We start from the raw sequence: 141,629 nt of genomic DNA, 5'->3' as shown, positions 1-141,629 counted from the left end.
TAAAAAATAAAAGGTGAACCAGACATTTGCAGTCATTTTCTCGTGCACTCTTTTGGGTTATTACGCCCTGCTTTATGGGTGTTGGTAATCGCGCCTTTTTTATTTCCCTTTCTGGCGGTGATACAAACAATTTAGAGGGCGTACTGCGCAGACATAACGCCCTAATTAAAAGGTGTACAGTGGAATCACACCCTAATTGAAAGGTGTTTGGAATAACGCAGTCCTTTAAGGGTGTTAGGGAAGAACACCCTATTTTAGGGGGCGTTAGGAATAACGCCCTTTCTTTGGGGCGTTTTTCTGCACCCAAATGGGTGTTAGTTATAGGACAAGCCATTTACACCCACAAGAGTGTTACGATGTTTAGTGTGTACATTGGACAAACTGGGAGATGCGTCAACCATCAACTCAGAGATACAACTTGGAAGCATCAAAGGATTCAAATGAGTCGTATCACCCCATTGTCGTTCACAGCCGCAAATTCGATTTCTGTACTCCTCATTTTTCTGATACTAAAATACCGGGCGAGCACAACAACAGGTTTGGGAAAGAAATCATAGAATCATTTGCCACGGGGACTGTAAACAACAACATTTCTGCACTTTCATTATCATTGACAAAGACAGAGGTCGAATTCTTAACACCAGAGATGGCTAGATTATTGACACCTCGTCGTGACGCTACAGCATTTTAAACTCTTATATTTATAGTGCATTTTCCTTTTGGACCGCGAATAAGAATAATTCTGCAGTATCACTGACAATGACAAAGGTCGAATTCTAAGTAATCAGATATAACTAGATTAGTGATGATATTTTAGAACTTTCATATTTAGTGTATTCCCCTTCCTTTATAACTAGTATCTCCTTTCCCTTTTTGAGAACGGTAGAACCTTGGGGGGCGGTTTTTTCGTTGTGCCATTCTATGTCGCTAAATGAAAGATGTCCTGTTCCCGTCCTCGTCCTTTCTGTTTTATTCTTTCACGTTTTGTACGGATTTCTTCGTCGGAGTTCCTTAGAATTCTCGTGCTGTGTTCCCTGACCGCGCATGGAGCAAGAAATTTATATCGGCGACAGCGAGACTTCCGTCAAATGAGGAGTTCTACCTCTACTTTGTGTTAACGTTGCTCTGTGCTTCCCCGTTCGGCTGGATTATGCATCTGTAAAGGATTACCAGATATTTATGTTTTATTCATAAGCACACTACTGTTACAAGCGGGGATAGACCGCACGGCCGGCAGGACGTGGCCGGCACAGCAGAAACATGACGCCGTCGTTCCTTTCGCTTCAGGAACTGAAGTGTTTTAATGTCTCGTGATGGCAATCGAGGTAACAGACAACTACCGCTATGAAATCTGGTAGCGCTAGCAGCCAGATAGAGATTGTAACAACTCTCCCCCCTTAGAACATTGCAACCGTAAAAAAGAACTAAGGAGAGTAGCGCTGCACGGGTCTTCTAGCCCTTGCGCTACGTCGCAGATGCGGTGCGCTGCTGGTTGTGGCGAGGACAGAGCTACTGTTGTCCATGGGTTTGTCAACATCGGCAGCTGTGCCAACTGGTACCATAGCAACGCAATCATGTAGAACCGTAACTGGATCAGCAGTTTGGACGGTGTCTTCTGTTTGTAGTTCTTGCTGATATGCGGCAGTCTCGGGCTGAAGTGGCTCGGTGACTGCTGCAGTTGTCTCCGGCTGTCTGGGCCGCACGTGGTCACCATGACGATGCCACACTGTACCGTCGTTGACGCGGACTTGTGCTGATGAGTTAGTGGTGGCGCCTATCACACGAGCAAGCAGCCATGTCGCACCTTGACGGAAATTCCTTCCGAAGACTTCCTCCTCAGTGCCACATGACGGACCTTGCCGGCACCCTTTATCCGTGTACAGCTTCTGCTTTAGCTATTTGAATAGTACTGACGACTGGAGGCTTGGCCGGAGGACATCTAACGGTATTTTAAAACGTCTCCCGGTCAGTAGCTCGCACGGCGCTCTGCCGGTGACCTCATGCGGAGTGGTCCTGTAGTGGAACAGAAGTCTAGATATCTGAGTCTGGAAACACCCAGATGCACTCTTCTTAAGCTTGTTCTTGACAGTTTGAACAACACGCTCCGCTGCACCATTTCAAGCTGGATGATAGGGTGGTACAAGCATGCGGCGTATACCGTTGCGTGTCAAGAATTCCAAGTATTGTTCACTTGCAAAGGCAGGACCATTATCTGATACCATCAGATCTGGCAGTCTATGCTGGGCAAATGCTACTCGCAAAGCTGTGATAGTAGCTTCTGCCGAGGTGGATGGCACGGGGAAACTTCTACCCACTTTGAGAATGCATCCACAATGACTAGGAAGGTTCGCCCCATGAATGGGCCTCCAAAGTCAATGTGAAGCCTTGACCAGGGCTTTTGTGGAAAAGGCCAGGGTGTCTGTTGAACCGGCTGTGGAGCCCGTTGATGAGCTTGGCAAACTGTGCAGCTCTTCACGTTTTTGGCAATATCATTGTCAATACCCGGCCACCAGACGTGGCTTCTGGCGACCATTTTGCTTTTCTCAATGCCGGGATGGCCTGCATGAAGAAGCTTCACGACTCGATCTTGCAACACTTGTGGGACTACCACTCGTGCTCCCCAGAGCAAACATCCGTCATGAAGGCTTAGCTTAGTACTCCTTGCGCTGAATGGGTTTCCTTCTGGCCCCAATGTGATGCCCTCTCCTCTCAGGACAGCAAGCATCATGTTACCCAGAAACAGGTCATGCTTCGTTGTTTGAGCCACTACAGCAGGTCACAGAAGACTGGGGTAAGCCTCTTCGAGCATAAAGATTACAGCCGGCACAGGTTCTGAAACACTGTTTTTCGGCACTGGCAGTCTACTGAGTGCGTCCGCGTGTCCCAAGTCTTTCCCCGGTTTGTAGAGAAGCTGGTACTTGTAAGCAGAAAGCTTGAGAGCCCACCTAATGAGTCGAGGCGAAGCGTGGACTGGAATCGGCTTGTCAGGACTCAGCAATCCAAGTAGAGGCTTGTGGTCTGTGAAGGCTTGGAACGGGTTTCCCCACAGGTACTGGTGGAACTGCTCAACACCGTACACCAAGGCTAATGCCTCTTTGTCGAGCTGGCTGTAGTTTTGTTCGGCTCTGGACAAGCTTCTGGATGCGAAGGCGATGGGTCGTTCTTGACCATCGGCTTCCCGGTGTGCCAAGACGGCGCCAATCCCGTACGGTGAGGCATCGGAACTGAGACACAAAGGCTTCTCTGGGTTGAAATGAGCGAGAACCGGAGCTGAGGTCAAGAGGTGCTTGCTTGACGTAAAAGCTTCCTCTTGGTTTTTTCCCCACTCCCACTTCTTCCCGTCAGTGAGAAGCAAGTGCAGTGGACAAAGACGCCCAGGAAGGTTAGGAAGGAATCGTCGGAAGAAGTTGATTAAACCTAAAAAACTTTGAAGTTCCTTGACATTTCGTTGTGCCGGGGCATGTAGGACAGCTGCCACCTTGCCGAGACCTGGTGACAGTCCTTCCTTGCTGATGATATGCCCAAGGTATTCTACCTGAGGCAAGAAGAAAAGGCACTTGTCGGATCTCAGCCTGAGTCCAACGTCCCGAAGGCGAACGAGAACAGAACGAAGATACTGAAGGTGATCTGAGTCGGACGTGCCAGTGACAAGAATGTCATCAAAGTACACAGAAACGTGTGGCAGTCCTCGGAACAAGTTCTCCATCTCCCGCTGGAAGATAGCTGGAGCAGACGAAACCCCGAAAGGAAGACGGGTGTACTGAAACAAACCCTTGTGTGTCGAAATGGTCACATACTTCCTGGAGTCTTGCTCGAGAACTACTTGCTGGTAGGCATCTCTCAAATCTAACTTTGTGAACTTCTCGCCCCCGGAAAGCGTGGCCCACAGGTCTTCGATCCTTGGAATGGGGTACTTCTCCAATGTTGCCACTGGATTTACGGTAACTTTGAAGTCACCGCAAATCCTCACACGGCCATCCTTCTTGGCCACAGGAACAATGGGCGCAGCTCAGGTTGAAGTCTTTACTGGTACAATGACGCCCTCTCTTTGTAGGCGCTGGAGCTCTTCTGTAACCCCATCCTTCAAGGCAAAAGGTAGCGGACGTGGCTTGAAGAACTTCGTAGGAGCACCTTGTGGAACATGAATAGTGGCTTCCCTGCCCTTGAAGGTACCAAGGCTTTCCTCGAAGACTTCCGAAAACTCGTGAACCAGAGTTTTCACATCAGAGAGAGAATGAACGGTTGCCTCCACCTCCGAGAAATCGATTCCCAGTTCTCAAATCCAATTGCGTCCAAGCAGTGTAGGGGAACCCTGTCCAGTAAGGAAGAGAGGTAAAACCGCCTCCTTGTCTTGGAACTTTACTCTTGCATGAATTTTTCCTTGGACCGGAGTCAGTTCCCCGGAATAACTTCGCAACAGCACCATAGATGGCTTGACAGGTACGGCTGGAAGTAACTCTTGAAACCGTTTTTTTGACATGACGGAGACAGTCGCTCCCGTATCCATCTCCATGCACAGTGGCTTGCCGCAGGCGTTGACAGTGACGGTGAAAGGCGGTGACGGCACAGAGCTGTCAACCTGCCACATGCCAAAAACCTCGGACAATGTCACTCCGCTATCTTCAGTGTTGTCATCCAGGACATTCATTGGAAGTGTATGAGGAAGACGGGACTTGCGTCAAAACAGAAGGACCACGGAGCGTCCTTCTGTATTGAATTACACACCTTCGAGAGGTGTCCCCGCTTCCGGCAGTAGTTGCACGTAGTATTCACATGCTTGCAGCTGGACGCAAGGTGTCCATCTCCGCAGCGGTAGCAGGTGACGTCTCCCGCCGGTGTCGTGACGCGGTGAGTCGTGAACGCATTGGTGCTCGACCTTGCCTGGCAAATCTCTCCGGCGCCCTTCTTCGCTGCTTCCATGGCCAAGGCGGTCTGCACGGCATCCTCGAACGTGAGGTCCGGCTGCTCCAGCAGTCTGGTCTGGATTGTAACGCTGTTTATTCCGCAGACTATGCGGTCTCTCAGCATGTTCCCTAGTTCTGTTCCAAAATTGCAGTGCTCCGACAGGCTCTTCAATGCTGCAACAAACTTGCTTACGGTCTCCGCTTCCGCGCGAACACGCGAATTGAAACGAAACCGTTGAACGACAGCAGAAGGCTTGGTGCAGTAGTGACTCCCGAGAACGTCAAAAACCTCGTCTAAAGACTTATCTTGTGGTTTGGCGGGCTTCACCAGGTCTCGCAGTAGGGAGTAGGTCTTCGCGCCGCAACAGCTGAAGAAAATGTCTTTCTTCTTGGTATCGTCAACGTCGTTCGCAGAAAAAAAAGCTTCAAGACGTTCGACGTATGACGGCCACTCCTCCCCTTCTCCCTCAAAAGGTTCAATTCTTCCGAACGTGGGCATGGCGAGCTGAGAAGCTTGAAGAATGCCTGGTGCTCACGTCGCGAACTTGCGCGTCGCGAACTTGCGACGTTCGAAGAACTTGAACGAAGTCTTTTTCTCTCGTCGCCAATTGTTACAAGCGGGGTAGACCGCACGGCCGGCAGGACGTGGCCGGCTAAGCAGAAACATGACGCCGTCCTCCCTTTCGCTTCAGGAAGTGAAGAAGAAGTGTTTTAATGGCTCGTGATGACAATCGAGGTAACCGACAACTACCGCTATGAAATCTGGTAGCGCTAGCAGCCAGATAGAGATTGTAACAACTACAAGCAGGATTCTGATGATAGTCCTGCTTCCGTCTCAATAGATAGTTTTAGTATATTGTTCTGATACCTCCTGTACGTCCGATAACGATACGATGTACGCGAAAACGCGCGGAGTATCGAGTATTGTTATTGGAATCATTGAAACGATCTACTAAAGCTATCAATTTGAACTGTCTTTCGTGTTTGATTTATCAGTTTTGCTTGGCAGTAAGCAGGAATTCTATTTAATATTTTGTTTTCGGCTCCACAATGAAGTGGAACTTTTGTATATGTGTCGAGAACAAACTGTGTATAACCATATTGGTTTAATAAACTTGAGGGAGCGATCTAAAACAATTTTGTTTCTATGAGAGCGAGGTGCGTCATTCATCGGCAATTAATGTGTGAGCTTATGCTGCTGATAATACGGATACAAAGATGGCGCATAAGCGACGTCCGGTGAATACAGAGCAGAAGCATATGCGACATCTGGCCGACACCTGGCTGACAGTCTAATCTGGTCTGGGCAGTGCTCGCACGATATCACGCCAAAAGTTGGCCGATAGCGAAACAGTACGCACGTACTACGTACCCGATATCGGGACGTGGTGCAAAACTGCACATTCGGCCGATATTGAGGTTGATTTTTGGCCGACATTGGCACGACACAGGCCAAATATCGCCGTACTCCTTCGGCTCACTTACGAATCCCGCAACGACACTACGTCTTGTGAACCAGAGTTTTGAGCCACTACCACTGTTAGAACACATAGGCCGAAGTACGGCAGCGAGATTATCGAATGCTCCCATGGCTGACATGGCTGCCATTGAAATAATGTATTCAGGTATCATAAGCTCTATAGCAGGGGTGGCCAAACCGCGGCTCGCGAGCCGGATGCGGCTCTTTGATGGTCCAAGTCCGGCTCGCAAATCCCTCGTAAAGGGACGCCCCCCCCACCACCACTTTCCGCCCCTTTCCGCGCTTCCCTATTGGAAAACCCCAATATAAACACCGTATTATGGATATTGGTAAACAATATCTTTTTATTGTATTGCAATACAATATAGACAGTGTATTGGAAAACATTACATTTATTGTATTGTATTACAATAAGGATTTGTTATGGGATTTCAATATCCATAATACGCTGAAAATATTGGAATCCAATACCGTATAAACCCTTATTGGATCCCCATGTGTCGTATGGGGATCCAATAAGGGTTTATGATTCCAATATACTCAGCGTATTATGGATATTGGAATCCAATATATTATATCAGCTACCAATAAAACTATAAACGAGTTGGAATATCACGTTCAGCGCAACATTTCTCTGCAACGCAGTCCCTTCTTGTGTGTATTTCTGAGTGATAAATTTAAAAAAAATGTTGCTGTTGTGAAATTGTGAATAAAGAAGCAAAACACTGGACTTATCCATACCAAATATATTTAACATATTCCTGAACTGGAGGATCTGGCATTTACTGCAAAAGAAAGTTAATTGTTTAGGACTCTCATTCAAAAACTTGATGTTTGAAAACACAATGTGAAATCCTCACCTTAATGAAAGCAGCGCCTGCTAGCTGTAGTTATGTAGAAACTGCAAAATAAAAATTTGTGATTAGTTCGCGACAAGTAGCAATCCTTCACCAAGCGGGTAGATTCAAAATTACGTCTCCGTTTGATTGTGGAAAAATAAGCTTCAATCCCACTGCCACAGGTCATTCTGAGCTCGGTCAATTAAATATACGTATCCGCTCGTCTGGCTTCACTATTCCTGCTTCGCACCTAACTAGAGTATCTGGAATGCTCACCTTTGAGGAAAAACGAACTGGTGCTTGCTTGCTTGTAGGCCGTGGAAACTGGAAGAGAGATTTGCGGTTAGTTGCGTCCAAGTAGCAGTTACTTTGAGTAGCCACGTAAAGTACACTAAGTCTGAAAGATTCAAAATTACATGCGCGGGACATAGATATCCTCTTGCGACGTAACTGGGCACGTGTCAATGTCGCCCGCTTGTATTACTGAAAACTAAGCTTCAATGCAGGAGCTCCCAGTCGTTCTGAGCTCCGTCAATTAAAAATGCTGTACCGGTCGTATGGCTTCAGTATTCCTGCTTCGGGAATCTGGAATTCTCACCTTTGAAGAAAAGCAAACTGGGACCTGCTGGCTCTTAGTCTGTGGAAACTGCCAGAAAGATTTGCGATTAGCTCCGTCCAAGTATCAATTTCTTTGACCAGCCACCTACAGCACACTAAGCCGGATAAATTCAAAATTACATGTGCGTGACATAATATGCCTCTTGTGACAAAACTGGGCACACGTTTTGTCGCCTACAGCAACACTGAAGCCAGACAGACAAGCGGTACGGCACCTTTAAATGACGGAGCTCAGAACGAGTAGGGACGCTTTCACTGAAGCTTGTTTTGCTGCAATACACACATGTATTGCAGCAAAACAAGCTTCAGTGAAAGCGTCCCCAGTCGTTCTGTCAATTAAATATGCCGTACCGCTTGTCTGGCTTCAGTATTGCTGCTTCAGAGCAATCTAGAAAATCTAGAATCCTCACCTTTGAACGAGAACGAACTGGCGCCGGCTGGCTTGTGGGCCGTGGAAACTGCAAGAGAGGTTTGCGATTAGTTACGTCCAAGTAACAATTTTTTGGGGTAGCCACCTACAGCACACTCAAAATTACATGCACGGGACACAGATGCCTCATGCGACGGACCTCCCTTCGTCCTTGTTTTCTGTTAACTCTGCTCACCTTCACCACTCGCGTCCAATTTCTGCGCTACATCTTTAATCTCGATTCCCTGGTTCCCAAAGGCCATGCCATGGCTTGCGCCAGTCACGGATCTGTCAGCTCGGCGACTGGCGCTATTGTGGCAAAGACGCCACAGCACCTGGCGCTTGATGTGCTCTTTCAATATTTTGAGCACGGCTCAAAACAGGTGGATGGGTGTCTGGTATGCCCTTTGCTTATTTGCGGATCGTTCCGAATCAGAGGGTACGCGCTTCTGCGACCTGGGCGCATGCTCGGTATTTTACAATAGTTGAAACCGAACTCTGCAGGAATCTTGAAACATAACAAACATAATGTGCACGCCAAAAGGCATAGCAAATGAAACACCCACCATCTATCTATTTTCGTTTCTTGTCCGCAAGAAGCTGTCGTATATGTAGCCTCCCTTGCTTAAGCCGTTCCTCCCTAGTGTCCCGGTTGGGTCTCGTCCTGATGAATCGTCGGTGGAGACCTGAGGAGTGGTCAACATCAGATTAGACCTTTTTGAGACAGAACCATATACTTGCTGAGAGGAAGTACACCCAAAAAAATCTCAGGCATGTCATTTATAGTGCGTTTTAAATTGAGACGAATGATGTAAAATGAGACGTCAATACTGACGCACCCCTTTTGCGAACCCAAAATTTTGAAGGCCTTGTCCCGCTCGCTAGGGGGACAAGGCACATGAATCCCGGCATGTGGATGAAATTTTTACCTTAACATCCCGACTCAATGCGCATCCCTGAATATTCGACCACCACACTTTTAGAAAAAAAAATATTTTTTTTAGAAAACACGGAGTCATCTACCAGCTTTACAAACGCCTGAACCAAGCATACTCGTACCGTGGCTTGTTTTGTTGTTTTGTTTTTTTTCAAATGGAACCCACATTCTTAGTTTTGGTTTGTCTTGTAGAAGCAGGTGGACACTTTTATAAAGCTTCCTCCCTATGCGCTTCCGAGTCAACATTTTTGCAATGGCCAACCCCCGGGCTTTGATTTTGTGCTCCTTGATGAATGTTGAAACTCATATAGGCGGGCAATAGCTCGCCTTGAAAATACTTGCTTTTGGTGGCCGAGAACAAACTCGTGTTCCTGATTGGCAGCCACTCGCTGCCAAGAATTGCTGCACATATCCTAAAGATTAGTCTAACACAGATGCTTTGGCCGGACAGAGACACAAAAGCCTGAAACAAGGCCACTATACAGACAGGTAGAGTGTCTGTGAGGAATGAAACAAACAAGTGAGATAGGCATCAATCACTCACCTTCAAAACACTTGCCATGCGCGGTTAAAAACAAACTTCTGGCCTTGATTGGGTGGTTCTTGCCACCACGACCTGCATGTGTAAGAAAGAACCCGGTCTTAATTAAACTTGGGTGCTTTTGCAGAAGAGAGACAACAAAATACTAGTGCAAGACCACTACACATAGGTTATGGCATTCAAGAGGAATGAAATACAAAACTCACATAGGCGGGCAATAGCTCACCTTGAAAATACTTGCTCTCCGTGGCCGAGAACAAACTCGTGTTCCTGATTGGAAGCCATTTGCTGCGAAGAATACCTGTAGATATCCTAAAGAACCCAGTCTTAGTGTAACACAGATGCTTTGGCCGGACAGAATACAAAACTCTGATACAAACCACAAAAAGCAGGAAATAGTGTCTGCGAGAGATGAAAAAAGACCCAAGTGGAGAGGCTCGTTCTGTTTCACGTTAGTCAAATAGTGTAGCTCATTTTGCTAAAACGATGCATATTTGCTAAAAAAAGTATCTATATTTTGCCCCATTTAGCAGAGTTTACTGCCAAGGGTACCTGCACACCGGAATAAGTCAGAATTAGTGAGTTTTTTTTTTCTTCTTTTGACGAGCGACAACAGAATCCTAAACAGGTGATGAAACAAAATATGAACCCAGCAAGACAGGCTAGTTTGCCTTGATGCAAGCACAGTGCCTCGGCCAACCAAATGAGGTTCTATTCTTTATCACTTGTCATATTGGTGGGAATAGTAAAGTAAATGAAAATAAGGCAACCTCTCTTCTAGCCGACAGCTGCAAACAAAATTCATATACCTCGATGAATGACCTGGAAATAAAATTGGGTGGTGACCAAGTGGTTTAAGGTGTCAAATTTCAATCTTACAGAATGTAGTTTTGGTTTAAGTCCTCCTGGTGTATATTTTTATCCTTATAACTATATTCACATTGTTTTTTTGTATTTTTGAGGCACAAGTACTTAATTTATACGCTAATTCACCTTTAGAAGCGTTTTAATTACACTCCATGCCTTTCTAGTGCTCGTAATTGATTCTTGGTGAAAGCGGTCTTAAATTTTTCTTTTCTTGCTGTCGCTGCTGCTTGCTTTCTCACCTTTAGAATGCTGACAACACGACACAAAAGTAATGAAAAATGTGTTTAAAATGTCATGAAGATCAGCATTTCCAAGCTGTACCCCTGCTTCATGCCCCGACCATGCCACCATACCATAGCTGAGTGCAGTGACAAATGGTCCCAGGTTTGTCACCCGACCGTTTTTTGGGCTTACGGTGTGGCGCGACTCATGAAGCACCTATGCTTCGCGATGAAGCCAGTGAGCGAGGTGTGACACACTAGAGCTGTGCAAGCCACAGCTTTACAGCCTGCAAAGCGTGGGAAGATCCCTCTCCCTTTGCAGAGCTGGCATTAACTCACCGAGAAGCTATTGCAAGCACTAGAAAGCCACAGAGTGTGAATAAAAGCGCTTCTGAAAATGAATTAGTGTGTAAATTATGCATCTATTTGTTAAAACTTAAAAAAAGTATATATGTATATTTATATATCTATTTAAATACTAAAAAAGGTAAAAAAGAAAAAAAAATGTTTCCAGGTGGGCTTGCACCCAGAGCTCCACGGCCCTTGAATTCAGTTCCCTAAAGCCCGCTTCAGACGGAACAATTTCGCCCAGCAACTTCATGTCGCAACACCAGCAACATGGGCCGCCCGCGTTCACATGCAGCAACTAAATTGCTACGACTTGCCATCATCATTGTGGTGATTGCAAAAGATCATCGGCTTCTTTGTCAGCAGAGCACGAGCTCGGACACGGGAGCTCGTGCATTCCGTTCTTCGGCGAGTTGGAATCTTGGCAGCTGGTCATGCCCCTCTGACCTGCTGTACTGGAATAAACCCTCAGTGCACCCCTTGACTCGGGTCTACTACACTGGCGACGAGGTGAAGACCACACCGGACTCAACGGGAGCACGGCAGAGCAGCAGCGAGCATGGTGGAGAACCAGACCCACCGCTTCCACGGTCCCGGGACATTCGACGCCGAAAAGGAGAACTGGAAGCTTTATCAGATAAGGTTTCAAGCTTGTCTCGACGTCGCTAAGATCACTGCCGAGGCGGACAAGAGAAACTTATTGATCGCTTCAATTGGTCCCGAGACATTCAAGCTGCTCTACTCCCTAATTCAGCCACAGAGCTTTCTAGAGACACCGTATCAAGAGTTGCTCAAAAAGCTCGAAGAACATTTCGCACCTAAGAAATTCAACGAATTCGAACGGGCGAAGTTGTTTTCGGCTCGCCAGGAAGAAAATGAGACAATCAAAGACTTCATAACGCGGCTTAGATCAATCCTCATTAACTGCGACTATGAATCTGAAGCCGACGCCAGAAGTTCGTCCCTTTTGACGGCATTCATCGTGGGTCTCCGTGACACGCGCGTCCGGGCACGTCTGGTGCTCGAGAAGGACCTCACTCTGGACGTCGCACTTCGCTTGGCCGAGTCAACCCTCACCGCCGAAGCAGAGTCCCGGCGCCTAGACCGGGGAGACCACGCTGCGCTGCTCGTTGAAAAAGTGAAGCCGTCCACTTCTGCGCCAGTCAAGTGTTTTCGATGCGGCAACACCAACCATTCGGAGAGTTCCTGCCGCTTCCGAACTGAGTCGTGCAATGCATGCGGCAAACGAGGCCACATTGCAAAAGTATGTCGATCAGCGGAGCGTCACAAGACAGCTGGCAAGAAAAAGGAAAAGGTGAAAACAATCACCAACGTATTCTTCACTCCAGAATCAGATGGCGAATTTGTCTCTTGCATTATTCAAGGAACACCCGTAAGGTTGCAGGTCGACACAGGATCTAAGCTGACACTCCTAGACACTGACACGTGACGGAAGATAGGGAAGCCCACCTTGTAAAAATGCGACTACAACCTCTTCTGCTTCAACCAGAAGAAAATCACGGTCCAGGGACGGTGCTTGCTTCAGGTCACGCTTGGAAAACGCTCCGCAGAGCGACACACCAACCTGCTAGGAAGAACGTGGATACACAGGCTGCAGATCGACCTCAACAAATTGTTTATTCGATCTGTGGAACTGGAAGTAGAAGCCTCACTTCAGACAATGTTGGCAACATTTCCGACCTTGTTCTCCGGCGACTTGGGCTGTTGCACTAAACTCAAGGTCCAACTTCAGTTCAAGCCTGACGCGAAACCAAAGTTCTTCAAGCCCCGCCCAATACCGTTTGCTACGCGAGAAGCAGTAGAGAAAGACTTGGCCAAGCAAGTCAAGAACAACGTTCTCACACCCGTGGACTTCTCGCAGTGGGCCACTCCAATTGTGGTCGTCCCAAAGTCGGATGGATCGGTTCGAGTCTGTGGTGACTTCAGTGTCACTGTAAATGCTCAGCTCGACATAACCCAGTACCCACTGCCACGTCCAGAAGAACTTTTCGCTAAACTAAATGGAGGCAACAAATTCACGAAGCTGGACTTGTCAGAAGCGTATCTCCAGCTGGAACTCGATGAAGAGGCAAGAACGGCTCTCGTGATCAACACGCACAAAGGTCTGTTCCGATTCAACCGGATGCCTTTTGGAGTCGCCTCCGCCCCAGCAGTGTTCCAGCGCACGATGGACCAGGTAACTGCAGGGCTCGAAGGCGTTGCCTGTTACCTCGATGATATCATTGTCACTGGGAGAGATACTCCTGAACACCTCAAAAATCTTCAACAAGTGCTCCAGCGGCTAGAGGAATACGGCTTCACGCTCAAGAGGGAAAAATGCGCTTTTCTTCAAGAAAAGGTCGAGTACCTCGGGCAAGTCGTTTCCGCCGATGGCTTCACGCCTTCCATGAAAGAGGTCTCGGCTATCCTGAATATGCCAGAGCCCAAGAACATCAGCCAGCTAAGATCTCTCCTCGGCATGGTGCAGCATTACGGCAAGTTCCTTCCGAACCTTGATGACAAATGTGCGCCACTTAACAAGCTACTGAGAAAAGACACCACCTGGCAATGGAGCTCCGAGTGCGTAGATGCGTTTGAAAACATAAAACAACAGCTGACGGCTACGGAGGCCCTAGTCCACTTCAACCCTGATCTGCCAATTTACCTCGCGGCGGATGCATCGTCAGAAGGTGTGGGCGCGGTGATATATCACAAGATCAATGGCAAGGAACGCCCCATAGCACATGCGTCTAAGACACTGAATTCGTCAGAGTGTGCTTATGCACAAATAGAGAAGGAAGCACTTGCCATCTTCTTTGGAGTCCGCAAATTTCACCAGTACCTTTGGGGACGCAAGTTTGTGCTCTATACTGACCACAAACCTCTGACAACCATATTTGGCCCCATGAAGGGAATCCCCGTGACATTGGCAAATAGACTCCAGCGTTGGGCCCTTATACTAATGAACTACAGCTACACAATTGAGTACGTGCCAACAGCAAACTTCGGAAACGCTGATGAACTTTCGCGTTTCGCACAAGGTCCCGACGAGGACTTCGACAAGAAAATGGCAAGCGGAGTTTTCACCATCTCCTGTGATACAGAACATGTCTTTGCGCTTCACACCCAGAGTTTGTCTAAGTTACCAGTGAAGGCAAAGGACATTGCCACGGAAACTGCGTCAGATTCTGTCCTCTCCCAAGTACAACGGTACATCAGTCAGGGCTGGCCAGAAAAGATGACGGACTCCGACCTCACGCCATTCCATAGACGGAGATCGGAATTAGCCATCCTCAACGGTTGCATCCTATGGAATTCGCGAACCGTAGTTCCACGCAAATTCCAGCACCAAGTAATGGAACTTCTTCATGAAGGACACGTGGGTCAAACAAAAATGAAGATGTTGGCGCGGTCGTACGTGTGGTGGCCACACATCGACAGAGACATTGAGCGCACGACGCAGCAATGTGAGGTCTGCAGCAGTGTTTGCGACAACAAACCACACGTTCCTCCTCACCGCTGGGAAGCTCCGGAACTGCCGTGGCAGAGACTTCATGCTGACTTTGCACAGCTAGATCAGCAAAGCTATCTCATCGTCATAGATGTGTTCAGCAAATGGCCTGAGGTTATGCCGGTGAAATCCATAACAGCGGCAGATACCATCGACGCTTTGCAGGAGATTTTCTCTCGTCAAGGCCTGCCACAACAACTTGTCACCGATAATGGGCGACAGTTCATCAGCTCGGAATTTAAAGAATTCATGGACAGCGGCGGAATTACTCATCTCTCTACCCCACCGTATCACCCCAAGTCCAACGGACAAGCAGAGAGTTTTGTAAAGACATGGAAGACTGCTCTTCGACGTTCCTCTGGAAAACAGATGAAAGCAGCCATCCGAGACGTCTTGCTCAAGTACCGGATCACCCCCATACCTCAACGGGAGAACCCCCGTGTCAACTGCTCACGAGCAGGCCCTACCGGACGGTTCTCGACTTACTGAAGCCTTCCAAGGTACGGACCCATGCCAAAACGGCAAAGAAAGACAAGGGAACCGCTACCTTCACAATCAAGCAGAAAGTGTGGGTAAAACATCCTCTCCACAAACAACACTGGATAAAGGGCGTTGTCACAAAAATAATTGGCAACGTCATCTACGAAGTTTCAGATGAAGATCACAAAACCCGTCGGGTCCATGCAGATCACCTGAAACCAAGGTTGACATATGACGATCCCGACACTTTAATATTCCCAATGGATCCCTTAGCAAAAAGAGGTCGTACTTCAAACGAAGTTGAAATATATTTAGTACGAATATTCATTTTGTATTTATTCTGTATTATTTTGGCCGCATTCGAAATACGCGCGTAATGTATTCATAATACATTATAAATATGAGTCAAAAAATATTTTAGGTATACCAAAAATTTTGTTCCTTCACACTCAAGATGCCATTTGTGGATAAAAACCGGTTACACAATTTTTTTTATTTTCGATCTTGTCAGCAGATGGTGTCCCTGTGGTATTTGAAGTCACTACTAAATAAATCTCACAAAGCCACATTAGAAACGAACACAAACACAAACACCATGACGCACTGAAGAGCTCATTCACAGTCCCGTTGACTGCTCTAGAGCCTTATATAGCCTACATATTGAAGGTAATAATCTTTTCGGTGACCACCTCTGCGCTTATTAAGGTTACAAGTATTCGATCTTCTCCTCGGGAGTCTGTCAAGGGGGAAACAGTGTTTTGAAGTTCGTGGACGATAGCTCTTACTAAAAGGCATTGGTACAACTAATAACAATTCGGCACAGTCCCTAAAACAATATCCACACAAACGGCTCATAAAATACATGTTATTGCTTCTCTGCGTAGCACCACTCAGGGCGAAGCGAATCAAGGCAGTTTCTTCACTTTAAAATACTGTAAACGACTTTATTTTCGTGAGAAGCTAATTCTCGCAAAGTTGGCGAATCGCATACAATTCCGAAAATAGGTCCCGTGAACAATTCCGGCAAAATGTAAAAACATTAAACTCTATATTGCGATCCCAGCGCGTCGCGAAAATTAGAATTTGCGAATTATTCCAAAACTCCAACTTTGACCTAAATCGCGAAATATTGAGCCCGCGAAAAATAAATATTTTACAGTAGTTGTTTTGCCTTTCCTTTTTAGTAGTTGACTATTTAATATGGTAGTTAATACATGTCACTGTATTAAAGTCACTATTCACATCACGTACAATGGTGAGTATACACGTTCAGTGAACTAACATTGTGCTAACAAAACCACGCCAAACGTCTCTGTTCACAGCACCTGCTGAAGCTTTCCAGCATCAGCAAATGTTGTGGTTGTAGTTCCCGAACCCCGTTTGTGATTGGTGTGCAAGGAACTGATCAGGTGTGTTCTTGATAAAAAAAAGGAAACAATAACATAAACTGGGCTGATTTATCAGTGCGATGCTGCGCAATTCAATTGCCAAACTAATCAAATGTATTTAGGCGCTTCAGTGTACTCCATATCTGCTTGAAGTGAACTTCAGAAGGGGAGCTTTTAAATATCTTGGTAGTTTAAGTCAAACTACCAAAGTATTGCAGTCAAAAGGTACTTAGAGTACAACACAACAGTATTTACGATTTTCAGGTATTTTAAGAGTATTCTGCACGTATTCTTGATTGCTTCATTTTTTTAGGGTTGGAGTATATTTTGCATGAATTAAATAAATATTTCAAGAAATATATGTGAAAGGTATTTTGTGCCTAATAATTTGGTATTTACATATTTCAAAACGCATGAAGGGAACTTCAAATGTAGTTTAAGTAAAGGTATTTTAAAATGATTTTTAGAAGTATATTTTAGTACTAAGTAACAAATAAAGAAGTTTATATTTTCGGTATATTTTTCGTGTACTCACAATTATGAATTGTATTTCAAATACACTCAAATTAGAATGTGGTATATTTCAAACGTATTAGTTTTCGCTAAGGGATGTGCCAGGGCCTTCTCAGGTTTACACCCAGCAGGAGGCCACCGACACACAAGTTACTTCGGGGTCTCCATTGCAGCCAGACTCCAGTAGGAGATACCCGACCCGCAGCCGCCTCAAGCCGGACCGTTACAAGCCTTCTTAAGAGGGAAGGAAATGTGGTGATTGCAAAAGATCATCGTCTTCTTTGTCAGCAGAGCACGAGCTCGGACACGGGAGCTCGTGCATTCCGTTCTTCGGCGAGTTGGAATCTTGGCAGCTGGTCATGTCCCTCTGACCTGCTGTATTGGAATAAACCCTCAGTGCACCCCTTGACTCGGGTCTACTACAATCATCATGAAATTTTATTTTTCTTACAGTATTTAGACGCACAGTTATATCCTAAAAACATGTTTTTATATCTTTAAATTGCGCTGAGAATACTAACTCATCTTTTTGAAACAGTTTATTTTCAAAAATGATCCATTTCAAACCTGAACTAAGTCCTCAGTTCTCATCATCACGACCACAGGGGTGTCACGTGAAAATATTGCATTCCTGATTGGCTGCTGCCGCTTCAAACATCTCCGAGTAGTCAAAGTTGCTCGTCCGCTTCGAGCCGGACCCAATCTCAGCAATTCGTGTCGATCTAGGGAAAACTAGGGAACAACCCGCCAGCAGCCCCAAAATTGCTGGAAAGGTTGCCCCGTCTGAAGCGATCCTATACTCTGTTTCATACATAGAGTGCAACGCAGTCAAAGATAGCGCACCGGTTTGCATTGCTGACCGTGCCTACGTTCGCCCCATAAAATAGTGCGTCCCCTGCAAAAAAATTTTTAAAAGTCGGAAAATGTGCCTCCTCGGGGCTAGTAACTGATAGTGGCGTTATGATTTCAACGGAGCACAAATGTTTTTCAAGAAAAAGGAAAAGATAATGTAAACCACCTTAAATTGTTTTCGTGTTCATCCGTGTGGCAGCCGCTGTGGGTTTTCGGGTTGTGTGGCACTGGCTGGTTTTGAGAAGATGGCGTCTTATGCAGCAAGCTCAAGTACCTCTCCTGCTCGGATGTTTTCGAAGATTCGTTGTGCGAAAATCTTGAAAGAGTGCAAGCAGATGATCGCCAATGTGTACGGGAGTATAAGAACACATTCCCCGGAGAATTCGGTCGTGAAGTCCTGGAGACGGCCAGTAACGACACTGGAGTGTGCCCTGTACTGTCGCGAATTGCAAGGCGCAGTGCCCATCTGGCAAGGTGGCGTCCCCGAAGCAAAGACCTCGCAACGTGAAAGTTTCGAGCACGGGGACCGTCAAGCATGACGAGTTCACACAGAACGCCATTCGCCTGAAGGTGCATCGCCAGTGCTCCGAGAGGGAGATTCCTACCCTTGACAGCTATTTCAAAATAAACTGTACAGGCCACAACTATTGTCGATTAACGTTTTATTATAAATTTTGGGACGAGGCCGCTATCAGGGCGATTCCTCATTCCACGCTGCACGAAAGAAAATATAACTCGGTGCTGGAGGCAAATAACACTTGCAAAGCGGCAGACCAGATGGTAGAAATCTGGCCTCTCGGCGACTTATAAATAAAAATCAAGAAAGAGGAACTGAAATATGCACTTCGTCAATACGCACAATCTTGCACAAAAAGTATGTCTAAAAAAGAAAAAAAAAAACCAAAAAACTTTGCGCGTAACATGGGTTCAAACCACGGCCACCAAGACGTTAATATCGCCAGAGCAGCGCCTTCTACCACTCGTCCACGAAACGCGCGGAGTAACACTTTTTCTATTTTTGCATGCGCACCACTTTAGTACCTTTCACAGCGTTGCACGCTAAGTATGAAACAGTATAAGACACCCTATTGTCTGGTACATAGACTATTTATGAACGCTTGGGTGTTTAAACGATGTACTACACATTTTACAAAAAGAAAAAAAAAACATTGGGTGTTTAAACGTTGTACTACCCCTTTTTCAATAGAAAAAAGCAACAATAAAAAAAAACACATTTCAGAAGAAAAGGTTAAGGAAACGGAATGTACCATTATGTTCAGTGAAGTTTGGTGAGAAGACTCGGGACTCGAGCAGGAATGCAGTTATCCTTGGTGTGACCCCATGAGACTGTCTTGCTGCCTTCGCTGGGGTTTATCTAACTGAAGTACCTGTGCGAAAAGTAGAACACATGTGCATAACACTCATTATTCACAAGAAAATTTGTCAATGTCCAAAATGACCCATGAAGAAAATTATGCGAGGAATTTTCAGGCTGCATTGGCCGAGTCACCTCTCGTGGCCAATGTTTCATAGCAACTTTAATTGTAGTGAACAGTTATGGGGTATATTACGAACAAAGTGCAATTTGGTTTTGTAGGAAACTATAACACACAAAACGACACTTGAATACAGTATGTTGAGGTACCTCTCAACAAACTCTAGGGTTTCATGGCGCCTCCTTCAGATACCTGATGTTGAACATGAAATATGTGCACCAAGGAGTGAACAAACAGCGACTTCAGATTTGTCTCTAACACCAGCGACATGTCGACAAGGAGTGCAACGTGTAGAAGGTCGCCTAGAAGTGTGCCAAGATGAAAAAGCAAGATGTAATGATATCAGAATAAGATCACACCAACGAGGCACCATTGTGGTGAGACAATCTACGATGTAGAGACAGTAATCGGGAGTCAACCGACGTACGGCCGCGATTTACTTTGCGGCGACTAAAATGAAACAGCAAAAAAAAAAAAAAAAAATTAAATTAAAAACCGCGGTTTTTTTCTTCTTTTTTTTTCTTTTTTTTTTTTACCTTATTTTTTGAGCGCAGCCGGTAGCAGAGCAGTTGGGCGGCGTCACGAAAATCTGACAGACTCGCTAGCTTTTCTCAACTTCGTACGGCGCCAGTCGGCACCACAGATGAATGGTCGGCACTCTTAGTCTACCAGGGAAGAAAAAAGTACGAGCTCAGAGCCCAGCGTCGATCGCGACTTTCGTAAAGAGAAGCTCCGGTAACACTTCAGCGACTCGTGAGCGTTAAACAACGCCTCTTCGAACGAGCCCACGAATCCAACACGTCGAACGGTTTGCGCCGGTAAGCACGCTGGGAGCCAGGGGGCTGGAGGTTGAATATCCGAAAGAGACGAGGCGCTGGTTTCTACGTCTATTTCGCACATGAGATAACAAGCCGAGTGATAGCTAGCCGAGTGTAAACAGTGACTGACGTTACGTTAGAGTACACGCAGTCGAAATGACGTCTGCAACGGAGCACAGCCAGACGCTTTCAGCAGGGGACGCATGCGTTCAAATAAGCTGCGATTTCAAAACATCATGTCTCCCTTCTGTCCTTCAGTGTTCACTTTGATCTGTGTATACCAAAGCACTCAGTGCTGCAAGTAATAAAGTCGTGTATACGTACCTTTCGAAGCGATTAAAAGTGCGTTGGTTTCGCTTGGAAACCGCAAGCAAAGTGCGCGACGAACTTGACGCGCTGTTATCCGTCGGTCCCGCCATCGCCGCCGTCTCGCCGGGTTGGCGCGGTCGCGGTCGCTGCGCAATGGCGCAATCGCGCAATCTCGGCGGCTCGGCTAGGCTTGGCCTGATCGGCGGATTCGGCCACTCGGCGGCTCGCTCAGCCGCTCGTCTGGCTCGATGGGCTACTCGCGGCTCGCTCGGCTCGCCTCCCTTCGGAGTTCGAACTGCCTCCGAAGCTCGAGCGCTCGAGCTTTCGCGCGCGCGGGTTGACGATGGAAACTTTTCTCATAAAACGAGTCTGTAACGTATCGTTTGATGGCGCAAATGCGCGTATTTTTTCCGTCGTTTTTTACAGTGTGTGAATCTTGCGAAACAGGCAACAGGCGACGAAGAGTGGTGGGTGAAATGTGCTCGTGTGTGGTTGTGGATTTTGTGTACGACGTAGGATTACCCCGAAAGGTGGGTCAATATCGATAAATCTGCGGGTAAGAAGCACGTGACCTGTCAAGCCCATTAATCCTCATTATTTTATCGTGCGAACTGACATTGTCACGTATCGCGTTCGATTTGGGTTCCAACATCGGTAACCTAACTTTTGTCGCATTAAAAGTGCAATAAACATTTCTTTGAAAACGATCACTCCAATGAGCACGTCGTTATTGGGCTTTCTCATTGAAAGGTAGGTCGCGGGTGTCCCGGCTAGTCATTCTGAATGGTTTGGTGGTTGTCTAGCATTTCAAGCGCTCGAGGCTGTGTGTACTGTGTGCCGTGCGTACACTGGCGCTTTCGATCAAAGTGAATGTGTTTGGAAAGCGAAACGTTTGTGTTCTGTGTGTATCCACCTCCAATATCGTTCTCTCTCGTATTGCCGTATGGTAACTCCTGCTGTTCTAAAATATCATTCACGCGATGTCGTATATGTGGGCGTACGATATCCACATGTTGCTTCACGGGCGATCAATACTGTGTTACGTATCCTCTTAGTGCGCGGTATATGCCGACGTAATTCATGTTGGTAACTTGGAATTCGTTCTGAGATTTGTCCACGCGATATTGTATTCTTCTTTGGGCCCGTGATCGACGACCGATATTTATATATCGTGCGGCCGCACAGTATGTCCATGTCGGTCACCAATATGCACGCGGTGTCGTATTCTATTCCAATAACCGTAAGTTCTGTCGGGATATTGTGCTTCCATATCGTGTTGTATACCAATAACCGCAAGTTATATCAGGATATTGTGCTCCAATATCCTGTTGTATACCAATAACCGCATACTATATCGGGATATTGTGCTCCGATATGAATTCCCATCGTGCGTATTGGGTTAATCGGATAACAATAAGTTTTTACTGGTTTCAATCAACTTCATTGGAATACAATATTTCTAATAAGCCGAGTTCATATTGGCCTTTTTCAATAGAGGAAGACAAAATCAACTCCAATTTAATGAAAAACATTAAATTACACTCAGCCCATTTTCTGTTAATTATCTTCCAACCATCTTTGTCTTCTGGCGAGCTTCCTACAGATTGGAAAATTGGCCAGAGTGGTTCCCATGAACAAATCGGGGGATCGAACTTTACCATCAAATTATCGTCTTATATCTCTAACCAGTGTTTCGTGCAAGCTACTTAAGCACATAATAGATACCAATGTCATGAACCATTTCGGAAATATTATCCTCCTTTTTTCAACCAAGCACGGGTTTAGACAATCATATTTTTGCGAAACACAACTAGTACAACTTATTCATGAAATACACAGTAACATCGATAATAACAAACAGACACACGCAATATACATTAATTTTTCTAAAGCATTCGATAAGGTATCCCATGTTTACTCATGCACAATCTTAATCAACTTTACAGTCATCCACTCATAACGTCATGGATAGAACTATTTTTAACCAGTCGTACTCAGCATACTGTAGTTAACAACCAGTCGTCACCTTGTTCTCATGTATCATCTGGAGTCCCCCAGGCAGCGTTCTCGGACCTCTGCTCTTTTAAACATTTCTAAATGACCTACCAGATCACATAAAATCTCGTATTCGTCTTTTTGCTGACGACTGCGTAATTTACCGATCTGTATCTAATCTGAACGATAACAAAGTCCTACAAGCTGACCTTAGCCTAAAAGCCGACTGGTGTGAACAGCGGAAACGGACAATTAACTTCTCTAAAACAAATCTCGTTTCCTTTACGCTTGCTCATAATCATCTCTCTTTTACTTACACCGCGTAAAGCCAGGTGATTACCAAGCGTCCATCTTACAAATATCTTGGCATTCACTTATCTGGCGATTTCTCAAAGAACACGCATAGAACACGCGTGCTGTCTAATGCTAACCGCTCTCTTGGCTATCTAAGACGGAATCAAAAACTTGCACCATCATTAGTTAAACAACTAGCCTACACTACACTCATAAGATCGTAACTTGAATACGCGTCATCCATCTGGTCCCCTTGGCAACATTCATTGATAAGGAACATAGAGCAACTTCGAAATCCCCCATTCAGATTATTCTTTTTTTTTTTTTATTACTCACGAGAAACCAGCATCACTTCTTTACGAATAAAAGCTAACCTTTATCTGCTCTCATCCAGAAGAAAATTATCACGCCTGCCTTTTTTCACAAGATTTGCTATCATAACCAAGAAATCAGAACTTCACTATTATTCCTAGCCAACCGCATATTTCCTCGCATTGGTAAAGTCTTCAAAGTTCGTACCATTTTCGCCTCGTCAGTTTTGTTTCTTAACACCACCTTGCCGTTAACAATAAGGACTTCAAAAGCCTGCCTAACAGTATCGTGACCCCTGACAGATCATAACACGTTCATATCCCAAGTGACCATCCATCCGCAGTTGCACTAATAGCAAAGCCATCTCGCGTTTATAGAAATATTTTATTTGTGTATTTTTCTGTATTATCAGCTGCTTTCCCTTAAAGATATTTTGAGTGTTTATATCTTTTTCCTGTTTTTGTTGCTTTCTATAACTCCAGCATGTAACCCATTTTTTGTTTGTTCCTTTATATAATGTTTTGTCAGAGAGTACCCTCCTCCTCTTGTGTAATGCCCCCAAGGGCCTTCAAGGTTTAATAAATGATGATGTTGATCAGATTATCAAACCGTTTAAAATCTGCCATTCGCCCCTACACATTGGGTCCCCATCGCTTTGTTTCTCCCACGCCGATGTGTCCTTTCTGCGCCCGGAAATGCGAGAAACGTAGGCGCCTTTGAAGTAAGGTCGCCCACCCTTTAATCCCTTCTCAAAGTCTCTTCCCTTACTATCCAACCCCCCCCCCCCCTCTTTGACTTCGGCGTGCGCCGCAGGCTCAAAAACCTGTTTGTCTTTCTCTCCACCCCCCATCCTCTCTCCACCCCCTCCCTTCCTTCCTTCCCTATCCTCCTCAACCCTTTCAACACTGCGCGGTGACTGTCACGTTTGGTGACGGATGTCAAAATGAATGTACGCTGCCAGTTGGAAAAATTTGTCGTCCAGGTTTCGGCTTTTATATTATTCTTCTTTAACACCGACACTACTGAATATTCTCCGCATTTTGAATTTCTCGGGAATGAACCTACCTTAAGGCTGGATTCCCAGTTTTTTTTGCTTTTTTTTTATCTCCATGATGCGACTTCGGGCACTGCGCACATATTGCAAGCGGCGAATCGCGCGTTTAACGCTAAACAACTGTAAAGTTTCCGCACTCTTCGATCTCAAGAACGTGAGCGTGCTCAATGCTAACTCTCACAGCTCCGTCGCCTACTCTTCTGTGGACCTAGTCTCTGCCTGGACGCCGAAGCGTCGAGTGGAGCTCACTTAAATGCAGTTGCCCCGCTATGCAGGCTTATACGAGTCCTCAGGAAATCCAGTGACGTGACATATATCATCGAGCAAATCTACCCACATCATGACGGGCGCAAAAAAAAAAAAAAAAGTCTACACTATACATGTAGTTTGGTTCAAGCTCTACGTGCCTCCTCCGGGTTTCCGCATTCGGTGAAAGACACAGCATTGTTCTTTTAAGAGAGGAGAAGTATTAGAGTAAAAAAGGAGAAAAAACAGCAAAGAGAGTGACTACAATCTTTTTTAGAAACTCTTGTAATGCATTTTTTATTCGTGTATTTATACAAAAGTATTTCAGCTAGTCATATGTTTTGCAAAATGAGACTAGAAATTGGCATCCATGTCCCACTTCATATTTATTTGCAGGGTGCTGGCCAAGTTTGATGTATATGATTTCGGCGAGTTACCGACGTAATATATGGTTTTCGAGTTCCGCGTGTACTAGGGCGCCGCGGCAGCGCTGGAAGATCACGAGGGTAAAGGGGTGTCCAAACAGGACACTACAAAACTCACGACTCCGCCAAATCGTGCCGCGCTCTGCCGCGATCAGCTTCCGGCTGTCGGAGGGAAGTTTCCCTCCTTCAATTCTTCCCGGGGGGAAACTCGCCTCCGTCAAATCTCCCCCTCGCTTCCTCCACGGCGGCCTTGCTCTGCTTATCACGTGGGTCCGGAGAGCCACTCACACGCTCTGTTGGCTGTCGGTCAATCGCTCAAGGCCTCCGCTCACAATACGGAACCGCATCGGACGCCATCACGACGAAAGTGAATCTTGACAAAGAAAGCAGATCCGAGGCGTGCGAAACGCACCCTTTGACGCAGGAATGTCCCAAATCCACCCAAAGCCGGACCTCCTTGGCCTTCGAGCCGAGGCGACGGCGGTACGCGAGGGCGTTGGCGAGGTGAGCCAGACGCAGGTGGCGTGTGACGTCAATCTGAAGACGAGAGCAGTCGTGATCGTAAAAATTTTCACGACTCCTGCAAACATTTTAACGACTCCGACAGACCGTAAAAATAGAAGCGTCCGCTTCAATTTTCACGATTTGCCGGAGTCGTGAGTTTTGTAGTGTCCTGTTTGGACACCCCTTAAGACGGGGGACTTGGCGGCGCTGGAGGATTATTAGGGTAAAAAGGAGGACTTGGCGGCGCGGGAGGATCCTGAGGATAAGAGGGGGGACTCTGCGGGCGCGAGTGCGGCCGCGCAGGTGGCATTGGAGTGGTTCCTTTGGTAAAGGACGCCCTGGAAGGCCTAGTGAGTTTCGTCTTTGTCTTCGGTTTCTCAGTAGTCTGTTGTTGGTGATGATTCCGATGACCATGATGTCCAGACTTGACCCTTAGACACGTCTGTAAAGAGAAATATCTTTCGCTACATCTCAATCGGGGAAAAGGTGCTAAAGAGTTTATTATGCGAAATCGCTGTTTGACTTCCGAAAAACAAATTATTTTGGGGCTGGCTTTTATACCTCGAGCGTCAAAAAATATTCTAACGGAAATTTCATCACACGGGCAGTAGTGTTCGAAAAAGACTGTGTCAGTCGGCGAGAATCTAAACACCTGAACTACTCAATATTCCAACGCCCCATCTCCTGCTCTAGCGGAGCGGCTTTAATTATCATGGTTACAGTTGATATCTAATTTTGTCTGTGCAAAAACGTAGTCGCATCAACGGCAGGAAGAGCGAAGTGATACCTTAAGCAGTCGAGGTTATGGAATCACGTAATAGATATAGGTTGCGTGAATTATAGGATCACAACAATTACATGATCACATAATACCTTTTGGCAACGCTATTCATAAGTTACGTAGTTACATATTCACAATATGTCGTGCGGTTATTTGCTCAATATAGGTTACGTGTTGATGTCATCATTATATGTTGCACGTTCACGTAAGCTATATTTATGTGATGATGGGATGTCACGTGATGTTAGGTGTAGGGGCTGAGAAAGTGGTGTCCCGTAGAGCGGAAGTACAAAGTACACCCAGTGCGGGTACTCGCATTCTATAATGCATTTGGAGAAGTATGAATAAGGGAATTCCGGCAGAGCTCACGTCACTTTGAAGTGAATTTACTCTACCCGCAACTCAAAAGGTGCACTAAATTGAGCTCAGCAGACTTGGTTATATTGCAGATAGTATCATTTTGAGTAAGGTGGCCATGGCCGAAATAGTTTCTCCCTAACCCCCCTATACTTCGTTTCGCCTTAAAGGGAAGCTGAAGAGGTTATTTGAGAAATCGAGTTAAAGTTTGATTCCAGCGCAGGATTTTCTTGTGAGTCTGAATATCACAAGCACTTGACCAGAAGGTATATGCGAGAAAAACTGAGAAAAAACAACCGCTGGGTTTGACGGCATACCTAGAGGTTTCAGCTGGCTTTCGTGTGTAGCTTATGAGGGAACGCGTGCAACGTTTTTGACTGGACGGCTTAAGACTGCGGAAAGCGCGTAAATGCTGAAATTTCTGCATAATACGTCACGATTCTCTCCTCGTCCAGAACGCGACCGGAAGGAGAGTGCTATTTTAAAAGCGGTGTTGCGGCGTGACTACTTGGGCCATCAGTCTAAATTATAATTTTGGCTTTCGTAATCTTTTAGGCCAAATAAAGACGATTTAAATGAGTGTTTTTCTTCTCAAATACGGAACCACTTCAGTTTCCATTTAAGTTGAAAGAAAATATAGTTTCTTGATTAATATCAAAGCAAAATTGTTCGTAGGCTACGCTCAGTTTTACATTGTGTCCGACAGAGCGAATAAATCAGCCCCAAAAGTACATCGTCATTACAATCGTAATGACGATTGTAATGACGCTTGTGTGTCCTGCATGTTCCTTTTCTCTGTCCTTGTCTTTGTGTGCGCTGTTCTGTTCATCATGTCATCATACCAACTCGCCCAACCTACTACACTTTTACAATCGTCGTCTTTCTGCTTATGCATTTTCTGGCTAATCCAATCACACACAAAAACGAAGGCAGAATCACGCCGCATTTACTGTGCCCGATTTGTGTTTCCGGGGATTGCAAACGCACAACGAAGACGAGCGCCTTTACTATGCACTTTTGCCGCTGCTTAATTAATTTTATTGGTTTGAAGTGTTCGCTAAACGAAGGACAGTTGAAATAATGAGCGAAGAAAAGTGACATGTGCGATGAAAACCACAGCAAGGAAAATGTAGGTGTTGGAAATATAACGCCCAGAAACAAATTAGGAGGTAGTGAAATACGAATAGCTCGAATTCAAACGTTCTAAGCCATGAGTGGCTATGGTTTTGTGACCACATCACAATCTTCGATTAATATCATTTGTGTAATATTGCAACTGAGTTTATCAATAGGCATTGTGCTGGAATATAGCCTGTTCAGCTTAAGGTACCACACCCCGTAGGCAAAATATTATTATGGTTAAAAGCAAAACGAGGGCGATTTAACAAAAAAAAAAAAAGTCCGAGTTGAATAACGCTACAGCGTAGCGTTTGTCAGAGCGACAGTATTCCGGTGATTGCGTATTTCGCTATCCTTCTGTGGAAGTTGGTAGTCCTGTGCCGCCTCCTGACCATAATTTTGAGCATCTTACATTATTTTCACTTCCGCTTTCGATTCCGATCCCGTACATCTTTTGTACTATGTGTACGACGACCCTCCTCAGCGAGCCGTTTCTGTAATTTTATTTATTTGCATAGGGACATCGTAGGAGAGAGGTACAAATACATATATATATATATATATATATATATATATATATATATATATATATATATATATATATATATATATATATGTTGTTTCAGAGAACGCAGGCCAAATCGCTCCTGCGAAAACTGCTCATCGCAACGAAAAAAGGCTTGTGGCGTTATGGTCCTGGGCCAGGGGCCAATTTAGAACAATTATTATAGTCCAGGTTAATGAAGTTGTTAATTATTTCTGCGTAATTAACTTTTCTAATATTATGTTTAAGGGCATGGTTTAAATTAGAAAATTGCTTAGCATCACCGAAAAGTATCAAATCAACAAACTGCAGAACGATGGAAAGCAGGCGAAGCATTTTACGGCTTTCTTAAAACCGCACAAAATCGACGGGTTTTTAAGTTTCGGTTTGTTATCAGAGCGCATCCCAGCCCCGGCGGCACCGCGCCCCGTGGAGAGATACTGCAACCAACCTCTGCTGCGCTGTCATCGCGCGACGCAGCAGAATCTGGTTGCTCTCTCTCGCCACGGGGCGCGGTGCCACCGGGGCCGAGGTGCGCTCCGATAGCAAACCGAAACTTAAAAACCCGTCGATTTTGTGCGGTTTTTCAGAAAGCCGTAAAATGCTTCGCGTGCCATCTATCGTCCTGCGATTTGTTGATTTAGTGTTTTAGGTGAGGCTGAGCAATTTTCTGATTTGAACTATGCCCTTCAGTAATTACTCAAAAATAAATAACAACTTTATTATCCCGGATTTTGAATAATTTTCCTAAATGGGCCTCTGGCCCAAGACACACACACACACACACACACACACACACACGCACACACACACACATATATATATATATATATATATATATGTATGTATATACGGGTTTTTTTTATTCTTAAACATTTGTTTCAAAAAACCGTAAAAGCTACACTAATGCGGTTTGTGCAGGTGATGGACACGGCCAGGTGGACATTATGTGGGTGGCTAATCTTTGCGATAAGCCGCCTAATTAATTAAAAATTAACTTTTAAGTAGTCAAAATAGACATATGGTTCCAATCAGACTTGTACACGTTACTGAAAAAAAGTAACCGATTACAATTACAATTACTACAGTCAAAAAAGTAACCGATTACCGTTACTGGTTACTGCCTCCCAGAAGTAATTGAACAATTACTGCAAAGTAATTGATTACTTTTCACGTTACTTTCACGTTACGTTTTATTGCGATGACAGAAATACACAAATACACAGTAAAATCTTGCGTACACAATTTTGTTTGTTTATTGTTCCCTTTTTTGGTTTCAGAACTTAAGTTTTAGCAGGAGCTGCCTCTCAAAGTTTTCGTCCGTCATCTTTCCGCGTTTTCTTGTGAAGACGTCCGCCGCGACGCTGAAAACCCTCTCGACGGGCGCATTTGACGGAAGCGCGGTGTTATAGCACACGAACACCTTGCGAACCAGTTCATGCTTATGCAGGGACTCGATGCCCGTCTCCGAGTCTGCCATAAAGCGGTCTGCTTCGATGCAATTTACGCTAGGAGAAGGAACAAAGCCTAAGGAACAAAGCCCACTAAAAATTCAATAGCGAGTTCCCGCTTCCCGTCGACTTTATCAGCAATCTGCAACGAGATCCGGAACTCCCCAGCCAAGGCTGGTGGCGCGCTTGTAGAAGAGCGTGGCGTAAAAAAAAAAGGAGTTCCCGACTAATCCTAGTTTTATTTTTTTTAATGTTAAAAAAAAATGTCAATCATTTTTGCTACATGGCTGAGTGACTATGCTGATTTTTGAGAGAAAAAAAATTGTGGGATGAAAAATGTAATTGGTAATTGTGTAATTGATTTTCTAATTGATTACAGAAAAAAGTAATTGAATTACTCCGAGCGTTACAGCTTGACAAATGTAATTGAAGCGTTACAAAATTACACTTAACTGTAATTGATTACAAGTAATCAATTACTTGTAACGCGTTGCGTACAAGTCTGGTTCCAATTAGGAACTTGCTGAGCATCATGGAAAACCACTAAATCAGCTATTTCTAGAAGGATATAACGCAGCGGCAGCATTTTACGGCGTTCTGTAAAAACACTTCATTTGGACGCGTTTCTAGATTTCGAATTCTTATCGTAGATCATCTTTGAGCCCGCGGTCCTGCTCCCCGGTGGTCGCGGCGCGAAGCCACCCCTCGCATCCCTCCTAGCATAGAGCGAAGTTGGGCACACATGTGTTGCGCGTCTCAGCCACTCGGGAGCAGAACCGCGGGCGCGGTGATGTGCTCCGATAAGAAACCGCACTCGGGAAACGCGTCCAAATGGAGAGTTTTTACAGAACGCCGTAAAATGCTGCTTCAGCGTTATATCCTTCCAAAAATTGCTGATTTAGTGGTTTTTGATGATGCTCTACAAGTTTCTTATCGAAACCACATGCCTATTATCAGTAATTAAAACGTTTATTAATAAATTTTAATTAGTTAGCCGACTTTCAACCAAGATTAGTCACCCACATTATGTCCGCCTGCCCGTATAACTCACCTGCGAAAACCGTATTAGCGTAGCTTTCACGGTTTATATATATATATATATATATATATATATATATATATATGGGTGGTTTCATCTCAAATCGTGCAGGCAAAAAGGGTCGAATTTTTAATTTCGATGAAAAAAATATATGTTATGGCGCCGTTTCTAAAACCGCAGTCGACACAAATCGCGAGTTCGTCGGATTTTTCTTCTCGACTTATGAATTTTTAAAGAGGCCGCGGCGAAAAGCAGTGTTTTTCACACCCGTCGTGGGTCGGATGTTTCGCTTGATCTACCGCCATGGATTTTCAGTCCACATTATATTATCTTTTTTGAAGCACTCTGTGGACATATTTAAAAGGCTCCAATACCATGAAATAATTTTAGGCCTTTTGCTTTTTTTCTGTAAAAATGTCAAAAACGCCTCCTCGGTCAATTGTTGACAAACTTTGACAATTAATTACTGGCGATCCACTTGGGTTACACCGATATTTTTATGTCCACGGAGAGCCCAGAACACGCTCTTTATATTTATTATAAAATGCCTTGGCTGTATAAAATATCCTTTGCGGTACGTTTACGTTAATATTATGCAAAAACCAAAAAGTACCATTTTTGAAATTGATTTTCTCAAAAAAACCATTTTTTATTTTTTTTATTTTTTGTTCAAATGTAGATATGATAGTTGTCTACACGAAAATCAAGCCTAGAAAGTGTATATTTTGATTGCATGTTTTATATTTAGGCCTCAATATCAGAAAAAGACGTCTTTGTTTGGCAAGACCTAAGTCAGACATAGCGACCCATGCGTCTCTATGAATTGTGAGAAAGTTTTCTTGAATTTTCTTCTGCATTTTGTAATCAATTATAAACGGATTTTGTGGTATTGAATATTTATATATGTTTGGATAAGAGCGGGAACCATGAGATACATATCTCACCAAATCAGCAGGCCTAGGAGACTTTCAACAACCAAAAGGCACAGACGTTGTATTGTTTCGATTTATAAATCTTTCAAAGTAAACTAGCACGACTAGCTATTAGCTGTCATATTACTAATAAAAAGAAAGTCACCACATCGTCGATATATTATATACAATTCTTTACGAAACCAAACACTGGGGCTTGTTCACCGCACATCGCAGAGGTCACCAGGGAATGTCCTTTCACTTCCGTAATACACAAAAGTGGTGACACAGAAACGGTCCGAAACACACAGAGAGTGTGTCATGGAGAGGGGTAGGAAATAAAAATAAATAAATAGGAATTACATTGCCCAACCCCTATCTTAACGAAAATTGCGTTAAAAAAAAAAAAAAAAGTATTTAGGTTCCAGCGGTGGCAAGGCGATAGGTCCACGCCTGGTGGAGAGTCAGACAAAGAAGTCGACGGCACGTAAGGGTAAAACAAAACAAAAAAAAATCAATAATTTAATAAACACGGGAAAACTCAGCCGCACATGGCAAGAACAAAAACCAACTCCCCCGGGCATTCCCTAAACGGGACGCAACCAAATGCGTCCGAACACGCTCTCTACATCACCGCCAGGCCGCTACGCCATGACGAAATAAACCCAACAACTGAACAGTGCTAACAAACAGTTAGTAAGAAATCATTGAAAAAAAAAAAAAAATACGTTCACAAAAAACCGCACCCGAGAAACAAAGTTCAGCGGGGCGAAGAAACACATACGAGTCGGTCCCACGACATTGAAGTCTGGCATGATGACGGCGTCCAGATGATGCTCGAATCTGTTCCTCCCTCTATTACGCACGTTTACGACGGCTGTGCGGAACAGTGGCTGTACGAAAGAAAGTGAAAAATAGATTCGAGCAGGCGATGCGCGAGAAGATAACCGAGACTATGCTTCAAGCTTCATATCGGGAGAGGAGCTTTCGAGGTAGTTTCTGCAGTTACTCAAACTTTCTCTTTCCCCCTCCCTTTTTCAAAAGAACATGTCAGCCGGCGCTAACGTTTCATCTCGGGAGAAGCCCACTCTTCACAAACGGTTATAGTTGACAAGGAGGCTGACTTCGACCCAACTAGTCTCCGGGCAGAATACAAACACAAGTATATTTACCAACACGCTCGTTTTAATGTCAGCCTCCGGGCTTTGCTCTTTCCAAAAGAGATAACCCTTTATAAGGACAGAACGAGCGGGTTGGTGGGGATAATTAAACTTAAACACTCCCTTCTCGTTTTCTTCCTCAAGTTTAATAGATAACCCTTCGGTGCTATCGGATCTCCCCGGAGAGAGAGAGAGAGCACGGCCGTTTCAAGGTAAGGATAGGGCGCTCGAAGCTAGGGCAAACATGCGGTATCGTTTCACGCTTGCACGGATGCCTGGTTTCAAATTTCCCCACATCCCTAACAAAACCGGCCCATCTTCGTGTGTGCGTCTGCGCGACTTCTGTCCCGTGCCGCCAGTTTTAGCGCGCACGCGGCGTTGTTTTGGCTGGCAGAACAGCTGTTGACCGTCGACATTGCAAGGCCGTGGTGTCCTCATTCTTTCAGGCAACGATTCCTCTGCTTTCCCTTGTGCAATACTCTGACAGACTCCTCCTGGGTGGCTGTCACTGTTCGCCGCGTCAACGACACAATCGTACCATTTCACTTTTGGTGACACAGGGTGCGCTGCTCGCTTTACTGTCACGGGCCGTCCCATCTAACACAACGAGCGCGAAAGGTCGTGGTCATCTGCTGGCTCCGAAAGGGCGGGACGTTCATGCAGGCCAATGAGGGCCCCGAATCAATAAGACGTCTGCCGACTCCTACACGTTAAACATTTACGACACCTGCTGGTGTGTTAAGAAGTGTTGCTTTATCTTTTTGGAACTCCTCCGATGTAGCTTGCCGCCTACAATAAAATTTAAATAATCAATAAATATATCAGGGTGGAAATACTGTATTTCATTTTTATGTGGGAACGTTGAAAAAAAGAAAAAAAACTATTTCCAAGCTTGTGAAGACGCGCAATTCGCAAGTCCACTTCGAGCCGTAAAAACGCGTTTTTTTACGATATTGATGTTTAAATGTAGAACATACAAACAAAATATACACTTTCTAGGCTTGATTTTCGTGTAGACAACTATCACATCTACATTTAAACAAAAAATAAAAAAAAATAAAAAATGGGTTTTTTGAGAAAATCAATTTCAAAAATGGTACTTTTTGGTTTTTGCATAATATTAACGTAAACGTACCGCAAAGGATATTTTATACAACCAAGGCATTTGATAATAAATATAAAGACCGTGTTTTGGGCTCTCCGTGGACATAAAAAATATCGGTGTAACCCAAGTGGATCGCCAGTAATTAATTGTCAAAGTTCGTCAACAATTGACCGAGGAGGCGTTTTTGACATTTTTACAGAAAAAAAGCAAAAGGCCTAAAATTATTTCATGGTATTGGAGCCTTTTAAATGTGTCCACAGAGTGCTTCAAAAAAGATAATATAATGTGGACTGAAAATGCATGGCGGTAGATCAAGCGAAACATCCGACCCACGACGGGTGTGAAAAACACTGCTTTTCGCCGCGGCCTCTTTAAAAATTCAAAAGTCGAGAACAAAAAATCCGACGAACTTGCGGTTTGTGTCGACTGCGGTTTTAGAAACGGCGCCATAACATATATTTTTTTCATCGAAATTAAAAATTCGACCCTTTTTGCCTGCACGATTTGAGATGAAACCACCCATATATATATATATATATATATATATATATATATATATATATATATATATATATATATATATATATACAACGGGCATGGTGGCGGAGGGGCCGAAGGCGTGGGTATAGAAGACGAAAAGAACCCTTGGTGAAAACAGCAACAACGGACGATTTAATCTTCGACATTTCGGCCGGAGTCCGGCCTTCGTCAGGAGACGGAGGCCGGACTCCGGCCGAAACGTGGAAGATTAAATCGTCCGTTGTTGCTGTTTTCACCAAGGGTTCTTTTCGTCTTATATATATATATATATATATATATATATATATATATATATATACAGGATGTCACAAAAGAAAATGTGCACGGTCGTTTTTACCGCAAAATTTAACTAGGCATCGCCGAACGCTCATTCTCCGCCCAAAGGTAGAGCTAGAGCCTGAGGCTCTATGGTACCAGAAACCGAAAAAAGGCAAAAATCGGCTCCATTTTTCCATTCATATTTTCAGAAAATCATTTATAACTTTTTATATGCGTTGCTGGTAATCTGGGCCGATCCAACTATGTGAACGTTGCTGCGCCCTCCGCACGTGACGTTCCTGGGATCACGAAATCTGACGTGGCCTTTGGTTGGCTCCGATGGCTGGCGGCGTCTGCTGCGGCCGTGCGTGGAGTAGGGGGGAGTACAGCAGCGTTTGTTTCACTTGCGCTCTTTTACTTGGGCATTTTACACGTGATCTGAAAGGTGACGTGGCCCGGGTGTGGCAAACAACTCTGTAACCGACTTTGGCAACCAGTCTTCAGGAAGGCCTGTCTCAGGCCGAAACGTCGACTCACTAAATGCTTAAAAATTCCAGCAACGTTTCGAAGTGCGACTTCATTACTTTATAATCTTCGGCATCCTACGCTATATTTTCTTTATCTACTTTTACGATGGACGCCGACCGCGCCACTTCGAAGTTGGTTGGTTGGAAGTTTCCAACTCATGCTCCAACAACCGCTATTATCGGGGACTCTCAAGTTAAATAATTACACCACCACTTCTACTCGTGCAACGATTACTCGCCCCGCCTTCAATTCCCAACGGGGAGCGTGCATCATGGACGCCAGGCATCTCTTTGACTTCGTGCCCCGCGGTGTCAACCGCCTCATCCTGCACCTGGGGACGAATGACCTCGCCACCGCCACCGTCTCTTTGGCACTAACCAGGTACCGTAACCTGTTGAGACTGGTTTAAGAGCAACGTCCAGACATCGCAAACGTGTAGGTAACCTTGGTTTTGCCTCGTGCTCCTAACCGGCGCCGAGGCTCTTCGAACTATAGTTTCGTAGCAAGATTCAATTCGAAGGCGCAGGGCTTCAACGGTGGCCTCCGCCACCTGTGTCACCAGAATTTTAACACGTTCTTCCTGGATCACTGCCTCGACCTACTTCCTGTGCGCCTCGTCATGGCGGCGGATGGCGCACACGCGAGTTTCGTCGGCGTGTCCTACCTGGCCTGAAACGTGCACCGACTAGTCCAGCGATGTCACCGCCGGGGAGCTCACATGTGGCGGGACCACGCCACCTCTCGAGAGACCACCAACGACCCCGACTTGAACGTGGCGGCGGGCCCCCTGCGGGATGCCGCTCCTTCGGACGACTGTGCCAATACAACGTTTCACCTTCGGTGTCCGGTCCCGGCGGACTTGCCGGACCCTAGATTCGGCGGCGGTCTCGCAGAGTTCCCGGCGCTCCCGTCCTCGGCGCTCGTCCCCGAGTGCTTCGCCCAGTCGGACCATGGACTCGCCTGCGGCTCTTCGCAAACGCCACCCCTCCGCCGTCGGAGGACAACCCCAAGCGTCCCGCCCTGGCGACCCGCCCTGTGGGACGCGTGAATCGCATCCCTAGGCCTACCCTTCGACCCAGATACAACCTGCGGAGGACGTTCGGCGACGTTGTCCGTCCCCAGCGGGATTGATGACCACCGCGAGACACATCACGAACTCCCCCTGTACTGAGTGAGACCCACGCCGACCGCGACAACTTGCCATCGCGGACTTTTTTACAACTTAGAAAATTAGCTGAAAAAAGAGTGCGCCACGATTTGCATGCCGCATACCTTAAATATTTCTTTGACGCGTCCATCGCCCCTCAGGGCTTACAAATTACTTTGAAGCCTAGCATGACAGCGCTGCCTCAGAGTGAACTGGAGAGATGGAATACGGTTCTCACTAACGCGTCTCTCAAGTTGGTAAGAATAGCTATTGAACAGTGCGAAACAGCTTCAACCGCGGTTAAACAAGTCGAACGTAATTTACTCCGCGATGGTGATTTAGCACAGCATGAAACCGTAGTTTTAAAAATGTTTGAAGAGAGAAAACGGGGGATGCTCAGTGAGGTAAAGGAAAACAAGTTGGCTAGGGACAATGTTGGACCTCTTCCGGCAGGTGTGTTTGAACGCAACGTGTGGAGCTGCAGGGCCGAATCCCCTAACGAAGTTAGCTCATCAGACGTAGAACTACCCACTCGGGATCAACCGAGGAGAGTGTGCGAACGAGAAACGCAGAATTGTATTCCTGAATCCACTAACATAGTTAACTTATCAAACAATGAACTGTCCACCCACGAGTCGTCGCTCCTCTCGTGGGGACTCAACTTCTGCCCCACAACAGGCCAATATGATGAATTTTCTTTGCTTCAAGACCCAGACAATTTTGCCCGCAACCTTCGACTTCAGGAGTTCTCTTTCGACAGGCCCCGCGAAGGCGCGTCTGCTCTTTCATCCACATCGATTGGTCGAACTCCCAAAACTGGCAGAGACAAGCATTTAGACATTTTTACTAATGCTGTGCAGAAAGACATCGTAGCGGCATTTAGAAAACAGCAGCCTAACCACTACAACCTCTCCGCTCCAGAGCGGAGGGCACTCAGGTCCCATATCGAGAGAGACAACATCGTGATAAAACCTGCCGACAAGGGGAGCGCGGTAGTCATTCTTAACACCAGCGATTACTTACAGGAAAGCAATAGACAACTTAACGATGCAAAATTCTATTGTCATCTCAAAAACGATATGACCAGGCAACATGCCGACACCATAAGGGGGCATCTTGGCCAGCTAGTAGAACAGGGTGAAATTACCGAAAATACGGCCAAGGCATTAACTGCTAAAAACGCCGTGCCAGGTAGATTTTACATGCTACCAAAAATTCATAAAGAAGAAAACCCAGGCCGTCCCATTATAGCTAGATCAGGAACCCTCACCGAACCAATATCTAGCTATATTGATAACTTGATTAGGAACATCCCACCCAGCTTCCCATCTTACATTCAGGACACGAACCAGTTCCTCAGAGAAATTTCTGAAATTAATATCCCTAGAGATGCTTCTCTTGTAACGATGGACGTGTCGTCTTTATATACAAACATCCCCCACAATGATGGCATAGAGGCCCTTGTGAATGCGTACGACACTCACGGGAGTGACGATTTACCAGATAAGCATGTCGTGGCTACTCTCTCGCGTCTGGTGCTTGAGTTAAATAGCTTTGAATTCAATGGAAGTTTCTTCCTTCAAACCAGCGGCACTGCAACGGGAACGAAGATGGCACCTAACTACGCTAATATATTTATGAAAAATTTAGAATCCAACTTTTTGGCATCACGTTCACTCAAACCACTTTTCCATAAAAGGTACATTGTCGATATATTTCTCATCTGGTCGCATTCGGAAGAAGAGCTTCTCGAGTTCATTAGAGCTTTTAATTTTGTGCACCCCTCGATTTCTTTTACACACATATATAGTTACTCAAAATATGAAATTACCTTTCTAGACACAAGAGTGCTAATTAATGACTCTAAATTGGCTACTCAACTGTACCAAAAACCTACGGATCGTCAGAAATACTTGCACTACGAGAGCTGCCACCCACGGCATCGCTAAAATAGCATACCTTATAGTCAGGCTCATAGGTTTAAACGTATATGTTCAAACAACGACGATTTTAAAACAAACACCGATCAATTGCGCCAAGCCCTGAAAGAACAGAAGTATCCGGAAAAGATCATAGACGATGCGATCAATAAGGTACAGGTCCTTGATCGTGGCCTCTTGTTGAGTGAGCGGAGCCCTCAGACAGAGGATCGTCGGGCGAACCTCGTACTAACTTTCAACAATAAGACTCCGAATGTCGCACCCATATTAAGAAAACATTTTAACATTTTACAACAAAGCGAACGCCTCGCAAGGATTATCCCCCCCGTTCCCAGAGTGGTTTACAGACGTTCACGCAATCTTAGGGACGCCATAGTTAGGTCTAAGACACCCTACACTGAAAGCACTGGCAGTCGCCCTTGTGGAAGAACAAATTGCGACGTCTGTCAACACGTGACACCTAAAACCACGGTAGAGAGTACGAATTCCAATTTCACCTACATAATTCACGGAAACGTAAACTGCAGCACAAGTAATGTGATATACCTCCTCACATGTGGCACCTGCGGTAAGCAGTACATGGGCCAAACCAGCACACCTTTCCGATTGAGGTTTAACAACCACAGGGCGCATGTAAATTCATTTCCCAAACTCCCCCTTTCAAAACATATGGCTTTACCCAAACACACGTTTGACAAACTGGACGTTACATTTTTACAATCCAATTTCAAAAGCAACCGTGATCGCGAGCAGAGGGAATTGTGTCTTATTCACAATTTTAATTCAATCCGGGCCGGTATTAATGAAGATCCAGGTATAATGTCATCTATGCATGCAATTTGCCTTGATCCCCCTGTAGCGGAGTGACTGTAGCTAATTCAATCCCATTCGTTCAACCCTTTAATTTTTTCGTGTACCTTTCTGTATAACCTGTCGATGAGTCAACTATTCATGACCTTCAACAGGCATCTTCCACCTGTTGCTCCTTGTTGAATGTTCTGGGACTGTGGTTAACACTGTTATATTTACGATTTTTTTTTTTTTGCATGAGATTTGTTTATGCTCTTCGGCCGAGCGTTTGCCTAATTTAATGCGTGCGCTTTTTTTTTTAATGCAGGGGATTTGTCTATGCGCGTTGGCATTGATTTACTCTGTGTGCTTATTTCACCTTTTCTTTCTCTATGTAGGGGTTTTTTCTATGCGTTTTGGCGTTATTTACTGTGTGCGCTTATTACATTCCTCCCCCTTTTTTCCTTTTTTTTTTTGCTTTGTTTGACTTTGCGTCCTTCCGCGGCGTGCGTTGCTGGCCATCTGGGCCGATCCAACTATGTGAACGTTACTGCGCCTTCCGCACGTGACGTTCCTGGGGTCACGAAATCTGACGTGGCCTTTGGTTGGCTCCGATGGCTGGCGGCGTCTGCTGCGGCCGTGCGTGTAGTGGGGGGGACTACAGCAGCGTTTTTTCACTTGGGCTCTTTTACTTGCGCATTTTTACACGTGATCTGACAGGTGACGTGGCCCGGGTGGGGAAACCGAAAACAACCCTGTAACCGACTCTGGCAACCAGTCTTGAAGAAGGCCTGTCTCAGGCCGAAACGTCGACTCACTAAATGCTTTAAACCTCCAAAAACGTTTCGAAGTGCGACTTTATTACTTTATATTCTTCGGCATCCTACGCTATATTTTCTTTGTCTATATATAAATATATATATATACATACATATATATATATATATATATATATATATATATATATATATATATATATATATATATATATATATATATAGGTGAAGTAAGGTAAATATAAAAACAATGGACCGAGAAAGGTTCATAAGTGAAAGATGCGTACTGTCGGAGCTACTAATTTGAAGTTAATTATGACGTTTCGAGCGGTCCCCGCTCGAAACGTCATAATATAATATTATATATATATATATATATATATATATATATATATATATATATATATAAATATATATATATATATATATAACGGGCATGGTGGTGGGAGGCCGAAGGCGTGGGTATAAAACTGAGAAGAAAAAAACCCTTAGTGAAAAACAGCAACAACGGACGATTTAATCTTCGACGTTTCGGCCGGAGTCCGGCCTTCGTCAGGAAGAACTTTTACAGATGAACGCGGGTGGTATTTATACAATGCTACGGTCGAGTCCAAATTTCGGAGGGGTGACGGTTGAAGCTTTCGAGAGAGGGAAGCGGAGGGCAGTTCTTATCCGGGTGAAGAAGCTTGACGGTCGGTGCCAAGTTTCAAGGACGGCGGGATGACGGTTGTAGCTTCTTGAGAGGGGGCGCAGGGTGACTTTGTGTGCGGGCCGGCAGCGGTGACCTATATAGACGATAGCGTACAATAGACGAAAGTTACACGCGCAAACTAAAGTGCTGTCTCAAAAAAAAAAAAAAAAAAAAAAAAAGGGCGGCACGGTCACTTGTGTGCATGCAGGCATGCATGAGTCAAACCTGGAAGGGAACAATGTTAAACCTAGAAGTAAAAAGAAATACAATGAATATCAAAACCTGGAAATAAAAGAAAAGTTGATGGTCCAGTTCCGGCCCCAAACGCAGTACCACTGTTAAAATCTAAAAAAAAAAATCTAAAAAAAAAAAAAAAAAAAGTTTTTGGATTGCTGTTGCTATTCGTCTGTTAGCATTTTAATCGATGCCAGAGTACCGGGGCTTTCATTTATTCCTTGTTTAATAGTGTTAAATCGGTAAATTAGGTAGGATTCACGCTGTTCACGTTCGCGATTTGATTTAAATCCAGATTCTAGGAGCGTCACTGACAGTTTATCAAAAGAATGTTTTGGGAGAGCGAGATGTTTGGATAAAGGCAATGCCGGAAGATTTATGGCGTGAGATTTGTGATTATTAAAGCGCAGTCTAAATGCCGTTCTAGTCTGCCCTATGTATTGCATTTTGCATACCGTACACTCGAATAAGTAAATGACATTCGACGAGGCACATGTTAAGTCCCCTTTAATTTTGATCGAGAACTGCGAGTGCGTGCTGCTGGCCGTGCTTGTGTGCTGGAATCCCGGAGAAAAGCTCACCGGAGAAAAGCTCACCGGAGAAAAGCTCACCGGAGATAAGCTCACCGGAGAAAAGCTCACCGCAAAACCGGCGGGTGCGGAGAAAAGCTCACCGATTTTTTTTTTCTTTTTTATGGAGGCTGTTGGATCATGCGTAACATATATCAATTTATTATCATTAAAGTTCGTCAGCTTTGTCAAAAAGAAAAGGTTCTTTTTTGTATTATTTGCCAAGCTTATTAAGTATATTGCTCCCAAATTAAAAATGGCGGGCCAGTGTTTTCTGCGGCTTACTCTCTAGGCAACTAAAACCTAACTGAAAATTTTATGAACTTGAATAACATGAAAGAGTTCGAAAACTTATGTCTCCCCAAAACCTAAAAATCAAAACTGTAAACACCGAAAATCCGAAAGCGCGTGTGCAACAACGCGGTGCCTGAAATTCTTTTTGAAGCTTTAATTAACCTTTGAAAACAGGATAAAACAGTCAGTAGGATATCGAGGCTGCTTTCTTCCACGAACATGCACGTTTTCTAGCTGCTCGTGCTGGTGTTTCCGCACGTTGCCTTTGTATGATAGTGCCCTTCTATGGTGAGCCACTCATGACTTTCAGAGCTGCACACTGGCACCGTTGTTACTCGTGACCTATATAAGAAATAGTCTTCTGTAAGGTAGTGAATAGAGCGAGATGGTAAACGTTATAAATGATGAAAACCGCTCAAACGACGACGACAAAATGAAGACAAGAAACACGACAGGACGAAGCTGTTCTCGCAACTAAAGTTTTCTTAGTGAAATTAACAGAGAGAAAACAGCGTAGCCGACACTAACTGCATCAACAAATACCTACTTAACTATTAGGTACTACAGAATATTTGGAGCTGAAACGGTTCACACACCGCTATTCATATTAGCTCACAAAGAACAAACCTCTTTATATGACAGAGCTGAGGGTGGCGCACCCTCAGTTGTCAATAAATTGTTGTCTTTTTTACCGGTGTACGATGTTCTGATATCATTTTCGCGGCTTCATTAATATACCGAATGGGTGATTACTAATTTCTGAGGAATTAGTAAATATGCCCAATGACTATCAAGAATATTACAAGGAAGAGGACATATATATATATATATATATATATATATATATATACATATATATTTTAATGAAGTGGCGAATGAGAATTGTGTGAAATTGCCACGTTTAACGCAGAATCCGCTAAGTTAAAAAAAAAAATCGGTGAGCTTTTCTCCGCATCTGCCGGTTTTGCGGTGAGCTTTTCTCCGGTGAGCTTATCTCCGGTGAGCTTTTCTCCGGTGAGCTTTTCTCCGGTGAGCTTTTCTCCGCCGCCCTGTGTGCTGCATCTGTTTACAGATTAGACATCCTGGGTGCCTGCAAGGCCTACATTCGTTAGGTGGTGGCGATGAATTTATCCGAGAGTTTACTAGCGCGTCTTTGAGGTTACGTGATCGTCTGTGGACTACCCCCGGGGCGGATGGAAACGCGCGTTTAAGGCGCTCGCTTTGTTCGAGAATGTTATAATGCCGTCTCAAGACATTATTTACATTAGGATGGTTTATGCTATATTCGTTAGGTGGTGCCTGCAAGGCCTACATTCGTTAGACTCGCAGACCCGATATCTCCACCAGCACTTCGACCCCTACGATAGAGCCGCACCCGCCTTCATCACCATCCGTGGCGCATCCACGTTCGACATCGAGAAGGAGCTCGCCAACCTCCCACGTTCTGTCACGACGCTCGTCTTTCACGTAGGGACGACCGAGCTGGAACGATACGGCACCGACGAGACGCTACGACGGTGCCGTCGCCTGGTCAACAACACGCTGCGAGCACGTCCGGAGCTCCACAGGCTTATTGTGTCCCTCGTGTTGCCTCGGCACACCAATCGACGCCTGGATCAGTCGAACCACCGCTTCGTCCACTGGTTCAACACCGAAGCCCGGAAGTTCAACAACACTGTCAAGGGCTACTGCAGGAAACCAGGCAAGGTGACCTTCCTGGACCACGACTTCACGTCGCTGCCGCCTCTTCGAGTCCTGGCGGCTGACGGGCTGCACCCGAGCTTCACGGGAGTCGCCCTCCTCGCGGCAAACCTGAAGTCTATCTTGCAACGTGGAGCAAGTACGACGTCGCCAGGGTGGTCATCGGAGATCCCCACCGCCGCCACCGCCAACTGCACCAGGAGAGCCGCATCAGAGGAACCCAGGCGCCCCGAGGGTCCCAGGTCCCACAACGCCAGTCCAGAGAGCCCAGCTGCCCCTGTGGGGATCGCGGGAGCACCGTACCCGGCAGCCAGCGAGAGCATCGAGAGCCCAGCTGCCCCTGTGGGGACCCCGCGAGCACCGTGCCCGGCAGCCAGCGAGAGCGTCAACTACGTCGATGAGTACCCGACACCTGCCGAGAGTTTGGCACCAATGCAACGCCCGCAGCAGCCGAGAAGTACCCCAAGACAGCGCTACAACCTGCGAAAGCCCGCCGTGGAGAGCTCCCCGCACCCGAAGAAAGACGAATGACGACAGTTCGGTGAGTCCAGTTCCTCCACTCCAAACTACAGTACCACTTTTCTTAAAGTCCGAAAGCTCTCAGATAAACGCATTAGGCACGAACTCCATAAATCAACCTTGCTAGTGTACCTTAACGCAGGCATTACCCCGAAGGGCATGTCGCTTTCCCTTCCTCCCGCCTGCACAAACCTCGACCAACATGACCGATCGGAATGGCAACAAGTTCTCCTTGAAGGTTCCCTTAAACTGGTCCAAATAGCGATTCAGCATAGTGACAAACAAGTGAAACAGTTAACGACCGCGACCGCTACACTTCTCCGTTCAAATGGCCCCTTATCGACATCCGAAATTAGCGCCCTATCTGAATTTGATAAAAAGAAACACCATGACCTCGCAACAATCAAGCTACGTAAGCTACAGCGCGATAAGGTTCCTAACACTGTTTTACCTCAGCTCACGACGTCATTTAACTATAACGAACATACTCAACCGGCCATTAGCATAACAGACGATAGGTCAAGCACTAGTGCCCCTTGTGGCACTACAATTGTTAATCTATCTGGCGTGACTATATCAACAGAAGAGGAAAGACTCCTTTCGAGGGGATTAAATTTCTGTCCCGCCACAGGTTTTGTTGACGAATTTCAATTACTACGCGACCTCGACAACTTTGCTCGAAATTTAAGGTTGCGGGAATACTTCTTGGACAAAACTTCTAGCTCCAACACCTCTCTGCAGCGTGCAACGAGCGACTGGACGCCAAAAGCTAACCGTGATGATTGTCTTGACTTATACATAGCCGCTGTGCAAAAAGACGTAATGCGGGAATATCGCAGGCAGGCGGGAAGACGGGATAACCTCACTAAATCCGAACGGGCTAGCTTAAAAACTTTGAGCAATAGGGCAGACATAACAATAAAACCAGCCGATAAAGGAGGAGCAATTGTGATTCTTAGCACTTCTGAATACATCCGAGAAGGAAACCGCCAACTAAATGACTCAAAGTTTTATGAACCTCTCGCGGATGACCCTACGGTGCACCACACTCAGATTGTGACCTCGGTTCTTAAGGATCTCCTAGACGAGGGCAGAATAACTGCTAACGAACATAAATTAATGAAACCGGTACAGCCGTCTCCGGGCCGCTTCTACATGCTCCCTAAGATTCACAAACCTGGTAACCCAGGGCGTCCAATCATATCCGGAATAGGCACAGTAACCGAACCCATATCAGGATATGTAGACAGTTTAATTAAACATATACCTACAATTCTTGATTCGTACATTAAAGACACAACTCACTTCTTAAGAGAAATATCAAATTTATGCATACCAAAAGAATCATATCTCGTTACACTCGATGTGTCATCGCTGTATACGAATATTCCACATGATGATGGAATACTCTCTTTAATTGACATGTACGAACTCCTCAAACAACCGGATACCCCAGATGGACACGTCGTCGCTACTCTAGCGAGGCTTGTCTTAGAACTAAACGCGTTCGAATTTAACAATAAATGCTTTAGGCAGGTTAGCGGAACCGCGCTGGGCACCAAAATGGCCCCGAACTATGCCAACATATTCATGGGAAAATTAGAATCTCAGTTCCTTTCTGAATGTCCCGTAAAGCCGCTAATATACAAAAGGTTTATAGATGATATATTTATTGTATGGTCGCACACTGAGGAGGAGCTGGTGGACTTCATAGGTCGATACAATGCTGCTCATCCGAGCATCCGCTTTACACATTCGTACTCTCAAACCGAAATAAACTTCCTAGACGTCAACGTTAAGATAGACGAAAGTAAACTCGCCACGAGCCTGTACCGTAAGCCAACAGATCGGCAGCAATACCTTCATTATCAAAGCGACCACCCACACCATTGCAAGAACAGCATTCCCTATAGCCAAGCTCATCGTTTCAAACGAATTTGTTCAAAAGAGACAGATTCTGATGCGAGCAGTCAAAATTTAAAGTCAGTGCTAGAGAAACAAAAGTATCCACCCCGTATAATCGACGATGCAATCAGAAAAGCCAAACAACTGAACCGCGCAGACCTCATCAGCCCGCGCCCCACGCAAAGCGCCACACAACGCACAAATCTATGTCTAACTTATAGCATAAACCATCCTAATGTAAATAATGTCTTGAGACGGCATTATAACATTCTCGAACAAAGCGAGCGCCTTAAACGCGCGTTTCCATCCGCCCCGGGGGTAGTCCACAGACGATCACGTAACCTCAAAGACGCGCTAGTAAACTCTCGGATAAATTCATCGCCACCACCTAACGAATGTAGGCCTTGCAGGCACCCAGGATGTCTAATCTGTAAACAGATGCAGCACACAAGCACGGCCAGCAGCACGCACTCGCAGTTCTCGATCAAAATTAAAGGGGACTTAACATGTGCCTCGTCGAATGTCATTTACTTATTCGAGTGTACGGTATGCAAAATGCAATACATAGGGCAGACTAGAACGGCATTTAGACTGCGCTTTAATAATCACAAATCTCACGCCATAAATCTTCCGGCATTGCCTTTATCCAAACATCTCGCTCTCCCAAAACATTCTTTTGATAAACTGTCAGTGAGGCTCCTAGAATCTGGATTTAAATCAAATCGCGAACGTGAACAGCGTGAATCCTACCTAATTTACCGATTTAACACTATTAAACAAGGAATAAATGAAAGCCCCGGTACTCTGGCATCGATTAAAATGCTAACAGACGAATAGCAACAGCAATCCAAAAACTTTTTTTTTTTTTTTTTTTTTTTTTAGATTTTAACAGTGGTACTGTGTTTGGGGCCGGAACTGGACCATCAACTTTTCTTTTATTTCCAGGTTTTGATATTCATTGTATTTCTTTTTACTTCTAGGTTTAACATTGTTCCCTTCCAGGTTTGACTCATGCATGCCTGCATGCACACAAGTGACCGTGCCGCCCTTTTTTTTTTTTTTTTTTTTTGAGACAGCACTTTAGTTTGCGCGTGTAACTTTCGTCTATTGTACGCTATCGTCTATATAGGTCACCGCTGCCGGCCCGCACACAAAGTCACCCTGCGCCCCCTCTCAAGAAGCTACAACCGTCATCCCGCCGTCCTTGAAACTTGGCACCGACCGTCAAGCTTCTTCACCCGGATAAGAACTGCCCTCCGCTTCCCTCTCTCGAAAGCTTCAACCGTCACCCCTCCGAAATTTGGACTCGACCGTAGCATTGTATAAATACCACCCGCGTTCATCTGTAAAAGTTCTTCCTGACGAAGGCCGGACTCCGGCCGAAACGTCGAAGATTAAATCGTCCGTTGTTGCTGTTTTTCACTAAGGGTTTTTTTCTTCTCAGTTTTATATATATATATATATATATATATATATATATATGGGCGGTTTCATTTGGATTCAGGCAACGAGGTGCCGTCGTATTTTTATTTTGCTTCAAATTGTTATGTTTTGTGACGCATGTTCCAAGGAGAACAATCCTTTTTTGTTTTAATGTCCTGACATGTTTAGTCTTTGAGAAACAAAACATCTCAAAGAAGCGGAAAAGAAGGACGAGGTTTTGACGATTGTCCGTGTATGCCGTTTTTGAATCACCTGAATCTCAATGTATTTAAAAGAGAGCGTCCACATTTTTAGTGTGATACATATGCAAGTAGGTAAAACGACATTATAACTACAATTTATTACTCGTCGCTCCAATCTTTGTAAAAATCCCCGAACGTGTCTCCGCGAACAACTGGGACTTAAATTACGGATTTGTATTTGTTTTAGTCGACTATGTTTATTATTGCTTTTAAAACAATACCACCTGTAGAAGCTTTTACTGCCTTCCACATTGTGCAAAGTGTGTGCTTTTATTATGTACGATTACCGAGAAATAAATTATGAAACAGAGAATGTTTTCACTTTTCCTTCAATTTAAGCAAGCTGTATAATTTTTTTTTCTCGCGTCGCGTTCTCTTCACAGCCTTTTACCCAGAATACATTCCGTTAGACGTATTTGGACTGGTTTTGAGTTTTAAGCCTCTAATTATGCTAAAAAAGAGCGAATGCCTATGGTAGGTTTTGTCGTGTTTAGCGTTTTTAAACCACTCTGAATTTCAAAGTATTGAAAAGAGAGCTTCTATATTTTTTTTATTGTGATATATATTGAAGTCGGTAAAACGACATTTCAAGTACTATTTTTAATTCGTTGATCCAATCCTTGTGAAAATCCCCAAACATGCCTCCGCGAACAACCGTGACCTAATCTACATTTTTTTAAAGTCAACTAGGTTTAGTTTTGTTTTTAAAATAATAGCACGTCTAGAGCCTTTCATTTCCTTCCACACTGTGCAAAAATTGTGTCTATCACATAAGAGTACTGAGAAATATATTATGAAACAGAGAAGGTTTTCACTTTTTGTTAAATTTTAGCATGGTGCATAAAAAATAATTTTTTATTTATTTTTTCAATTTTATCTCGCGTCACGTTTTTTGCACTTTTATAAGCCAGCATACACTCCGTTAGCGGTATGTGCACTGGTTTTGAGCTTTAAGTCTCTGCATATGCTAAAAAAGAGCAACTGCTGATGGTCGGTTTATGAATTATAGCTGTATATTTTATTCTTTATTATAATAATCTGAGGGACGTTTAATAAATAATCATATAAAAAGAATTCATGTCGTTAGGTGTATAATAACAAGTTTGCTATTCCAAACGTCTAAACACTCTAATATCACAACTGCCGAAAGCGGGTATTCAGATAATTTCCGCCGGTCCCATGATCGGAGAGGCCTCAAGCCTAAACTCTATGCGCTACAAAATATATACTAGGTTAGAAATATCAAAGTATAATATTGTAATACACTAGAGTAAAATACACGTCCTATTCGAAACTTAGATTTTGAAATGCAAAATTTTATATTTTTAATGCGAAATTCATGTTGATAACAGAACAAAATCATTTTTAGCATATTTAGAGGCTTAAAACTCAAAGCCAGTGCATATGCCTCTAATGGATTGTATTCTGGGTAAAAGAAAAGGGTAAAGAAAATAAAACGCAAAAAAAAAATCACAATTGTTTTTATATAGCCTGCTGAATTGAATGAAAAGTGAAAACCTTCTATTTTTCATAATTTATTTCTCAGCACTTTTACATGATAAAGGCACAGAATTTGATTAATTTGGAAGGCAATAAAAGGTTCTACACGTTGTATTATGTTAAAAGCGATACTAAACATAGTCTACTCAAACAAAAATTCTCAGTTTAGGTCACAGTTGTTCGCGGAGGATTGTTTGGAGATTTTTACAAAAATTGGATCGACAAATAATAAATAGTAGTTGGAATGTCGTTTTACCGACTTGCATATATAACAATAAAAACATACAGTCTCTTTTTTGAACACTTTGAGATTGAGAGTAGTTCAAAAACGCTACACACGACAATTGTCAAAAACCACCGTCGACATCTGCTCGTTTTTAGCATATTTAGAGGCTTACAACTCAAAACCAATGCAAATATTTCTAGCAGAATGTATTCTGGTTAAAATAACGGTGTGAAGAGAACGCTACGCAAAAAACAAAGTACTTATTTTTTTTTTTATACAGCGTGCCGAAATTGAACGAAAAATGAACACCTTCTCTGTTTAATAATTTATTTCTCAGTAGTTGTACCTGATAAAGGCACAGACTTTTCATCATTTGGAAGGCAATGAAAGGTTCTAGAGGTGGTATTCTTTTAAAAGCGATACTAAACATAATCAACTCAGGAATAAACCTGCAATTCAGGTCACAGTTGTTCGCGGAGGGATGTTTGGGGACTTTTGCAAAGATTGGAGCGACGAATAATGAACAGCAGTTATAACGACCTTTTACCTACTTCCATATATATCACACTAAAAAATGTAGACGCTCTTTTTTCAATACTTTGAGATTTAGAGTGATTCAAAAACGCCACGCAGGACAATCGTCAAAACTTCGTCGTTCTTTTCCGCTTCTTTGAGATTTTTTCCTCAAGAACTAAACATGTCAGGACATTAAAATAAAAAGAATTGTTCTTCTTGGAGCATGCGCCACAAAATATAAAATCTTGAGGCAAAATGAAAAATACGGCTGCACGTCGTTGCCTGAATTGAAATGAAAACACCCATATATACTTTGAAAATTTAGTTTGTATAGCTATGATGCATAAACAACCGGTGCTCCACGATGACAACACATGATGGTGTTGTGGACTTGGAGAAGTTTGAACCACTTCAATATCTCACGATAAAAAAGAAAAGTCAGCTACAGCGCTTAAAGACTTCTGAAATTCTTAAAATAGTGAGGAAATAAGACGTCCCTGAGGTTGCGCACACATCACAAGTAATAAATTATATATTTATATCGGGTGCTAAAAAGTGTTTTTCATGTATACTTCCTGGTTCCCGAAGCTGGCGTAGACGAACATTACGCCACTGCTTACGCCTCTGTCAAGGTGAGTACTACTCTTCTCAGGTTGTCACGACGCTCTATCGCGCTATAGACTCGTCCATTTCACCCGCATGAAGTCACAAGAGAGCTCTCTTGAATATATGTGCCAATTTCATCAGTGTAGAAAGATCAATGACGTAGCAATCGCGCCGCGAACGCCGAATGCTTGGGATCCGAAACTCTTTTGCATGCATTTATTTCATATGAAAAAAAAAGCGTATATTCAACGTATCTTATATATAGTGAAGTGCTATTTAGGCATCTCAACGTACTTAAGCTTATTTTAATTGTATTTAGGCTCGCTTATTTTAATGACGTCGGTAGCTATTCTTGAGTGTGCTTAATTAATATTTGTTCGAAAACGCACTACAGGCATTTCTGATATTCAAAAAAATAATTGTATAATGCTCCAAAATGCTTGAAATGTACTTGGAGCATATATCTTGCTAGCTTATTTCTAATATGTTTAGAGAAATGTATTTCTATTGCAAACCAAATATTTAGTCAAATATCATTTGCATATTATTAAAATATCTGAAAATACTAGGTAAACTTGAAATACATTCTGAATGCACTTGGACATCTCTTAAGCGTAGTAATCTTTGCTAAGGGTCGGCGCTGTGTTGGTTCATCTTCAGGACGACACTGAATGAGTAATTGTCTAGGACAGTCGGCCGCTCTCCAAGGTAGAAAGCAATTACTCAACAATCAAGAAGGAATGCCTTGCCGTCATCGGGATGATAACCAAGTTCCGCCTGTATCTGTAGTGGAATTTTTTCCGGGAGGTTAGAGACCACCAGCCGCCCTGCTGGCGCGCAAACCTCAAAGATCCATCGGGAGGTCTTGCGCTGTGGAGTCTACGACCTCAAGAATTCGACATGACTGTGGTCTACAAGTCTGGGCGCAAGCGCAGTGACACCGATTGCATTTTGAGTGTTACACCCGGACACTATCTACACCTTTCGCTGCACCCGGACACTTGTCACGATCTGAGAGGTCCCTTCGCAAAAAATATGGTGTATATTAAACAAATGTATACAGTATAATAAAATTAATATGCATTTTAAGCACGTCAGAAATGAATATTCATATATATTGCGAATACGTCACAAACGAGCAATAAAGAATAATGAAGTGCATTGAAAGTGTATTACAAATGCATTGGATATTATACTTTTTCTACGATACGATACGCGATGCAGTGATGCGTATGTCATCCTTCCAACCCTTTTGTGATGAGCCGTCGCAGACTCTTGCCGCGACGTGGCGTAAACAGGTGGACCGGGTCGTGTCGATGACATGTTAGTGTCGACGAAACATGTCCATCAAACCGGTGCCCACGAAACGTTCTCTATAAAACGTGTTTCTACAAATTGCCGGGAGAATAAGGAAGTCAGTATTCTACCGGCAGTCGTCATTTGATCTCAAAGAGCCAATGAAAGGCGACTGCCTGTAGAATTTTAAGGAGGTTTCTCCCCTGGCTGCCGTGAGGATAGACACTGCGTATTGCCATAGATATTCTGGAAGAGTGCTTAGCAGACGTGGTGAAATTGTAGATAATATAGTGTCGCGGAAATCGGCCATATTCCGAATTGTTTCTTCCAGACCGCCCTATGCTTCGTTTCACCTTAAAGGGAACTAGGAGAGTGTTAAAAAAAAAAGTTAGTGGTGGATGTTTGTGCATTTTTGTCGCGTCAATTTGAATATCAAGACTATTCAACCAAAACTTATACTAAACGAGAAAAAAAAAAGAACAGAACACTGAGCGTGACGCCATACAAAGAGGTTTTTATATTGCATTGCACATGCCGCTTGCGAAGGAACGCTTTCGACTGCCTGGGTAAGGCTTGCAAACGGCACTGAAATACTGCGACGTCTGCAGAAGACGTCACGATGCCCTCCTCCTATGAACTCACGGTAAAGAAGGGGCTTCAGCGTTATTTTAAAAGCGCTGTTGTGGCTAGTTGGCGCATGATCATCAAATATGATTTTGAGATTCGTAATTCTGGAGCCGAAGTGGACAAGGTTTATTGTTTTCTCGAAGTACGATTCAGCTTGCTTGCCTTTAAGTACAGACGCTGCCGACGCTATACGGTCTGGTGGGGCCAATCACACAGCGTCAAAAAGCGCACCATCATGGTGGTGTTGATGCTTTTTTTATTTTCTACAATTGCTAAGTCCAGCGATTTGCTGCAAGCCGCTTGGAGAGAGGGAGTCAGCTGTAAAATCTACACACTCTTCAATCTCAAGAACGTAAGTGTACTCAAAACGCGTAATGTCACAGCTCCGTTTCCTACCTCAAGGAGACCTCGTTGCGTTTGGACGAGGTAGCGTCGAGTCAACTTTCTCAAACGTTATTGCCCCGTTATTGTGGCCCATACCGAATCCTCAGACATTCCAGTGACGTGACATATCTCATCAAGTAAATCAAGTCATATTATGACGAATGGAACAAACGATGTCGACAGCGTACCAATCGTTCGGTTTAAGCCTACTTGCCTCCTTCGTCTTTTCGCATTCGGTGAACGACTGGCCGTAGTCGTTCTTTTCAGACGGGACAAATCCTAGGGCAAAGAATAAGAAAACCAGAAGAATGAGGCACAACGATCTTTGTCAGACACAATTTCATTAGTTACTGGTGCAATACATTTTTTATTCATGTATTATTATTAAAGCTTTGAGCCAGCCGCACATTTCCTAAAATGTAACTTGAAATGGACATACATGTACGCCTTCATATTTCATAGCGGGCTGCGGGCCACTCTTCATGTACATGTTTCCGCCGAGTTACCGGTGGAATACGCGTATATGGTCTTTGAGATCCGCCGGTTTTCTGGCGACGTGGTGGCGCTGGAGGAAGATGAGGGTTAAACGAGGGACTGGGTGGCGCTGGAGGATCACGAGGGTAAAAGGGGGGACTCGGTGGTGCTGGGGGACCATGAGGGTAAGGGGGTCGCGGCTTTGGCGGCGCAGGCGGCATTGGAGTTGTTATTTTGGTGATGGGCGGCGTGGAAGGCCTAGTGAGTTCCGTTGTTGTGTTCGGTGTCCCAGTAGCCTTCTGTTGGGGAGGGCTCTGACGACCGTGGTATCCGCACCTGTGTCTCAGACATGTCTGTAAAGAAAAATATCCTTCGCTAGGTCTCAATCGGGGAAACGCATTAGTGCAGTTTATCATGCGAAATCGTTTTCTAACTTCTGGAAAAAAACAATTTTTGGGGGGATGGTTTTTCTGCCTAAGACGTCACAAAATGTTGTAACGCAACCATCATCACACGGGCAGTAGTCTTTAAAAAAGACTGTGTCACTTTGCGAAAATCAAACCACTGAACCACTCAATAATCCGACGTCCCATCGGAGCCGCTTTGATTATCACCATTGGAGCCGCCTTGATTATCATAGCTATAGTTTTTGTGCACCCGTGATGCCGCAAAAGCATGGTGTCTACGCGGAAGAGACACGTGATTGCGCAAGCACTTTAGGTTATGTGATCACGTAATAAATATAGGTAGCGTGATTAATATGATCACCACATTTACCTGTTCAATAGGGAGCATTATTACGCAATTACTATAGGCTACGTTGCTGCTAAGTTACGTGATCACATATTTGCATCCCGTTATGTGGTTATTTGCTCAATATAGTTTGCGCGTTTACATGATCAATATATGTTTCGTGATCACGTAAGCTATATTTATGTGATGGAGTGTTATCACGTGACGTTCCGTGTGACGGGCTGACCTAGTGGTGTCCCGTAGAACGTAAGTACAAAGTAGACGCTGCTCAGGCACTCCAAAGCCTATCTGGCATTCGGAGAATAATGAATTAATAATATATCCTGGCAGTGCAGGCGCAATTTTGAATTTATTTTCCCCGCTCGCAACTCAAAGGGCGCAATCATTTGTACTCAGCAGATGTGGGTAAATTGTATATAAAAGGTGTCTGAAAAAACAGGCTCGATTTGAAATGAGCCGTAAAATTCTGCGGCTACACGTAGCAATCAAAACGTTTCGTCAAAGGTGCATTTCTCAGCTCTCTTTTATCTTATAAAAGAACAAAGCGTAGTTCACTTTGTGGAAAAAATTGGGCCAAAACACTTGTCAGGGTCAATGGCGGACTGTGACGCAGACGACCGCGTAAGGTTGAGGGGCGCGTTTGGCGCACGTATTGATAGATGGCGTCTGGAGCAGCGTAGGAAAGTACAGCGACCAGCGAAAGAAAGCAGATGACACACATGCAAATACGTTGGCAGCAAAATTGCCGTCGTTTTGTTACCGCTTTTTTTTCAATTTTAGTTTTTGTTTTTATTGTCCGCATTCATTTTTAAACCAAAGTTACTTTACACGATATTATGTTCATGTTAGTAGATCACGGAAGTCGCGAGCAGTCTTAATAGTAGGTAGCGTGATATATAATTACGTGAGCCAGACGCGCCCCGCCACTCGACTCGGTCGTCTGCTTCGCAATCCGCCGTTGACCATCGCAAGTTTTCGGCCCCTAATGTTTACAGAAAAAGAGCCACCTTTTTTTGTTTGTAATTTTACAAGAGAGAAACCGACCTGCAAAAGAGATCTTCTTACGAAAACTTTAGATTTCTACGTGCAGGCGCCAGTTTTAACGACCTATTTTACGTCACGCGTGGTTATTTCAGACACCCTATAGGTCAATTTCGAGCCAGGCGGCCATGACTCAAACTGTTTCTTTCAAACGTCACTGTGCTTTGTTTTCCCTTAAAGGAAAGCCGAACAGGTTCGTGAAAAAATTGATTTGGAAAAATATTTTAGCGTATTTGCACCGTGACTTTGAATATCAAGAGTATTCCACCCGAACGAATAATAAACGCGATAAAATCAGTAACACAAACCACTGGTGAGACCTCATGCCCATCGGTGTCGATTGCATTGCGCATGCGGCTTGTGAGGGAACAAGTGTAGCATTTTAATGCGAAAGCATTAACTCTTTCATGGAGCTAGCCGACGTGATCAGCTTTGAAACCATGCAAAACGGCACCTTAATGAAACCGCGCGCAAAGCTGGCCAACGGCACCCTTTACACATCAGTCCCATTGGCTGGCGCGCGTCAACGAAGCTCGCATTGGCAGCTGCGCGTCAGTTTGTGTAGTGTCATCCTGATTGTGTTATCACACTGTTGTGTTATCACTGATCACCGCATTCGCTCGCCTCTGATCGGTTGTATACGGCGCGTGGCAGTATATACGGCGCACGGAGAAAACCAAGGGGTTCGTTCTGCTGGGAACTACGTTGTTGTCTGTTCCTTCCTCACGCCGCAAGGCACACGGCAGTTTGCACGATCGCTCACCCGATGGCGCTGCGTGTCCGGGAGGAAGCGGCTCCACTGTTCTACGTCCAATGTCAACGCGTTGCACGCCGCAGATTAAAGAAGGGAGCGAGGAGCGGCGTACGTGCTTTCGCATTCACAACTCATAAGAAGGGCTTAGGTGTACCTCGAGCTTCTTTGACTGATCGGGTCAGGCTCGCAAAACTTGCGGAAATTTTCATATCTCTTTATTTACGCCACGGTTCTCTCCTCCCACCGAAATTATTGGAGAAAAAGGGGTTCACTGGTATTTTAAAATCGCCGTTGTGGCTACTTGGCGCTTGAATCTGTACTCTAATTTTGCCATAATTTACGTGGAGGCCAAATGAAGGCGATTTTTTTTCCTTCAAATGCAGAACCGCTTTAGTTACCCTTTAGCTGCAGACGCAGCCGACGTTACGAACTGATGGGTCCAATCAGAGAGCGTCAAAAGCGCACCAACATTGTTGTGGTCATGTTTCTGTACGTGGTCATTGGCGAACTAATCATAGACAAAAATAAGGTTCAGTGGCTTGCACTTTTGAGGCTACTTGACTGGTCTGCGTCTAGGCTGAACCCAAAACGAAATATAGTTTCTTGCTTTATATCAAGCAAAATATCTGGTAGGCCACGGTCCGTTTCACATTTTGGCCGACCGCCATCAACAGTACGGTACGATGGAACGAATCAATAAGCGCCAAAAATGTGTCCTCATGACGATCATCGTCTTTGTGCGTTAGCTTTTGCTGGCTAATCCAATCACACACAAAAATTAAAGGCACAATCACGCACCATTTGCAGTGCGTGATTCGTGTAAATGGAGATTGCAAGCGAACAATGAAGACAAGCGCTTTTGCTATATACTTTTTCCGCTGGTTAATTGATTTTATTTGGTTTTAGTGTTGGCTACGGTCGAATGTTATGTTAAACGGAGTACAGCTTAGATGAAGAGAGAATGAAAGAGACATATGAAGATGAAAACCAAAGCGAGAAAGGTTAAGGTGGTAGAAATATAACGACCAGAAACAAATTAGGAGGCAGTGATATACGAATGTCTAGAAAGCAAACGGTCTAAGCCATGAGAGGCTGAGGATATATAACCACTTCAGAATCTCAAATTATTATCGATTGTTAAATATGGCGACTGATTTCATCATTCGACATTGTGCTGAATTACGGCCTGCTGGGCTCAAGGCGTTTGACGCCTTAAGAAAAATAAAACTCTGGTTATTTGTTTTTCCAATCCCCATGGTGATTAAAACAAACCCGAGTTTGTTTACTTTACAGCGTAGCGTTTGTCAGAGCGAACGCATCTCCACGCTCGCGTAATTCGATATTGTTGTGTAGAAGTTGTTATTCCTTCGCTGCTTCCTGAGCATGATTTTCAGGATGTTCACACCATTTTATTTTGTGTTCTCGATCACCTTCCCTTACATCACTCGTTCTATGTCTAGGGCAAGCCTCCTCAACGAGCCCTTTAATCAATTCCCGTTCGTCCTGCCTGCTACGGACTTTCCGAGGTCAGCAATACGGCGTGAAAGATCGTCTGCTCTGATGGTCGCGAGCGCCGGCACAACGGGGAGGCGAGTACAGCGTGTTATTTAACCACCGACCTCCAGCACGAGCATGTCGCCCTTAGTAGTGCTCTGGCGTAACGTGCACGTTCGAGGTTCACGATATGCTGAAGTGTTATCGAATGTTGAAAGAAATGGAATGTATACCACCTTCGACATACCGATTAGACTGAGCGTCGAGTGGATGCACGACAACGCCATAGCTACAGTTCAAAAAAGTATGGAAAAAGCTCGCGCCGTCTCGTACTCTTTCTCTCGCAGACCCCCAGCTTGGTTGACGCGCTTGCAGAAGAACGACAGCTCCCACGATGCATGGCGACATCAGTGGCGTAGACGAACTATAGCTGATGAGATCGGTCTACCGACCGATGTCTGCAGTCTCGCCTCTTCGCCCTTATTTGCTTGGCGACAAATGCACTGGCCCTATCTCTCTGGTTTACCTGATACACTCCCGGTCCGCGCATATTTTCAACTTGTTTACGCACCAATTAACTGAAGCGTATCGGACTATATTATAACGCATAATTTCCCCAAAATAGCGAAGATATTTGATCTCACATTCACTGGATAACCTTCAGAACAGGAAGTATTGAATGACTGTTTTCAAGCCAGCGGCACCACGTTTCAAGCAGCGAGAAAAAGGGGAATTACTCGGTAGCTGAGGCAAGAATAATGATTTATGATGAAGCCATCGCTGCTTTTTCAGCGACAAAAGAAGTGTCATTGAGTCAGTAACGTCGGTCAAACGATTTTGAAATGCGATTGGGGCAGCTATGAAGTGGAGAAAATCGCCAGGGTATTGGCAGGGGGATAGTCCGCAACACCTAAAAAATTTGAGTGTTTTTGCTGGGTTACAGTGCCACGCAAATTGCCTCCGGGTGCCGTTATAAAGTTTTTGCAATACTGAAAATGATTGGACAGCGTGTTAACACAGCAGCATGGGCTAGTTGGTTTTCTATCTTACGACTTCAGAGATAATAAACGCCTCACAAAACAGGCACTTCATCGATTACATGCCGCCCCAAAAAAACATACAGTGAGCGCTGAACTCATCTCTTTCTATTTTGTCTTTATTTTCTTCTACATATCGTTAAAAAAACTGTAAATCGTTTTGTCCTTGTGTGTATGTGTGTACATTTCGTGTGTATGTATGTATGTTTTTGTGTTTGTAATCGAGTGAGTGCCTGTTTTTTAATACATTTATGCGCAGTGAAGTCATAAGTTTCTTGGACAGGTGTCGCCACAGACCAGTTCACGCATGTTTTTCGCTGGAGGCAACGTGAGCTGTCCATTTCTGCCAAAGCGACAGGTCGTATCATTATTATTTTAGTTGCGAAGCTCTGGCAGTTCCTCCAGGTTAATAAGTGTCCTCAAAAAAGCGTGCACAAGTTTAATTATTCGTCACATTTATTTGGAACTCAAAATGGGAACCCGAAATGCGGGACACCTTCTTTAACCGCGTTTGACATGTAGGTGTGGGGTTTCGCACCTGCTTGTCAAAAAACTTTTCCCATGTTTATTTTTTGTGCAAAACCAACAGCACCCTTTTGACTGCACTTTGATTCAATCAAAGGTCTCACCAAACTTGCCATCTTCTTTACAGTGTGTCTCAAATGGTGGCTAGGATTTTTAAATCAACCGCAACAACCGGTTTCTTAACCTATCGCGCTGCGATCTTGTACAGCTTTGCCCACAGGGGGTCCAATGCTTCTAAAATATTTGCACAGATCAAACTTACCTGGGAAAAAGGTAAAAAATAAAAAAGTCCTAACTACTATGTAAACGCAGCGAAGCCACCAGTCTGCAAGCAAGGGGTCGCCCTATTGTTTGAAATACGGTGGCTTCGCTGCTTTCTCATGGAATTGAAGACTTTCTTTTCGTATCATTTCCTCTGGTAAGCTCGCTCTTTGAAATTTTTTTAGAAAAAATGAACCATCTTTGGGCACCGCTTCAGAAACTCGTGGAAGGAGAGGTTAAGAAACCGATTTTCGCGTTTGATTAAAAAAACCTGGCCTCTATTTCAAACATCCGTGAGTTTCATCTCGCGGCGGCGGGCCAACCAGACTTCTCGATTTTTTGAAAGGTTATTTATATACTGCTTTTTTACTCTGCGTTCTATTGTGGATTTCCTTTTTAACGTAAAAAAAAAACACTGTATTGCAATTTAATAAATAACATTGTTCACTGCTATTGTTCAGAGCCGTTGTCACCCAAGTGGGCCAAGGTGTTCTTGGACGAGTGAAAAAGATGTCTCCCTGCATCTGTTAAAACCTTAGATTTGTTAAGTTACCCGCAATTACGCTGCCAATGGCGGTCTTACTAGAGAAAAAAAGTATTTGCTATGAACGGTACGTTGTATGTTCTGTTAAAAACCTGAAAAATATTCAACATGTATCTTTATTTTTTTGGGGGGACCCTCTATTTTTGAGGGACGTGCTCCAGCGTACGTAGAATAAATAACTGGCTATAACTCATCAGGAATACGTTTTCTCCGTGTTTATAATTACTATAAATTGCATTACGGTATGATCAGGTTGTTTGGATTGTGCAGTAGTTGGAGAATATGCACGCAGATTGAACATGCGGATCTTAATTCAACATAAGCTCGGCACAACATGTTCTTTCTTTTAACAAAAGGTCGGGGTGTATGTGTGAATAACGAACCTGAACCGGAGTGGACTTGTGTGTTAAAGAACCGTGTTGAGATGCGAAAGTTTTAGTATGCTGATCAGAGAGTCGTTCAGCGTGTTTTAAACCAACTTCAATGTTCTTTTTCATGCAATAAAAAAATAACGAAAAGCTCTATCTGTAGAATGTGTGACAATTGAAAAAATGCCTCCTATCATTCATAGTTCGCATGCAGAATCCGGATCTACGGACAGACATTTTTGAGGTCTCATAAACGTAATGGCGGCGGAGAGAGCAGCAGATATTTCCGAGTGCGGTGAGGGGAAAAAATTATGAAGTTGATGAAGTACTAGGAGTTTTCGCGAGGGACGACTGTGCTTTTTCCAGGGGAAGTTCCCACTAACACCTGTCGCTGTAAAACTTGTCATCGCTTCACCTCTATTACAACGTCTGTTGGTCGCACTGTCTTCTTGACGTTTTCGAAACAAAGTCCTAGTTCTTTAGTCGTTGCAGGTTTGAACCTGCAACGTCAGTTAGGTTGTGATCGTGGTGCGAGAAACAATGACTACATCACTTGTGTTTTCCACGAAAGTAGAGGAGCGTGCAGGCAGTTTTTCTTTCTTTTGTGTTTTGAGGGCGTGTCTGGTGACGATATTTATCTGAGATTTTGTTCATAGTATAAAAAAAGTGTATGGTTGCAAAAAACTTATGTCTCAATGAATCTATTCTTTGAGGAAACATGAAGAAACGTCAGCCATGCAGAGGGATACGGTCGTCCGCCGATGTCTACAACTGATGAAACATTGAGCGAGCGTGTCACCGAGTTCTGTAGGATACAAGAGTGACCGTGGGTGCTATTGCAAATCAGTTGCTATTCAGTCAGAACCTGTTTTCTAGAACGTTGTTTAAAAGGCAGCTGTTTGATGTTCACAATATTAATGGCGCGTTTGCACTGCAGATTGTTGTTTCACGCGTCTTTTGTGGAGTGAGCTCTAAACACGTTTTAAAAAGGACACTAAAAAGCACTGGATATTTGCTTTAAAATACGTTAGTAAATATGCTTAGTGCTATTGAATCACTAAATAACTAAATCATTATTATGTTAGCGAACACGTGGAATTGAGAGGTTTGTAAAAAATTATTCGTTTACCCAAAGGGCTAACCCAGAATATATTGTATATCTTAAAAAAAAGAAAAGGTAGAGAGCAGTGAAGCTGCAATTAGCATAAAAGACATGTAACCGACCTTTGAATATCCGCAGGTCATTCCATCGATCATATTTTTTGTATAGCAGTATCCAAGATCTAGAATACAGCATTGAAGCTTGCATTGATGGTTCAACACTGGGGTCTGTTAAAAAAAAAGGCAGAAATTTTAAGGCCGGGCATATTTATTTTTATTTTTTCTTACGCAATATCCCTTATAGGCCTAAGGATATTACGAAGGAGAGTGGGTTTATTGCAGGAAAAAATTAATAATGCAAAGACAAAAATTTATAAATACACAATATTCAAATGCTATGAAATATCTGTTTAGTGATATTGTAATTGGTGTCTTGAGATCGGCAGTGCAGGCTATAGCAACTGTAGGTGGGGAAAGGCGAATCCATTCGATAGATGTCTGAGGAATGAAAGAGGCATTAAAGGAAGAGTAGTAGCAAGGGGATAATTGAACTATTAAGTGATGATTTATGCTCAATGCTCTAGAAGATGGTTCTAAAAAAAACGCTAGACCAAGTGTATAATTATATTGATAAATCTTACTAGAATGGACAGTTGGGCTAGTTGGTATGCGCGAAGACACTATTGCACAGAGGAGCGAATAACACACAGGACAAGGAGCTGCTTATAAACTTCCTTATTTTAAATAAAGTACAGAAGTTTTTTTTTCTTTTTTTTTCTCAAAATAAGGAAGCTGATAGTCAGCGCCTTCTCCTCTCTGTTATTCCCTCCTCTGTGTCCTTGTGTTTTCGCGCTGTTTCTCTTCATGATAAATTTTGTGAAAGAAATACAGACGAATTATTGTAAAGTAAAAAGGATGAATAAAAATTTGTCCATGATTTAATAATGACTCTCGTTTTACTCCGCCGAATGTTGAATACAGGTGGCTACTTAGAAGAAATATTAACCTGCATTTTATATACATCGTGACTCCGAAAGCAATATTAAACTAAATATGTATACTTAAATTTTCTAGAAGTTTGTTTCGAAATAAAATAGAGCTTATCTGTCACGACAGACTAATATATTCAAGAAATGTAAAAAGAAATCTCAATTTTCGCTGTAATATTTACTGCCCTGAACCTGTACTAGACCTTATGCGAAAGGCACAACGCCACGATGTGGGGCGCCGAAGAACATGCTCTGTCGCACCAGTTGGCTTGGGCGCCGGCAAAGGTCAGGGTGCGAAAGCGTGGTTCTGAAGAAGCGCACAAGCCCTCAGACCAAAAACGCCCTATCTAAAGCCAGGTGCCCGCGCCCGTGCCCTTCCGGGCACTCAAATTTAAATTTCGAGCTGAAGTGTACGTGCGGCATGTTGGTTGTGGCGAGAAACCTGCGACCGGTAAGGCGACGAGGACGTACACGTGCAAGAAGAGCGTAAAACCATACTAACCCTTACCTCGACTGCGTGACAAACGATATATGACTTTTGCAGTAGGGCTCGATTGTTATGGACGACGCCACGAAATTGTCAAAAAGCAGAGGAATCTCAACGGAAGAAAGACGGCAGCAGAAAGACTGTTGCCAGTAGTTCAAACAATGGCGTGTATGATCTATCGAAATTTGCATTGGCTGGTATATATATATATATATATATATATATAACTGTAACTTTCACGTTTTTTTTAAACAAATCTGTTAAGCTGAAACAAAACACCCTATATATATATATATATATATATATATATATATATATATATATATATATATATATATAGGGTGTTTTGAGTGGGCATGTGGAACAGCCAGTCATGCAGTCAGCTAACGCTTTCTGCTTTTTCTTCGTACAGTTCACGGCGATGTTTCGCGGCTGTCCGGCCCTATCAAGCCCGTGGTATGCCTTGGAGGGAGCGCGCTTGCCGCAAGTTTCCGTGCTGCCACAACCAGACATCTACTCCTCCCGGCAACCTTGGGTTTCTGCTGCACTCCCAATCGTCGCGTCGCCTCAGCACAGCAATCCAACGGCATCGACATTGACATCGTCACTGGATTTAAACTGCCGGCACGCCCCTCGGCCCTTCAGTGGGCATGTGGAACAGCCAGTCATGCAGTCAGCTAACGCTTTCTGCTTTTTCTTCGTACAGTTCACGGCGATGTTTCGCGGCTGTCCGGCCCTATCAAGCCCGTGGTATGCCTTGGAGGGAGCGCGCTTGCCGCAAGTTTCCGTGCTGCCACAACCAGACATCTACTCCTCCCGGCAACCTTGGGTTTCTGCTGCACTCCCAATCGTCGCGTCGCCTCAGCACAGCAGTCCAACGGCATCGACATTGACATCGTCACTGGATTTAAACTGCCGGCACGCCCCTCGGCCCTTCAGTGGGCATGTGGAACAGCCAGTCATGCAGTCAGCTAACGCTTTCTGCTTTTTCTTCGTACAGGTTGGTCCGTTTCCCTCTTTGCATTGTAAAAAGTCCAACAACCTCTGTCTGCTGGTGTTCCCATGCCCACAAGTGCTCTTTTTATGTTCTTGCAAATGTATTTCGGGTCTGAAGCTTCTCCTGTCTGGTGATATTGAACTTAATCCTGGCCCAGATAAGAAAGTTCAGACAAAAGAGATGAGTGAGATGCTTGTTTTACTGAGAGGCTTAAACGCTCGTCAGGCAAATTTTGAAGCTGGACAGAACCGAATCATGGGGGATATTCAAGCTATCAAGACTGGGCAAGAGTCAATTGAATTAATGGTAACCGATATTCAAGGGAGGCTTAGTACTGTGGAAGCAAAGATAGCCAGTTTAGACATTTTGGAGCGCGAGTTGACAGATGTAAAAGAAACTGTAACCTTCCTGTCACGCGAGAACGCCAGTCTGCGAACACGTCTTGATGAATTTGAGGACAGGTCTCGAAGAGATAATCTAATATTTTACAGTGTTCCCGACTCAAACTCTGAGACCTGGGCTGTATCTGAAAGCAAAGTGCGTGACATCATTGCAAACGAAATGAAGATCATCGTTCCCCCTGAGGGTATCATCCGTGCACATAGGCTCGGTCGTGATTTTTAACCCCAGTAAATGTCGGCCAGTTTTAGTGAAATTCTCATTATTCAAAACGAAAGACCATGTTTTTTCCTCCAGAGGCAAACTGCGCGGTAGTGCCACTTCCGTCGCAGAGGATTTTTCCCCTGCCACTCGTCTTGCTAGAAGAAAGCTGCTCGAATTTGCTAAGGCTCATACACAGTCTTTTAGTCTACGCTATAACAAAGTGTTTTTTGATGACAAATGTTTTTCTTACTGCGCGGCCAGCGATGCCGTTTGTGAGGTCCGCGATTTTATCACGCCGAGCATGATTTCCATTCGTGTTAATGCTGACCCTGTGGTTGATTTGTCAACGTCATCACAATAACATAACCTGATACGGAACAATCCTAGTCCTTATCTTTCAGTGCTTTTCACCAACATTCGAAGTGTTCTTCGCAATCGTGATGACTTGTCTTCAGCCATCGATTCTTCACTCGCCGACATTGTTGTACTCACTGAAACTTGGCTATCTAGTGTTGTACGCGACAGCGAAATGTTTTGTTGCGAGAAGCGTTTCTCTTTTTATCGATGCGATAGGCTATCTAGGCGTGGTGGTGGTGTCATAATCGCGGTAAATGATAGCATTGAGTCTTGTCTTATCAACATTGTTACATCTCTTGAGTTTATTGGCGTGCGCTTGCGTTTTAGCCATAAACAGGTTATTTTGTGCGCGTGCTACCGTCCTCCCAATGCCACAGCAAACTTTTTTTATAGATTTACACGATGCTCTGAATACAATTCGTACAAGGTTTCCTGCCTTGCCTTTGTTTCTTTTGGGCGATTTTAATCTCCCCGGCATTGACTGGTCTGGTCTATATCCTACCATATCTTCAAATTCTGCTGCGTGTTCCGAGTTTTTAAGTCTCTGCTCCGATTTTTCGTTAACGCAGATAGTTACTAGGCCGACTCGTGTTACGGCAACTTCTGAGAACGTGCTGGACCTCATTCTTTCTACCGCGCCTGATCTTGCATCCTCTCTTACGTATCTACCTGCCATCAGCGATCACTGTTTACTTCACTTTCACCTAAGCGCTCCTGTATCTGCCTTTGCAAAAGCGAAGAATAGCTCTTTTCTTGATTATGGCAAAGCTGATTTTGAGGGTATAAACCGCGAGTTAGCGCAATTTCTTGACTTCTTCCTATCCAATTTTTCCGAACGCTCTGTCGAGGTTAATTGGACAATGTTCAAAAATAAAGTCAATTCCCTTATCAATTCTTTCGTCCCACGTCGCTTTCTTACTAATAGCTCCACGTCCCCATGGTTTAATAATGGCTTGAAAAGACTTTCAAATAAAAAGAAACGCCTGTTCCGCACTGCTATGCGTGCAGACACTGTTGAGAGCTGGACGGTTTACCACAACGCAGAACATTTATACAAAAATGCAATTAAGGACGCCAAACAAACTTTCTTCAGCCAAACCTTGCCCCGTCTGTTATCAACTAGTGTCAAAATGTTTTGGAGTGTTATTAATGGCAAGAAAGACAAGGCTATTTTGCTTTATGACTCTGATGGCATTGTTATGTCTGACGATGACTCTGCGAAAATCCTTAATGAGGTGTTTGTTCAATCGTTTTCTAGAGATGTAAACTGTTCTATTGTTACTTACCCTAATCATGATTTCTTTCCAATGGACCCGCTTGTGTTTGATTTTGATGGCATTGTTAAGCTGATTGACAACCTCACTGTGTCTTCATCATGTGGTATTGATAATATTAACACTAACTTTCTAAAGCATACTAAAATTTACAGTGCAATTTTTCTTACTAAGATTTTTGAGCAATCTATTCTTACCGGTGTCCTTCCTGAAGATTGGAAAACTGGCAAGGTGGTTCCACTTCATAAATCTGGCGACAAACACTGCCCCGACAATTATAGACCCATTTCCATAACCAGTACTCCTTGTAAAATGTTAGAGCATATTATTTATTCACATCTTGTTAAATATCTCGAATCCAACTCTTTTTTCTCGTCCTCACAGCATGGCTTTCGTAAATTTCTTTCTTGCGAAACACAACTTCTCGTCTTTACTAACGATTTATTTTCATTACTTGATCATGGATCCCAGGTTGACTGTATATTTCTTGATTTCAGCAAAGCATTTGATAAAGTTTCTCACCAACTACTACTCTTCAAGCTTAGCAAACTCAACATCGACCCTCAGATACTAACTTGGATTGAGTGTTTTCTTACAAATCGTTCGCAGTTTGTTCATGTAAATAACTCTAATTCTTCAGTGTCTTCTGTTACTTCTGGCGTCCCTCAAGGCTCCGTTCTCGTCCTTTGTTATTCCTCATATACATCAATGACTTGCCGTTGTGTGTCTCATCATCGCTTAGTTTATTCGCGGATGACTGCGTTATTTATCGTAAGATTACTAATGATTCTGACTCTCTCCTTCTTCAAAACGACTTAAATGCTGTTCTTGATTGGTGCAAGCTGTGGTCCATGACACTTAATACTAAAAAATGTAAAACAATGAAAGTGTCTCGCCGTAACACTACGCCTTTTATCTATCATCTTGATAACGTTTCTTTAGAATGTGTGACTTCATATAAATACCTCGGTGTGCATATTACTTCTAACCTCTCCTGGAATATTAATATTAACCACATCATTGCTAATGCCAATTCTATGTTAGGCTACCTAAAACGTAACTTTTCTCTAGCACCAGTTTCTCTCAAACTAATAATATTCAAATCTTTGGTTCGCTCAAAATTAGAGTATGCAGCTTCAATCTGGGATCCTGGTCAGACGACGCTCACTTCTCATCTCGAGTCAGTTCAGAACCGCGGCGCTCGTTTCATACTTAACAATTATCACCGTACAGCTAGTGTATCATCCATGAAATCTCTTCTCTCCTTGCGACTGCTTTCTTTGCGCCGTAAGTGTTCTCGTCTATGTCTTTTCTATAAAATATATAATTCTAACCCCATTCTTAAAGAAAAGCTCTTCCTCGTCCCACCTTACGTTTCTCCACGCATTGATCATCAGTAGAAAGTCGGCATTCCTCATTCTCGAACCTCAGCCTATCACGAATCTTTCATTCCTAGGACATCACCAGAGTGGAACCACCTTCCGGCGTCATTAATATTATTACCCTCGTTAGATCTTGTTAGACTTTGAGCGCGTGAGAAGCGTAGTAGTGCACTAAAGTCACCGCTCTTTGAGCAGGTACAAAGCTAGCGGTTGCATTAAGGCGCCCGCGCGATTTTTCCGTCTCTTATCTAGCCCCAGCCTTGCACCTGCTCCACGAGTGGTACCTTTAGTACAATACTACGCTTCTCACGCGTCGAAAGTCTTTCTGAAAATAACTGATTTAGTGTTCTTCGATGACGCTGAGCAAGTTTCTAATTGGAACCATATGTACATTCTTATTAATTAAAAAGTTAATTATCAAATTTTAATTAATTAGTCTACTGATCGTTACGATTATTCCCCTATAATATGTCCTCCTGGCCGTATAACTCACCTCCACAAGTGGCATAAGTGTAGCTTTTACGGCTTTTTTTAAACAAATCTGCGAAACTTAAAACAAAAACACCCTGTATATATCTCTATATACAGTGTGTTTTTTTATACTTACACATTTGTTTAAAAAAAACCGTGAAAGCTACACTACTGCGGTTATCGCAGGTGGGTTATACGGTCAGGCGGGCATAATGTGGGTAGCTATCTTTGCGATAAGTCGGCTAATTCATTAAAATTCGTCAGTTAACTTTTAAATACTGATAATAGACATATGATTTTAATTAGAAACTTGTAGAGCATCATCGAAAACCATTAATCAACTATTTTTGTAAGGAGATAACGCCGGAGCAGCATTTTACGGCGTTCTGTAAAAATGCTTCATAGGCACGGGCTTCTAGATTTCGGTTTCTTATCCGAGCGCATCACCGCGCCCGCGGTCCTGCTACCCAGTGGCCGAGACGCGCAACACACGTGCGCCCTACTTCCCTCCGTTCTACGAGGGAGGCGAGGGGGTGACTTCGCGCCGCGACCACCGGGGAGCAGGACCGCGGGTGCAAAGATACGCTCCGATAAAAAACCGAAATCTAGAAACACGTCCAAAGGAAGTGTTTTTAAAGAACAGCGTAAAATGCTGCACCTCCGTTATATCCTTCTAAATATAGTTGATTAAGTTGTTTTCGATGATGCTCACCAAGTTTCTAATTGGAACGATATGTCTATTTTCAGTAATTAAAAGTTAATTAACGAATTTTAATTATTTTCCGACTTATCGCAAAAATTAGCCACCCACATAATGTTCGCCTGGCCGTGTAACCCTCCTGCACAAACCGCATTAGTGCAGCTTTCACGTTTTTTTTGACAAGTGTGTAAGAATAAAAAAAAGGTATATATATATATATATATATATATATATATATATATATATATATATATATATATATATATATATATCATTTTGGCCACATGCAGTGCTGTGTGCACACACGTAGTGTAATTGCATTGCATCACTGATTTAGTACTCACAAGCTGCGATCTGACATCCTTAAAAGTAGAATATATTCTCCGACACAGTGTTGTCGCATCCATACCGGTTCCGGGGAGATTTTGAGGAATTTGTGAGTGTTGGTGTGTGGATTTGACCAAAAAGCAATCCGCCTTTAATGTTCTGGAAGCAAGAAAAATCATGGGTTGGTTTCAGAAATACGACCACCAGTTATCGTGGTCACTAAAATGGCAAGATAATGCGAGTTGTATTTATCTCAAATAAAAACAAAATAATTATTTTGGGTCTCCTGTGAGTCCTCCCGGAGCGACCCTCGCCAATTAAAGACCCACGTGTGGAGGACGGCCGATCGACGCCCGTTGTGCTACCACTGACGGGAAGTAGACCATATCTACTGCCGTGGCCCCTACGTGCAAAAAGGGCTGCTCGGCTTTGACGCGAACGACCCACGTTCACGCTAAGATAAGCGACCGCAGGAGATTGAAGAGTACCTCCAACGACCTTAGTCTTTCCCGCGTGCACCTCGCCGCGGGTCCCGGTAGCCGTAACCACGACGTCCAGCTCCGCCGATGTACCGACCCCGTTGTGAGAGCTTGTCGCCCTTGACGCGCCGGGAAAGGTAAGCGCGGCAACCCATGGAGGTGGAGTTGCCGTAGACCGACGACATAAACAAACTCCTAAGACGCCGGAGGTCTCCCCATTGACCGACGACGCTGCTTCAATGATGCCCACCAGCCTAAACGTGACTCACGCGCCTACTCGCGTCTGTAGAAAGCACTCTGTACTCTAGCCGCCCTTGAAGGACTCACTGTCGCCGTTAATTCGCATACTAATTTCAGTGACCAAATTAGCGTCGCCATCTTTCGATATTTTTCGTACTTTGCTTTTCTGAAACGTGATCTAGACGTACTGCTCTATTATGCCTAGGTATTTTTTTTCTTTTTCTGTATATGTGCCACCACATCAAAACCTTACGGTTGTTATGGGGCACTAAAGAAATAAAGGAGTAAGGATCAACGACCGCTACGCGCCGGCACTGTGGACACCGGAGCAGACCATTCCGTTTTGAGTGGAAGGCATTCAAGCCGTCTTTGATAAGTAACAACGCAGTGGGAGGGCAGTCAAATACGAACCGCCGTTGGGAACTACATCACTCCAGTCAAGTGATGTACCGCTCGCGTCAAAATCTATGTTGAGACGTGCCCTTTGAAGTTCGTCGTTCTGCAAGACTGTGCGAGAGACATCATCCACGGATTGTGCTGTCTCTGCGAGTAAGGCGTTGTAATCGACTTAGGAGCAAACCGGCTGATGCTACAAAAACCTGTTCCACCACCGGAGGAACACAAAGCGACGTCGACCGCCGTCCGAGTCCTCGCAAACCACTTGAACTAACCGCCGCGGTCGAGGGTTTTCGTACCCATCAGGATTAATGAAGCTTCCTGCGGCGAAGTTCTGCTCGAGGGAAGCCTCCTGTTGCTTCTAGAAAGAGGAATCGGTGTCGTACGAGGAGTAACAGTACATCAAGACGGGCGCGCCATGGTCCTGGTTACGAATTTGCGAGAAGAGCCGCTGGACTTTACGAAAGGTATCGCCGTGGGCCAAATCGACGAACTCCAGAACTCAGCCGCAATCGCTGCACTTTCGGAAGAGCCGAATTCATCACAGCACTACAGAACGGCGCCCTCGGAACTTGGCATTGACTCGAAGCTTCCAGCTACTGAACGACGACGGCTGCATGACCTTCTGAGCGAATTTCGCGAGTGTTTCGCCACAACATCAAGGTTGCGACAAACGACTATAGCGAAGCACCGCATCATACTGACGACGACGCTCTCTTTGTCCACAAGTCGCCGTACCAAGTCTCCTTAAAGGAAAGAAAGGTCCTTCAAGATCAAGTGCAGAAAATGCTTGATGACGACATCATTCAACCCTCAAGAAGTCCATGGGCGTCCTCAGTCGTCCTTTTAACGAAAAAAAGAACAGAATCCCGAGGTTCCATGTGGACTGTCGTCGACTTAACGCTGTGACTAAGAAATACGTCTATCCGCTTCCCCGCATCGACGATACGTTAGACCGACTGCGCAACTCCCAATATGTTTCGTCGATAAACGATGAACTTGAAGAGTTGCTACTGGCAGATTGAAGTCAACAAACACGACCGCCAGAAAACTGCCTTTGTCACTCCCGACGGACTGTACAAGCTCAAAGTAATGCCGCCCGGAGTTCGTACAGCACCAGAAACCTTCAAGCCTGTAATGAACACCGTGCTGGCAGGTCTGAAATGCAGAACTGCTTCGTCTACTTGTACAATGTCGTGGTATTTTCATGGAATTTTGACGAACACATGACCGCATCATACAGTGAGGTCATGATGGCTTGAATCACTTCCAGCGTGATTCAAGCCATCATGACCGCAGGCCTGTCGCTCAAGCCACGAAAGTATCACCGCCTAATGTGGACTAAAATTCCTTGGCCACGTTGTGAAAAAAAGGTCTTCTCTCTGACTCTGATAAGACCCGCAGTGTACATGCATTTATTTCGCCGTGTGACAAGGAGGCCATGAGATGATATCTCGAACCCTGTGCCTATTACAGACGCTTTATTCGGGACTTCGCCATCTCTTCGCACTGCTGACGCATTTTAGAAAGGACGCCATAAAGTTCGAGGGGATAGAAGAACACCAGCGGTCATTCGATGAACTCAAATGAGACTCCGGACGCTCCCGATTCTTGGCCATTTTGAGCAGTTCGCTGAAACAAAGATCCACACGAATGCCAGTAACACAGGACTTTACGCGGAACTAATCCAAAGGCAGAACGGGGCAGAGGGAGTTATCGCATATGACATTCGGACGCTGTCTAAAGCTGAGAATAACTCCTCAGCAACTGAAGAGGTGTGCCTTGCTGTCGTCTGGGCAATACCAAAGTTCCGCCCATATTTCTGTATGAGTCCTTTTCGCGTGGTCACAGACCACAACTCGCTCTGCCGGCTCGAGTATCTGAAAGACCCCTCCAGACGCCTTGCCCAGTGGAGCCTACAACTGCAGGACTTCGACATGACCGTGGTGTACGAATCCGGCCTGAAGCACAATGACGCCGACTGCCTGTCAAGGGCCACCGTCAAGGCCAGTCCTGTCTGCTCCAAAGAGGATAACGATGAGAGTTTTCTCAGCGCTCTGGATGTCAGCGACATGGCTGCACTCGAACGAGACGACCCTGAGCTGCGAGCACTTATCAAGCACCTAGAGGGACAAGCGAGTACGGTTCCCCGTGCTTTCTTACGAATCCTGCCTACCTTCTCCATACGGAAAGGTGTGCTGTACAAAAAGAACTTCGTCAACAACAATACAGCGTGGCTATTGGTTATTCCTTCCAGCCTTCGAGGAGAAATCTTCGAAGCCTGCAATGACGACCCTACAGCTGGACAACTTGGCTACCCCAGGGCGCTCGCCAAGATTCTGTAAAAGTACTACTGGCCTAGGCTACCGAAGACCATTCACCTCACACTCGATCATGTTATGAGTGTCATCGACTGAAGAAACCTCCGACGAAGCCGTCAGCACTTCTGCATCCGACTGCTCCCCCACCTACGCAATTCCAGCAGGTTGAAATAAATTTACTTGGCCACTTCCGCCGTTAATGTCAGGAAACCGCTGGATAATTGTCGCCACAGATTATCTCGCACGGTACGCGGAAACAAACACCCTTCATTGAGGGACTGCTGTGGAAGTCGCCCAGTTTTTCAACGAGTCCATCGTCCTCCGGCATGGCGCTTTCAAAGTTATGATTTCACATCGCAGATCATCGTTCAATGCACAGCTGATGCAAGTGATCCTCCGTCTCAGCCACAGCAACCACCGACGAACCACAGCGTGGCGTTCTCAGAATAATGGGCTGGCGGAACGCCTAAACAAGACCATCGCCGACATGGTTTTGACGTGCATCGACGTTGAATACATTACGTTGGACGAGGTCCTGCCGTATGTCACTTCGCCTTCAACATACCGTTTCAAGAGACCACTGGTGTTACACCTTTCCAGCTGGTGCATGATCGCAAGGTGACCATGATGCGTGACACCATGCTACCTCATGAGCCAGCTGGCGACGGGAAGGAAAACGCGGAGGTGGTTACGCAACGAGCAGAAGTCCGACAGCTCGCCCCAGCCCGGATCCAAGTGCAGCAACCTGTAGGCGCTGATCGCTACAAACTTCGTCGTTTCGACGTTCACTTCCAGTCCGCAGACAGGGTGTGGGTGTGGACACCGCTACGACTAGTGACCTCAGCGAGAAGCTCTTAAAGCGCTATTTTGGATTATATAAGGTCCTTCGACGCCTGGGAGATCTCAACTACGAAGCGATGCCCGACGAAACGCAAGAATCATCGGGACGCCGACCTCGACCCGAAGTGGTTCACATCGTTCGGCTCAAGCGATTTTACGCTCGATAGGACTGTGGACTTTATGTGTTTTAAGGGAATCCTTTGTTTACCTTTCTTTTTTATGCTTCGGTTTGTTTTATGTTCTGTCGGGGTGATGCACTTTTAAAAGGGGTAATTAATGCCGCGGGCGTAGCTGTCAAAGTAGGCAATGCGCCCGTGGCCGATTGGTTATCGTGCTTCGCACCCACGCAAAAAGCTGAGGTTTGATGTCTGGCTGCGGATGCACATTTTTGTTGTTTCTGTTAATATTGCGTTCTGGCAAATCTGAGAACCCTGTTAAAATGTTCTAGGCGCCGAACCTTCTACGTCAACTGTTGCAGAAGATCACGGGTGTACATAAGGGGGTCCGCGTGGCGAGCCAGAGTCAGTTTCGCCCCAACGGCCGATCCTGCTGTTTCGCCGACGTCGATGCCTGCGACGCTAACATTCTTCTATTTCATTTTGGCCACAAGTTCTCACAACTAAATGTTTAGTTTGTTCAGTTTTTATTCGGATCATCATTTGACATTCGTGATAAAATTGAGCTCTTTCGAACCTGCAAAATGAGTACGGAATATTACATTGTTTGCCGATCTTTCATTGATTGATTAAGAAGGTGTAGATGTATAAATATATTTATATGTTACGCATATTACACTACAACTTGATCCTTCGAGATCTTAGGGCATGGCTGTTTCTAAAACAAAATGTACCAAGTGCTTCAACAAATACTTTCGTAAACACTAAAACTAGGGTAAATCAGAAAAGGGAAACCCTTTCAGAGAACAAACTGCCATCCGCGGTGGACGTCAGGAATTACAGGCAAAAAAAAACTATTAAGCTCAATAAATAAATAAAATTTGCTATATTCCATTTGAGCTCAAGAAGGTAGGGCGAGGGAAGGGGAGGTCTGGGAGGAGCAAGCAGGACGAACGCTGTTGATCAGAAGGCCAAACCTCCTTTGTTTTTGCGTTTCGTCTGCTTCCTCCTCTCTGGACTTCCTTTCTTTCGCCTACCTTCTTGAGTTGCAACGGACTATAATTACCTTTAAATAGTGAAAATAAAATAGTGTTGTAGTTTCGAGACTGCTGAACACTGCCGAAGACAATGACATCAACCCATTCTAGAAATATGCAGGGTGTTTAACAAAAGGTAGACACATTCGATATTGCAAAAACTACGCATCCCACCAAAAAACGTTTTTTTTTTGTTTTGGTCCTAGGCCAGGGGCCTATTTACGAAAATTATTAAAGTTTGTGATAATTCAGTTTTTAAATATTTTCGCGTAATTACATGTTTAAATTTTGCGTTTAATACCCGTGCCACACGGGCGACTCGAGTGCCATTTACAAGGAATGACATTTGAGCGAACGGCCAATCAGCGCGCGACAGTCCAGGCATGGCGCATTCCACGCGTGACAGATTGCGAGCTAATTCGCCGATCCCACAAATGTCATTCGTTGTAAATGGCATTCAAGTTGCCCGTGGGACACGGGTATTAGGGCATGGTTTCATTTGGAAACTCTCTTAGCATCATTGAAAGGCACTAAATAAAAAGACGGGAGTGCGATAGAACGCAGGGGCTGTATTTCACAGCTTCCTGAAAAACCGCGCAACTTCGACGGGTTTTTAAATTTCAGTTTGCAAATCGGAGCGCTTCTCAACACCGACGGCACCGCAACCCTTGGAGAAATAGTCCAACCTGCCTCTGCTGCGTTGCGCGACGATGGCGAAGCAGATGTTGGCTGCACTATTTTTCCACGGGGCGCGGCGCCGTCGGCGCTGAGAAGCCCTGCATTCGCAAACCGAAACTTAAAATCCAGTCGAAGTTGTGCGGTTTTTCAGAAAGCTGTCAAATGCAGCGTGTGCCTTTTATCGGTCTCCCAATTTAATTTAGTATTTTGCGATTATGCTCAGCATCTTTCCACCTAAAACCGTTCCCTTGAACTTAATATAAAAACTTAAGCGAAAATAAACTAACAATTTAATTATGCCGAACTTTAATCAATTTCCTAAATAGGCCCAGGCCTAGGACCAAAACGACATCAGCCATTTTTTGGTGCGACGCGTAGTTTTCGCAAAATCAAATGTGTCCGCCTTTCTTGAAACACAATGTATAAGACACGTGCAGAATGTTTGAGGGTTATATAAGAAAACGCCTATTTTAACGCCTGTCTAGCATTCCTTTTTTTTCTATCGTACCATATATTTGCGCCAGTGGTCCAGTGCCCCCGTGGTGGCGTCCAGCAGCTACCGCCTAACCTACTTCTTGGAAAAGAATGAAGCAGGGGTATGGCATGACCTAATGAGCTCGGCCGCCGCAAAACAGTCTGTTCTGAAGCTACCTCGCCTTCAACGTCCTCTTGTACCAGTTCGTCAAACACTATGGCAGTGTTCAAAATCTTAACCAAATGAACCCAAGTTACTTCGGCAGGTTGTGTCACGCGACAAAACATATTGAAAAAAGTTGCACGCCAGCACGTTTCAGAACCCCAAGGTAAAAATCCCTTACCCTGGAATATTACCGAGTCAATTTTAATATACGGCATATGAATATTGCGATATGTCGCAACAAGCACGTGATTTCTTTGCGGACGGTTTCAGTAGCGAGGTAATTCTGGTGTTTTTTTTTTCTTTTTTTTTTAAATTTGAACTACGCAGGAGGAGAGTGGCCAAGTGCACCAACAGGCGATGGGTGGTTTATGGCGTCCACTCATTTTATCGTCCTGTACATGTCGACCACAGCAAAATGTTGCAAAATAAAACTTCTGACAAAATAAAAAGCGCGCTTTTTTCATACATTTGCACCGCGGGGACAAATTTTCAGGAAGCTAGACAGAGCACGTATACGCGACGAACGCAGTAGACTTTTTCGCTTTAATGTCCGCGTCATGTTTTAAACATATATTCATTTGCGCTGACTCATATTTAGTCCACCCAACTGATTTATTCAGCCCGATAACTTGACCGAAGACTCGTTTGTTCGGTAGCACTATCTCATAGCTGATTTATTTTCAATGGGCTGATTCATTGTGAAGGTCGGTTTAAGAATTACCAATTTTGAGTAAAACGACATTGGAAATGTGTATGCACTAGGAAATATTTTATTAACTGAGTTAGAGACGCTATCTTTCCCCGTTACTTCCTTTTCTAGTGTAAAAAAATGCCCTCCTTCTGCCCAGTCTCGGGTTAAAACATTCCTGGTATACTTTTGCCCCCTGTGCAAAAACAAGCGATGTATCTAGAAGATACTCTCAAACTTGAACCACTCTTTGTGTTTTAGCTAAATGCTTCAAGCTTTATCTTTAGAGAATCGAGAATGAATTTTTTTGAGTCTCTTATCCTCCCCAGGTTCAGCGCCTGTATATATGAGTGCCGCACACATGACATTTCTGGAGGTTAAGAATATGGTTCAAACACATTATTCATACTAAGCACAAGGCTTCACGCGGTGAAAAACTTGCACTCACCACAAAATCAAAAAACCAGAAAGTGGCTGCTCTGATTGATTATCCAAACCTTCGACAACGCAGAGCCTCCATAACGGTGAATAATATCAAACAGCCGATCGAACAACAAAATGCTGCGCCCACAAACACTTCGAGATATACCATAGATAAAATCGTAAGGGTGCACGCGAGCTCGTGAATATTAACCGTGGTGAATTAACCTGAAACTGTGGTAGAGAAGAACCATCAAAACGTAGAAGGGACGGAATATAGACAGGACGACGTCTCTTTTGAGACGTCGTCCTGTCTATTTACTGTCCCTTTTACGTGTTGATATTTCTTCTCTACCCCAGTCTCAAGTTAATTCAACATGAGAAATGCCCTTCGACCCAGCCCGACCCCTTCTTCGGTAAAGCCTGAATTCTTGCTCAATAGTCAGGTGGTTATCCATGTTATCGCCCGCGCCTCGCTGGTGGGGCCTACTCCAAATCTGCACTCTTCGCTCCCTCCAGACCGTCGGCTGCCTAATTGCGTAAAACCTACCGGCTGATAGAAAAGTTCAAAGCCTATAATCCTCCCGGCCCTCCCCTGAGGCATTTTTGCTACTCCTTTTATTATGACTAGACTCCAAAAAAGTCACGTAGTTATACCAACTGTAACGAAGCATGGAGCACGTGCGGTGTGCGTTTCGGATACTTGAGGCAGGACAGCCGGCGCAAAGTTGCGCCAAATAGGAAAAGGAAGTTTATGAACGTGTCCAAAGTGAGCGAATTTTCAGAGCACTGTGAAATGAAGTACCTACCTTAGAGCTTTACTAAGTTAATAAATGATGTTTGTTGGGCGAGTTGGGGTTGAAACTTCGAGCACATGGTAGCTCTTTTCAACACGGACGGAAGGAGAACAGGATAACCAAAAGCACTTGAGCATTCTGTTTTCGTGTTCACCCCTCCCGGTCGTGTCTGAAGTCTCTGCCATGTTCTTAAAGAAATAAAGACAGTAAATTTACTCAATTTCGATTATGCATAGCAAGTTTCTGATTGGATACGTCTTTATTTTCAGCCATTACAAAGTAAATTGGAAAATATTAATTAATTATTCCCCTAGTTAGTTGGTTCTTTTAATTCCTACAGTGCGCGGCGGTTGACAGTTCGTTCCCGGAAAGAGTTATATTTTTCTCAGCCCTCTTATTTGATTGATTGTGTAGTTTAGGTTTTTTTTTAACATTTTGTTTAAAACATTCTGCTGCGATTCGTTGGTAAACATCAATCTCGGAAATTCTAAAAGGGTGCTTACCTGACAAATGCTCGAAACGCACGAATCGAACAGTGAGAGAAGTACCCACTATTTCTGCCACCATCGGTCGGAGCCATCAAGTACTCATCGGACGGCTTACACTCAGTCCACGGATTTGTGGGATCGGGCCATTGCGGCCTCTCACCATCATGAGGCATTCCCAAACTAAAACATTGCGGGAAAATACTTGAATTAGTCATTTCTTATTTAGAAGGTCACGTATCCATTTTAACTAAATAGCACTTGTACATTATAACGCAATGTAAAGGATCTCCTCGCTTTTATTTTTTAATTATCCCTAGAAACTGGTGATGCACGCTACGATTGGAAACATGCTCCTGTGATATCGGGTCATAGAGATGGTTTCAGGATTAAAACTGCTATATATATATATCTAGAAGGTCCACGGCTTGGCTGCCGAGAGTTTGTATGAAATAACGAGCCACTTCATAAACTTAACTCATTTACTTAGACGTTTCTACCCTAGGTCAAAACGTCTGACCCATCGAGTAAAGTTTTTTTAAGTGTCTCTCTCTCTCTCTCTCTATACAGATATATATATATATATATATATATATATATATATGTGTGTGTGTGCATATAGATATATACTTCCGAATATCATAAAATACTTGTCTACTAATACTTTCATTTTTTGAAACCAGAAAAGTTTCTGAAGGTCCCGCACTTGCGAAATGCAGCCTTTTGAGTTTACTCATGATATTCATAAAAACGTATATTCGCAGAGAGATACTCCAACAATTTCATTGGTTAAAAATGAAATATTTTGATAAAGTACATAACATACATACCTGAAAAAATGCATTTTGACCTTTCTTGCTAAATGCACTAAGGGCATTATTACGAGCACAACGATCCATGACATGAAGTAGAAAAATCAGGATTGCCCCAGGTAGCCGTGCTAAATTCCCTGCTTTTTTATTCCCATGAATGAGTCGCCCCTTCTATTCAGTCGACTATAAGCTATATGCCGATGATTGTGTCTTGTATATAAAATTGAATGCTTGGAGGACACTGTCAGGTGGCCAGGCTGACCCGGCCTAAGAGCCGCAAACAAAACCACGAAACTTCCAAGAGCCGCCGGGGGAGGGGGCAAACTTTTGTGCAGAGCAATAAACGAAACTCGACCTACTTACAATCTATTCGAGTTAAAAGCAGTCCAACTGTATACGTCAGATAGCAGTAGCACAAAGAGGATGCGGACTATAACCCTCCCCAACAGTTCAACGTGCCCCCCGATAATGACACAAGCAAAGAAATTGAAGAAGAAGAAGTACCCGTGCCAGCTCTCTCGAAAAGAGTGAATCGCCCAGTGCACTGGTCAAAAACATCTGCACCTCTGAGTAATGACGTCCCTCATCGGAAAGGACCTGCGCATGAGAGCGAGGCCGTCAGGTCCCCAATTGAGTACTTCCAGGGATTCTTTGACGACCACCCGTTCAATTATCAAAACCCGAATAAGCCTCTCGCCTTGTCCTGTGTGGACCTTGAGCAGGTTTTAGGCTGCACAGTCTACATGTCGATCTTCCAGCTACCGCGATCTTGTTTGTATTGGTCAGCTGAATGCAGACTACCAGTTGTGGTCGATATTATGACGCGCGACAGGCGGGAGGAGATCAAATCCTCGCTGCACTTCAACGTTAACCTCAGCATGCCACCAGCCGACAGCTCCCCGAAGGCTAGACTGTTCAAGATTCGCCCGCTTCTCGAGATGCTGCTGCCGAAATTCGAGGAGATTCTTCACCCTATTGAAAATTCCATCAAGCTACGTAATTTGGGACACTGACTGCCAGTCAGCAGCCTTGGTGGAACGTGATGGACCATCAGACGTCATCTGATGGTTCATCAGATGACGTCTGACTGCCACTGCCAAGGGATTTTCATCAACAAGGGCAGCATTTATGTAAGAGTAAAGCTATACGCACTCATAAATATCGCCAAATGCCTCGATAAAACAAAATGTTCGAGAAAAAAAAAAAAAAGTAGGACGACCGCGCATCGAACCCGCGACCACATGCGTACAAATCGGACACTTTAACCCCTATGCTACGCCACCGTTACAGACACTCGATTTGACTATTCGTTTTATACGAGATGTTTCGGCTGCAAATGCAGTTAAGCCGTCAGCATGTTATGCAAAGCACTCGCACATCACTCGCCGTACTTCAGTTCTACTCACCTGCCATGTAGAGTACTTTCGCGTCGTAGAACGATTCTTTTGTTCGCGCGTTACCGGCCCAGTAGACCTGGTACACATTGTCGTCTTCAACTACACCGCTAAAGTCCCTTACATCGTCGGAACACACAACAGGCTGGGTCTTGTCGAGTAGAAATTCTGCTAAAACATAAGACATTGTAGAGCCCGGGCACGATTGACAGGTTGGAGCAAGCGGGCAAACAAAAAAGAGTCGAGAGCGATCGTTCATGAAAGCTCGGCGGAGCCTCTATGGGCGAAGCGAAGTGCGAAGTGTCGTGTTCGGCCCGTCGGCGGGCTTCTGATTAAGGTTGTCGGTCGGTTGCGTGTCATATCTCTAACGTCAGCGGTTTTATGGGCTCACGTCCCGAAATCGTTTTCTCGTGCATAGATTACTTTTCGTATTCATAGATTTGACGAAATAGTGGTATCCGAACGAACTTTACGTGCTTTGACCGTACGTCTGTCTGCACGTCAAAGCTTTCTGACGTACAGTCAGAGACAATCGATGTACAGTCAGAATCATCACCAAGACGTCCTGATGGCATTTCGCGGCGGCCGACTGCCACCAGGAAACCATCAGAAAGCCGACAAGCGGGGTCTGACGGGAGTTTGACTGTCGGTCAGAGTAACTTGTTCGCCAATCAGACATGCTTGACGTACAGTCAGGCACAGTCAGCGGTCCACTAGAAAACATTGACTGCCAAACAGGGTTACATTGATGGATTTTTCCTTCGGGTAGGAACAATGTATCTGTGAGGACGAACAGATGGTTCCATTCAAGGGCACTCTAACATCAAGCAAAACCTTCCCAAGAAGCCTCACAAGTGGGGTTACAAGATATCCATACTCTGTGACTCAGGGGGTGTTGTACACTCTTTTGACGTGTACACAAGCCACATATATCAAGTGCCGGGGTTTCCTGACACCAGGGCCAGTGGTAACATCGTCGTAAAGCTGGCTTAGTGTGTGCAGCCTCAACTGGGCCACTTTTTGTTCTTTGAAAATTGGTTCACGTCTCTGAATCTTCTCGTGGCTTTGGCACAAAGAGGCATTAATGCCCTCGGTACTGTACGTGCGAATCGACTGCAGGGTTGTAATAAATTCTCGGACACCAAACTCCGCAAGAGAGGACGAGGAAGTGCAGGAGAGTACTAGGCAGTGGTGGATAACCAGAAAGTGATCGTTGTCAAATGGTATGACAACCAATCGAAGACCACAGCAAGTACCCTTGCCGGTGCACAACCCGTCTCCACTGTCATGAGGTGGGATATGCGTGAAAATAAGTCTGTCCAGGTTCAGTGTCCTAGCGCAGTTGTGACGTGCAAGAAGTGCATGGGAGATGTTGATCTTCTTGATGCATTGATAGCATACTATCGGAGCCAGTTGAGGTGAAAACATTTTACCCCGAACTATTTTTTCCCACTGTTTGGACATGGTGATCGTTGTGAGCTGGCTCCTCTACCGACGAGACTGTCAGTTACTGGGCGTACCAAAGAATAAGCAGAGATACCTGCTGAAATTCCGGCTTGGAATTGCGGAAGCCCTCTGCAAGCAACAAAAGGACCTCTCCTCATACAAACGGGGGCGACCCTCCGGCTCTCTTCAAGCTCAACTCGAAATGAAGAAGCGACGAGGCCCCACGAGCCACATCCCCGACGAGGACGTCCGCACGGACAGCAAAGTAAATTGGCCGGTTGTCAAAGACGCGAGGCAGCGGCGCAAGAAACCTGGTTGCAAGGGGCATACCAACTTAACGTGCAGCAAATGCAACGCACATTTTTGCCTCAACAAGAAAACCAACTGGATCTTTGATTTTCATCAGCCATAAAGTAGAAGCCAAAAGCTTTCTGTGCTGTGCTTGTTCGTTGTGAGATCACAATAAGCAAAACGGTGTTTCACTCCTTTCCACACGTTTTTACTACGCATATATAATTTATAAAAAAAATAATTTTATTCAGATGGCGTCGGTAAAAGTATTTACTTCGTGGCGCGCCTGTTGTCGCAAATTCGCAACACACCTGTTTTAGCCAAATAGGGTACCCGTCACAATTCACGATGCTTCTATCTTTTTGAGAGCACCTTAAGCAGCACATTCCAACAATTTTTTTTTGTCGACTGAAAACTAAATTTGGCGGTAAAGGGTTAAAATGCGACCCATTTCTCTTTTTGGGGAAGTGCTCGTGTGACCGGTAGAGAGGCGGGGGGGGGGGGTAGGAGAGCAAGCCGCGAGCCGCACTTTAACATGCGAAGAGCCGCTGCTTGGCCAACGCTGGGTAAGACAATGACCCGAAACTCGTCGAAGCTTGAGTAACGAGTGGGAGATGGAAATTAACGTTTTAAAAATTTAATATTACAAAGTACCGAGAAGCGTTATTTTACTCAGTTCAACAACCCACTCTTGAATCCTGCCATCAACAACGTCTCCAGATACAAGTATATTGTCGTTAACTTCACTCCAAACCTTTCATGGAAATAAAACATTAAATTTGTCAGGGCTAAATCCAACACAACTCTAGCAGTTTTAAAGACACCTTTCTTATGTGGCCACTCTAGAAAAATAATTGATTGCCTATTCCGCTTTCTTTTAACCCAAGAAGGGAATCCTCAACAGTCCTAATTTATAGATAAGTTAGACGCCATCTAACAAGGAGTCACTCGTTTCATTCTACAGAACTGTAGAAACAGCCTCCACAACAAAGAAATATTTATCTTTTTGCAGGTCACTCCAAAGTAATCTCTTGTTCGCTTTACATCACCTATTCTATCGTTCATCCACCGAAAATGATATTTGTAGTCGAGCTGCCAGTCATATTAATTCGGCCCAAAGAGAACTTATACAAACCTCAGAGTTCTTAGAAGTAACATCTTTAAATTATGTCTACGACAGTTATCACTTTCCAAGTGTAATTCACTCTCGGATAATGTTTTAACCTTCCAGGACACATCAATCCTTGAAATGCTTCAATTGATATGTTTTAAAAGTAAAATACATACAAACAGTTCTTGTTAATTTTTCTCAGTGACAGTTACCATGCACTTTGACGTTTTGTCAGCTATATATAAAGCTCCATTTGTTTGATTTAGGAAAACAATAAGGAAAATAAATGAAATGAGAAAGAGCGCAGTCGCAGCTACCACACTTATAATGCGCATCGAAGATCTCTGTAATCCTTCGCGTTCACAGTTCCCTGGCCACGACAGGAACTAATGCTACCAAACATCACTTAGTCTTCAACGGACCTTGAGACCACCTTGTGACGCAACCAACTACGACCTGGATGACACCATCGGTGAAATTCCCCACAAAAGGGAGCTAGCACACCGGGCCGAGCTTGAGTTCGGCAGTGGTGCACATCGAAAATCTTCCTAGTTATCCGTTTCCGCAGTTCCGAGGCCGCAGTCAGACCAACTGCTTCAAAACATTACCTCGTATTCAACCGAACCTGAGACCACCTCGTGAAGCAACCAACCTGGGCGACACCGTCGGCGATATAAAAAAAAAACACAAATATCGTCTGCGCACTGCTGCCGAATACAAATATTTTGAGAGTAATCTTTTTGAAGGCCTCGAAATGCTGTGTCTTCGGGTATTACTCTTAGTTTCCCGATCCTAAAACATGTGTAAGGAAACTAACAAGGAAATTGGGAAGGCCATCGATGATTTAAGACGCGAGATTTCGGTTGAGATACGAGATATAAAAGATAGTTTAAAATGCTGCCGTGGCACTAAATGAAATTTAAAAAAAGTACAAGAAATGAATGCACTGTCCAAACTAAATAAAGAATTAACGTCTGAAATGCGGAGGCTGAGCGAAAAGTTCTAAGAATGCGACCAGCACAGGCGGTATAGTAACCGCAAAATAAAAGGTATGCCCAAAGAGGGTGTCTCGTACGATATTATCAACACAATAGGAAATCGTGTAAAGAAGCCGATATTAGACCCTGATGTTGACGTCTGTCATCGCGTACCTACTTTTAGGACATCGGACAAAAACATGATTGTCCGATTAGAACAACACACAAAACGAGATAAAATCAGACACAAAAACCAGAAAGAAAAATTGACGGTAAAGGATCTTGATTACGGGGGACACAACAGCCCCGTGCACGTTAAGGAACATCTAACTGGTTGAAACAAAAACTACTGGTTGCTGCGATCGCTTAAAAGGAACGTAGTATGGAAATAGGCCTAGACCTCTGGTGGTAGTGTCTTCGCGCGGAAGAACATGGCGACAGTCATCAGAATCGCTTGCCTAACGGATGTAAAAACGTAGAAATCTTTTAACAGTGAATACTCTTCGCATGGCACTCGAGATGATAATGGCCGGATATATTTAGACACGCTGTTGTTACGATTGCGAGTCAACCATTAATAAAATTATTCAAGTTAAAAGCAGTTGGCTGCATTACATTAAAACACAAGCTTTTAAGCAAAGTTGGCAGTCTGCAAATACTGCCACACTCTTTAGATTTAGAATTTAGTGCTCTTGTACTAACAGAAACTTAACTAACAAAAAGAGATATACCCCCTTATCTACAAGGGTATAGCTCCAAAAGCCTGTGTAGAAATAGAGAAATGGGGGGCGGTGTGTGTATTTAGTTTAAGGATAACCTACAATCTTACATTTTAGGTGAACTAAACACAATGAAGGAAAATATAGAAAACGGTTCTGTAAATATATGAAACGGTGTAGTGGCTGCAGTATACAGGCCACCTTTAAGCTATGCGTTTGAGTTTGTCTTAGTTATTGAAAACGTATTTAGCGTTCTTGGATCAACATCTTCATTTATAATTTTTGATGATGTAAATATGGATACACTTTCAGACGACCTCCCCTCGAGAGAATTCCGAGACGTCCTTTATTAGTGTGCATGTCGTAATGTAATGAATATGTCTAGCAGGGTGACATGAGATACTTCAACTTTTCGTGGCATAGGCCTTACAAACATAAATATTAATCTTATCACAGCTGGTGCTATCCTGAATGACAAAAATGGCCATTTTCCAATTTTCTGCTTTGCATGATTTTTAACTACACACGAAAAACAGAAGAGTGAAAGGTTCTTGCATTCCAAAATAAACGGATAATCTTTAAGGAGTTTTGGCTGCATGATAGAGCAAGAAAACAGTGATTTATAAAGCTAATGATAAGATGCATGTCTATAGGAGCTTCCAGAATAAATTTAAACGCTGCCATGAGCCAGCCTTTTCTTTGTGTGAAAGTAAATCAAAGCCAACAAAGATTAGAAAACCACTGGTGACTGATGATCTTTCTAAAAAAACAAAAAAACAAAGCCGGAAGTTCCATACCCTAAAACATGGTCGAAAAGAAAAAGTATAAACAAGTTGAATTCTGACTCAAACCAGCAAAGTAAAAGTACTATAAATATACATTTATGCGTATTAACAATGAAATAAAAAGTATGAGACACAGTAAACGATTTAATGAGCTTAAAGCAAATGTGCAGTATTGTAAAGGAACTAATCATCGATAATATAAATGTGTCACGGAAAGAATTAGTCGATGAAATGAATCGACATTTTATTAGCATTGGCAGGAGTACAAAACAAGCGCAATTGTAGGCGGCAATCATAAATCAAGGAGTCAATCACAGTCTACCATTTCACTCCAACGACTCATCTTGGAATTGATAAAATAAGTATTGGCCTAAAAAAACAACACAGATGCTGGCAAATATGCAATAAAAGCTTTACAGTTTAAACATACCAGCTGCACAATAAGTCCCATATTATACAATATAATAAATAGGATTCTGGAGTCTGGTTATTTACCCCGACAAACTAATAATAGCAAAAGTAACTCCTATGTACAAGGGCTGAGTAGGAACCATAACTATTAATATTAGGACAGTATTAGTTCTTCCAATATTTATGAGATGTTAGAGCACGTCGTCAATGATAGGTTATAAAACTTTTTTTTTGTAATTTCAGACATATATTTGGTCAACTGTGGATTACAAAAAAAAAAAGTCTGCAAAATTAGCGCCTATCGAAACAAAAGATAGAGTAATTGAAGAAGAAGAAAATAAATGGTGCTATGGAGAATTTTAGAGTAATTGAGAATATTGAAAGCAAATTAGTCAGGCGTAGTGTGTTTCTGGAGCTAAAAGGGTCCTCGATACTGCACCACGCGACATTTTACTTGAAACAATTGAGAAATATGATGTACGGGTGTAGCATTGACACTAATTAAAACATACACCACAAATTGGTACCAATATATAAACATAGTTCATATGTCGTCTGACAAACTGTAAATTAAGCGCGACGCCATCTAAGGTACCATTTTAGAGCCGATTCTATTCCTTGTTACGTAAATGATATAACGGAAATGCCAGACTGCCTTTAGTAGATAATTTACTCCGACGACACAAATGCTTTTTTTTTTCTCCGGGAAGAAAAAACAATTTGGAAAAATTGGCTAACCAAGTATGTTATACATTTTTTTAATTATTAGAAATGAATCGGTGAGGTGTAAATACGCGTAGAACTAAGTATGCAATATTTAAGCCAATAAATAAACGAGATGACGGCACTATCAAGATAACATTTTAAGGCACGCTACCGGAACACGTGACAGAACAAAAATGTTTGGGTTATTTGTTTAGAGAAACCTGTCTTGGAATACCAATGTAAATAAACTCAAAGCTGAGTTATCCCCATATACTGGTGGTATTTATAAAATACAAGATCTACAACCCACTTCGCTTAAAAGGCATTAAACTATTCTCTATTTTGCTCCAAAATCAGTTATGGTATCATGGTTTGGGGAACAACTACACCTAAAAACATTAATAAACTAATTATCTTGCAATACTATCCTTCGTACTGGTGAAAATTAGAGGGGACGGAAGGAGCCGAAGAATGCAGTCATTTTTATTAAACACAATTTGCTAAAAGCAGGTCAGGTTTATTATTTCAAACTCTTGCAATGGATACGTAAAAACAGATCACCCCTCGCAATATGCAGACCCAATCTGTACCCGTATAGATGGCGAAAACGAAAAAATGGCACCTATAAAAACAACTTACGGTCTTATCTTTTTATGTACAAAAAATTGTAAACAGAGCAGATATTAACAGAAACCTTGATCAGTCGTTTTATAGCTTAAAAATCATTGGAGAGTGGTGCTGGTGACAGGTGATGTTTAATTTTGATGTATAATGAAACGTTTTTTTTACGTAATTAGGAATTCGTGGAGAAGTAGTACTTATGCAATTTCCCTTTTGTATGAACCATTTAACTCGATCCTTTTTCTGCTGAAATGTTTAAGGATTGCATGCTTCATGTCAGAATGATGATGAAGCACCTTCTGTTGCACTATGCATCAAAGGCGAAAGAAGCGTTTTAATGTTTTTTTGTGGATTGCGCGTTTTTTTTACCCGTTTTATGGAAGACGCTTTCTAGTATTATTGTTATCGATGCTTTATATTGATTTGCATTGCTTCGTTCCATTTTTGGATATGATGTTATCTAATGTCCCTTGTTTTCATTGCTGAACTGTAGGGGGGTCAGAAACTCTCTAAAGCATCATGCCTTCATCTCTGCCCCCCCCCCCCCCCCTCCGCAAATGTTAACCGGAAAACAAAAACAAATGAATAAATAAACGATTTTCTACATGATTTGCTTACAGTACTCCTGATAATGTGGCTACCACCGTGTCCACCACGTCCAAATCAAGGTTTCATTATATGTAAGAAACTTTAATTTGCCGACCTAACAAATATAAAAGGGATATTATGACAATTAAAAAAAACACTCAACGACGAACGTGGAGACTCGTCAAAAGTGTAGCTCTAGCGGTTCAAACCAGATGCCAAAGTTTAAGAATAAATGGTAATCATATTAAACAGTTACAAATAATTCTATTAATATGTCAATGGCACTATCGCGGCGGACGAAGTACACAAATAAATAAAGCTGAATGGCGTAAGCTACCGAGCATCGAAAATAAAAAATTAAAAAAATATACATTGAAAAAGAAAACAGTTATTTTTTGAAATTATGGAATTTCGTTTAGAACGCTAGTCCTACATTTGGTCGTAAATTGATCGTTGCAACGACTAAATTACCTTTGCGGCAAATTAATACACAACATTATATTTTTTTACTTGGGGGGGCGGGGGGTGCACGCTTTGAAACAAATGGTGCAAAACAACAATTCGCGCGCAGAATATAACAAGCAAGTATGTGGGTCAGTCCGACTGTTTATTATTAATTTCACAAGAAACACCAAAGTAATGCAATTACTACTATGCATACACCACCCGTATAAAGCGCATCCGATATTGGCATTGTTGCCGTTTTATAAATCTCCTGAATCCTACCTAGATACTTTATCCTAATAGTATGAGACTTTCATATAGGTTGTGGCGCAGACAAAACATACATTCTTTTCTTTAACGAGTGACAGAGAAGTGTGCACATAGAAAATCGCCTGGCAAAGACGCATCAGGCTCCAACCTGCACTGTCCCTGTGCTGTTCTAGGAAGGAACAGAAAATTTCTATACTAAACTTATGAAACCACTTCTGATTTCATTTTTAGGAAAAACCTGTGTGAAAATATAATAACCTAATTATTAATTTTGCTCAGACCTAAATTACATTATTCACCTATAATTCAGAACGGGTTCGAAGTTTTAGTTTCAGTATAATGCTGACATTACCATAGACACAAAATTATTTTACTTAGTTTTTCTTCATGTTATCCCGCATGAATCTTGTCCTCGTTCTTTTCCTAACAATAATGGTATTCGAAAAACACATTTATTTTGCTTTAATATTACTTTTTTTTTACTTTAGAAGTCGTTAGTTATATACCGTGGAAACTGTAGGGGGCGCCACTGTACCTAGAGAGATCGGGGGGCGTTACCCCCAGTGGAAGAACTGATAAAAGCAGCCGCGGCGACGCCGACCAGAGGGTAGAGAAGCCGGGCTTGCGGTGGAAGGTACACGCTGCGGCGGTGTCGACCGATGACCTTTGTTAATACTAACTTCATGTTTGCACTTTACTAATAAATGTAGTTTCACGTTTTCCTTAATCCTGTTCCCGTGTTGTTCCTCCGCGTTGGGCACGCAGCAAGGCAACTTTCCCACAATATATGTGCATATTTTTTGTTTAGATATTAGAGGATGTCACGAGATTTCTGAGTGCGGGATTATTTTAACATCTTGTTACTGAATAAATTGATATGTGAGTAGGTTGTGGAAAACTTACGCATGCCCAAGTTCGTGTGAGAGCACCGAAACTCCAGAGTAGGTGGTGGCCATGTCTTCGACCACAGCAACTTTATAGGTCACTGCGCAAACGGCACCTACGTAGGCTCTTCCTAGAAAAGGAACAAACAAATTGCCCTTCAGTGCTTTTTTGGTAGAACACAAAATCTTGCAACAAAAACACACTGCCAGTTTGAAGGTATAGTGTATTGTTTGACATTTTGTTTACTTAGAACGCAAATAGTTCTTTGATCACCATTGTGGATTCACTATTGTGAACAGAGGTGATAGATAACTTCGTATAAAATATGGACGAATAAATGTAAACACACAAATAAATCACAACAGATGAAAAACGTGTCAGCATGAAACCAACTAGCTTATTTTCTATGTTCAAAGGGAAGCAAAGATATCTAAGTAACTTTGATGCCTATAAGCTAGCAAGAAGAATGTCAGCGGAGGCGTGGCACGAAAGTGGTCTGGAGGAAAATAGAAGATCTCGTGTGATTTCATGAAATACAAAATGAAATGCCATTAAGATGAAAAGAAGCTTAATATTTATTTATTTTGTTTGAGTGACTCACATACAGCTTGGCGCCTCCTTAGTGGCGCACTTATCAATGTCAGATGATAGTAAAATTGTTTGGACAGGAAAGGAGGAAAAATTGGGACAAAAGAATGGTAGTAGCATGCTTTCTAATTTACGCTTTTCATCAAAAAAAAATTGAAGCTAACATTCAAAAAATCTGTTTTAAATGATTATACGTCAATTGAAAACGTGTCGTGGTTGCTGGGTGGTATGAATTAGAAGGATGCAACAAGGAATAGAGTTTACTACACTTACAAGGAACACGGAAGTAAACCCGACTCAGTCATGCTGGTGAATCAATTGTACCGTTTACACTATTATACAAAAACTACTACAATTAACTACTTCATCAATAAATACAAATTATGCAGCAATCTCCTTTAGTTGACTGCTGCTGAATAAAGTAAATTAAGAGAGCGTTGATAGTCAAAGGACGTAGTTGTGCCTCCCAATCCATCTATCTTAAATGGGTTTGTAAAGAATATCTTTGCAAGACTAATAGTTTGCGGCTCAATAACTAAAGCTGGATTAAGAGTATGTTGCCACTTAAAATAAGTTTTTACTGAATTCTGTTAGGTGACATACAAATTCCATTTTGCTTAAGGGAGCTGCAATATTTAACAGCATATTTCCATTTGATAATCTTTAACTGTTCAAGGACACATGCAAAACATAATGCAGAAAAAACAGCGCAGAACGACAAAGGCTAGAAGGAAGGAACAAACAGGACGGGAGAGGCGCTGTTTGTTCCTTCCTTCCAATCTTTGTCGTACTGCGTTGTTTTGCTGCATTATGTTTAGCCTACACCAAATTACGCAGCTTTCAACTTTGACACATGTCGAGGAAGCGTTTTTTTTTCTTTTAACAGCCTGGATAGAAAAAGGAAGTCATAAAACGAACTTAGAACGAAAAATTAATTTTTTTTAGAGCTCTTTTTACAGCAGGCAAGACATTTGTAATTGGCGCCCAGTGGCGCCACGAAAAAGTGGCCGCAATTTATCACGTGAATGTTTGCTATTTATCACGTGTGCGCTGTTTCGAACGCTTCTTCTGGTTTCTAGAAGTTACTTATACAACTTCGTTTGAAGTGCGAAATAAACGGAGATTAATAAGTAAGTTTTAGAGACCAAAGGAACCTCCTCAAAATGCACAAGCAGACGGAATAGACCTATGCGCCGGTCAGAAATTGGCGGCGGCACGCTGGAGTGTTCCCTTCCTGCGGCGGCGGCGGCGGCGACGGCGGCGTGGAAAAATACGTTGAACCGGCGGCTCACAGCGCTCAACGTGCGGCGCTGGCGTGACGTTTGCGGCGACGGCGGCGCAGAAAGGTGGCGTTCAGGTCTACCACGTGTCTAGCGGCGGCTCCCGCGTGCGCTAACTACAAATTCGTGTTGCGGCGCAAACATAGCTCTCAATATTTTCCTTCGTTGTATACACGTTTCATGAGATTCTTTTTTTTTCCATCTAGGCTTCTCGGGTGGAACCAGCTGAACAAAGGAAGGAGGGAGGAAGACAGGAAAAAAGAAAAGCGAACCGGCTGCTAGACTACGAACTGTTTTATTACATCTTCCTCTTCTTCTGCTACTTTATATTGAATTCCCCCGTTTGCCTCTGCTTTTTATAGCGGAGCTGTTTAGGGCAAGTTTCCTCAGGATCGCGTCCGTCTGCAAAGAAATGTCGACACAACACCTTGGCTTCCGCCGTCCCTCATAGATGGGGGTAGCTGTCCAGAGTGTTGTGTTTGCCGGTTACATCCATTACATCATTCCCACCATAGTACAGCTTCGCTGGTGTTCCTTCTTCACCAGAGTGGAAAGGCTGAAAGTTTTTCTTTCCATATCTCTCTTTTTTTTTTCTTTTTTTTTATAATGGGAAAAGGAATATGCAATAAAACAGTTGGTAGTCCAGAAGTCGGTTCGCATACCTTTTCTCCTGTCTCGCTCCTTCATTTCTTCGTTCATCCGGTTCTACCAGAGATGTACACTAACCAACTAGCTCAGCTCATTCCTATTGTAAGTTATCCACCTAGACTGTTATTTTTTTTTTTTTCATTTGCTTGTGTCGCTTAAGCGGTTGGCACCCGTCAAACAAAATTGGCTGTATTGTGTTTTTTTCTGAACCGATAAATACGAGCTTGGTATTTCTATTAAAACAATAAATTAAGATCCCCTTGGTCCCCTTGAGAAAAAAATCAATAATTTTGAGCGCTTCGGGATACATTGGTGCGCAACTGAGTTTGAGTTGCATTGCGCTCCCAGAGCGATTTGCGTCATTGAAATTGCAGAAACTTCGAAAATAAATTTAGCTTCCATTTTCCTAGAAGTCACTTGGGTCATTTTTTTAGTTTTGGGGTAGTAAAGTTGTAATTTGAGCTGCTTGGTACATCACTAACATTAAACAGCGCCCAAAAACGTCGGCGGAAGAGAAAAGAACTGTCCTTTTCCCTTCCACTGACGTTTTTTTGCGCTCTTAAACATTTGTTTGGGGGATTTACTGATTATAATAAATAAAATTTATTAAGAAAATAATGTATTTAGTTCAATTCAAATCACAATTCATGCAATATAACATATTCTGTAATTAGTTTTTTTTTATGTTTGGGGCTGAATGTCATCTAGCAGTTTCAGGGGGATATATGAACTGAAATGTTCCTATTTTTTTAAGATGTGTTTTTTTATGGTTTTGGCTTGCTTTTTGTATTCTAACAGTACGTTTTGATATTGTGACTTTGGTCCCTGGATGCCCGGTTTCGAAATTATTCGAGTTGAGTGGCACATTTGCGTCTGCGAAATTGTGCTGGAATTAAAAGGATATTATTGTTTGCAAGCCATTTATATGATTGAGAGTTCCGACTAAAATCTCCAACGTACTGAAACCAGTAAATGGCTCTTCTGCTTACCTTCCGTTAGAGAAATTTTAAATACCGTTCCAATGTTTCGCCTAAACTTTGAGATCGTCAATAATTATAATTTATTATGTTCTCAATGGGACGAGAACACTACATAAAGGGTGTTACATAAACGAATGGGAAAGTAAAAGTTAAGAAACACTGTATAAAAAGGTTGTAATATATTAAAATTTTAATTTGGAATGTACACAAACCTGCGAATACTAATATATATATATATATAGATAGATATATAATAACGCAGGAATATGGTGGGTGGAGTCATAAATATAAATAATAGAGTTTGTTTACATTTTCAAGGACATACATTTCTCATAATCAATATTTATAGAAATATTAAGGGACATTGAACTAAATAACTGTCTTGCAACTGTTGTCAAGCTCAGCGGAGCTCTGTATCCCTCTGGCATAGCGTACGCCTGGCATAAAGCGTTCGTCTGGCATAGAGTAGTTCAACTTATAAAGAAGAATAAGGGTTGTCTCTCTCAGCCATATTTGTTAGGAAAAAGATTTTCTTCAATTTAGTCGCATCCCCATGTCTGCGAAATTCAGGAAAATATAATAAGCTCCTTTGTCCTTCAAATAATCAAGCAGGTGAGTGAGACTGAGAAGGCGATGACCTAAAATTTCCAAATTTTAATCCGAAGGGTACTCAATCTTCGACCTAAGCAGGGTATTGCAAGGTGGCTAGCCTAGTGTGAGCATTGGTTTCGGGCAAGGAACGGCGAGTAAATGCTATATTGTGTCCTGCTAACTAAAACATTTGACAAACGTGGATTTAGCGCGATAAACACTATAGTATTTTTCGCTATATTTCCAGGAAGGCTCCATGAGAGTAAATGTGCCGCCTCGGTGACTCCGTGGCGAAGTGCCGGCGTACAGATCCCTAGAAGGCGGGTTCGAATCCTGACCGAGTTGCCTGCTATATGAACGAGGTTTATTGCATAAAAGGCGCTGTGTAACCGAGATTTCACTTTTCTGTCAAAAAATCTACTCTTGGTTGAAATTATTCTTCAGTACTCCACTGGGTTCGCCAGATGACCTTTGCTAGTTCACCACATAAAACACCCAAATTTGACTCTTGAAAGGTAAATGGATGTTTTCTTTGTTATTTATGGGGACGCCATCTTGTGCTTACTTACAGAAGTGTTAACGCTCACCAATCCTTTGGTTTAACTTGTTATACTACATACATTGGGCCATTTAAAATACGAAGGACATTCACAAACCTGCAACATTCGGATTTAGAACTCCTCCTGAAACGCCTGTGATGTCCATCCTAGAACAAACAAAAAAAATATTCGTAGTTTACATTCTTGAAATCGTATACTCAAACTTGCGATGATATCCTCAGCCTTGTAAATGCCTTCCTTTTGAAGATTTTGGGTTCACACAACACGTTCTGCTACCAAATGGCTTTCAAATAAAGCAAAGTATGTGTTCTGGACCCTTTTTTGCCGCTTTAAACTTAAACATGCAGTATGCTGGAGAAACAAAAGAGATCGATTAGCGTTTAACCGGCAGGAAAATAAATAATTTACATTAATACTACGAAGCTATGACTCATAAGTAACCAAGAATTATTTCTGAGGCAGGTCATCGCAGATTCACAATTTCGACGTCGAGCCACATCCTTGTCGGTTTACAGGACAAATATAATTTACGCATGTGCGATGAAGTGAGACTTCTGGCGCCACCTCTCTGTCACCATTTAAACGTTACAGATACTGTAATGGTTTAATCGAGCTCTACAAGATACCCTCGCTTAGGACATCAACATTTTGACATTCTGATGGTCCACCAAGATGCCGGGTAGTCTCAAGCGCACATAAGCAGGAACGTTTTGGTTGTTCGCCTGTCGTCATCAAATAATTTCTGGTAGTTCATTAGAAACTGTTAACAAAATGTGATGAACCACGAGAAAATTCTGATCATCCATCAAACGTTTCTGATGATCTTTGCAGTAAAGGTAAATCTATTTTGATCATAAAGAAGTGTATTCTATGGAAAATGACTCATTAAGTGGGTAGACCTAGGTAAGTAAAAGCGCCCTCTTTATTTCTTTAGGTTCAAGATCTTTTGAGAACATTAAATAGAAAAACTGCGTTTGAAGCTCTTGAATAGGACACGCATACTACTCAAGGAAAACAAAATTCCACTACAAAATTTCTATTTCTGTTTATGCATCAAGACGCAATTTTATGTGTAGGCTATGGCCCGCTCAAATTCCCGACCATAGATAGGTGGCTCCAGCCATTGCTGCTGGCTTGGTGTGGCTGCTGGGGTGACCACGTACGCAAACATTGTGTTCCCCGTTGCGATGTCCGGTGCGTCTAGTATGGCGTCTGACACCGCCTGCAAGTCGTGCGAGCAGACGCGCGACAGCCTCCGGCTTCATCTGCTATTCCACCACCGTCTATCACCGTTTGCAAGCGCTCAGGAGATGCTACGTTGAGGGTGGTGCTCTTGGGTTTCATTATGCACGAGCGTCTGTCGATGCGCCCAAAAAAAGGCCGAAAAGAAATTAAAAAAAATCAGGAAAATAAATATTTAGGTCTCTAGCATTTTTGTTCATACTGTTTTGTTGATCATGTTTACAACCCAGGTGCACTGGAAAAAAAGCTTGCAAGCTACAGGCCTTCCGAAGAAAGCAGAATCTAAACGGTCGAGAGTGGTGAAAGTAAGAAGTCTAAGTCTGCAACAATCAATGACAGATTCGCGTGGAGATTTGGAGCACGCTTGACAGAGCGCGGAAGTTCGGCTGAGGGAAAGAGAAAGATAGTGTGGTGAGCTGGGGCTTTAATCTGAACACTTGGCAAATTATCTAGCAAGGAAACCGGCGGCCGTCAATGGCTGCCGCCTCACTTGACCTCGGCACCGGCCAATCACGGCGGTTGAACTCCTTGCCAACTTTGTGGCCAAATGTCCACATCAGCGCCTCTGATCGGTTTTTTCTTTCAGAGCGTGTCCCTCTTAACGTTCTTAGAAGTGTTTTTGTTGCTTGCATGCGGGCAGGCTAGGCTGATTAACGTCACGATTTCAAAGTCAGTAGACAAGCTTCCTTGAACGCCTGCCTTCTTTTTGTGACGCGTGGGCTCGCTGATGCTCGCTACACCATCGGCCTGTAGAGTGCCTTCATGCACACACGCGCTTTTGCTTGAGTGGAGACATCTCAAAAATTTTTCCGCCCAATCTTTTTTAATGGGCAAGCGTTAACTGGTCCCATAGAGCGAGCCGACGCCATCAACGTTGAAGCCGAACTAAACGGCGCCTTAAATCCTTTCTCCAAGTGAAGCCAGCTCCCAGCTATGAAACCACGCGAAAATCCTAGCCAAACGCACCTAGTTTTCCCGACCCCAAAGCAGCGGAATAAAGCTGATGGATTTCGGCTTCGGTCCTATTGGCTGATGCGCGTCGGCGGGGCTCCTATTGGCCGCTGCATGTCAGTTTTAACGACCGCCACCCCATGGCGCTGCGTGTCCGTCAGCGCCCCGGTAACACAAAACGTCTAAGGTCAGAGCGTCGAGGAGAGGGCGCGCTCAGCCGTCGACGCAAATACGCTGCGGACGAAATAAGGGAGCGGAAGAACGACGTGCATGCTTTCGCATTCAAACTCATAAGTGCTTAGGTGCACCTCAAGTATTTTCTAATACATTTTAAAGTGCGAGGAATCGGGTGTGACTCAGCTCGAGTGCGTAGCCTTGGTTAATGCTGAGGAGCCGTTTAACCGTATAAGTCATGCAATGAGTGCGCCAGCGAGTCACGCACTGGCCCACTCACTGCAACAAAGGCTGTCCTCGGCCTCACCTTAAAGAAAAAGCAGTACAAAATAAGTATATTGAAAACTTACTCAAGTATACTGAAAGCTTACTGAAACTCTACCTATAGTGTACATAGAGTAGAAAGGGTGCCGTATTGAAATTATACTCGTAAATAGAACACTAGCAGATGCACTTGAATTGTAGTCAGACTATATTGCAACCGTTCTCAAATCATACTAATAACGTACACTTATAGCGTACACACATCGGTAAGTTTTCTTAAGTACATTTCTTTAAATAGTATATATGAATACTCATTAGTCCATTTAAAATATGTGACTATGTACTAACACTATGTTTAGCTACTTGGCTTTTATTCACTTAGATATTGTGTTGAAAGTGTATGAAAAATATGTATAGGAATTCGGAAGCTTTGATAATTTATTCGATTGCGAAGACAACTCGTTACGTCAACATTTGGCTGCATTTGCCGGCAACTGCCGTAGGCAACCATGACACCTTAATGTGTGAAGGCATTGGTGGCATTCGGTATTGTCGAACTAATTAAGCGGCCAAGTTTTTTTATAAGCACTGGTTCGGCTACTTTTTTGTATTTATTTACTTTTTTATTTATATGTTTATTAATGGTCACTGGCTGCTATACTCTTATGAAATTGAATGTCGAATTTCTGGTTCAATTTTGATGTGTCCCTAATGAGTCATCAGAACTTTACAAGAAACTCAAAGCGTGGTATATTTTTAGCCACTTCACAACAGGAACTCCTTTTAAGTTACACATCAAACTTCATTCCGAAACTATTACGTAGCTTGCCATTAGAATGTTTTATGTGTAGATACACTACGTCTCGAAAGCCTCAAGGCTATTGGAAACTCGCAGAGTATGTTTAATTGCTATACCGCGCGTGCAAAACGCAAACAAAAGGTTTTTTTTTTTTTGGTTTTTTTTTGCAGTTGCTAATGCTATACTGATAATACGCCTCTGGATGTAGTTGCTGTATTTCGATCTGTTGGTGGCAAAAGCCACCGTACGAGCGTGGTAAAAAGGTTTATGGAGGCCCTATTCGGTGCTGGCCAAAACACGCGAGTCTTTGTTGGCCTCCCGATTGGCTCGTCGTGGTAAATCGTTGCCAGCCAAATTTCCTTCAACGACGGCTGGTCAATTCGCCTGAATTTATCGTCGGATTTTCTATCTGTGAACTGGCTTGCTATTGCGTTCATCCAGGCGCGGACGTTAACCGGCGTCCGCCCTGGACAAAAATACAGCTTCGCTGAAGTCCCACAAGGGGCGCTGATCTGAGGGGCTTGGTGATAAAGAGCCTGTACCACAGACAGCTTTTATCGGCTCTATCGGAATCTCGTTGTTTATGGACCGTAGTTGCGATGCAAGATGCGAGGAAGTGACGAAAGCATTGATCGTCAGCAAACGTCTCCGCCCTTCCTCTGGCTTTCCTCCTCGTCTCGAGAGAACGGAACGCATCCGCAGTTGCAAGTCGCGAACGATCGCCGCGGTTCTAAATGACCCTCTCTCAAATCTAGGCTCATTACTCGGTAACGCTTATGACGCGCTGTCTGATCGTCGGCCGAAATGTCCATGTTCACTCATCCTCCTTTGAGTTCCGGAGGGGAGGCGGCACAGCCTTGCAACACCTCGTAGATAAGAGAACCTAAGTGCTGAATTTTCCTGCGTTACTAAAGAAGGCCATCGTAGGGTAGATTGGACACGACTACTGCGTCAGCGCTCGGCTAGCAGTCGTGTCCAATCAGGGAGAACACATCTCCTAGCCGAACTCTGACGCCGCGTCAAACCTCTTCCCTGCGGTGGCCTTCTGTGTAGGGTCGCAGGAAAATTCAGAACTAAGGCTTTCGTACCTTGGAGATGTTGAGACTTGACGCCTCCTCTCACCCATCTCTCCTTTCCTGCTTTTCCCGCGCTAATGGAATTCACCTTTTTGACCGCTTGGGCGGAACAAAAGACGCAGTGAAAAAAAAAAGTGAAAGCCGTTTACAACTCCCTGTAACACCGAATTGGAGCGCAGCTCTTGAGGAGGAGGAGGGAAAGGTACTGAGGGTTACCTGTTCTCGGGGCGGGGGGCGGGAGGGGGGGGGGGGGTCATGTCACCTTGGGGGGTCACGTGACCCCCCAGAAAAAGTTTTCCGCTAGTTTTAGCGGGGAATTTTTTCCGTTAGATTTAGCGGGGAAATTTTTCCGCTAGGTTTAACGGGAACATTTTTCCGCTAGACAGCGGGGAATTTTTTCCGCTAAATCTAGCGGGGAAATTTTCCCGCTAGATTTAGCGCGAAATTTTTTCCGCTAGATTTAGCGGGGAAATTTTTCCGCTAAATTTAGCGGGGAAAATTTTCCGCTAGATTTAGCGGGGAAATTTTTCCGCTAGATTTAGCGGGGAATTTTTCCCGCTAGATTTAGTGGGGAAATTTTTCCGCTAGATCTAGCGGGGAAATTTCCGCTACATTTAGCGGGGAATCTTTCCCGCTAGATTTAGCGGGGAATTTTTTCCGCTAAATCTAGCGGGGAAAATTTTTCCGCTAGATTTAGCAGGGAAATTTTTCCGCTAGATTTAGCAAGGAATTTTTTCCGCTAGATTTAGCGGGGAAAATTTTCCGCTAGAATTAGCGGGAAATTTTTCCGCTAAATCTAGTGGAAAAATTTCCCCGCTAGATTTAGCGGGAAAATTTCTCCGCTAACAGCGGAAAAAAATTTCCCGCTAGATTTAGCGGAAAAAACTCCCCGCTAAATCTAGCGGAAAATTTTCTCCGCTGTCTACCGGAAAAATCTAGCGGGAAAAATTCCCCGCTAAATCTAGCGGAAAAATTTCCCCGCTAAATCTAGCGGAAAATATTCCCCGCTAAATCTACCGGAAAAATTTCCCCGCTAAATCTAGCGGAAAAGATTCCCCGCTAAATGTAGCGGAACATTTTTCCGCTACATTTAGCGGGGAATCTTTCCCGCTAGATTTGGCGGGGAATATTTTCCGCTAAATCTAGCGGGGACAATTTTTCCGCTAGACTTGGCGGGGAAATTTTTCCGCTAAATCTAGCGGGGAAAATTTTCCGCTAGATCTAGCGGGAAAATTTTTCCGTTAGATTTAGCGGGGAAATTTTTCCGGTAGATTTAGCGGGGAATATTTTCCGCTAGATTTAGCGGGGAAAGTTTTCCGCTATATTTAGCGGGGAATTTTTCCCGCTAGATTTTTCCGTTACAGCGGAGAAATTTTTCCGCTAGATTTAGCGGGGAATTTTTTTCGCTAAATCTAGCGGGAAATTTTTTTCCGCTAGATTTAGCGGAGAAATTTTCCCGCTAAATCTAGCGGGGAAATTTTTCCGCTAGATTTAGCGGGGAAATTTACCCATAATGCACCGCGCGGTTACGCCGACGGCGACGCCGACGCCGACGGCGACGCCGCTCAAGCCGGAAACGGGCCCCTAAGAGCTGCGTTCTAAAACAGGCGCCATCTTGTCAATAGAGAGTGGCACAAAGGGATGCGTAGGCAATGTGGTGAGTCTTGGATCGCCTTAATATGCTTGAATAAGTGACTTTGATCAGATGCTTGCTGCAGGAGCCAGCTCTGAGAGATGAAAGAATTTTGCTTCTTTTTCTGAGCTCGCTGCGTGAGCTTCATGATACGGGAGAAATAAAGACAAACAGTCCGAGCCAGAACACCGTGGAGCTCGGACGTCGTTTCTACAGACTGGTGACCCGGAATTCGAAGGCCCTTCGTTCACTCGTACCACAACCGCAACCGGCATGCAGAACCTGGCGCAAGGCACTGCTACTACCGGCGACGGTGCGCCTCTTCGTTCCCCCGACGCGACCCTCACGGCCACCCAGCCCCGGCTTCCCCCCTTTTGGGCGAAAAATCCGCGAGTCTGGACAACGCAAGTCGCGGCTCAGTTTCACCGCCACCGTATAGCATCCCAGCTGTCTCGGTTCTAATGTGTCGTCGCCTCCCTCCCTCCGGCCGTTGCCGACGAGCTGGACGACATTCTGTCCCGGGCTCCACCTGACGACGCCTACGACCACCTGACGGGCGTCCTCCTCGAGCGGACCCCAGCTTCGGAGCGCACAAGGATCCAGCAGCTGCTCACAGCCCAGGAGCTTGAAGACCGCCGCCCAACTCAACTTCTTCACCAGATACGGCAGTTGCTCGGTCCCCAAGCCTCCGGCTCCCAGGACCCTATTCTGCGTGAGCTATTTCTCCAGAAACTTTCTCAAGGAATACGCATGATTCTGGCAGCTGCAGACGACCTGCCGATAGACCGTCTGGCGATGCTTGCGGACCGCACCGCTGAGTACGCTTCACCGTCTATCGCGACAATCACTCCGCACGAACCGCCTGCCTGGGAAACAGCCACTAAAATACTCGAGGCGCGCATCGAGGCGCGCATGGGAGAGCTATCCTGCGCTGTCGTCGCTGTGAGGCCGTCACACGAGACACCTTCCCGACGAACGAGGCGAGATATGTCTCAAACCAATACCACCTAGAAGACAAGGCCTGCGCATGACGTTTCGCTAGTAGATCCCCGACCCGCCCCAAAGCGGCAAACAGCCCGAAGCTTGACGAGAGTAGCGCTATATGCTTCGCCATAATGACGCTTAGAGGAGTGACATAGTCGTTTCATTCACATCGTCAGTATCTCTGCAGCGCATGCTTGGTGGATTTGCCGACGACACATGTGATCACATGTGTCGTCGGCAAATCTACCAAGCATGCGCTGCAGAGATACTGTTTTAGTCGCACCTTCGAAGGTGCGACTGAAACAGTAATGTCACTCTTCTAAGCGTCATTGTGGGCAGGGCTTGCCATGCTTTATTGGCCCGGAACCTTTAACTCGAAATAAGCTTCGAAAAAATCAATATAATGATTTTTCAAAAACCAGTACATTTTCGCATATTATTTCCAATGGTCTCACCTATAATAGCAATGTTAGTCATTAAGGCAATTCAACATGCCGTAGATAAAAACTTGAAAGCTGTCGAGGAAGTTTTCTTTAATTAATTGATTAAAAATATAAACGGAACTATTAAATGAGTAAGGAGGTTATTGAATATTCGTTCATAATCAAGTCAAAATGCATGGAAAAACAGTTGTCATTGCCCTAGAATGGGACAATATACTTCCTATACACTTGCTATATTTTGCAACAAAATTTACTACTTTCGCAAAGTTGTTATATATTAATCTGTCCTACGTCTTGTATTGTGTAAATATTATAATTCCCAATCCCAATAAACAATGGATTCAAAAGTTACAAAGGAAACGTAAAAAATGAGATTCTGTAATATATATATATATATATATATATATTTGTATGTGCCTTAAATCCACGATCTGCTTCAAATTGTTAAATATATTAACATGACGACATGATAATCTTACCCACTAACCAGGACCACAACGTCAGCTTCGCTGTTATTTTGCGTCTGTACAAGTTTCATCAGGGTCGTTTCAGCATTAAGGAATATGTTTTTATTGCCATTAGGCTGCATCGGATCAGTATCATAGAGTGTATCACTGTAGAAGGTGCCCTGAAAGATAAAAATACATACGCATGTTTGGTATGAGTTTTAATGAGCATGTCTGAAAATGAGGCATGAAAATAGCATGTGCCAAATACATACATTGTCTTTTTCAACTTCCACCAGGAGAAACTTGACCTTCGGGGAAGTAACCTCTTGGTACCTGTGCGACATCTGGAAAGATTAGATCCTTGTAAGAAAATAAAGCTGGTCGCCGGTTTATAAAGTTGGTTTATTCAAAAATAAAATCAATAATGTGAATTGAAGCAAGAACGTTCCCTGAAGAAACGGATGCTGGGCTTTTATCTCGAGTGTTTTAGCCTATGTGCTGTAGTTAGATCGTAATATGGTGGTTTTACAACGTGCTATTTTAGGCGAGCTGTTTTGAACTTGCTTGTTTGGTTTGCTTTTCTATTTTCGTGTCTATTGTTAAGTCAGTGAAACAGTAAATATTTATTTGTTATATTGATGTTAGTAAAATGCACTTTGGTACAAATAAATGGCATCGCTAGCGCTCCTTTACGTACCATATTATTGTTGTTAGGCTAAATAAGACACATGAAAGTTTGGAAGTATTTAATCAGGTGGCATGAAACTGTGCTCAGAAATTAAACTTCTGAATAAACTTTTGCAACAATATAAGTATTTCCAGGGAGTGAATAGGACGATTTGTTAGTTTTTATTAAAGTAATCAAGCTTACAATTGCATATATATATGTCGATTCTGCAGCAATATTTCGGTTCGATTTGTAGCCGTCATTTTTCGGGGTAAGGAGATACACACAGTCCATCATTGTGCTCGACCATAAACATATACTTAGAACAAAAATGTAAAACTTCGTTGTAATATTCTCTTATTGGCTGGCGTTAAGTTTTACGCTTTTTGGTTGTAACATGCGTAGCCAAATAGGAAGGATACTGGGGCACTAAATTCCTGAATCATAATTTTTTTTACTTCATGTGGGCATTTAAATGCCTTATGTTTGGTTGGTAAGTGAGCTAATTACGTCCTGGCAATCTTCACGTGGGTTAAGCATACTTCCGCTAAGCTTCGGTGGTGTTTGAGACAGGTTGAACTTGAGGTGGTGTAAATTGAGTTTGATGCAAAATGCATTTGTACTCTTTTGTAGAATTGAAGAGGATACTACCTAATGAGTACTGAAAGTATTAAAACAGTGAAAGTGCCCTCCAGTTGACCGGCTTCCAGCCAGGTCTTTCTACTCTCGATGACGATTGGACGTCTCGTGTACCCCGAGCTTTGCCGTGCAGGCAAAGAACGACAAAACGTTCGAGTGGTGGTTGGAGGCTTGAACTTTTGAAAGATACGTCTTGCAATTCCCATCCTATAGTAATGGTAGAATGATATGCGTTGAAAAGAAAATGTTGTGTATGTAAAAATTGACAGCCATTGCCTAAGGCATGTCAAATCACAAATTCTGACCTGTAATGCAGGCACCATTCAAATTAACCAAAACAAAACACTTCATTCACCACCTCAGTCAATAATGCATAGTGTTTTACATAGACATGTGCCACGTGTTAGTGAATCTAGTAGTGAATCTAGTAGTGAATCTAGTAGTGAAATATGTTAAGTCTAGATTTTTCGATCATATGGAACAGTAGACATTCCGATTCCCTATTTGTGTTATATGACTACTCAGGAGCACCTATGATCGTGTTCGTACCGAGCTTATGCAATTTGAATGCGTCATCAAGGTAAAAACCACGTAGGAGTTCAAAAAAGAGGAATAATTGCAAGATATGCGTTTCCTTGTTCTGACTGAACATCATTATTTTGAGTATTTTTGACTATACAAAATTTACACTCATCACCTTGGTGTTTTGGTGAATAAAATTATTTATCCTCGGTAATGCTACATTACGCTATGAATTCTTAGAGATATCATATTTCGAACTGAATTAGCAAGGTAAATATCTCTTACCATAGTAATGATGAGAAGAAGGTATTTTATTAAGTCTTCCAAAGTTTTGAAATGCTTGTGGTGATGTTTGTCAACAACAAGTTTTACTTCAACCTCAAAAACGGCGGGAATAGTTACAGGTTTTGGAGTTGCTGAAAGCGTTAAAGTAAAAATAGATTGCATGAAAAACTGTCTCTAATGAGCGGAACAAGCAGAAATTCGCAGTTTGATTAGTGTTTGGGAAAAAAATAATTAACCAAATATTACCCACATACAGGGCTGAGCAGTATCACGATAAAAATGTATCGTGATAGTATTTTAGAAATACTTTCGAGTATCTGTCTCTCTTTATTGAGATACATTTGACAAATGTATTTGTATCTCAGTAGTGAAATACATTTGCAATGTATTTCACGCGATACTTTACTCTCGCGATACTTTACAAGTCTTAGGTATCTGGTTATATTTGTTTTATTGTTTACGATAAATTTCAAAGCTAAAACATCTGCTTGGTGCAAGATGATTAAGAATTTATAATATAAACCCGCGCTGCAACATTATCCATCACAATAATCAACATTAAAAAAGTGGTTTAAAGAAGGCTATTTGCAAGAGTAACAAAATAAGGTTTTCTCACAAAGCCTTCCACTCTTTCCAATTTACCGGAGCGAACGCTGTAAAGAAATTGAGTGAAGAAAACGTACGGCTCTGTTATCAAATCTACGCCCACTATGGGTGACTCAGAAGCAGATAAGACAATAGTTTGAGATGCGCCCTCACGGCAAGACAGGGCTTGTTTTGGTCAAACGCATTTCGTCAAGCATGGCATGCAGCCTTTACCGTTCAGTAACTACGTGGTTCAGCAGGGGTGATATGCTTTACCGGCATGAATGATAAATAAAAAGTTCGAAGTAAGTTGATGTTTATAAAATTAAAAGAAAAAAAAAAGACGCCGAACCACAAGTTACATATTTCATTCACCACGAACTACAACCTCCGTACGTAGCACCGTTCGGGAACCATTGTATACCTATAGGTATTTGTATCTGTATTTCGGAATACGTTTTTGACGTTTTTCCAGAAGTAACTAAAATATATCTCGTTATATAAAAGACAAATGTACTTCAGTATCTGGATTTCGGGGCTTAACATATTTATATTTAAGTACTTGCATTCCCGAATAATGTTTAGACCATATCTGCCTAGCCCTGCCATTATATTATTGGTGGATAATTTCGTGTGAATAAAATAGTGATTAAAGTTGAGCTCACTCTAACATCTTGCAACAAAAAAACGTAATATATATATATATATATATATATATATATATATATATATAGTTTCATGTACGCTCATGGAAAAATATTCGAATTTTCCTTTATCGTGCTTCTGGGTTACCACGTTCGCGGCACATTTTCTATTTGATTAAACTTTTCTATATTTATTGTAAAAACAATATCGCTTTATATCCACTTCAAATTCCTAGTTATCGCCTTTCACTATTATTGACTCAGTCATATTTCCGGTAAGGGGAATTTCACCCTAGTGAGGTCGGTCGAAATCCTTACTTGAGCATATACGCAGCGAAGTGTAAAGTCATATTAGTGCTTTCTAAACCGAAGCGCTTTCGGCGCACTTCTTACGAACAAAATTATTTTGAACCTATTTTTTCGCATAAATTGCACCAAACATTATTCAATGCATTTGTGATGCTTGGATCAGCCGCCAGATGTTGTCCTGATGGACTATGTACCAGGCGGCACTCAGTAACAATGGGATATCGACCCAGTTACGCACGCACATGTGAGGCTTGCGTAAGGCTTAGTGCATAGGCATGTGCTCGCCTTTAAAATACCTTAGGGCGTCTCTGCATTCAAGGGCCGTTATAACGGACACGAGCTAACAAACAGTGATCGGTTGATCGGGTTTGTTATCTGTGGGCGACAGTTGACTGAAGCCGTGTGAGTATATCGACAACCATTGGCTGCGTCTTCAGCACGGGCCATCTTCTGGAAGGCTGAGTCTATGACGCGGAGGAGGTGCGCTCTGCAGAACTAAATAAAAAAATTATTGCACGCTCCTTTATGGCTCCTTTGATTAGCCTCGCTCAAAGGGTGTTTCACGAAAAGTGAACAAATTCGATATTGCGTTAACTGCGCATCGCAACAAAAAAAGGTTGTGTCGAGCTGGTCCCCGGGCCAGTGGCCTATAGACTACTTCCATAAAGCCCTGCATGCAACACGGCGCGCGTTGCACTCTGGGAACTAGTTGGCCAGGGAGGAGAGGGGCAGGGTTTTGGTTTCGATTGACACGTGACACGTCGTCGTTTTCCGGTCCCGAGAGCGTCATTTGTGGTCTCTAAACTAACCTAAATGGCCAGACCTCGAAGCTTTAGCACAAGCCCGAGACGTATAGCTTGTCTTAACACATGCTTGTTGTATTTTTGTACTTGAGCCTTTCTGTTAGCGTTTCGAGGTATGTGGACCAGCCAGTGCTGGGAATGTCGACGCTGCGAAGCTCGGGGATCTTGCTTGTGTACGAATTAACAAGCTGCAGCAACCAATAAGTATGCATACATCGAGTTCGCGCCTTTACATTAGTGTTGTTGATCAGGAAGTTTGTTTGTTTCATGTGTCCATAGACGAAATAATATGTTTTGCAATTACTGTTTTCTTAATACGCCTGAGTACGTGAGGTAAAACTCGAAGGCGCCATTGAAAAGCTCACTTCTTATCTCTTATCTGTACTGACCCGCAGCACTGCACGAAACGAAGTCCCCACCCACTTGCATTTTATTAATATTCAACATCGCGTATTCGCATAACGTTATCCTGCCAATCGTATAGGCAAATTCGCTCATACAAACCGTTTTAAGAAAGCAAAAGTCGAGCACTTGTGCGAAAAACGTCGCACCGTTCGCCTGAAGTACGCCGGACGGGTGTGAACCCCTATGCGGTGCGCCAAACGAACGAAATTATTCAAAGTGCATTTGACGGTTGCTAATGGCCATAATATTTGTTATGTGTTTGCTTTCTTCCTGCCTGAGTATGCCGAGATAATTTCAGACACACCGTTCAGGCAGAGATCTTGGGCGTCAGTAAAAGCTCGTCCAAAAAGGCTTAGCGAGGAGTAGGGACGCTTGTTAGGGCCTCCGTCGTAGCTAGCCGATCTCAGCGTTTACGAAAACTTAATCTTTTATCAGCATACAATTTGAGTGGGAGATACATGATGACACGAGGAAGACATCATAGTATCTTTGGTGCAATAGTTGGGTCGAATTTATTGCGTTTCCTTAAAAGTTTATGCGTCAACGCTGGGCTCAACTTTGATACTCCTGTGAGGATGCGGCTTGCTTTTCGCCCAATGAAGTAACAAGAAGCGGACGTTTGGCAAACAAAATACGTGTAAGGCTCCAGGTGACCAAATTTCAGTTGTTGTTCACTGGTACTAGACTTGATTATTGAAATTGAACTCAAAGGTGAGGTGACTAAGCTACGTCTTACTACGTTTGCATACGCACTCATAATATATGGTGTTTCCGGAACCAAAGAAAGTGCCCCGGTGTTTATTTTGTATCGCTCCAAAATGAAAGTAGTGAAAAGTCAGATAATCGAAAGCGCAAGCAGCGCGTTCGGTCGCGGCGCGACAGCATGAGATGGAGCTGCTCAGTCGAAACCGAAACTGAGTGGCCAACTAGTTCCCAGAGTGCACTGCGTGGTATTTCGCCGCGATGGGGCGCGTCAGTTTTGGAAGTTCATTTAGAAAAGAATATTAAAGTCCGTGATAATTAGGATGTTAATTATTTTTGCGTAAGTAACTTTTTTAATATTGTGTTTAAGGGCATGGTTTCAATTGTAAAATTGCTCAGCATTATCGAAAAACACTAAATCAATAAATTTCAGAATAATAGAAGGCGCCCGAAGCATTTTACGACTTTCTGAACAACCGCGGAAATTCGGCGGGTTTTTAAGTTTCGGTTTGATATTGGAGCTGATCTCGGCCCCGACAGCACCGCGCCCCGAGGAGAAATCTTGCAACTAACCAACCGCAACACAGCTGAGGCTGGTTGCACTATTTCTTCACGGGACGCGGTGCCGTCGGAGCCGAGGTGCGCTCCAACTGCAAACCGAAACTTAGGAACCCGTCGGATTAGCGCGCTTTTTCAGAAAGCCGTAAAATTGCTTTGCGTGCCTTCTATCATTCTGCAATTTAGTGATTTAGTTTTTTATGATAATGCTGAGCAATTTTCTAACTGAAATTATGCCCTTGAACACAATGATAAAAAGTTAATTAGGCAAAAATAATTAACAATCCCGGATTTCAATAGTTTTCCTAAATAGGCCCCTGGCCCAGAACTACAACGACACAAGCTTTTTTTTTTGTTGCCACGCATAGTTTTCGCAATATCGAATTTGTCCACCTTCCGTGAAACAACTTGCATAACTCGCAAGAGCGCCCCAAGTCTGAAAAAATTTGGTGGATAACAAAAAGTCTCACACTTATTATGCTCACAATTTTTGTTTATTGAACATTAGTCATGTCTGATAATTAGTCTTATATTGAGCATTAGTCAAGCTCAGAGCACACATTTTTCACGGTATTGTGCAGTACCAAAGTTGTCGCCCGGGTGGGAACCAAAACATCTTACACCAGACATTTAGAAGCGCCATGTGAAAGTTATGCGAGACGCGGCTTCGACGCAATAAAGCCAAAAGAGATCATTTTCTTCCGCGCATTGTCAGTAAGCACGAAAGTAGAATCCACTATGCCCAGCTAGAGACGATGCGGGCAAACAAAGAGTGGAGGTGCACTTAGTCAGCAAAAGCAAAGTTCTGGGCAGTTTATATCCAGGGCAAGAATTATGCTTATGCTCCTCTGGGACCACTAAGATGCAATATTCGAACATTTCAATCCTCGCGGAATATAATTCGTTTATTTACATCTACATTGATGGTGGATGTCGGAGGAAAAAGCTGTATAAGAGAGCTTGACAAGGCCCTCGGCCCCCTATATAAGCACAACCGCAGAGGTACAGGAAAACATGCCACTTCATGCGAGAGCACAAAACGGGGGGATAATTTACGAGAAAGACACACATGTCAAAGAAGAATGAATAATCCTGGTCAAGAGCACGCAATATTGTATCCTACACGAGAAAAATTCAAAGTCTGCGATCAAGTCCAAATTCCGGAGTTTGCTTACTTTCGATGTGTTGCTGCAGTACGACAACGCGCGCCAGCTAATGGCACGGGACAGCGGAAAAATACAAATGGTCTACCTATTCAGTGCATTCGGCATTCACTATACTCACTATACTGTCATGCTTTGCTGTTTGAGTGACTTTGAAGTATAAATTTTTTTTTTATTTGTATACTAGTAGGTTAAGTCAGAGCTTTCAAACAGAATTAAAACGTAACACGCAGAATCTACACTCACTGGCTTCGTTAACTAGAAACGAACCCGCTTACTCAACCCGTCATAGCCAATACTGGAGGGTGGATATATGTTGAATTAATTACGAAACAAAAATGCTGAAATACTTCCTTCCCAAAACACTGAACGATTATATTGATAATAAAATATAGTGTAAACGATTAAATGTTCGCGGGAACCTAATTTTCTTGAATTTCGCAAATTGCCTACAATTCGCTAAAAATACGTCCCGGGAACAATTCGGGCAATATGGAAACGATTCGCGAAAGTTAGAACCCGGGAATAATTTCAAATTTTCAGCGTTGGCCCGATTCGCGAAAATTTGAGCCCGCGAAAATTAAGTCGCAAAGGTAGAGTGAAAGCAGGATTAGGGAAAAAAAAAAGGAAAAACATAATGATTTTTTCCGCGTTGTCAGAATTAAATGAAATGCGAAAAGCACATACAAAGAAATCCAAGTTATGGTCACATATTTACTTACGTCTAATGTAGTAATAGTTCAGAGCACGTGCTTTCAATAAAGCGTCTGGTTGAACTGAAAAAAAAAAGATATCAGAATAGGTGTTATCTTAATGTGACTTTCAATAACTGGCACTTATTGTGGAGCAGAAAAACTCTTGCTAAAAAATTCAACTTTCGATTTCCGCGCTTATTAGTCGTATGACCAGGTTTTTGGGGGGAAACAATGAGATCACCAGTGAATATAATTTTACATGTCTTCAATTGGCGTTGCTTCCCCCCCCTCCCCCCCCCCCCCCCGCCCCCAGTCTGTTTTTAAAATTTCAACAACCTTGCCGCAGGTAAGTTTTTGTATACGTCAACCAGGAGTACCTTCAATTGGAAATATATACGCATCTTGGCTATGCAATACAACCAAACGCTCATTTTAGAGAACAGGGCAACAAAAATTACTCGTAAAGACTACAACAAGGATACCCGAAAATATGTTCCGCGACAGTGATTATGAAAAATTTAACTGATCGCATAAAGCTTATTGGGATTGCTTACTGATTTACTTTATTTACTTTTAACAAAATGTACCCCGTCTACTTTTGTGTATGTCATGTTTTGTTTGCATGATTTTATAAAGCATCAATGAATCCTAATGCTAGACAACTGGAAAATACCCTCCATAGTTATACAAGAAAAAAACAAAACGAAAAAACACCTCTCCAAGACAAAACAATAGGCCCCTTTATCAATGCCGCGCCACCTAGCGGCGTCGATTCAAAACTATGTGCACTCGCTGGGAGTGGTCACGAGCGCCGTTCCGAGGGGTCGCGACCAGCATTACGGGTTTACGTTCGCAGAGGCCAGTACTTTGTAGTGTCCGCATAGCCCCTTCCCAGGTTCGTTTTTATTGCTGTGCAACGCTGTGCAAGCAGAAGAGCGTGAGGGATAACCCCTCAAACAGGGCGAGATTTACTCCTTTGCCACAAAAAAACAACTGTCGAGAAAAACGCACCAATATAAGCCGAAATCCGTTAAGTGCACGCTCCCTAGTCTCAGACTGACTTAAAGCAGGATATGCGCGCATGCACGAGCATTCATTAGGAGAGCTCGCGCAGTAAAAATAACTATCATAGCTAACAGCAATCGCACATAGCTATTCCCTTGTATACATTCGGGCGGGGCGTATATGAGCGATTCTGAAATGCAGGTATTGTGTACTTCAAGGTGTCTAATTGTTTTCTTCCCGAGTGATCCGTTTTCGAAGCTTCCGAGAAGTCGTTATACGACGCCAGGGGGAAAAACAGAACAACGCGAAATGTACGAGGCTACACATGTTAGTGAGCGCGTTGGTAATGATGTAGGTTTAGAAAGAGTTATATACGTAAAAACAGGGACCTGGTTCGGCCTATAGACAGGCTACAGGCCGAAGCAAGTCAGTCAGTCAGGCTGGCTATTGCTCAACGTTGCTGATAGCCGCTGCTTCTTGATGTAACAATTCATTCCAGTACACTGTAAACGACTTAATGTTTCAATGACCTATTTTTAGCGAATTCTGAGAGGTCGGAAATACCGCTAGAATTAAATTACGCATATAAATTACCCTATGGCAACAGACACTAAGCCTGACCCTCCAAAACAAAATATTTTGACGGTCAAATATTCCTAAAGGTCACGCTTCGTAAAACTTGAGAAATATCGAGCCCGCGAAAATGAAGTTAACAGTATTTTATTTCAACGTTGCCGGAAGGCCTAAGAGTATAGAACGTCGTGTCCAAGACTGCCAAGGCCGCCGAATTTGAAGACGCGTTGAGGAAAGCGATCGTGCTAACGTCGGCCGCTATGGTGTGACAAGCAATACAATCGTCGACATAAACCGCATCGCCAACGAAGCCGCGACAAGCGACTTTATCGCCGATGTGAACAGCGTCACCAACGGAAATTTAACAACCTCAATAGGCGATGTAAGAACGAAGCCGCGATAACAAAGTCGCCGTTTCGTGCGAACGTGCATCCTACTATAGATTTCAGTCACAAACTTGAACTGCACCATGAGTTTTGGTCACTCGTCCTGTGGGCGGCGTTCGCATTTACTTTTTCCGTAGTGCACCAAGTTGGGATGTCAACCAAGCCCCAGGTCCACACAAGCGAATCGGGACCATCGGCGATGGTCCTCATGATCGCGAGCGCATATCTCATAGTTGCTGCGCCTTGCCCGAAATTAGTTGCCAGCCCCACGTTCCAGCGCAGCAAAGGCAAAGAAAGGCTCACTCTTCAAGCAAGTTGCTTAAGATTGGAATGATACGTTTGCTCGTACGATCTATAACTGGTACTATGCAAAACAAATATGCAAACGGTAATCACCCAAATCAAACTACAATCTCGGGTTACCAGTATTTTCAAATATAAAAATTTGACGTACGCGCATTATATCTAGCGGTTTAGTTTGCGAAAGGACCACACAGTTCTTAAAGTACAAACGAACTGAATAAGAAATATTTTGTGGAAGAGTCAGTTAAGGGGAATGAGCAGTAAATCTGATTGAACAAACATTGTGCACTGGTTTGCTTTTTCTTCACGTTTTACCTTACATAGCTCCAAAATCAGACTTAATATTGAGTAAACTAAGAAAGTCACAAGCACGTCGCAATTACATAGAATTTAAATTACATTAAAATATGACTGCTTGGCAAGCATCCTAGAAGACACGAAAATGTAAATTTAAGCTTGAAAAAAGTTACTTACGTATGTAATCATTGTTATAGTCAGCGTGCACTTTAATCTCGGAGACATTGTGTGCAATGCTCCCATATTGAGATCGAGCCATGAAGGGAAGCGGAGCAATTCTCAAAGTGGGGCTGAGCATTCCGTCCTGTGTATTGATACAATATTTATATGGTTTGTCGTTCCTTTATTTTGTAGTTCACTTTTTTACATTTTACAATAGCAAACTGTAAGATTATTTTTATTTGCCAAAAGCTAAGCCAATAGATCTTCACTTCGTATGCTCGGATTTTCATACGATGACCCTGGACTCATGCAATTTACGATGTAGGTCGCACATGCTTTATTGCTCGAAGCTTGAAATAGCCTGCTCTTGCTTAGAGTATACTGTTTTAATTATGCAATCAAAATGTTCATGGGACTGGATTTAGAGGTTGCTTTGTAAGCATCGCAGTATTTTAATTTATGCTTTACCGATATTTAACTATCGAAAATATTAATATCAATTACCGTCTTCTCAATCTTCATGTTGTAACCTGCTCAGTGTAACATGCTTTCTAATAACTTTTGCAGGAATACAAATTACGGGGTGATATCATGCCCCAACAGTCACCTCTGAGGAAACATTTATATCATGGTATACTTTTTTGCATTTTATATATATTAAGACACATATATATTTTCGAGTAATCTGCGTTACGTATATAGTGCCCCTCTAATGCTAATGATAAAGCAAATGCATATTTATAATTAAAAGTAACACACGATTTCTACTCCTTCGTTTGTTTGCTTCACGGACACAGCGGCCAATTTGTGCTTGTCCTCGAACAAGCCGTCCTGGAGTTCTTTCGGGTTCATCTGGAAGGTACGGTAAAAGTGGCAACTCTCGTGATTTCGATCGCACTATTGGACCTTTGGTCATGCAGTTCTTAACAGAAGTTGGATTCTATGAAATTGGCAATGATCTAGCAGGTTAATTTGTTCACTTCTACATCTAATTAATTTAAATGTTAGAAAAGCCAAGTTAAAAATATATATTTTAAACGCTAATTGTATCGTTTTCGTTTCGAAAATTTAAGAATTTGTCTATCTTTAGAGATCTGAAGTGCATTTCACAAAAATGCGTTAAATCTGAAAAAAAAAGATAATTATAAAACTGCCATATTTATTCGACATCTTGTAAACCCTGAGATGGAGAACGATAAAAAACGGACGAACACAACAAAATCTATTATTGAGATTTTGTTGTGTTCGCACGTTTTTTTTTTATCGTTCCCCATCTCAGGGTTTACAAGATGTCGATTAATTGCCAGTTCGCCTGCACTCTCTCACTGCTGACATATTTATTACTTGACCGCCCTTCTAGGTTTGACAGATTCTCATTAATACAATCTTTTTAAGTAGTCGGTAGTTAAGCTATCTAGAAAATAGGTAGTGCAAAATGATATTTGCAAGCAGTGCGTAATAGTGGATCATTTCTCAATTGTGTAAAACTGTTTGTGTTACGCTTGGAATGGTTTTTTCAAATGTAATGCGGGAACCATAAATATAAAAAATATTGAAATGTCAACAAAATTAATATATAAATATTTCAATCAAATATTAAATTTTACTTTTAAACCTTTTCAGCATTAAAAATGAAACGTAAGGATAATGTTAACAAATAAGACGCACAAGTTGAATATTTATATTTAACGTACCAACAGGTTACAATAAATAAAAAAATTCGAAACGCTAATGGGGTACAGAGACTGACATGTCGGTCTCTGTCCCTTGTTTGTGTTCTGCTTTCTTTGAATCGGGTATTAATCCAACAAACACGCTCGTAAAATTCACCTGTTTACTGCGATTATTTGTTTCAGAAAGTTAATTTTCATAACAAGACTTCGCATTGCTAACCTATCTTTGAAATCTAGCCAGCTGCCTCGGCGGCGCCGAGGTAAAGCGCCAGGCTACGGATCCCTGGGAGGCGGGTTCGAATTCCGGCCTTGGTGGCCACGATATGATGGAGGCATATTGCGGAGAAGGCGCCGTGTAACCGAGCGTTCGGTTGCAGGTCAAAAGATTCCCCAGGTGGTCAAAATTATTCCTCAATCCTCCGCTGGGCGTGACAGATGCCTTTCGTAATTTTGGAAAGTAAGACTTCCATGTCGTATTTTTAAATCTAGCGCATCACTAAGAGTAGGCTGCATACATTATCAGCAAACGTATCAAATATTTAGAGTTTCTGTTAGAATTGAACCAAATAAGAGTGATATTCATAGCAATTAAGCATAAAAACATTCGATGCCTACTTTTAGTATTATACGCAAACAATTTTGGCTTTGCTACTTATTCAGCATGTGTTTCACAACAAATATGAGATGATTGTAATAAATAGGAAGGCTATCAAAATGTGCTACTCGAAAGAAGAATTTTTCCGCCAGACGTCACGTGTTTTGTTTAGTTCTTTGTTGATTAGACTCTAAACATTTTGAGGAAAGAGCGAATTACTACAGCTAGCATAATGACTCTTTGCACTCTGCCTTTGTCATCACAAAGTTAGGAATAAAATAATAATAATTTTGCAAGCTGGTTTTCTAAGATCACTAACATATTTTATATAAACTTATTATGTTTCAGGCGTAGCTGATTGTTATTTGGCAGAGGCGGTGGCATTGCTGGAAACACACTCTAAGATAACCCAATGCTTGGACTGCTGCCGGGAAGGTGTAAATTTTCTGACATGAATGAAGTAATCGGCGGAAAAAGTAAACCTCAAAAAAATTTTCCTTATCAGCGTGTGCGTGTTTGGTCACGGGTTTAACTATGACAACGCCACCGCAAAAGCTGCGATGTAAAGGCCATATAGTCGCGCGGGTTTTCACTTGGCCAGCGGCCACAGCGTCAGTTTTAGCACACGGGTGACCTTTTCCTTTGTTATTTTCAGCTTCCTGAAGGTTGCGCACTGCTCGGAGGGCTTCTAAAAAGCTGTGAACTTTTAGACCGTCTTCGAATAAACACATTGAAAAGTTGTTCCAAGAAACATGTGTTGCCATCGCACGTGTGCCTTTGGTCAACGGATCAAGTGCAAGAGCACCGCCCCGATGTATGCGATATAAGAGCCACTCGGTCGCGTGAACTGTAAGTTTGACGACGAGAGCAGCGTCGTTGGTAGCAAATGCCCGACGTCTTTCTGTGCTATTTTTAGGTTTGTCTTGTATTTCATGTTGCTATACCAAGTACTGGATGTCACTGCTGCTGCTAGTGCCACATTCACTGCTGTCGATGTTTTGTTTCCTAATTTGCCTTGTACTGGCAAATGTCATGTAACGAGAATGCCGTTTGTTTGCAATTTGACGAGGCACTACATGCAACTGAGATTGTGTCGTCATGCTCCGATTGCCGACTGTATTATCACTAGGATGACTGCACTGGTGTAGCGGAGTGAACATTTAAATCTAAAAGAGATGGCTATAGAAAGGTTTGGCGCTGCCCCAGTTGCAGATTTGAAAAACCTAATGCGAGCCGGGCATGAAAACAATAATCAGACTGTCATAGCAACCCCCCTTAGGGAGGTGAGTCGTAAGTTGGATGCTCCGGCCCACTGAAATAGTCGTGGACAGTATTAGGAAGTCCAAAAACTCTCTGAAAAGTATGACAACACCCTTACAAAGCGACTTCAGAACAAAAAAAAAACATTAAAGAAATTGTTATGCGTATAACCGTTCTATAAAAACGAAACCTGACTCATGAAATCCACGGATTACGAGGTTGAATAAATAATCTCGAGTGGTAAACGAGGAAGCTCAACTGGGAAATAATAAAATCAGTACACCAGAAACTTAAAACCCGCATCAAAAGGTCCATGAGGCTGCGTCCAGGTTGCAGCTCCGGCCTCTATAAAAACGACGTAGTTGCCTTACGCGCATTGCCCGCGAAACACGTCAGAGTACCGTCTATAATTATTCACTTATCTAGGCTAGAAATAAAGTTAAAGTGGTTTCTCAGAAAAAAAAAAAAAAAAAAAAGCTGTGCGGCGCCACGTTCGAACTTTCTATTGATTAAAACCATAGAGCTAGTACAATAAACACTAGAGGCTCAGCTGGCGCTACTGTCTACGGGACTTCCGGTTACAAATTGAAGCAGACAGCATGCAGTCTGGTTTTCCAGTCTGCCTATGGGAAAACGCGCGTGAATTTTGTCTCGTTGCCGGCAAATAACCTGAATAACTTTTGTTATTTCGGTTGTACCGGATAGTATGTACTTTTATTAATATTTTGAAAGTGTAATTGCTTTGGTTACAGCATTTTTCTTTTACGACTGAACGATGCTAAACTTCTCTATATTTTAGGCCCAAACCTCTGTTCCATGGTAGGTATGTAGAAACGAGCGACGGTTGTAAGCAAAATAACGATCGAAAGGTATGTAGAGTGTGTTCAAAGTTCGCCAGCATTTCGTTGATGCCTATATATGTAGGATCATGATGATCGTAAAAGGGTAATATATCAACAAAAAACATACCTGTCTGCGAACTATCTGAGGTCCATTTCTTTCGGTAAAGACAAAATTTTCTCCCAGGGAAGAAATTTTCTCCAATCGCAGTGTTAGTCCATCCTTAATATGCAATAACGTTTCCCCATTTGTTCCTCTTTCCTCAAGTAGGCGTGGATAGGCAATGTATTCCTTGCCAGGTCCTGTTTATCAAGTGAACGAATAAACCATACACCAAAAATTTAACACAAGGTACATGGCGAGACGCAAGATTGATTGACAGATTGGAAAGTTTGGAATAGTATAAAATAAGAAAAATAAATAACCAATAGAAACTAAAACGTATAGAAAGTTTAGAAAAACCTACCTCATTGGAAATTCATTATGCAGGCACACGCATAGAAGAGTGTAGGCAAAAACTACCATATTGTCAGGTGCAAAAAGTTTACACCTTTGAGGGAACTATGGCTCTCTAGACACATTTTGGTTAAATCTTCAGGTGAGACACTTATGCAACAAAATAATCTTATAGCAAAAACAAAAAGGTTTTTATGAAAATAGTTTTGTCACGCGCCTCTCTTCGAGCTGGGAGTGGTCGCGAAATACGCTTATTTTTAAAAGATTTGAGTCTAAAACAGAGGCGTGTTCAGGATCGTTCAAATGGGTTTCGCAACAAGAATATTTCGTTAAAATTTGTGGTCGGGCAAAGCTAGTTTTGTAGCCTTACGTATGCATAACGGGGGTTAAAATGATTTGTATAATTAACTGCTCCTTTCAGCTTAGCCAAGAAAGCTTGCAATCGCCAGCACTATAACATCTTAGGCCATATTTAGATATGCATATTTTTCTTATAATTCACACTGGAAACGAACGGACCAGACAGCGACAAGCACATACGTCTCAAAGCGCAGCTGCAACCATTTCAAAGACGCAAGTATTAAATGCCACTTTCTCACGTAACCTTCGACAATTTTTCTCACGTTACTGCGGCCACGCCACGCCAACTATGCAATATTAATTTCATTGACAAACCATGCTTTATATAATACTGCCTCACATATCATTCAAGGACTTTACTTCTGTTACTTTCCTCCTGTAATTCCTCAGATTGACATTTTCTCATAAATTCAGAGAAAGCGACAATGCAGGCGAGTTGGTTCATGACATAAGAAACAGGGAACAAATCACAAAGACGATTAAGCTGTTGAAGGCGAAAGAGCTGTAACTATCAGCATTTGTGTCTATAACTTTTTGTCTTTGAAGTTTTTCCGCGGTTTCTCGTTGCGCATAAAAATAGGACTTACTCAAGAACAAAAGTTATCGCTTGTAACACATTGCCCTACTCATTGTTTTGATTTTTCTTTCGTCTATTACAAGCGCGTCAGCAATAAGAAATATGTTTAAACCTTGTAATTATTTCAGTAATGTTTTCTTGAATAATGATCACTATGTTGCATTTAGGTCAGTCCTGTGTCAGAATACTACTTAGCACGTTACGGATCATTAACACAGAAGCCCTTGACTGGATCGGGCGAGGTCACTCTAACATAAAACACCGAGTTATCCAAAACTGGCGCATCGTATGCAACGTAAGAAGCTACACCTCCAATAAGTTCCTTGCCATGCCTCGAAAATTCACGGATGTACTGGGAAATCCCGGTTGTATATGAACTTAATTAGTCACATTAGTTATATATTCAAACCATTATAACTAAATTGCATTAGTTAATGTAATATTAAAGACATTTAGAACTATATCATTGGGTCGCTCTCAATGGTATCTATAAAATCCTACTTTCAGTATATTTTAGGGTAGCACAAATATATAGGCCAAAATGAGGTAATTGCTCGGACATTTTGAAACTTGAGAAGCCCGAATATGCTAAGGTAGTGCTATATCTGACCTTTGGTAAATGTCTGGGTATTTCGGCCTTAATTCACCAAAGAAGTGCCAGATTTAGACTTTACTTTCTGTTAGTTCGGCTGTCATCTGGCCTCTTCGAGCCGAAAATCGCCAAGCCTGTGCCAAAATTAGGATTATTGCCTGATAGTTCCGTTGTCATCTAATATCTTTGGACCCAAATCGCAAAACAAGTGTCAAAGTTATGCTTCACACTCAGATAGGTCGGCTGTCATCTGGCAGCTATGGGCAAAAGCCACCTAACAACTGAGGGTTAGGCTTACTGTCTGGGAGTTTGGCTACCATCTGGCATTGTTGAGCCCAAATTGCCAAACAATTGCCAGAGTTAGGCTTCCTGCGTGAAAGCTCGGTGTTCATCTGACGTCTTTCGTTCCAAACCACTGAACAAGTGCAAGAGTTAGGCTTCATTGTCTGATGATACGGTTATCGAATGGCACCTTTGAACCTCAATTTATACGAAGTAACAGAGTGAGGTAATCAGGGCAGGTCCCGTTGGCGCTGTTTAATTTACGTTTAGAGATAGATTACCGATGAAGTATTAGTGGTACGCAGGTCGTCTGCAAATTAATTAAATAAAAATCAAGCATAATTTTGCTCGCAACTTTCTATTTTAATTTGGTATCTCTTGATTTCTCCAGCCTAAAGGAGGGACGAATGTTGGGTCGCGGCCTGACTTTACAACGATAATTTTGCAAACACAGATAGCGTCGGATTGTTGTACTCGGGCGTAGGTTCCCACGCCAATATCTGGACGCGCCGTGAGATTGATTCGACGTTATCGCAATTGCTGCCATCAGGCGAGCGCTGCGCTAGACTGATGTGCGCACGTCTCCTCAACACATGCCATTATTAGACCACGCGTTGGAAAATTGACTGGATGTTTCGCCGTGTTTTTCAATGTGACTGACAGCTGTCAAAGCCCAGCGAAAAGAAAAAGAAAAGCAGATACGGCCGTGGGGCTGTAGTACCGCGCACGCTTTACACTCAGAAAAACTGAGATGAAATCCTGGCGGAGACGATTTTCTTTTAACGCTCATGCAATGTATTTTACAACATTAAGCTTGGCACTCCATCGTCTCAAAATTTTCCACTTCCCCCTCCCCACGAAACCAATCGTCGGCTACGAAACATTATTGTCTTCCATTTCCTACAGTAATTCCAGTCAGACAAAAATTTAGAATTAGCTTAACTGCATTGCTCATCTTCTTTCGACCTCGCGTTTTGGTATGCTTCCCCACCAGCTTTTGTCTTTGTGTTTCTCTAAGCGAGCGTAACGGCCGTTTTAAAAATTCAGAGGGGTGAATCGAAACTTTTAACCCATCTCCATAGGACGAGTCAAACAAAAACGCTTGTCCAATATCTTTTCACGTGACTCCCTCTGATGCACTCTTGGGATTACTGGGGCCGAAGTCTTCGCCGTTTCCCAAGTTCTGGAGATGGGCAGAAGGTCCACGGAGGCCCGGTTTCCGAAACGCGCTCTTCAGTGTACTGCAGCTTTTGTGCGCTGCAGTCGCGGTTGTGGTTTTTCGTTGTAAACGGCCGAAATGTTGTGCTTTTTGGTAATGGACGTTTTCTTCGGCGGAATCCATGGAATTGTTGTGCTGTGGTTGTTGGACGCGCTTCGATAAGGAACATCTGATCTTCGGCGAGAGGGAGTCTTCCCTTAAATGTGGGTGGCCTTCTTCTTTCTTGACTTTGTGTTTGTGTGGCCGTGCACCGCCGGAGTCAGATTATGCATCTATCACGGATTGTTTTGTGTTGCTCTTTTATTAGTAAGTACACTGCAAACATGCTTCTCGTAGTAGTGGTGCTTACTCTCAATTCATGCTTGGCGTGAAAACAGTGCCAATTTTATTTAATAGTTTTGCTTTTCGTTTTAAAAGAAGTATAACTTTTGTAACTTTGTTGAGAATAAACGGCATGTAATGATAGAGGTTTAATGAGGTTGTCGGACCGACCGGAAACAATTTTGTTGGTCCGTGTATGTGTTTGATATGCAACAATTGATATGCAACGGCCTATTAATGAAACTTGCACGACATCCGAGCGATACGGATCAGAAGCATCGTAGAGTGTTCGCCCGATATTGCGCTAATACTAGACCAGTGGTGCAACGACGGCACGTGAAAACCTACCGGATATCGAGCAGTAGTGCAAAACTGACATCTGGCAAAGATCGCAAACAATTTTCGTCCCGAACTGGCCCGACACAACCAATAAACGCTGCGCTGCTTGGGAACGGAGCTGATGACATGTGACCATCTTGTTTCGAACACTTATTTAAGTTTGTTCTGGAGAGCGAAAAAGAGCACTTTTTCGGGACACCGGAGAAATCGCAAGCTTCGGCGGCCCTCTGGGCTTTTGTTGGCACATATTTGACACTCCAATGGCTAGCCAGAGAAAAGCCGAACTTCGGCATACCCGGAATCCCCAAGTTAGGATTTACTTTGGCAGTTATGGCTCATGTAATGGCACTTAATTTGGTACTGCTGTTGCGGACCAGAGAAAAACCAAACTTTGCCATGTACGGAATTCCCTAACTGGGATTTACTTTGGCAGTTAAAGCTCAAGAATGACACGTACTTTGGCACTCCTTTGGGGGGTTAGAGAAAAGCTAAACTTCGGCATGCCCTGGGATCTCTGAGCAACTGCTATGATTAGGCAACGATTTTGGCAGTGACCAGCGCCATGGGGCAAAACCCAACTGGGCCCAAGTCAGGCCCCTATGTTTGCACATGTTTGCCCACGTTGAGCATCTCTCTGGCGTGGTACCTGGGCATGGTCATATTGTGTTATGTGATTGGATCAAAACAATCTTTCATAGAGCGTCGGTGAACGGTAGAACTGTGGTATCAGTGTATTTACCGGACAATAACCCGAACGCTTCGGTATATGCCTCAATGGCAAATCTATGTTAAAATATTTTTTCTGGATAGTCTGCACTTAGAGGAAGTATGGTGCCTGGATCGCGTCTCCAACTGATGTGTTTAGCGTCCTATCCCGCCCATACAGCAAAAGAGGTCCCCAAGTGGCAACAAATGACGTCACAGAAGCCGGAGTGTCATGCTGTTGCCTGTCGCGATCCTTACGGTTGGCCGTAGAAATGCTGGCGAAAAGCACAAGCGAACGCGAGTGTCGCTGTCGTCACGGCGTCCCAGGCGTCCCAACTTCTGGCTGTTGTATCTTCCGTGGACTGTTACAGTGAAAGCGACGTGCAGAAAAACAGGCGTCTGCTACATGCACCACAGCTGTTGGGACGCCGCCAGGAACGCGATCGGCGGCAGCATGGACCACTTTTTTGGGCGCGGTAAACACACCAGTCGGACACGTGTTCTAGGCACCATAGTTGAAGTCCTCAGCTGGTGCCTATACGGCACATAATGTGATACAGCGTCCACCTTGACAAATGTCTGCCGTAGCATCTATTTCGGCATAATCTTGGCAATCATACGGGGCTATTTTGGGTCTACTGCAGTTTTGCGCCGAGGCGTTAGTTAGTGCCAGAGTACTTTTTTGTGGTTTTGATGAATTTTTTTGGTTAGCCAAATAACGGTCTGTTTTAACTTTGTAGACAAAAATGCCAGATGACACCCAAACAAGCAGAAGGAAAGATATGGCACATGTCTGACAGGTAGGGGCCAAAGTTACCCTTTTAAAACCTAACAACTAGAAATCAATCATGACAGCAACAACTATTTCTTGATTTTAATCCACGTATGATAGATGAGAGCCAAACTACCCGAAGTGGATTCGAACGCTGGCGCTTGTTTCACGAAACAAACCCGGACTCTTGCGAAGTAATTTCAATTTCGGATGTGCCTTCGCTTCTGCGAGCCTTTTAAGTCCTAAAGTGCCCAAGAAAGGAGAAATTTTACCCCAAAAGCTGAGCTACCTATGTGATTCCTTAGTTGAATAAAGCGCAGCCATTTTCAAAATTCCGCCACTCTCAAAATACGTTTCGTGTCATCATGACAAGCGATTTTGAAATAAACAAATATGAAGAACACAGAAGCGAATATCAGATAGGCTGAGAAATACATAATCGAATATACGCTAATACGTATAACATCCGATGAACGCCCACTGGCAAATATACTGGTTGGACACAAAAATACTACATACCATTTGAAGTGGCTTCTTGGATTAAAGTAGATACGACACTTAAAATAACATGCCACAACATCTTCGCCAAGTGATGATGTTAGCCGCTTTAACTCTAGCTTTTATATATATCTATTCCTTGTTGATTCGTATAATGATTTTTTACCTTTGGTCGTTTTGAGTAGAAAAGGACATACATGACGTAGAGCAGGCTTGGATATAAGGGACTTTTTCGTCAAGAACCCTGCTCCTTCTACTATCTTTGCTTTGTGTCTTTGATGGCATTTGGGCACTCGAAGGAGGGAAGAGCCTTTAAAATGGCAGCTGCGTTGGTGGTCAATAGCTTTCTATTTAAAGTTCAAATATAAGAGATCATGAAGTTGTAGAAACTTGAAGAAAGCGCTGTCCGTAGCTTGCATAAAAAAGCAGCTTGGTCTATAACGAGGCAATTACACACTAGTAAGACAAGCTAACCTCTAGGTTAGTTCATAATAATTAATCTATTTTTTTTTATTTGTACTAATTATGGCGAATGAGCAAAAAACTTCAAAATGAAGCTTGACAGGTATCCGACAAATAGGCGGTTGGTGAGCGAACAGTTCATACCGTGGATGATCACAAAATGGTTCCGCACAAAAATACTAATTCATACAACCCAACATAAAACAGAAAAAAACAAGACGACCACAAAGTTTAAATATGTACGTTAAAATTGTTGTGCAAAGCCATGCAAGGTAAATATTAAAAAAAATTACATATATCGTTGTTACTGATTTTGAAATAATATAAAATTGAAAAACTAAATGTCCAAGCATATGCTGCCCATAGTCCAACCTGCATGAGCGAACGTTCCAACATGCATTGTTGATTGTAAGGTAAAAATGATTTCTTTGTTATATACCTGCTAATTTCAGTAATATAACAGTTCCTTTTTGCTATTTTTATTAATGAATTCTCTATATTTATGAAGGGTATGCAATTTTAAAATTTCAAGTATTTTAAGCATGATGTTGGTATATCAATCATAGCGCGCATTACAAATGACTCTCTTCTCTTTTAAAAAATATCAAAATTAGAAACCGTGCATGTACTGTAGTAGCTAACTGAAAATAAAATGAAGCATTGTAAACTAATGTTTTCATGCCAGTTGGAAGGGTAACTGTGGTGCTGAGTCAAGCCCTTTACACGGGATAATTTTGAGGCAAAATTGTTTACGCAACGGATCCATGGCATACTCTTATTAATTATAAACACCACGTTATAAAATTACTAACATTTATTACAGCTACGTTGTATGATATAGGTCCGTTCACAGACGTGCGTTTTCACTCTGAATGAAAGAAGTTGGCTTTTGATCTACCACTGTTTACGCTCAATATATTATTTGCGCCTAAGCCCCAAACCTTGACTATCGAACAAAAGCTGCGCTACCAGATTCATGGCTGTTTGTAGAGGAAAGGAGTACGCTGGTGTAGTCTGCGTATATGACAATTTAGTATTGGGTTTATATTCACATCGTTTAAGTAAACATTAAAAAGGAAGGCTCCTGGATGCTGCCCTCCGGAACAGATCAAATTTCATTTCATTTCATTTCATTTATTATACTCTCAGGGCCCGAAGGCATTACAGAGAGGAGTGGAAATATATACATCAATATAAGGTGAACAATAAAAACAAAACGCAAAAAACAAACAAACACAAGGTACAGAATCGCTATGGAACATTGTTAAAAACATCAGTTATGGCGGTTTTAAAATCAGCAGCGTCAGTAAGTGAGACTACGGATGCGGGAAGGCGGTTCCAGTCGACGGAGGTCAGAGGTAGGAAGGAGGCATAAAAGGTGGAAGTGATGCAGTAGGGGATTCCTACTTTTAGTGGATGATCGGTGCGCGGCGATATGTATGATGGTTCTGAAATTAATGAGGCTCGAAGTGCTGGGTTAGAGTGATACATTTTGTGAAATAAGCAGAGGCGAGCTATTTTTCTACGAAAGGAGAGATTGGGCAAATGTAGAGACGCTTTCATGGAGGTGACGCTGGCTGTACGGTGATAGTTAGAAAGTACAAAACGTGCGGAGCGATTTTGAATGGATTCAATGGATGATGCTAGGGATACGCCAGGGTTCCAGATAGAGCCTGCATACTCAAGCTTGGTGCGCACTAAAGTTTTATATAGGAGAAGTTTAAGTGAAACAGGGGCAAGGGAAAAGTTTCTTCTGAGATAGCCTAATAAGCGATTAGCGTTGTTAGTGATATAGTCGACATGGATGTTCCAGGAGAGATCGTTAGTTATATGAACACCGAGATATTTATAGGTTGACACAGAAAGCAAGGTGGAGTTATTATTACAGTAGGAGGGACAAGTGTTATTTTGACGGGACACTCTCATAGATTTACATTTAAAGGTGTTAAGTTCCATAAGCCAATTATCGCACCAGCGGGTGACGTTGTTAATATCGGTCTGAAGAGCAGATATGTCAGAGTCGTTAATGATTTCCTTATAAATTACACAGTCATCAGCGAATAGGCTAATAGAAGAAGATACATGCGTGGGAAGATCGTTAATATATATAAGAAATAGAAGTGGACCTAATACGGAACCTTGTGGGACACCGGACTTGACAGGTGAAGTTGAAGAATTAGTTCCGTTAGCGTGAACAAATTGGTAACGGTCTGATAGAAACGATTCTATCCAAGCGATTATATTTAGATCTATGTTAAGTTTACGGAGTTTATGAAGAAGCAGCGCGTGAGGAACCTTGTCGAAAGCTTTTGAGAAATCAAGAAATATGCAGTCAGTCCTGGAACCCCGGTCAAGTGTTACGTGAAGGTCATGAGTAAAGGTTAGGAGTTGAGTTTCACATGAATAAAACCTTCGAAATCCATGTTGCGCTGAGTTAAAAAACGAATTTGAATCTAGAAAATTGAAAATGTTAGTGTAAATGATGTGCTCAAGGATTTTACAAGGAATGCTCGTTAAAGAAATGGGACGAAAGTTTAAAGGGTTATGCTTATCGCCACCTTTGTGGAGAGGGATCACCTTCCCCACCTTCCAATCTTTTGGCAATTCTCCTTGTTCGAGTGATTGCGAAAATAATTTAGATAAGATAACGCATGAGTACGTATTAGTGTTTTTCAAAAACTTAGCATTAATATTATCAATGCCTGCGGTCGTATTGGTTTTAAGGTTTTCAATAATATTAGATACACCTTCACAGTTTACAATAACAGGAAACATGGGCAAAAAATCATAAGTTCTAAATACAGGACAATCTGAGGTTACCGTGCATGAAAAAGATCCAACAAACACATCATTTAACAAAAAAGAACACACTTCACTTGGCACCTCCTCTCCATAGGTGTCCCTAAGCACTATGCCAGTACTAGAAGGAGGGTTAATAACTTTCCAGAATTGACGTGGATTGTTAAGCAACATTGATGGCAGCGTATTGTTAAAGTAATGTATTTTTGCCTCTTCGATTGCTTTCTTATATACGCTAGCTGCAACATGGTAGGCCTCCCAGCGTTGTACATGGTCCGATAGCTTTGCAGTGCGAAATAATCGTTTCTTTTTATTTGACAGCTTTTTTAATGTCACGCTGTACCATGGAGATTCTGGTGAAGAAGATACCACGCGAAGGGGAACATGGGCGTTCATGAGTGACATAACTTTCTCTTTAAATAAACACCAGTTATCATCAACTGAGCGCTCAGCAAAACAACCTATGTAGTCCTCTAGAAAATGGCAAAGTTCGTCGTTGATTGAATTAAAATCAGCCCTAGCATAGTCCAAAAATGTTTTCGTCTGATTGGACTTACTGCGTCCAGGAATATTTAAAAAAAAAAGTGTAGTAGGGAATGATCACTGAGACCAGGCATGTAAGTTAACGAGGAGATCAGCTCAGGCGATGTTGTTAATATGAGATCAAGCACAGCAGCAGTTGTTGTAGTCGTACGCGTCGGTTTTGTAACAGTTTGAGAGAAATTGAAATCTAAACAAAGATTCAAAAACTCACTACATTCAGAAGAGAAGTGACTAAGGTTTGCACCCTCGTCTGACCATATTATAGATGGGTAGTTGAAATCACCCAACAGTAGTATCGGTGCATTCGGGAAACGAACAATGACTGAGTTGATCGCATCGTGCAGATTCGTTATAAACGCAGTATTGCTAGAAGGAGGGCGATAACACACGCCTAAAATGTATTTTTTATTTTTTAACTGGAGACCAACCCATAGCAGCTCGAGTTCAGAAACAATATTGATAGAAAACGATGGTACATTTTCTGCTACCGCGACCAACACCCCGCCACCCTTTCTTTCTTCCCTGTCGTGACGATAGAAGTTGAAACGTCTCTGACAGTGCAAAATTTCACAGTTGCGTATCTTACTGGACAACCATGTCTCGCTTAACACGACAACATCCGCGTCAGAAGAGTCCACAACTGATGACAGATCGTCCCGTTTATTCATAATGCTTCTAATGTTCGTAAAAAGAACAGAAATATTATTATTAGGCAAAGTGTTGGTAGTAGCAGCCTCACCCCTCCTTGAACGCTATGACGAAGCTGAAGCTTGATTAGGATTTACGATGTCACGTTCTGGCTGACGAGCGGAAGCACGGTTAGTAATTTCGGCGTTACGTCTAGGTAAATTCTGTTCTGGCCCGTGGGAGTTCACTTCACTCACACAGTCTGTTTGAGGTACATAGATATAGCACTTATTTCCAATCAGCAGTTTGATGCGCTTTCTATCCATATCGTATTTACAAATATTAGCAATCAGTAGCGGAGCCTTAAATATGATTTAAGAAGTGACAGTGGTGTCATCGAATACCATAGTAATCAAGTCTATGTGAGAGAATATTAAGGTCTCTGAAATGGAATGCTTTCGTAAAAGCAACACAAATATTTACTACATTTTTTCGTCGATGTTTTGCATAATGTATTTTTTTATTTTATAAAGCTAAGTCACTTAGACTGCTGAACAACATTTTTAACCCAAACTCTGGTGACTTCGATTGATAACTATCTGCAAAATGTATTAGATGGAACGGTCTTACTTTTTTCTATTCTTCTAGAATATCAAGTTCAAAAATGTGTCCATAATTAGTGAAAAAAATTCATAGAATTTGCTATGCAAATGATATAAATCTGAAATATGCTATGCTGCCTTCATCGCCTTAGGAAATAATACCCCAGACCAAAAAAAGTTGGTTTAGCGCTAGTGGTGCAAAACCACTGTGGTTGAACAAAATGTTTAGTGGAGTTAGTGGTGAGTTTAGTGCTAGTTAGAGTTGAAGGCTAGCGTTAGTTGAGTTAGACTTAGAGTTAGTACGTTATAGTTGGTGTTAGAGTGGGTGGAGTTAGTGGTGTGAACTTCACTAACTCACGGTTATCCTTTTTGTGGCTTCAATTAATATGAAAGCGTAACCTAAAAAAATAACATTAAAAATGTTGAAAAGGCAGATTATGAATGGTGAAATAATACCAATAACAAATATTGCTGGGTATATTCATGTCTACAGTTCGATCTGTGACAACTGGAACTGTTTTTTTTTTATTGTACAAATTCATAAAATCGATCAGGAAGTGTAACAGGGTCAATAAAACGACAACAGAAATCCTGCTTTTAGCATTTCTACATAGACAGGTATTTCTGTTTGTAGTAAATAGATTTGCAAAGTATTCACTAAAGTCGTTAGCTAATGAGCGGTATTTTACATTAAAATCATCTTGTTCAATATTGTCAACAGGCTCATGGAGAAATTCGACGTTTAATACTGAATGCAATTGTGGCCATCAAAACAAGTCGGTGAGACCATAACGTTACCTAAACATCTTGCCATGATACTCAGATTAGCTGATCGTAGCTTTTTTATTCTTCGGTTCCGGCATATCTTAGGTTAATAGTTTCTTTTTCAATCTAGATTTAACACATTGTTTGCAGATTTAATATGTTTCGTTAATGTTTTAAAGTAAATATGAGGTCAACCAATTTTCTATTATTTTTTGTTTAGACTTATTTGATATTTTGCAATTACAATTGTCTCTATAGTTATTGTAAATAAATTAAAAAAATAACCATATGCCCCAATAACATTATCTAAGTCAAGTATGGCATTCCAATTAGTCTCTGTGCCCGCTTGTCGGAATGCATTTAACCGATCGGTGGTCGCATGTTTAAACTTGATATATTCACTAAAGCTGATTTGATTAAGTTGTCTAGTTCATAAAGACATGTATAGTGGATGGTGGCCACCCTACAGAATGGTTTTGACTCAAGATTTTATTTTGGCACAGTTTTCGCTACTAATAAAATTCCAATTAATTTTTCAGTGTTTAAGGTAACTCGAGCAAGGTTTTTTATTGTAATTATGCATCCATTAGTTTGAGTGTGTTCATTTATTTGTTTAAAGCTATTTCCATCAGTGTGTCAATAATAAAATCACAAATTACCCTATATTTTTGCACTTAGATATCGAAGGTACTATTAACGAAAAGACCACCAGAGTGCAGGCGAGCTGATGTTAATTGAGACGTTGCCTGTTCTTTTTTTCTTACTTTGCGTTTTCCTTTTCCTACCCCAGTCTCAGGTTTACCGTCATGTCGAAGGTAGGACTTAAAAATGCTAGAATGTTGCAACTATTTCCATTTGGCGGTCGGTGAAAGACATTTATTTTCCTGATTTTAACCACCGTGCACATTCGCTACTCCGGTGTGTCACACAAGAAGTCTTCTTATAGTTTACAGCACACAGCGTATGTATTTCATCAACAGATCCTACCACGTCAGCGAATATTACATTTGAAAAAATGAATAATAAATATGTGTTAGCTTCAAAACATGAATTACGATAACAAGTTTCACGTAACATTATAAATCCCTTTCGAAAGACGGCCCTCTGTTCACAGCTGTGGTATCCCTGCACAATGACGGACAAAAACCACAAAGCCATGGCATACTTTTTTAGTTTGCTTTAATTGAAAGGCAAAAACACCTACAGAAACAAATGATGAGCGCCATGCCATTGCACTATCGACGCTGTATGATTGGTTCGTCGGCTCCCAGCGTTGGGCACGCTGGGACATTCGATATCTTTTGGAATGCCTTGCACGTTTCAAGATGTCCGTTGTTCCGCCATTGTGCAGTTGTTCCGACCTTCAAATAATGGGCACGCGACTTTCAAAATGGTCTACTACATCAAACATGTGAGCTTTGTTAAAACACTTCAGTTTTTTTTTGTTTTTTTTTTAATTTCTAGCAAGCGCCCTCGTGTCGCGCGCTCTAACGTCGGCGCTCTAGTTTCGCGCGCTCTAAAGCCGCTTTCCCGGCGAGGCTAAGTTTGGCCTTATCCTACAAACACGTGAAAACATTACAATCACAACCGTGTTACGGTTGTGATACCACTTGATTCGTGCTTCTTGGTGTGCCAAGCGTACGATGCTGCCAGGAAGTTCGCAGGATTTCGATGGTTGTCTGTAAAGAGCCACGACGTCAGCAGCTTAAAGCGCGGGCAATTTAAGCTTATGTACAACCTCGTTTAGCATCGTCGTCAGGTCTTCATTTTATGCTGCTGAAATAGTTTGTATTTTGGGATTTAGACGCCTGCTGCGCCATTCGAGGTCGTAAGCCTTGCACTTTAAGGCTTCCTTTCCTTTCCTTTTACCGTCCTTTCGATGCATCTCATGTCCTTTTTTGGATGAATGATTTCATGACCATGGTTTCGTACCTCATATAGTTGCTCTCCGTAGTCTTTTCTCAGCGATTTTATTGTCATCTGGACACTACCAACCTTCTTCTTGCCACTTTGAACACTTTCGAGCCTTGCATTCATGCAGAGAATCACGGTTGACACGTCAATGGCAATCTCTTGTTTACTATTATTTTCCCACTTTTACGCTATTAGATAGCCTTGTTTTTCCTCAACGCCAGAGCAGTCGCTGAAGTGATAACCATGGAGGCATTACACACAATTCCCTAAAACCCTATAGTCTCGCGTTACAAAACAAGCCGGAGTCATTAGTAGGATCGGATATTTCAAGGAATCAATGTCACCTAACAATAAAAAAAATAAATTCACAGTAACGTTTACGTTTGCAGCTGGCGGCAAATTGTACATGCCCTGTGGTACTCAGAGCAGAAGTAATGCACACCTGTGTGATGAACTACAAGTTGTTACCACTGCACAAATGGTCGCCAACGACTACGGTGACCGCTGCATCGGAGAGTTCTTTTACCCATTTCTAGATGAAGAATATGATGTCTAACGCTGCGACCTCTGGGCTGAGTTGGCGAGATGCCGGCGAAGGTGAAAGTGATGAAAGTAGTCACGCAGCAGTGCCTTGAGATGACGTAATGTTCGCCTCGCGCAGCGCAGGGACGTGTGTTGTATCCTGACTGATTATTTTATTAGTACTTCCTCTTTTTTTATGCTAAATCTCCTTTTTTCGTCCTCGTCGACTTCACTCAACAATAAAGACAGTCTGATATTGGCCACCGCGGCGTTCGGTGGCACATTCCCGAGGTCCACCAAGGACACCACCGAGGACACCACAAACCTTTTTGGCGACGAGGATGGAGGGATTCGAACTCAAGCCGCCTCCAGACTTCTTGGACAAACCAGGGACTCAAAACATTCCATAGGAGCGATGGATTTCGCTTTTCGACTGCTTTATGGGAGTGTATGGTGCCCTTCAACTATCCCCGGAACGCCGCCAATACCTGCTCCGCCACTGCCTAAGATTGGAAGGTCGACGGATATTCGACACCCTGCCTTCCTCCCGCGCTGTCGCTGTGCCGTCGCAAGCAACGACGTCAGCGGCAGCCAGTTCTCCTGCCAGTTCTTCAGTCGTTGCTACACCGACGAGAAGAGACGTATACAAAGAGGCTGTAGATTCCTTCAGCGCACACTTCCAAAGATCATGCAACATCAGCCTTGAGTGCCACCGATTTCGCCGGCGCTACCAACGTCCGGGAGGGTCGTTGTCAGATTACTTAACTGATCTTAGAGCATTGGCAGTTCTGATCAACTTTGGTCCTCAACAGGACGAGAACATCCGAGAACAGTTCACAGCTGGGGTGCTGTCAACTCAAGTTCGTGAACGGCTACTTCTCGACAGCAATCTCCCCTTCGACCAAGCCGTTCAAATCGTCCTCAACATCGAGAGGAACAAGGCCGAGGCCAAGGAGCTGACCATTGCCACAGAACAGCAGTCGACATGCCACGTCGTTCATAACGTTCAGAAGGTCGACTACCACCGACAGTTGCCTCGCGGAACTTTGTCCTCCCGTAAGCCGTTGGGACGGGACTTTCCACCTCAGTGCAATACGCGGCACAGTTCACCGTTCCATCAAGCGTCAAGTGAGTACGCTTCCTCTACGTCAACTAGATCGACATACCACGCTCTGACATGCCATGACCAGCGCTTGGTTCCCTCAAGGGCATTACCGCAAAATTACCGCACCTTTCAAAAACAAACGTCCATGCGCCGCGAGACGAACTATCGCGACGATAGAAAATGCGCGAACTGCGGGTATGGTATTGAGCACTGTCAAAGCTATGACACTTGTCCGGCACGAGGAAGAACGCGCAACGGCTGCGGCCGATTCGGGCATTTGCATCGCATGTGCCGCAGCACACGTAAGCCCTTACGCCGTCAGGACGGCGTTCAAATTCAGAAAATCTTTTCAGACGAAGAAGACGAACAAGTAGTTCTCCACGTGTCTACGCCTTCCCGAATGGGAATATATATCACCGTCAGGTAGGCCTCTACAGTTCCTCCTGGATACAGGTTCCTCAGTGTGTACGTCGAAAAATGCATTTTTAAAAAGTTCTTCACTAGTGATGCGAAGATCGTCCCACCGCCGGTGACCCTGCTTAATTATTCCTGGCAACGTATCGAGGTACTGGGAGCCTTCTCCGCGTCAGTAAAATTTAAGACACGTTCAGCGAAAACTCTCTTTTGCATTGCGAATACTGGAACGTTGTTGATGAGGATGGATGCCGTGAAAGCTTTGGATCTACAAATTCAAGGGTCCACAATGAGCTGCTTGTACACGGAGGCCGATGAATCAGTAGAAACGTGCCCAAATAGTTCCGAGAGCCCTCCTTAACAGCACGAGGGGCCGTCGACGCTGCATTCAAAACCGTCTACCCACCTCACAGAGAAAGACGAGTCATCAGAAGCTATAGAAGCTGCATACAGGTTGCGTTTGCGATCCCAAAAGGCTTCGTCTTTTTCGAAAGTTTTGACGCCGATAGCTTCCGATTCCAACACCACGCAACCTTCACCGACTCGACCGGGCCTCCCGACGTCTTTGAATGACTTCGGTCATCTTTTCACCTTTATTTATATTGTGCAAAGAAATCTTTCTTCAAAACTCAAAATAATCTTATGGCTTGACTATTTAACGCACACAAAAACGTAGTTTGCTGAATTATTTGATATTGGGCAGACTAAATAGGCGTAATTTTTCATTTTCATACAAAATAGAAAATAATTGTAAGTTTGGAGGACTTTTCTGAAATGAGAAAGGTACAAGCGGTAAATTCTTATTGTTTTTAAAAATATAAATAATTGAAATGGGAGAAGCAAAGTGGCTGATCCGCTGCCGGTCGGGCTGTGTACGTCTGACCTTCTCTTTTCTTTCATACAATGTTATGCACTTTGGTTTTTCAACACTCTTCAAAGTACGGTTGCTACGCTTTAATGACTACATCTGCATTCCCCTGACTTTTTAGCAACTCCCGAAAAACATTACACCACAATCTAGGAATAATACCTAAGCTGCTTATGTAACATTTAGAATGTTTCAAAATATTTGTTACAAAATGTCAAACCATGTTTTTTTAATAAAAAGTCATTAAGTTCCGGATGTGTTTTCGTCATGCGTTATAATACACCAATGGTTTCAAAAATTGCGAACTGAGCTCTTCCTAGTGAATATAAATCTGGTGATTTACGCAAAAAATATTGTAGCACACAATTTAACAGACCACCTATTTAAACGTCTCGAGAATATGTAACTAATTTTCTATAATTCCGCAATTTTTACTTGATACCTTTTATGTACAGCTAGATAGTAAAACAACATTTCAGTAAATAGCAACATTAGAGAGTTTTAGTAGACCGTTTTCGGTTTCCCGCTCCGCTCTATCGAAAGCAGAGTTGCCATCGCGCATGCGCGACCCGCTCTGGGATTTGAGCGTGGAGCTTCAGCTCCGATATCGTTGCCATTTTAAGAAGTACGTTCCACTCTCAGTAAAGGTTCAGTAGATGGCGCTTTTCTGGAAAGGTGGGTGCTCGCTATTTGAAATCATGCTTGGGAGCGCGCTTGACCCTTATGAACCTCGCTGCACTAAGAAGCTGCGCAGACTTTGTTTGAAAAGGCGTCCCCCAGAAAACGTTTCACGGTGGTCAAGAACCTCTGGCTGCTTCGAGAAATCGCTGGCCGCAATCCTTTCACGGCCCCTGAATGGTGGGAACAGGTGCTGCCTTGTCTAAGCCAGCGGGCTCGATTTTTCTATGCGAGATGACGACGATGACGTTGAGAGGATAACACACCGCGGGCGACGGCGGTGTCTCAATCTGAGCCCTAGGCCTCGGTTCCTCGGAAGCGGCAGCTTCTACTTCGGCTGGACTACCTCCTTGAAGCATGATTCTTTGACCCCAGTGGACCCCAGTGAGCAATAGCGCCATTATGTTCCTGGTGCTCCTTCATGCACTGATCGAACGGCGTGAAAGATCCTCATAGCTCGCTGCTCAGCCGTCCAACTCGCCTCCACGAAGTCTGAACTTCTGCGAATCGGACTGCCACCCTCCCCAATACCAACAACCCATGTCGTCGTCATCTTGCACGTATATACTCATCACATTACCATGTTCCCTAGACGCGGCACCGCGGGCCTCGGTGGTACGGGCTGCTGCTTTCCGCGGTGCCGCGGCTCTCCAGAGCCAAAAATTAAAGGTTAAAGACCAAAGACTAAAGCAGTCGGCAAACGGACAGATATTTTGTTTGGTTACTTCAGGCAGCAAGACAGTGAAAATTAGCGAAAGCGAGTGCTCCATTTATATCTCTACTTTTTTTTCCCGATGAAATGAGTCTTTTCTTCTTCGTATGCTTCGGTTTGTGATATGGTGCCTTGGTGTTTATGTACACTGCGCGACGCTGTTAGCGGGAGCATTCAATATCCTGTTTTCATTTAGAGCGCAGCTCTTAGGGGCCCGTTTCCGGCTTGAGCGGCGTCGCCGTCGCCGTCGCCGTCGGCGTAACCGCGCGGTGCATCATGGGAAATGTCCCCCCCGGGGTCACGTGACTTCGTGGGGGGGCACGTGACCCCCCCGAGGTCACGTGACCCCCCCCCCCCGAGGTCACGTGACCCCCCGAAGTCACGTGACTCCCCTGAGGTCACGTGACCCCTCCTCGAGGTCACGTGACCCCCGGCGATGTCGCGTGACCCCCCGATGACGTCATCGACACTGATGACGTCACCGGCATCCACATCGTCATCATCACTGATGACGTCAACATCAATGATGATGACGATGACGATGCGGATGCCGGTGACGTCATCAGTGATGATGACGATGACGATGTGGATGCCGGTGACGTCATCAGTGATGATGACGATGACGATGTGGATGCCGGTGACGTCATCAGTGCTGATGACGTCATCAATGATGATGACGTCATCAGTGACGATGACGATGTGGATGCCGGTGACGTCATCAGTGATGATGACGATGTGGATGCCGGTGACGTCATCAGTGATGATGACGATGACGATGCGGATGCCGGTGACGTCATCAATGATGATGACGATGACGATGTGGATGCCGGTGACGTCATCAGTGATGATGACGATGTGGATGCCGGTGACGTCATCAGTAATGATGACGATGACGATGTGGATGCCGGTGACGTTAGCGGCATCCGCATCGTCATCGTCATCATCACTGATGACGTCATCAGTGACGTCACTCATGTCGTCACCGGCATCCGCATCGTCATCGTCATCATCACTGATGACGTCGTCAGCGACGTCACTGATGACGTCACCGACATTCGCATCGTCATCGCCATCATCACTGGTGACGTCATCAGTGACGTCACTAATGACGTCATCGGTACCCGCATTGTCATCGTCAGTGATGACATCATCAGTGACGTCAGTGATGACATCATCGGCATTGGGGGTCACGTGACCCCCAAGGTCACGTGACCCCCCAAGGTCACGTGACCCCCCCCCTGGTTAGTCTAACCCCCCCCCCCCCCAGCGCCGTTCCCTCCTCCTCCTCAAGAGCTGCGCTCCAATTCGGCGTTACAGGGAGTTGTAAGCGGCTTTCACTTTTTTTAACCTTCAATTCGAGGGGCTGACATTTGCCTATTGGTGTGGAATAAATCGCTCATTTGGGGCACTAATCTGAGCGATAAATTTTCAGCTTTTTCAATAGCTGTCATAGAAATAAACTGCAAATAAAACGATTTTTTTCGTGTTCGTATTTACAGTGGAGCGCAGTGTATGTATCTGCCTTGGGGGGTGACATGAAACCATTTTGCTTGACTATACACTTATTTTATTTCTTTTGTGTGTTTATGAAAGTGCGTTTTTCAGCTTAAGCTCCTGCCCAGTTTCTGCCTCACTTGTGCTACGGTCTTTTCTTGCAATAGAAGGCCACGCAACATAGTCTACTCTTACAATGCTGAATTCAACAGTAACACTGTAATTTGGTTAGATGCAATATTCACACGCACATCTGAGAAGTAAAATGGGAGTCGTTAGTAAACGTTTTTTATTAAAATATTTCTAGATGCCTTTCAGACCAGTTGGACAGGTATTTCGCTCAGTACAAAAGCTTGAACATGATTTACTGTGATAATTTTATGCATTCTAATATTAAACAAACAAAAAAAAATGCCCATGGTCTTTGTAGGTTTCGTCCAGCCGTCAAATTATGCCGCCTGCGCAGATCACTGCCTGGTGCTTCACGACGAGCACCCTCTTGTGGTCTTCTTCTAACTTTTTTTGATGGACGGCATATGGGCATGCTGTGCGGTCAACAAAACCCCAACAGTTGTTCAGGGGTGTTCCCTTGTTCTTGACGGCCTAATAAAAAGACAAAGGAAAACACTCTTACAACACGGCAATATTTAAACACTACCAAAACATGTGATATGGGACTTGTTACCCCTCTAAGATAAAGCGTATTTCCATTGTAGGGTTGTAAAAGACTGGGTATTGTAAATTAATATATATATATATATATATATATATATATATATATATATATATAGTTGTTCCTTAATTCTGCTAAGGTTTGAGGCCGTCAAACTGTGCTTGCGAGGCCCGCTACGCCGGAATTCAAAACGAAACTTCTGAAAACTGTTCTAATCTACCACTATTGCTTAGAAGTCCAGGGTTGTGTTTGCTAAATTTTGCATTGTTTATGCCTGTCTGGTTTTCACCAGACAAAAAATTGACGTGGAATATTCTTTCGACCGTTATTGGGAACTCTTTTCAAAACACCACCGAATTACATATTCGGCCGCCATATTTTGGGCATCGCTTTTAGTGCGAGACTTGCGACTAGAACCCATTTCATATTCAGTATTGACGCAGCATTCGTGTCTAATACATTTAGACTCCCATCCGCGACAAACAATGACGTAGCTCTCTTGCTCCCTAGACACTTGGCCAAAATAAGGCGTCCTCGAAGACTAGCGGCACCATGGGTTGCACTTTTAAAAAGGCTGCAATTAAGTTTCTATTATTTTCTAAATCTACCAAGGAAATCCAATGCAAACATTTCTTGAGGAAAGTTAAACAATTCAAAAGTTGCGAGCGAGTGTGAATAAATAAAGCTGAGAGGGGGAATGGTTTCTTTGGTGCAGCTAGCGAGCGCTATGCTCGTGGTCAGCTTTCAGTGGCATTTTTGACAGGAGGGCGCATGCACAGATATAATCGGCGTTCAAGCACGCGCACCCGTACATCTGACTGCATAGCCATAGGACGTCCACAAAACGCGTCGACTTTACCGACGCCGTGCTGGTTGCAAAGTGATACTCGTTCACTTCGTTTGATTATGCTGTTTTGTGTTACATAGAACTCAAATCGAATGGTTTACTTTTTACGCGCGGGGCGTACGCTTTTCTTCTTGATTCGACCTCTTTCAAGCTGAGGTCACGGTCAAAAACATCGACGCGCATTGAGTAAGTGCAGCCATCTTGAGATCTAAGCGATCACGCTAAGGACGCTGAGGGCAGTCCGCTCTACAACTTGTGAAGCGGAGCGCACGCTCACTCCGCTAACTATACGCTCCAACTCAGAGCGGCCCTTACGAAAATGGCAGATCTGGACTTATATAAAAAAAACACAAATATGGATATATAAAAAATTGGGCAGATCTGGCCATATCACCCGTACGAAACTGTCAGATATGGCCCTGATATATTTTATATACGTTCAGATATGATAATATAAGCAGTCAAATAGGGCTGTATTTCGCCAGATATGGGAGCTAATACGGCCGTATTTCGACATATAGGTGGGCAAATACTGCCAGATCTGGCCGTATAAGTGCGTAAATACGTCCATATATCACCATATACGCGTGCAAGTATAGCGCCCCTGATAATGATATATGGGCCCGTTTCAGTCGTGCAAGCAACAAGTTATATGTACTCGCTAAGACACTAGTTGATTGATCTATATTGCATGAGTCTCATGTAGTTGGTTAACTATTGTCAACATCCTGAAAGTGAAGTTATTCCAGGTATTTGGACCAATTAATCAATTGCGCAATTTGAAGATTGAAAGACAAATGAAATTTGGTTGTATGTTTGATGTGTGACAATATGATGAAGTGCGATCGGAACGCGAGTTAATCAAATAATGGATTTTAGTCGCAGCTCTTAGGCACCCGTTTCCGAGTTAAGCGGTGTTGGCGTCGCCATCGTGTAACCGTCCCGCTAAATTTAGCGAGAAATTGAATTGGTACGTATGTCACGTGACGTCAATTTTACCGCAAAATCTGGCAGTGAAACTATTTTTTTTTCATGTTTCCCCGCTAAATTGAGCGGGTAAACACGAACCGTTAGCTTACTCAAGATGCAAGACGCTACTTCGCCGTCCCGAATCCTTTTCCGTTCGAACGGAAGCCGTTGCGCCCGGAGTACAATAAGCAGCTCTTTCAAAACCGTTCGCGCAGCATCGCATCCGTTCGTTTGCGAGCGACGGCGATTCATCGTGTGTTGAAAGTCGGAAGATGTGCTGTCCGTGATGTCTTTAATGTATAACCCGCTCGTAAAAAAAATCTGAAACAGTGTACACGTGATTTTAAGTTTATTGGTAGAAATACATACATATATACATATATATATATATATATATATATTTATTTATTTATTTATCTATGTATTTGTCGACATCATGCACAAAAAAAATAGTCGCGTTAATTTTTCATTTAAAATTATAATGTGGTTTATACAGCGTAAAACATAGTATCTTGAAACTTGCATCGTTTTGAGTTCAAAAGCTAGACTTCATAGAGCTGTATGTTCACTTGGTATTGACAGCAGGGTAGACGCTACGCGTGTTTTAGGCAAATCGTGTCTCCGGTTAGGGTCACGTGGCTACAGTCTAGAATCTGGTGACAAAGCAGGACATCGCACCTGCCTAGCGCCCAAGGCCACACATAGCATTCACAGCACTGTCAACCTTCGTTACAAGTGACACATCTCCTGGTTGTGGCCCCAAAAGATAAGCCTTTTGTTCGTGAAACCCCGTTTTGGCCGCTCCTTCGATCCTTTTCTCTCTCCCTAAGCTGAAAGCGTTGTAAATGGTGAGTGGTCACGTGGTTTGACGGATGACGCGTCAGCCGTTGCCGATCTCGGAATGCGTTTAGCCGGACCTAGTTTGGGTGTGTGAATTCTCCCTCTGTGGCAGATGCGTATGTCTGCTTCTGCCAGCGATTTCTTCAAAGAAGCCCAAGCATTTTTTGTGATGCGTTTAGTGTTCGGTTCTACAAACGACAGCTTGTGTTACATCGTGTTGAATCTTCACGGGCACCTTCTCGTTTCTGTGTTCCAGTGGTGGTTTTGCCGTGGCCGTGTCGACATCTCACTCGTACAACACCTTTCAAGTCGCGTCTCGTCAACGTAAGTGCGCTGCAACCTACTTCGTGACAATTAATCGTTTTTCCTAAATGTATTCTTCCAGATTACCTCTAGATTTAGGCCGTGTCTAGCTCCTGGCAGCCTGGAGAATCATTGTGCAGAATGTTTCGGCATTGGTGCGATTGCGCTACAAGCAGAAAGTTTCGACATGCCGCTGACAAAGTTTTGACGTGTCGCCAAAAAACAACAGCAGCACAAACTCTTAATTACGCGTTCCAAAATTTGACGAGCGGCTTTACGGGTCGCTTGTAGAAAGATTGTTCCGATTTTGCGAAATACTGGTAAACAATGCTAGGTCATCCGCGGGCGTATCCCTCTCCGCCCGCTTGTACTTTCTCTAACTCGACGGACACTCTGTCTCGCGGTTCATGCTGACGAAACGATCGTCGGGATACCGGGTAATTTCTACAGCCGAGCGCGGCACAGTTTACCATTGCTCCCGCTGTGGAGGGTCGAAGAGTCAACTACCAGCACGGTAGATACCGTTTTTTCTTTTTGTTTTATTCTTGCAGATTTGTTTTAAAAGAAGCCGTGAACGCTACACTTATGCGGTTTGTGCGAGAGTGATACGCCCAGGGGGACGTTATGTAGTTTGCTAATTTTTACGATAAGTCGGCTAATTAAATAAAATTCATTAATTAACGTTTAATTAGTGAAAATAGACATATGGTTTCAATTAGAAACTTGCTGAGCGTCGTCCAAAACCCCTAAACCAGTAATTTTTAGAAAGACTGAGCGCGTGTGAAGCGCAGTAGTGCGCTGAAGTTACCACTTGTGGACCAGGTACAAGGCTGGGGCTAGATAAGAGACAGAAAAATTGCGCGGGCGCCTTACCGAAACCGCTAGCCTTGTACCTGCTCCACGAGTGGTGGCTTTAGTGCGTTCCTCACGCGCTGAAAGACTTTCTGAAAATGACTGATTTAGGGATTTTGGACGACGCCCCGCTAGCTGCTTATTGGAACCGTATGTCTATTTTCACTAATTGAAAAGTTCATTAGTGAATTTTAATTAATTAGCCGAGTAATCGCAAAGCTTAGTGCCCACGTAATGTCCCCCTGGGCGTATAACTCACTCGCAGAAACCGCATAAGTGTGGCTTTCATGATTTTTTTAAGAACAAATCTGCAAGAATAAAAAAAAGCCCCCTGATATGGCAGGCAGATGTACCCCTATTTGGCAGACCCAGATATGAATGTATAAAAAAGTGTGCAGATCTGGTTATATAAGGCTTATATAAACTGATGTGCTTGATATGGCCAGATCTGCCCAATTTTTTATATATCCATATTTGTGTTTTTTTTATATAAGTCCAGATCTGCCATTTTCGTAAGGGCAAGCACATCAGTTTATATAAGCCTTATATAACCAGATCTGCACACTTTTTTATACATTCATATCTGGGTCTGCCAAATAGGGGTACATCTGCCTGCCATATCAGGGGGCTTTTTTTTATTCTTGCAGATTTGTTCTTAAAAAAATCATGAAAGCCACACTTATGCGGTTTCT

At 43.3% G+C, this 141,629-nt stretch overlaps 1 pseudogene; it reads right to left on the bottom strand.

The window, feature by feature from the left end:
• Positions 1-53,262: 53,262 nt before the first annotated feature.
• Positions 53,263-123,030, bottom strand: LOC115332329 (annotated as a pseudogene).
• Positions 123,031-141,629: the final 18,599 nt, after the last annotated feature.

This window comes from Ixodes scapularis, unplaced genomic scaffold, assembly GCF_016920785.2.
Source record: "Ixodes scapularis isolate PalLabHiFi unplaced genomic scaffold, ASM1692078v2 PGA_scaffold4__175_contigs__length_147842914, whole genome shotgun sequence".
NCBI classification, from domain to species: Eukaryota; Metazoa; Arthropoda; class Arachnida; order Ixodida; family Ixodidae; genus Ixodes; species Ixodes scapularis.
The sequence above is the reverse complement of the archived record's forward strand: the minus strand, read 5'-3'. Positions and strand labels throughout refer to the sequence as shown.